Consider the following 144,179-nt stretch of genomic DNA (forward strand, 5'->3'; position numbering starts at 1 on the left):
AATGGTCTGCCTTCTTTCCCAATTCTTGGGGAGAAATTAGACCTAGGTCTACCAAATGCTGATGCATCTTTTCATTTGTGCAATTACTCAAAATGTGTTCCTTCATAAACAAATTATAAAATCATGCACATTGTGTCCAGTTAACCAACCATCCAGTGTCTTTACTGAGTAGTCTACAAAATCTATCCAGGATTGGGTCTGGGTTTTGTGAGCCCCTGAACCTAATTCAGTAGTGAGTCCAAATCCCTCAAGCAGAGTTTTCTTCATGGGGTCATAAGACCATGCATCTGGCCCAGAGAGGCTCAGAGGCCTGTCTCTGTAGTTACCAGAGAACAGTTCCCACAGGAGTGCACCCAGAGAGGTTCCTTTAGTCTTCTGATATCACAAGCCCTCTCAAAGGCTGTGAACCACTTGGTGATATCATCACCTTCCTCTAACTTAGGGACAATCCCTTTGGGGATTTTAGGATCATAAGATTGCTCTTTATCCTTATTATTGGTATTACTGCCACCAGAGATGGGGGCTAAGCCCCTCTCTTTCCTTTCTTTCTCTAGAGCCAGGAGTCTGGACAGTAGGTCTAATCTCTTGGCCAACTTTGCTAAAAAGTTGTCTTCTTCATTGGAGCTCTCCCCAATGTGTCCTCTGGAGCCCAGTCCACCTGTGTGGTACGCAGGCTCCCAGAAGCTGATTCTTGGAGTTAAGGGTGTAGAGACCCTTACTTCCCTAGAGATGGGGGGGGGGGGTGGTATTATCCTCTTCCTCTTCCTCTGAACTGACGTCACCCTGTTCAGAGGGTTGGCCTTTTGCATACTCAGCCAGGAGCTCCTGGAGCCCTTGTTTGGTTGGATGCAGGCCCATGACTGACAGACTGACACTGACTAGCACTGAGTGACATGACTGACACTGGCTGACAGACTGACATTGACTGACACTGACTTACAATGACTGACTGACAATGACTGACTGACACTGACTGACACTGACTAACTGACTGACACTCACTAACTGACTGACACTCACTAACTGACTGACTGACACTGACAGACACTGACTGAAACTGACTGACACTGACACACACACACTGACTGACTGACTGACACTGACTGACATTGACTTACAATGACTGACTGACTGATAATGACTCACTGACTGACTGACACTGACTGACTGACTGACTGACACTGACTGAAACTGACTGACACTGACTGAAACTGACTGACTGACTGACATTAGGTCTCATCTTTCATTAAGTTAAAGCCATTTGCTTTGCTATACAATACCATTAGCAAAGCAAATGGCCTTAACTTAATCAATGGTGAGACCTGTTGCATTTTCAATGCTTGTTTTTTTGTGTGAAGGCAGAGAATACTCCCATACTAAGAAAACAGATCTCTGCCCCTCGTGGACTGCGCTGGCTGCATCAAAGCGCTATTTTTCTAAATTTCAGCCATGTACAACATGGCTAAAGTCAGAGAAAGCCAATACATTTCGCATATGCAAAACCGGTTGGCTTTGCGAATGCTCGTTTAAGTGGATGTAACTTTTTTTGCGAAAATATGCGTGATTTGGTCTTCCCAGTGACACTTCAAAGAGCTCTGCTTAGTCGTCTGGTTAATCTCAAGTTATACTAAAGGTCGCCTGGCGTCTTCCTCTTCCCGAGGGACCTAAATCCAAAGAGTAAACGAAATAATACACCTTATCAGCAAAATAAAACCCGAAAAAAAAATGTTCAGCCTCCCACACATGGGCGCCAGCTGGCGCTGCTGCTGACAGCCTGCTTTTTCCCTTCAAAGATGACTTTACTTTTTTCTTTTCTGCAAGGCTTTCCACCCCTTTCCCACTTCCTGCTGACTCCGCGCTCCTTCCTTTTTTTGTCTTTTTTCTCATTCTAAATCCATTTTTCCCTTCTCTGACCACTTCCCTCGATTTCACCTCCCTCTCCCCCGCCTCTTATATCCTGTCTCCTCCCATCTCTCTTTGTCCTCTAGTTTCTGACCCACCCATTCCTAAAAAAATCAAAATAGCATAAATCATTTTTTGCTCCTATGACTGCGGATAGCTTCTATTGTTCAAGAATAACGATGCCTTTTTTTGTATAGCGCCTTTTGCCACGGTATTTGTTTCTTCATAGCGCTACTAAAATCATGATAATGTATCCGTTGAGCTAGGTTTTGCTAACATGTTCAAGCAATGGAAGTCTCGATCAGAAGTCCTAGTAAAAAAAACTGTGTTTTTGTAGATCTCAAGCAGCTCTCCGAGGCGGGGGTAGTAATCTGCCGGAGTGTCCTGCCCTGACAGAGCTGCCGCTTTTGTGTGACAGCGTCAATCAGTCAACTTTATTGCCAATCATTGCTCTCAGTGTGTGACTTGTGGGGTGCAGCTTTTACGGGTTCTAAAAACCCAGCATGCAATGTGCGTTAGGTTAGAAAGTTAGAACTGAATGAGTGAGCCACACAACCCAGCATTCACCAGCGGCTATATTATGCTGTCATCTGTTGCCTGCACGTTGCACTGAGTTAGCGTCCTACAACAGGTATGTTAACACGCTAAATTATAATATAGGGACGGTAACGGGTGACTTGCAAGCGTCACTCCGATATCTGCAGCAGGGACTTTGACCGAGTGAACTATCCTCACGGTTATACGTCTCACCTGTCTGGTAGGGAGCCTTGATGAAGGGCCAACTAACTCTACCCAGCCCTGTGGCCATGATTCTCGTCTTTGGCTTTGGGCTGCATAAGTGTCAACGGATCATCTACCGCAGAATAGATGTGTATTGTCATACCATACTTCTTCAGTGAAAAAATACGGCTATTGAGTATGTCTGCCAGTTCGACATCCGCCTCGGTGACTGTTGAAAAGTGACCCATTGAAAAGCGCTCCGATGCCCTCGGGCCATGCTTGGGCTATGGGGACATCTCCGAAAATCAAAAGATTAAAAAAATCCCTCTCCTACCAGCAGAGGGCGGCCCTGACCGCAGAGGAAAAAGAAGTAAGAAGTCCATATCCAGACCCCTCCCTGAATTTTTTCCCTTCCCCTTTTGGTTCTAATTACTTTCAGCAGCGACCACGTCTCCACTTGGCTTCGGGGAGCAGGGGAGAGAAGGAGGAAAGAAAAACCTGGAAGAATACAAAATATATATAGCGCTCCCTCGAAAAACCGAAAAGCTGGCATACCGCTATCAACGCGTGCCCCTTTCCCCCAGTTCTTACATCCCACGTCCCGGAGACGCGGAGGATTTCTATTTATCGCATTTTTTCCTTCTTTAACTTATTACATTTTATGGGGCAGTTTGGGGTTTTCGGCGTTGTTTCAAAGAAAGTTTTTCAGGGAAAAGAGGATTTCGCCGCCGGACGGAGGAAAGAATAAAAAATTAACGAACATAAAAAAAAGGAGGAAGGAAAGTTAACACTGAAACGCCCAAAGTCGCTCCGACGGGTTTCAAGGCGCTACTAAGATGCAGACGGTGCTGCGCATTCTGCTCTGCATTGCCTTTTTGGCGCTGTCTTCGTGCGAGGCCAACACTGTCAACTTCAGCCCGGAGGTAAGATAATTTAACAAATCAGAGTTTTTCCTTGGGTGCCTTTTTATGCGTTTCAGACATGGTAGTCCCGCCGTGACCCCTCTCTCACTTGTGACAACTTTAGGTCGCTTCAAGTAGATTGCAGCCCTCGCTCCTCTGTATGGATGGATGGTGGTTTTAATATATTATGTTCATTCTGCTTAATTTCGTTTTTGCCCAGCGCACTCGGCCTTTGGCTCAAGTTTCGCATCCTCATAAAAAAAATAAGAGGCATACATATGTTCATTTGTTGCTGATTTGGTTTTGCTGACAAGGTGTTATTGTCATTTGTTCCTGAAAACGGTTTCTTTCCTTATTGAAGGCAGAGTAATGGCTCTCTTCCAGCCTCCCCCGGGGGACATGAGGTCACTCGCACACGAGATCTGCTGAGAGGGTTGAGGAGAGTAGCCTGGGATGGGCCAAGCCTGGCCCTCCCCCTCCCCTCCTTCCTTGTCTGGCAGACTTCTCTCTTTGTGTTTTTTTCCCCCTTTCTTTTGTTGTCTGTTTGTGTAGTAAGGACCTCTGACAAAGTAACCAAACTAAATGATCCAATTTGTAGAAACTGGAGCGATTCCCCTCACATGTAGGCAGCACGCACAGATTTAGTTTATGTATAGATTTAGTATGTGTGCCTTTATTAGGGTCCCCGGGCTGAAATGCTGTACAGAGGTCACCTGTAGCGGTGCAGAGGCCCTGGAATGGTTGGGAAGTAGGAACGAGTGCGCGCGCGTTGGGGGAACCGTGATCTAACGTGACGGGGCGGACTTTGGGAGTACAACGGGGTCTCCTGGCGAGGGGAAGGGGCCGAGGAAGGCGGGCTCTGTGGGAGCACGGAGGTGAAGTGCTGGGCTGGTACCGGCTGCGTAATCTGGGCCTCTCAGGCTCCAGTCTCATCCGGCCCACAGCCCAGCAGTTCGTTCTTCCGATGTCTAAAATGGATTGGATAATAACTCGTATCCTCCGTTTCTGAACTATATGTTGGTGGGGCGTATGCTGTGCATCGATCGGACGTGTACATGCATAGGAGTGCGGGGGGGGGGGAGGGTGTATGTGTGAAATCTAGAGGCAGGAAGCGGTGCCCTGAATGTTTGGCTCGGGGTGCAGCGGGGGAAGCCAGCGCCTCGCCCATCTGTTTGCAATTGTGCATTTTCGCCCTGCTCAGCAGAACCGTGGTCTTTAGCGGAATACACTAAAGTGCAGCTCCAGCGGCATTCACCTCATGCCCCCCACCCCCACTTGCGCGTTCTGCTGAACTTGTGTTATTTTTTTATACATTTATCTAATGAAGTCTTAAATCTTTGGATGAATTATCTAATGAAGTCATTAATTAATTTAAAATCGCCCCCACCCCTTTCACTCAAGCAAGTCCCCACTCCCACGCAAGCACACCGTCTTGAGGAAATGTACAGCCACTTTGTACCCCCTTCACCCACTAGATGAGTTATTGAGACTTCATTAACGGCGCCAATTACGGACCTGAAGTGAATTAACCTCCTCCCTGCTGGACACAACCTTTTCCCAGCCCTGTGGCTGCATTGTTTGCCACCCCGAAGGAGAAATAGCGCTCACCCTGGATTCCCGCGTGCTTCCACCTCCTCGGAGAGGTGTTTCAGCAGCCTCGGGCACTCCTTGGACGCCCCACCCACCTGGCGCGGGCCCAGAGGCCCTCTCCCGCGGTATAAAGACCGTACACCCTTATACGCCTTGTTTTCACTTAAAAGTAAAACCCCAGGCCTTGGAGAAAGACACATGGTTCCACCTCAGTGGGGCACCATATTTCCGTTCCTGGACTTTACTTTTAAATATTATTGCATTTAATTGTGAGTGTTGGTCCATTGGACCCAATTAGAATGAAGGAGCACTATATCTCCCAGCATCCCCGATATGGTAACTGAAGACCCACAACTGGAAACGATGCGTCATCGTGTGGTACCCCATAACCTGAGGAAGGAAGAGGGGAGGGAACGTGTGCTCGGTTCTCCTGTAACTAATACCCGAGGGGAGGCCCTAGCTAGAACTGTTTACGCTTAATGTCGATAAAAGCTATTTTTCCGTTTTTGTATATAATTCCTCTGTTGCCCACATGGATTTTAAGAGGAGGGGGTGGGAGACTGCGGCAGCAGTTTGGATAAAAGGCATCTTGTCAGTGCTTCACACGGCCACCTCTCATCCTGCCCAACACCCACAAAGGCCTCTTTGTTGGGCTTCCCCCATATCCGTGCCCCCCACTCCTCAGACCTCCGGCGATCCCTCCCCGCCCACTCCCTCTACAGCCAGCACACAGGAACATTCACACAGCCGAGGCCTGCAGCGCAAAAAACTAAGAGCAAGGGAAAGAATTACAGGCGCGAAAATGCGGACCCTTTCCCCACCAATCAGAATTTGAATATCAAAGTGAGGTTTCCGTAAGTAAACAAGTGAAATACAGAGCGGCTCAGAACATTGGATGGTAGTTGGAAAGAGGGACTTAGTAAGATGCAAAGAGACGCATGCAGGTCAGTTGTGACAAGCGAGTGACTTCCTCGTTGACAGAATGGGGGGAGGCATTGGGCACAGTGGGTTTTGTGTTGGCTCTCCAGTGACGTATGGAAAACTAGGAAGCGGATGTGGTGCTACTGCCAGAGCTGCCGACTTTGGAAATGGGGTATCACGTTCGAGTCTCGGCTTCAGAGATTCTGGGCAAATCACTTCATCTCTCCGTGCCTGAAAAAACATAATGTGACCTGGTGTAATGCAACCGGGGCACATGTCAGCAAATCCCTTTGGATCGAGGCCATGCTACATAATAATGCAAAAAGGCGCCCCCTGTCCTGCAAAATGTAGTGATGTGCCCGACACTCCCATAACTTTAAGACATTCAAAGGCTTTTGGCTGACAGGGAGCAGTCCAAAAAGAATTTTAATTGCAAAGGACGAGGAGCCTGACTATTACAATGCAGATTGTTTTTTCTTTCTCCAACTGAGGATACCTGTGCTGTGGGATTAAAGCATGCTAATGAAATATGTTCTAAAAAAATAAAATCGACTGTATTCAGGTAGTCCTATAAACTGTTGGCCAGCCAGTCTTTGATCAGACTAAGGCCATGCAGCTGTGACCCTGGTGATGGGAAGTAAAATAAGGTAAATATTCTTTTCGAGGCCTCTATGAAAGTATGTCTTGTGGGTCTCAGTAAGGTTCAAGCCGCAAATTAGTTTCTTACTTATCAAAAATGGAACAGATACATTTCCCAGTAATCTGGCCAGAAACCCTAGAGGAGACCGTGTCGCGTTTTCTGATGTCAGTGTTTGCTTGGTTCATCTTGTCGAACTTGAGATGTATCTGCTCGGAAGACACTTTATTTGATCTACATCTGTTCCACCAGGTCTAACTAACTGGGAATCTGCTTAGATGTGGGACATGGCAGACATTAAGAAGGAGCGATGATACTGACGCTTGGGGTGTGCCAGGCTAGGAGCAGGGTGAACACAGGCATTGCCAACACATCAACTATTCAGGCAGAAATGCCCACCACCAACCAATCAATAGCGAAAGAGAAATTGATCACCACAGCTAAGGCTGTTTACCACAGGGAGCTAAATGTAAAGTTTCTGGGCATGTGAGACCTAGTTAAAGGGTCAAGGACCCAAAGACTTACCTTTCACAGTGAGCCTGCAGCAGCCGGGCTCAGATCGAGGAAGACACTCAGACAAGTAGGCTTGTGACTAGGTGCCCATGAGAGTAAGTAGGCTCAAGGCTGTGAGTCAAAAGTATCTTATGTCAGTTTTATGATCATTCAATATTTCCTCAAAAGAAATTAGTGAGCTCCTTGGGTGGCATCGGATAAGAATGAGCTCATCCAAAGATCTGAGCTTTTCAAGGATGCTCCAAAACTCTTTTTGAGAGGAAAAGGAAGGATTTCTCTGTTGATCAAAAATGCTATATTTACAGCCTGGATTAGCAGCATGGGATGATGCAGATAGTGAGGACTTATCTACTTTTCCATTTATTCATAGCCAGGGTGTCATCTTTTCTCTAGTACCCTCATGTTTTACATTTGGTCTTCAAGGTGTTTTGACTACCACATGCTAAGATGAATGAAACATTTAGACTATCAAAAGAAAGAGGAAAAACAAGGCTTAATGTGTGCTGGTGGTGGGCAATGGAATTCATTTTTTGTGGCACAGGTCTTATTTTCATCATCAGGCCCAGAACTTCAAGAGCAAAAGAGAGTTAGAGAAGGGGGACTAGAAAGATGAGCAATCAATGACAAAGGGAGAAGGCAGAGATAAAAAAAGAACCTGCAGAAGTTGGATAAAGAGACAGCAAGTGTTGGATTGAAAGGCATAAGGTGAAATCAAGACCAGACAGCCTCAGCATTCACTAGCCCTGGCATTCGAAAGCGCAGGCAGTAGTCTCCTGAGAAAAAATACTTTGTCGCTGTCCTTTTTTGTAACATTGCTTTATAGTGGGCGCTCCAGTAGAACCCCTATGGCATGGTGGACTCTCCACAACAGGTGAATATGTTGGTGCCCCAAGTAAGTCGATCCTTACAGCTACTAAGCAGGTATACTGTATTTCCTTCCATATTGGTGGGACAGGACACCCTCTCGCCCAAGTGTACTGCATCCAGATTTTGCAGAAAATTCTGGTATACTCTGAAGTCTGGGCCATCTACCCAGATACTAAAATCCCCCGACTTGAACAGATAAACGTGGCCTTGGTGAACTTTAAGTTTTATATAATTGTTTGAAAAATCACTGTCTAAGAATGGGGCCTGGGCATATCGAAAGGACGCTCATTATGTTAGGGACAGCTTAATACTTTTATTAGTAATGATTCTGCCTTAAGAGTAGTCTCTGTTGGCATCTTTCATATTAAACCAATTATATCTGACAGCTGACTTCCTCCTCTCCATTTAGGTAGGAGCTTTAAAAGCATCTGTAGACTTACTTAACCATGATCCAGTGATTAAAAGTAAGTGAGACTTTCGGTAGGAGATATTAAAAATGGCTTATGTACATTTTGCAGTTAAGCAGACATTGCAGTTGTGTTCTGTATCCTTTCAGTGTTTCGTAGATTTTATGGTCTGTATGGGACCATTTTATGGAAGCAGGGCATGGAGCAGCTTATTGCCAGTAGAATTGTGGATGGCCTGAGTGTCTGGTCTATTACTATAATGTTACAGGCACCTACAATATACTTGTTATTTGTTTGTTTGAGAGACCAGGCAAAACAAAGTTCAAAGACGGAATATTTGCACTATATGGTGATCCTTGGTCCTGTACAAGCACAGACAGGCGTGCCTTGGTATGCTGCAGGTACATCTGCACAGCCATCTTGTTTCAGAGATTTGCGCCTGTCTGTCACACCCCTTGTGACTCACAAACCCAATGGAAATCGGCTTGTAAGCTACTCCCAGAGCTGAGTGGACACTGAGAAAGTGAATGGCCGTACCAGAGATACGCTCCTGAAATGCAAATTAGCCTGAGCATGTAGACACAAAGTTAACTCCTGTAAACTAAAAGTCCCACCAGTCTAGTGCAACTTGTGCATAAAACATACTCCAGGTAATAGAAGAAGGAGTGGTCTGAGGTCAGGCGGTAGCAGGAGCCGCCTGACCTTATGGAGGTAGTTGACATTCTCAGGCCTGACTATGATGTGTGCGGACTAGCCCTACTAACACTGACCCTCTTTCGCAGAGTGAACTACCCAAAGGTCAGGGGAACAGCCTTGACTACAGTGGTACGGAAATTATGTGGCTGTTTGGAGTTCTTGGAAGTCCCCATGCCAGCGAAGAACGTATGTTGGCCTTTCCAAAATGAGTTACTGTGAGGTGAATGCCAGAAGTCTGATTTCGGAAGGTTTGTAGTTTCAGGCGGGAGAGATCAGGGTTCTCCCCCCTCTTTACAGAGGGGTTGATGGATGGATAGGCAGTAAAGTGGAGCCGAGGCGACACTTCTTTGGTGTCTGGTGCACCTGGCACTGCTCTTTCTTCACCTGGTCTCAGCTGTCTTGAAGGCTCCGACAGGAGTGAAGAGGGTGCGAGCTAAGGCACTTGCTTTCTAGAACACCCGCTCCAGCCCTTAGTTCCTCTGCATGAAGAAGAGACCGGTACAAATTATGGGTGGGTCAAGAGGTCTGTCCTGTGATATGATTTGTGATCAATTGATGCGATGTCACTTCCGCTATGCCTGACATTTGACTGCATCGCCATCCTTCTCTTAAAGGTCCCAGGGAGGGGTGAAGACCTCACCCTCGACAGTGATGGTTTGCCCCTTCCTTGAGAGCGGGTGAAAGCCTACGAATCCTTAGAGGGGGCCTTGAAGAGCTCGGGCCTGGATGAAGGGCCTAGAGGTCACCGTCTTGGGCCTGGCGTAGAGGGCCTCCGTCCCTAGACACGGGCACGGGGTCCTGTGCCCCGAGAGAGGATGTGAGCCTCCCGTATGGAGTGGGGATGGGGGGAGGGGTGCAGGGCGGGGCGTCACAGGACTACTATTGTGCAACCAGACGCCTTATTCAGTGAGAGGAAGCCCCTCCCGCAGGGGTTATTGTGCTCAGGTCGGATGCCGGATACCTGCTCCGTAATGGGGCAGTTTAAGAGATCCTGTGGAAAGGGTCGCGCTCTCTGAGGCAGTGGCCCCACGCACAATGTGGAGCGGGGCCCTCATAATTCCACAGCGCCCGTCACAGGCCTTGGAACGCATGAGCCCCAGTCCCATGAAATAGAGGGGCCCTTGCAGTGCTGGAGTGACAGCATGACGCCCCTGTTCTGGTTAAAACTGTAAGGAGAATACCCGTAATGTAATTAGTAAAGTTACGATTTAGCAATTATATCTTTCGCTTTCAGCAAATGACCTACTTTATTGAGCGCGGGATTTGTTTGGTGGTTGATAAAAAATATGTTTGGACTCGGTTTTGACAATTAAAGTTTGCTTCTGTATTTATTTTAAAATGTAACAAACAGGCAGTCTGAAGGGCATGGTTAGGCTGGGCCGCGAAAAGCCAGCAGGCCCCATCCCATGCCTCGACCTCGCAGGAGATAGAGTATAGATAGCCTCGCTCTGGAAAACACCGACGGGCGGGCCTGTGAGGGGCACCAGACCTCGGGGGCGGGGGTGGAGGCGTCAGTGCACACCTCACGAGTCACGACGCAAACTGCAGTATGTAAAGGTTGCTGGCTGAAACCCACTGCATACTAGGCGTCGGCCTAAAGGGGACTCGCGGGCCTCACCTTTATGGCTGCTTGGTTTGAAACTCAGAGATGCCTCCAACCCCTGGGAGCCAGTCTGACTGTTCCTGTAAACATACAGGCGCCGTTACACGGCTGCGCACATTCCTTCCGCACCTGCAGGGGGGCCGGGCCTCCCCGACGGCTGACCTCAGCAGAGGTGCGCGGATCCCAGCACAGGCCTCAACAGGCAGAGGAATGTACTTTGGCACGGAGGGTGACGCGGTTCTTCTAAATTGAGGTTTCTGTCTCCCCCGCCCCCAGAGACCAGGAAATAGTTAGTGGCAAATGTTGTTATGGGGTTATGCAAGTAAGCCGACCAGGGCGAAAAAACCCGAGGTCTGCCTTCAGGTGAAAACACGCATTGTTACTGTTCTTCCCTCCCCCATCACCAGGATTTAGTGCTTCCTCGAGAACAACACCGTGCGTAACATATCTGCCTCCTAAATAGTTAACCCTTCCCCCTACCACAACACAATGAAAGCGTGTGCGCCACAGCTCTCCTTAAAGTTAAAGAACACACCTCTGACACCAGGGGTTACACATCATATACCCATCAGTACGAGTGGACAGGTATTCACTGGGACAGGAATGCGGGCAGTGTACCAAACTTTGTAAATGATTATCCCTGACAAGACCTGCTTCCTGTGATAGAAAGGAATGCAGTCCACAGACCCAGCTCGAGTAAAGTTCCACTTTAGTGTGGCTCCCTGTCTGCTGACTCCCTGTATGTATGTTGCATGTGTAGCACATGCATGGAAACCATACTCTGAGCGTGACCAGAGTTTGTGTACTGGGCCCAGTGAGATCCATGTTGGATGGCCCCTGTTTCTGCATGGTACGGTATGGGCAGTAGAGTGCTTACCCCAGGCAGTTTAAGCAGACTGATTGCCTCCCTCTTGCTGGATCATGGAGACCAAGATTCAAAAGTGTGGGAGGGTGGAGGCGGGGCTACCGTAGAAAGGTAATTGGGTCCTTTTAGCAGCCTGCTGATTCATTCTTCCTTAGCACTGCCATTTGATGGAGTAGAGGGGAGGGACAGAAGTTTCTGTTGTCAAGGGTGATCAGGTTTGTAGGCAGGGCCTGCCGTTTTGTTTTTCCTAGTTTGCGACTTCAGGGAGTCTGATGACGGCTAGCTGCAGAGATCTTACACTTCACTGTGTCCTTGTTTTCGATATTCCTGCTTGGAGCCAGCCTCATCGCTACCTGGAGCGAGAGTGATCATCTTCCACAAATACTGTGTCTGCAGTACAATTGATAAGAATTCAGACTGGTTCCAAAACCCTTAGACCACTTCCTGTACCTCCAATAGGAGTGTAAAATGGGGCCTAGACTACCCTACTTTATTCTGGTTCCAAGTTCATCGTGACCAAGGAAGGAAGTGCTCTGCAGAGTACATGAAGTTGAGCTGTGTATGTCGGGCTGGTGTCTGTATGACCGCTAGTCTCCAAGAAGTGAAGGGTCATCACCTGAAGTCTCTAACTTACTGGAGGTGGCAATAATCTGCCAAGTGCTAGAAGCCTGCCTGCTTAGAGAGGGAAGGAGAAGACCTGGCCCTACAGGAGGAGAGGCTGCCCAGAAGGACAAACCCAGCTATGTTCCAGGTATGAGGAACACCCAGAAGCAGCTGCCTGCTGTCTGGAGTGAAGCTGGAGCACACTGGTTCTGTGGTGTCTCAGGAAATCAAGCCCGAGTGAAGAGGCATGTTGTCCAGCATGCCAGAAGGGTTGGTGCCACCATCGTTTTACATTAGTGAACCAGTTGAGGGAGCTGCCGCTGAAGCAGAAATCAATCAATCAAGAAATTTGTATAGCACGCTACTCACCCAGAGTGTCTCAAGGCGCTTGGGGGAGAGGGGTCCGCTACTCCTCAAATAGCCAGGTCTTGAGTTGCTTCCTGAAGGAGAGGTGGTCTTGGGTAAGACGGAGGTGGATGGGGAGGGAGTTCCAGGTCTTGGCAGCCAGGTAGGAGAAGGATCTCTATCCCATGGTGGCTCTTCGAATGCGTGGAACGGCGGCAGGGGCGTGGCTTGTCGATCGTAGCTGGCGGGTAGGAGTGTAGAAGGTCAGGCGGCTTTTGAGGTACCTGGGGCCCAGGTCGTGGAGGGCCTTGTGTGCGTGGGTGAGGAGACGGAACGTGATTCTCTTGGTGACGGGGAGCCAGTGCAGGTCTCTCAGGTGTCTGGAGATGTGGCTGTGTCGAGGGATGTCCAGGATGAGTCGTGCGGAGGCGTTCTGGATGCGTTGGAGTCTTTTCTGCAGTTTGGCTGTGGTTCCGGTGTAGAGGGTGTTCCCTTAGTCCAGTCGGCTGGTGACGAGTGCGTGGGTGACCGTCTTCCTGGTTTCGGTGGGGATCCAGCGGAAGATCTTTCGGAGCATTCGTAGGATGTTGAAACACGATGATGAGACGGCGTTGACTTGTCTGGTCATCGAAAGGGAGGAGTCCAGGATGAAGCCCAGGTTGCGTGCGTGGTCCGTTGGTTTGGGTGCGCTGCCCAGGGCAGGGGGCCACCAGGAGTCGTCGCAGGCAGAGGGTGATGATCCCAGGATGAGGACTTCCGTCTTGTCTGAGTTCAGTTTCAGGCGGCTGTTCTTCATCCACTCGGCTACGTCTTTCATCCCTTCGTGTAGGTTGGTTCTGGCGGTGGCGGGGTCGTTGGTGAGGGAGAGGATCAGCTGGGTGTCTTCGGCGTAGGAGATGATGTTGCGTTGGCGTGCGATGGCCGCGAGGGGGCTCATGTAGACGTTGAAGAGGGTGGGGCTGAGTGATGATCCTTGTGGTACGCCGCAGATGACTTCGGTGGCCTCGGATCTGAACGGGGGGAGGCGGACTCTCTGGGTTCTTCCGGCAAGGGAAACGAGATGATCCACTCCAGTGCCTTCTCTTGGATTCCGACGTTGCTGAGGCATTGTACTAGGGTGCGATGGCAGACAGTATTGAACGCTGCGGAGAGGTCCAGGAGGATGAGGGCCGCTGTTTCCCCGTTGTCGAGCAGGGTTCGGATGTCGTCAGTGGCTGCGATGAGGGCGGTCTCGGTGCTGTGGTTGGCTCGGAAGCCAGACTGTGAGTGGTCGAGGGATCCGTTCGTCTCGATGAAGGCAGCAAGCTGTCTGTTGACGGTCTTCTCGATGACTTTGGCCGGAAACGGGAGGAGCGAGATGGGGCGGTAGTTCTTGAGGTCGGTGGGGTCTGCTGATGGTTTCTTCGGGAGGGCGCTGAGTTCGGCATGCTTCCAGCTCTCCAGGAAGGTGGCGGTGTTGAAGGAGCAGTTGATGATGTCCCGGAGTTGGGGTGCGATGACGGAGTCGGCCTTGTTGAAGACGTGGTGGGGGCATGGGTCGGTTGGTGATCCGGAGTGGATGGTGTTCATCGTGTGGATGGTGTCTTCGGTGCTGACCGGGGTCCAGGCGCGGAGGGTGGTGGTGGGGGCGTTGGTTCTGCGGTTGGGTGTGTGGTTTGTTCGTCGATTGTGAAACCGTGTTTGTGACCTGGAGGCAGCAACTACCAAAGACGAGCACACATCTGGTACCGGCTAAAAGGTCGATGCTGACAAAGAAGAGTACCCATCTGATATTAGCCCAGAGAATGCATCCGCCAATTGTGAGCAACCACCAAGCATGCCTGCCACGCTGCGTGGCCCCTTTCCAGTGGTCCAAGTCCAGAGAAAGTTTGCCATGATGTCCTGTGCTGCTGTTGCCGACACTCAAGGTGCAGGACTGATGGCCGCACCTGCCAGTGCTGTACATTCTGCATCTCCTTGCACAGGTAGAGCAAGGTCTAAATTTGAAAGGTAGAACTGATTGTGTAGATGTAAATCTGTCGTGAGAACACTAACTGTTGCCAGTGTGATCCCGTTTGGCAAGAATAGTTAGAACTGATCCACAAGTTATCCCATGGCAAGTGAATGCACCTATGCCTAATCTGTGTCTATACCTGTACTTTTGTAAAGGTTTCCATGAACATTGGAAGAGCGTTTTAGAATGGGGAGAGGGGACTGTAGCGGGTGTAATGCTTAGCTAGGATTCGTTCTTGAGAGTGCAACCCTGTAACAGCCCATATTGGGCTGTGTAGCATTTCGTTTTGCTGCGATGTACTTTCTTTTCCCTAGGATAAGTACTGGGCTCAACAGTATGTTATAGCAACTGTTGTTTGAATGTTGAGTTCTGAGGTCTTGCCCTCCACACTACCTTTCTCAGCGGCATTTGATTGCTCACCCTCCCTACCCTGAGAGTCCAGTGCACAAGCAAAGTAAGCAGAGCCTTAGTAAGACAGATCCCAGGACACCAGTGCCAGACGACCCCCAACCACCACTGTTGTGATGTATTAGCCGCTGCTTGCCGTTTGTATCCCCCAACCCCATAAGGTGAGCTGAAAGAACTGGCTGTACTCTAATCCACGTAGGGAGATGTTTTTCCTCCATCCAGTGCACACGTTTTCACTTTTCTCCTCTCTGAACATGCTGTCAATCTACTTTCCACCTAGAAGCATGAGGGTTTATGCTCTTGTTTTCCCCTGAACTTAATAGGAAACTGTCCCTTTTTTGAAACGTGGTCTGGAGATGATCTTTCTGAAGAACATGGAACGTTGGACCATGTCCTTTCTTAAGAACACAACTGGGGCTTGTACTTTTCCTTTCACCCAGAGAACATGAACCCTGTCGCCATCCCAGAACACAAGAGATAAATCCCTTGTTTTCTTGAACCCAAAGGGCTTAGCACCCCAAAAACTCAAGTGTTGGCACCCAGTCTCCTCCATAACATGAAAGTGGATGCTGTTTTCTAGAATTCAAGATGCTGCTCTACCTATTTTAGAGCAAGAAATTCTTCTAGTTCCTCCTCCAGTATAAGAGGTTGCACTTTGCCAGTACAAGAGGTTGCACTTTTTCTAGAACATGAGATGTAGGAATGTGGTTTGGTTCCCGTATCAATAGCGCCCAAGGATTGCTGGCTGAAAATACGCCTACTCTGTTTTCTCCCTGCAGATACTCATACGATGGTAGGGGTTACCTTGGTTAATTCTAAATTATACTCCTCAAACTTCTTATTTTGTGGTCTTCTGAAGATGCCACCTGATCATCTACAACTTGTACAAAATGCAGAATTCTGTTTACCGTTAAGTGTATGTAAAAACGACAGGCTTTCAAAATGAGAAAAGCTCTCCATTAGTGGCCTGCCCTTCACAGGTAAACTAATGAACAGTATTTGTACTGCCATCTGTAGATTTCTCTCTGCTATTTGTCATTTGGATCTTGTTGTAAGCCTTGAAGAGACCGAAGCCTGTCTATGCTAGTTCTCAAGCTTTCTAAATCCACCCCACTCTGTTCTCATTCCCCAAAAGTTGCCTGAGCTAGTTTTTTATGTCCTGTCCTTCATGGCACCCACACTTGTAGATCCACATTTGCACCTGAATACAGTTTGCGCTGTGGTATGCACTTTAAAATTATGTTCGTGTATTTCATTCTGAAGGAAAGAACATTTTTAGTGTGAGAACAGTGACTGAGCAGACTGGTAGAGTATAAGAAGTTGTTGTGTTGCTTTTCAAACCAGCAATCTTGCTACAAACTCCTCGGTTATTTCCCAATACTGTCCAGGGCTGTGATCCGATGTCGCAATCTGTTTTCGATTGAGCATGCACGTGCCTTGTCCTTGTAATCACTTCCGTTGTCCTGGAGTGCGACGTCATCACCAATAACAAGAACTCTTGAGAAATCGTGTACAGAAGGTGATGTGAGTCCCATCTGGACTCAGTTACTACCCCTACCCCTTCCTTGTCCCTTCTCTGTGTTCCTGCCTCCAATATCCTTATCCAAACTATCGTTGACGGAGAGGACGCGGTTAGTGGTGATGTCCTCAAAAGGACCTCACTCTTAACGTGTCCCTGGCTCCGACATCTGCTCACACTATGCAAATTCCCTTGTGCATGGTATGTCTAGTTTTTAGGGGTATTCTTAAATATAACAACAGGGGAGAGGAGAGAAAAAGTGGATCCGTTCTCCCTCTACAGATTTAAATAAACAAAAGAATCCACATCTAGATTTTGTTAGAGCGGTCTCTACAATAGTGGGGAGCACACTGTGTTCTTTAAATACCCCTCACACACCAAAAGGACCCTAGGTGTCATGCTTAATCATTGGGGTCTTCACACCCCTCTACGGGATGCGGCGTGCTGCTAACCTGCGACTACGCGGGAGCACTTTTATAATTTGGCTGTGTGTGGTGCGTGTGAGGTTTCAGTATGTATAAGCGAGTGGTGGGTTCTGAAAAGTGACAAAGTGAGGTTAAAAAGTACCTGGCACGTTAGATCTACAAAAACTTTAATGGGCCCCCGTACTGGTACTGTTAAAAAGGTGATTATGAGGTATTTTGTATGTTAATGTACAACTGGGTAAAGGAGTTGGCCTAACGGCTAGGGCGCTCGACCTCGGACCTGGGGATCTGGGTTCGAGTCTCGGTAACGACGCCAAAACCTCCTGTGATTCTGGGCAAATCACGTAATCTCCCCGTGCCTAAAATGAAAGTGTGTCCTCATGTAACGTAACTGGAAAATATGTAAAGCGCTCTGATACCTGATTTGGTTCGGGTCTAGTTCGCGCTATATAAAAACTTTGGAGAAAAAAAAAAACACCTCGTGTGTGCGTCGACATGTTTTGAAGCTAGGCTTCTTCTTCAGGACTGGGTGCACAGATCCCCACCTTACTCACGTCCCTCGAAAATTTCGGATTGATTACAGAAAAGTGATATTAAGCTAAAAAAAAGGCTAGTATGGGCCTAGTTGTCTGTTCAAAAGTTTCTACATTGAGAACTTGCTGCCAAAGTTACTGGTTGGCACCAGGAAACTCCAAACGGTGCGGTTGAACTGCTGTTTGCTCCTGCTTCACGACAATTTCTACGCCTTATTTCCCCCGACTGCGGCTCTGCTGGTAGTTATTAGGGGTGCTTCTCAAATAGCAGTGCTAGGGTTGGAGGTAAAAGCTGACCGAAGTCTGGAATCGAAGCCCACCCACCCTTGTCCTTGGACTGCTCGGTAGACCGCTGTGTTAAATAGTTCAATTGTTTTCTGAAAAGTATGGGAGGGCCTTAAGCAGAGCATTGGTCAGTTGGATGGTCCCGACTGGTAGCTTGAGGGGTCTGAACTCGGTGTCTTGAAGTCTCCTGACTTGTAAAAAGGCATTCTTGGAGTGTGGTAGATGACGACATTCGACAGCCAAATGGCCACTGTTGGGTACTGGTGTGCCATTTTCCCCCTTGTGGCTTGCACACACTTCTTTGGTATATATGTCAGTGCTGGGTCCTTGTCGTCTGATTTCGTTGACGGTTTTTGTTCTTTTCAGGTCGAGGCTATGAGATAGTGCAAGCGGTTTGGTTGCAAAAAGACCTATTGTCAGCATACCAAGAACTTATGCCAAGGCTTAAAGCACACCCATTTTTTACCGTCCATTGTTTTTGCCACTGTCACTTGCTTCGTAATTCGATGGCTTGAATTCTCCTTCTCGTGTTTGTCCCCTCCCGCAAAGCCTCCTTACTCGTGTCCTTCCACTGCTCACTTAAAGAACTTTTTTCTTTTTTGTTTCTTTTTTGCTTGGGTATCCTAGGAGAGTGCATGTGTTTTTAGCGGACCCCCTCGTGGTCTTCTCTACCCTCGTGGTCAATGTTGGGTTTTTGCATCCATATGCTCCTCTCTCTCTTGTTCGCTCTGTTGCTCTCTGTCGCCTGTGTACTTGTTTCCCCCAAGCCCTGTCCGTCTCACCTGGGTGTTTATCTGTTCGCCCTGTGTTCTCTCCCTCGTGTGTGTTTCCTCCACCCTCCTTGTTGCTTCCTCCCATGTGTGCTGCTTCACTCTTCCTCCCCTCCCCTCCCCCTGCTAGCTGATCCGCTCCTCAGTTACTCATCTTCCCATACAGTACTAATTTTTTTTAAAGGAGGACTAGACACTAAATTACTGCTAATCCTTCCAATTTATGAATAAAAAGGCCTTTGCGTTACTCCAATTTATACTTTTTTTTTGTTATTTACAGATCTATCTCCGATCTGTAAATCTTAAAATAAAAAATAAAAATCGCAGCGTGCATTTTTGCCAATGCCGTACATCGCAAACAAATGAATACAAGACGTTGACAGAGTAAGTCTGTCTCAAAGGCAAGGCCTCTTGGTTTTGCCCATGCTGCTTTTCTCTTTTGCATTGATGATTACACTCCGCTGTGAGTTGGCACATGCGCAGTCCCGCTCCACCCCATGTCTAGGCCCTACCTTCCGTGTGCCCCTTCCTGCCTTCACTCTGGTAGCACAGCTGCCCCGAGGCTGAGTTAATGTGTCCCTGGGTCTGCCATGGACTTTGATCTCCTTTTATGAACCCACCCCAGCAGGACGTTCACTTCCTCCTCCCTGTGAACGGAGCCCCTCCAGCCGGACCAGAACGAGGGAGGTGATCCTCGACAGACCAAGGCCCCCTCCTGGACCAGACTTGGGCACCCGCAGCACAGCCCTAGACCGAGAATGAGCCCTCCAACACATTGCATCGTGTCCTCTCCAGCATATGAGTCAACCCGCGGCCTCTTCAATACAGATTGAGGCTGGCCCTTTTTCTTGTCAATGGGAGCTCATGTGGCACCCTCCCCACCCCCCAGATCAAGCAGGAGCGATGCAGTAAAGGCACCCACAGACGGAGTTCACGTGGAATACCCACACACAGGCAGAGCGCGCCCTACACTGATACACGCACCCACTTCCCAGCCAGACCGCGCTGAGGTTGTCAACACCCTACTCCCTCACGGGCACAGACTGAGCTTATGTGGCCGTCTGAGCTCTGCTAGCTCACCTGCATGGATTTCTGGCAAACTTCTCCTGTGGTTCTGTGGTTTATTCCCAGCTCTGCTCTCTCTCCACAAGTGTCCCTGCCAAGGCGTGAGGCCCGGCCTACAGCATGGACCTGCCTCTGTCTCCCGTGTCTGTATGACTTGTGTTACTGTGAGCTCTGCAGACAGTGCTGTCCTTATGGCTCCCGCACCTGAACTTATTACAAGTAGTTCTACGCACATCTCTTTACCCATGTGTCGGTGGGACTTTCTGCATGGTGGCAACGCACATGCTTGACAACCTCCATACTGGTCACCCTCCCCTTCCCTACACGCTGTAGCCCTCCTCCCCTTCCCTACACGCTGTAGCCCTCCTCCCCTTCCCTACACGCTGTAGCCCTCCTCATCAAGGGCTTGAAGAAATATGGTGCCTTATCCCCCCAACCACCCTCTTCCATGGAACTTCACACGCGCCCCATGCCAGCCTGCACCATCTTCTAAACCAGCTGCATCATCAAAGAAGCCATCACGGTCAGCACCCTTGCCTAGCTGGTTGACAAGCTCGCCACCTCCAGTGGCTCTTGGCGCTACACTTCTCCTACACACCCAGGCAGGACCTCAAACAAAATCCTCATGTCCTTCAGGACTGTCCGTACAATTCTTCAATTTAGGAAAGAGCTAAGGACACACCTCTGCGAAGAACACTACTTCAGGGCAAAGTAACAACCCGTCTCCACTCTCCGCACCCAGTGATGCCCTCCAGTAACTTGTTGGCTCTCTTTGGCCCTCTACAAGGCTCTTTCGCCTTCCGTCTAGGTTTGGATTATACAAATATCACGTATATATTTCCTAGTAAAGGTGTGCAACCACTGTCTCTCGCACACAATCATCAAATACATTCTCTGTGCATGGAGCCCCCTCCAGCCCTGTGACTTGCCACTGCGAGTTTTTCAAGTACAAGATTTGCCCGTATGAGTTATGGGATATGATTTGTTGCTAATCCTGTATGAGTTGTCACTGTGTTCGTTAAGTATGTGATGTGTCACTGCACCTGTATAAATTGTCCCTGCGAGGTCGGCTGGTATGATTTGCCACTGCATCTGTATGAATTGTCACGGAGTTGTGCAAGTACATGATTTGTCACTGCACCCTTCTGAATTGTCATTGTGATGTGTTGCTGGTCCTGTATGATTCGCCATTTCTGTGCCTGTGGGCTTGCAGGCCATGCTTCCTCTCCGCTCTTCTGCTTGGTGGGGCGGGAGGGGGCACTGAATGCGGTGGCTGGGGCGGAAGCTGTCATTCCTAGTTCCTTATTCCTTGAACCCCCTCCCACGACTGCAGGATGTTGGCACAGCTGACCGGATGCATGGCTGATATACATCCTATGAGCTCACCCCAGGCCTTTACTTGTGAGACGATTATAGATTCTTGTCTTGGAGGCCTCTGACCTCAGAGAGGAAGGACATTCATTATACAGCTGTTCTTTGTATCTGATGGACGTGGGAGAGGAGGGGTGGGGGTGATCGCCTTCTGAAGTCTGGGCCGTGCCCCCACTTGCATCCTTAACTTTAAATATATGGTCATTTCACTACACATAATCATCCAGTCCTGGGCTTTACAATTACAGGTCACGGTTGCCAGGCGAGGTAGCTTACTTAGTTAAATTGCAGCACACTAAACAACACTCCCAGAATGTGATGGGTCTTTTGCCGCACAAAGTCCGGTGTGAGAAACTCTGTGTTGTGATCCTAGGGGGTGCTGTGGCCACCCTACAGGTATACCGGTCTAGAGAGCTTGAACCTACCCATAAACACGTTTAGAGATGTTGACCAAACTGTAAACTGGGTTAGAGTTCTCGAAACCGCTCCTCCTGAACCGGATTTGGATCCCAGGAGTTTTTAACTGCGCTGATTGTCCTACCTTCATCCGCTGTGCGTGCTTGCGTCATCTCCGCACGTCTGGGCACAGGAGTGTGTGTGACTGCACCTTTCTGTCTCTCATTGTGGCTGTCTCTTGCTCTGCCTATACCCCTCTCCCGGTTTCTCTTTATCCCTACCTAGTCTCACTAGATGTCTTGCTCTCTTTATTCTTCTATATATCTCCTTTTCTCTCTCCTTGTACCTGTCTCTTGCTCTCTCCGTATTCCTAACACCCTCTCCTTGTCTCTCGTGCTTTCTGTCTACCCCTTCTTTGTGTCCATCTGTTGCTTAGGCCACTCTTTCTATACTACCTCTTTCTCTGTGTATGTCTCGTGTGCTCTCACTATCCCTTCCTTGTGTCCGTTTGTAGTTTTTTACCCATCTGTCGTTCTCTTTGTATCCAGACCTTGCTTTTCCTCTCTCCCTCTTTCCTCTAGCTTCTCAACACCTGATTCTTACTCGTTGCAAATGTCTCTTACTCGCTCTGTTTTTCTTTTTCCTGAAATGTCCTCTTGCTGTGCACACCTTGCACTATTCTCTTGTTCTCTATACCTTTCTTTTTCCTTGCAGCGCTTTTGCTTTCTCTTGCATCTGTCTCTTGTTCTCACCTTCTTTGTGTCTCCATTTTTTCATCTACTACGTATTCCCCCTCTTCCTAGTTCTCCTTGTATAAATCTCTCTTTACTCCTTCTTTGTTCTCTACTCCTTTTCTTATGTCTCTTGGTATAAACGCGCCTCTTACTGCCTCACCTGTCAGTTCTGTCCGGATCCATTGGCTGATCTTTTACTGTACACGGAGATCTCTTTCATCTATTAATTGCGCTGGCTCTAGACTGCAATCTCAGACTAATTACCCCCTATCCGGGAAACAGCTGAAAGCCACACACTAAAGAGCCTCCAGCTATTGATGTCTGCTAAGCCTCCTGGACTTCCGTTCTCTCTGCCATGCAAGTTCCTGTAAGATAGCTCAGTGGGTTAATGTGCCAAACGAGAGCATAACTAAGGTATGTAATAATCCTAGTTGTTATTTAGGCAGGAAGCTTCGGCGTTAGTGCGCTTTACAAATGGCACCTAACATAACATAACATAACAGGCACATTAATGAAATGGGCAAATTGTCATTTAGTCATCCCGACTCACCGATATGAATTGCTTTCAGGTCTTTACAAGCGTGTTAATACCTTATGTAATAAGCACAAAGAGTGGAAATGATGCAAGGCACTGGGAATCATTCTTCGCTCGAAAAGTGTTAGTATGTGTAATGTATTTCGAATTTCAAGAAAAATATGTACTCGGTTTGCACAGGCCGAGGGAATCGGAAAAAGCACGATTTCTCTTTAACCCTGGCAAGTTTTGCCCATAGTTCACAAAACTGCAGATACTCTGCTGGATGTATACATGTTTGGACAAGTGAAGTGTGTGACTATTAGTTATAATTTCAAGGTCTTTAATTCACAAGGTTTGAGGTCCTGAACTAAGCTCAGAAACATCGGTGGGAAATTTCAAACCTGCTGCAACTAATCAGTTGAGTTCCAACTGCACCTAGAACCCAGTGGGAGAGGTGTGCGCTACAAATATGCTGAGCAACGATACAGCCACTTTGACGACAAAAAGAAAATAAATAAATAAAAAAAAAAATATATATATATATATATATATATATATATATATATATATCAGGAATGGCCGCTGGCAGCGGCGGGCCGGGACGGCCCTCGTATTCCACAACAATCGTTCCTATACTCTCAAAAGAACGACGTCCAGGCCAACAGCTCTGTTCAAAACATCTTGTGTTTATTCACAACGCACTCGACGCGTTTCGGGAACTGACTATATATACACACACATACAAGCGTGTGACAAACAAAAACATCAGGTACACCTCCTTTCCCAATGTACATCCATTTTTAACCGCCATAGCCTTTTGTAAAGTGATGGAATGGAGAAGAGAGAAAAACTTCACAGAAATAAATAAGAAGGAGAACCAGCGAGAAGCAGAAAGAGTGACGTGCAATATAGGGGTCTGCTGCGTCCCTAGGACCCCGTACCTAGGATAAATTAATGTTACCACTGCAAGACACTCCTTTTCTTTCCTGTATCACCATCTTGTCACAGGTTTGCTGGTTACTCTCTAGAGTTACTGCTGTATTTGACCCCTCTGACCTCCACATCCCAGGAATCGCTCCTTTGTCTAGTGCCCCGGCCCCTCCCCCACATCCTGCAATAGAAAGAAGCTCTTGTGCAGTTCTCAGACTCTGAGCGGAGTTGGTATCCAGTAGGTGTATGGCCAGGTATCGCCGAGGCCCAGACCCTGGAATGACACCACCTCCCCAACGCCATCTCCCATCAGCCCCTCATTGTTAAACACAACAAACGCCGTTATTCATCTTTGGGTTAGGGGTCGGGAAATCCCCGGCCGTATTTATTATGGGGAAAAAATAATTCACAGTAAATATTACACTATGAATCTTTAAAATTGTATACAGTAACCCATAAAACGTACAATATCATTACCATTTTTGTTCGATGCCTAACCTTAACATAGGCGCTAATACAATAAATTCCTAATAATATCTAGCTTTGTTCCATCGTTGGGCCTTCAGGTGAGATCATGACTGAGATCATGACTGAGATCATGACTGGTCCCTGCAGCGTCGCTCTCCACTAACACTTCCCTTCAGTGCCGAAGGAACCTGTGTGGGTCCCTCCTTACCAGAGGACCCCACCAGCTGGCACCCTCCCCCCACCCAATGGGATAAGTATGTGCAGGGGGCCCGTCTACCCACCAGATTACTTACCTCGAGCACCCCCTACATCCCTTATTCCACCTCCCCCCCCCCCCCACAAAGTGTGCCAGCTTGAGGACCATTGCGGCAGTTGGCCACAATGCCGTGTTAGCAGCGAGCACTCCCACAACCCTGCATCCTACAGCTTCTAGCCGACTTGCTGCAAGCACCCCCCAGGAGGGCCCTGTGAGACCGCTGTACCACCAATCACAAGGAAAAGGATGCCTTACATGGACCCGAACTACACAGCCAATCATGACCTCGCACACTGAGAAGGAAAAGGATGCCTTACATGGACCCGAACTACACAGCCAATCATGACCTCACCCATTGAGAACATACAAACAATAGAATTATCGCAAAAACAGCTGCAAGTGAAAGTTAATGCACAGAAACAGAGAAGATTGAACAAACACTGAAGAGTTGCTTTCTAAGGGGATGCTGGGCCGGAAAATGAAGGCTCCTGGTACCCCTACTGCAGTGCTGGCAGCGTTTTTCCCTGTTGGAGCGACGATCGGGATACTAAGGCTCGCTCACCACTCCTTGACTCCTTTTATGGGTGGGACCTGGCGGGAAACAAAAAGCACGACCACATAAGTGCTCAAACCGCTTCTGGGTTGGGGGGTGGGCACCAAAAGGCCCAATCACAGCTCGCCATATTTGTTGGTGGCGGCGATGATGTCACTCGCCTCCACCCCCCACCTCCATGCTGGCCCTGGGAGACCGCCGTACATGCCTCTCCCCCTATTTGGAGGATACTTTGGCATATGGCCAGGTATCGCCAGGACCCAGCCCCTGTAATGACACTTGAGCTCCCCAACACCACCTCCCATCATCCCAACATTGTTACACATCACAATCACCGTTCTTCATCTTTGGGTTAGGGTTTGTGAACCCCCAGCTATATTTGAGGACAAAATAATTCACAGTAAATATTACACAATTACACTTTAAAATATACACAGTAACCCATAACATGGACAATATTATTTACAATTTTGTTTGATACCTAACCTTAACATAGACGCTAGTACATAAAATTCCTAACCATAGCTAGCCTTGTTCCTGAGTAACAGGCATTGGGCCTTCGAGTGAGATAATGACTGGTCCCAGCAGCATCCCTCTCCACTAACACTTCCCTTTACAGCCAAAGGATACTGGGTGGGTCCCTTCTAATGGAAAGACCCCACTAGCTTGCATTTCCCGCCTCCCCCGGAGTAAGCTTGTGCAGGGGGCTTTTCTGCCCACCAGGTTACCTACCTCAGGCACACCCTACACCCCTCATTATCCCCCCAAGGGCCTGCGCTAGCTTGGCGCCCATTGCGGAGGTCGGCCATAAAGGCTTGTTTGCAGTGAGGAATCCCACACCCCGAAGCCTCTAACCAACTTGCTGCAAGCAACTCCTGTACGGCCCCGCAACATCGCTGCCCCGCCTTTCACAAGAAAAGGATGCCTTATATGGACCCCAACCTCCCCACCAACCATGACCTCACCTGCCACAGGCCAGCATAGATCACCTCCTAAGACCCCGCCCCAAAAAAACAAAAAACAGTATTGTTAACACGGTCAATGGATTAACCATGCCAGTACATTTTCAAGAAAGATCTCATTGCCAAGTGAACACCATCTTGCACAAATAAACCCTCCCCTTTGATGCAGCCTTGCGCGATGGCCTGCAGGCTAGGTGACCTGACAAGCTTATCAACTTTCTTATCAATCCGCTTGATGGAGTGATTAAAGGCCCTAACCAACTCGCCTGCGCATCATTGCAACCTCGGGATAATGTAGACCATGCGATGACCACCTGAGGGAGCTTTCTTGCTAACCAGCCTATCTTGGTAATCAATAGCCCAAAAAGTTCCTTCCTACCAACTTGCACCCAAATCATTGCCACCAAGATGCGCTATCCCAAGATGTGGATCCCCTAGAACAACACTGAGCCCAATGATGGTCTCCAGTGTGCCAAACAATGCCCTCCTTGCCCATGAAATGGCATGCGGTAGCCCACCTGGTGGGCCTGGTCCCCAAAACTTCCTGCAAAATAAACCCTCAACACGCTACCCATGAGAACAGCCTATCACCCACACTTCCATCATCCCTGCCACCAATGCGTGCATAGGGGTCACACACAAATCAAGCAGCCGGCTTGTCTCTTCAGGCTTTCCCCCTGCAGCCACAGGAAAAGAAAGAAAACCATGGCTAGATGTAGTTCTACAGCATGTGCAACCCAACGTAATGCTTTTAAGGATCGGAGGAACATCTGCCAATCCTCTGCACCGACGGGCCTGAGAGCTCTATTGCCGTCACTGCGGTGGCTGACTCAATCCTGAAAGAGTGAGAACCGAACTCTGCAGGGTCGAATCCTGCTGCCCTCGGGCCACCTCAGGTACCAAGAGGAAATGAAACCTCGTCAAAGGGGACCTGTTGGTATGCATCAGGAGAGGGTCTCCAATCCCACAGGGCCTATGTGCCAACACTTCCAGGTTGCTCACGGGTTGACAGGAATTACCCAGTGGCCTATGCAAGATAATGTGTTCGCCCCTGCTCCCCAGGTCCATCTTGGAGCGTGGAACAGTAATTGCCAGAGAACCTTCCAAAAATTGTACATGCGTCAGCTGCAGCCCCCCTCCAGTTCCTTCTTATTCTTGGCCACCAATTCACCCACCCTGAAGGCCCCATAGAAGGCTGTGGTAAAGGCTGCACTGAACAGGGAAAGCTCCTCTGGTGACCTGCAGCTTTCTGCTAGGGAGCCCAGTTTTGCTGCCAGTTTGCTGATATCAATGGGGCACCTAGAATCTGGCTTGGCCCCCTGCAAATGCTGTCATCCCCGCAATGCCCTCTGCACAAGGAACGATCTGGTTGCATCTGAATGGCCAAGCATTTTAGCAAAGAAAGAAATTTCCACAATGTGATGGCCAAGCCAAGCAACCGAGCGCCCCTGATTTGTCAAAGATCCTTGGAATGGCAGGACAGAAGAGGATGAAAACCAATCCATATACCCCAGCCCACCCCCCAAAAAGCTGCAGTATGCTCTCAATGCCCCCACATAGGCATGCCTCATCCTGGGTGCTTAACCGACTGCCAGAGCCGAACTGGGAACTGAAACGGGCCCTGGCAAATTGCTTGGCCATCGCCCCGGTGGGGTGGAAGCTGTTTGCAATGGCCGGTTTCAGCTGATTTTCTTACAGGGGACCGATATTGCTTCTATTTTGCAAAGCGGCCCCCAGTAACAAAGATGGCCCCGAGGGGCCAAAAAACAGCCCTCACCCTGGCGGCCCACCACGGAAACGCCAGGTGGTCACTACGGCTGGCCCTGGCATGATGTCTGGTAGGCTTGGGCAACCAAGCCACCACAGATGGTCCGGGAAAGGTGTCGGGAATTGCACTGCTCCTGGGAAGTAGAACCTGAAAACCTGCATCTTGTACCTCAACACACCCGGGAAATGCTTAGCCATAAACAACACGTTAAGTTTCAAGTAATGTAACACTATCTCCTTTGACTGTCTTGTATCATTTTACATTTAGCTGCCTGGTGATTAATCTACTCCATCATTGTAATATTATCTGACCAAAATAGGACTTGCTGGTTGCGGTAATCAACTGGCCCACAGCGTCACTCTGGGTACTCACAGCTTTTGTTCCTGGGTGAGCGGGATACAGAGATCTGCTAGTCACTCCGCGGCCCCTGGCGCAAAACAGAAAGAGTGACCACGGAAGCACTCAGCCGATACTGTGGTGCCGCACACCAAAAGGTCTAATCGCCACTCGCCATATTGGTTGTTAGCGGCAACAACACACGCCGCCGCATTGATTGATGACCGCAACATCACACGCTGTCGCCCATCTCCATGCTGAGACCACCATACGTGCGGCTCCCCCCGACTTGGGGGAACCTTTGCCAGACTCATGCCCGTATCTTTCCAAAGCACAATGTTATGTTTATATATTCACTTAAAAGTATAGCTAAAGTACACTTATGAATTAAAACTAAAGTTTGCAAGTTTTGGTTAGTCAAGCAATCCAAAATTTGCACGACCGCCATCCATGTTAATGTGACACATGCTATTACAAATGTCGTAAACCATCTTACATATTAGATTACCATTAACATGATGATAAACACTTTGTAGTATTTCCAATTTTGGTTTGAGTATGTGTTGGTATATTTTGCTTATAAGTGGTGTTACTTATTGGTAACTATATTGGGAAGCTATAAGCATTGTGTGTGTTGTGCAATTAAATTTTGCAAGATTGTTGATGAGTTGTGAATTACGAAGTTAACCATAACTTTAAAATGTCAATATGTTTTCAATGTTAATTTGTAAACATAACTGTACACCAACTGTTTCTTTTGTTGTAGTATTTTTTTAACTATGTTAAACTGTTATACCGAAAGCTCGTTCTTCCCTCCCAAGCCCCCGACCCCATCAACATATGGGTCAAGAGATGCTCTTTTTTAGGTCTCGCGACCTATCGATGCGCGCATGCGCATCGAGCGGAGCGAGAATTCAAGCGGCGAAAACATCATGAAACCACCAGCGTTTTGCTGGCGTTTTCATGGCGTTTTCATGCAGTTCATGTGAACCACGTGTTCAAACATGAACGCGCATCAGCCTCCCTCCATTTGCCGCACAGCACATCAAAGGGCTTCGCCCAGCGTGCGCTTTGCGGCTTCTCCTCCCCTAATTAGTCATTTTCGCCGCTCCCCTGCCCGCCGTCTCGCATTTCTCCTCCCCCTCCCCTTCTCTGCCTTCCTTTCCCGGCGCACGCATTTTTTTTACCAAGAGCACACTTTTAGCTCATTGGCAACATTTTTCCCTCAGTTTAACTACCCGCTCCCCTGCCCGCCGTCTCGCATTTCTCCTCCCCCTCCCCTTCTCTGCCTTCCTTTCCCGGCGCACGCATTTTTTTTTTTTACCAAGAGCACACTTTTAGCTCATTGGCAACATTTTTCCCTCAGTTTAACTACCCGATTTGGCCCTCGCACTTTCCACGCACCCAGCAGGAGTGGGGCTCTGTTTCCAATCTTTCCCAGGGACGTCGTATTTGCCATTATTCCCAATCCGTGTGGGTATGAACGCCTCTTTCTCCTGCTTACTTTTTATGTGTGCATCCTCTACCACGTACTTTCACTCTCCACTGACAGAAGTCACCTTGGCACTATTCTGTGACCTTACTGGGCCATATGTTGCAGGAATATCTGGTTCCATAGCTACACGTTTACCTTGATGACCACGGAGTTGCTACAGTGGAAACGTACTGCTTTCATGCATCTCTGTAACGTACTTTAGCATCATTCTGGATTAAGTCTGCGCACTGAAAAACGTTAGTAAATGAATCTGATTTGACCACAGCCTGCTCAGAGACCACGGAGTTGCTACAGTGGAAACGTACTGCTTTCATGCATCTCTGTAACGTACTTTAGCATCATTCTGGATTAAGTCTGCGCACTGAAAAACGTTAGTAAATGAAACAGAGAAGCAGCTCTGAGCCCATTTCACCCGAGGCGCAACTGCAGATTGAGCAAACCTTTCAAATAACAAGCATTGGCATAGCCAATAGGTCTCGCTTGTAGGACCTTATAAGTATTTAGTTACAAGGATATTGTGCTGCAAAACAAAATACTTATAAGGTCCCACAAGCGAGACCTATTGGCTATGCCAATGCTTGTTTTTTCTTCTTCATTACTCTGGGGCTGAATGCCCAAGGCTTGTGATGGCAGTATTAACCTTGTTCTCAAAGTTGTGGCCACTCAGTCGATGAGTCCCAATGTTGGATTGTGAGGGCACCAAAACTCCCTCATTCAATTATATTTTTTAAGCTTGTTTTTTTTTATTTGTAGACCTTCTACAGGCTAATGGATTAAATGCCTCTATAAGATCATAACTCTTTCAGGGCCACCCTAAAGCGTTTTTAAATGCTAATTTCTGCAAAACTGCTGAACAGGTTTATGTCAAACAATACACAGGCACTCTGAGTAAAGTTCTACTTCCATTTAAAATGTTGTGTAATTTGATTCAGAAGTTTTTTTCTGCATCTGAATGCAAAGAATCCTCTCGAAATTACAATGGGAAAAATCACTTTTTTGAAACCCCCGTTTTTTGCTCCCCTCAATCTACATGGATCGGCACGAAACGTGCGATGCCGAACCCAAATTGAAAATCCAGAGGTCGAAACATAATCTTCGTTACGACAGAAGTGGAATCTGCCTGCCGCCTTCTCTCGTTTTGTCGCCCTGCCTAGAAGGGTAGCTCAACCCTCTGTCGGTGTAGGAACCTTGGTTTGTATCCAGAGGACCCCTCCCACCCTGGCGCACAGCCCTGGGCTCACTGCGGCCAGTACTCCATGCCTCTACCAGTGGATTCGGAGGGTGTCCCTTATTGACCTATTAGATTGAAGGTTCCACGCCTGGCATCGCCACTTTAGGCCGAGGGGCAGTTTTGGGGTGACGCTCCATGTATTTTCTCTGTCTGGCACCCTGAACCCGGAAGCAAGTCGAATCTTTCGGCTCACAGCACGTTCCAATGACATCAGCCATTGAAGTTTCCCGATACTGTGTATTGACACAGCGCCGACTACGGCAGGCGCTAGACTAAAGGGCGGCAAAGTAGTTTTACTTTGGGTTAAAATCCAGGACACCTGGGGTATCAGAAAAAGTCAACCGTGACCAGCTAGTTATAGGTAATCGTGCACTTAAGGCGGTAACCCCTATCTGTCTGCCACAGGAAGCCCCAGGGCGGCATTGAACCTTTGAAAACATGTTTATTGGCAAGTGTAAGAAAACGCCCCCTCCTCCCTGAGTGCTGTCTCACACTCTTGGGGGCGCGAGTACTCTGTTCCCTGCGGCCAGAGCCCAGACTTGCGCCCCCAGAGGGTTGGGCATCCTTGATGGGAGGCGGGGGCGTTTTCTTACACTTGCGAATAAACATTTTTTCAAAGGTTCAGTGGTGCGAGTTACGTGGACCGAGCCGTGACTGCTGTGCGAGCCTAGCCGGCCCCTCTTGCTGCGGAGTATTCCCCACGGACGGAGGCTTACTGAGAGCGGAGCACTCTCGCAGCAGCGCCCAAAGCTCCGACGCCAAAAGGGAAGCGCCCTGGAAATCACATCCATCCAAGTTTTGAGATTCTGGATTAATATTCTGATGCGTCTGGGGAGGGGGGGGGTCATAGCTCCTCAACCATAAAATGCCAGGCACTTTAGGATTTTATTTTCAATTCTTCCTTTAACAGTTATTATTGTAGTAACTGTGCAAGGCCACCTCGAAGTGGAGGTTGGGTGCTACTTTTTTTTTGTATTTTTTTTTTTTACTTTAGGTACATGGCGCCCCAAAGTGGACTGGGAGGAGACTGTACTTTTAGAAGATAAGCTATTATTAGTTAGTGCAGCAGGTGTAGTAACGGAGGGGAAGGGAGGGGCCTACTAAACCCAGGTACTACCCACCTGAGGGGCAGAGGAAGCCCCTAAGCCGCAATTGGAGGCCTGTCTCACCATTGCCGTTTACGTACCACACACGTACAAAAAAGCTCTGGCATTCCTCCTTATCGCACAAAAACTCTTGATTCGAATTTGGATTGCAAATCTTGAAATCCCAGAATCTGCGTCTAATTGCCTAAAAACAGCAGGTTAGCAGATAATAGAATCTTAAATGAGATTGTGCTGTCCGTGTTGAGATTAGAAGCTGTCTTTTTCGCTCCAGGGGTTTAACGCAATCAATGCAGCCCCCGCTGCGCGGCCCAGTCCACCCACCACCTTCCGAGGCCCTATCTTAGTAGGAGTTGGGGGGGATCTCACTTCCCGTTCGTTCCCGCCCACTTCGACCTCCGTGGGCCCCAGGCGGCTGTAGAAAGATCAATAGCTGATAAATGGCTCTTCCTGCTCTCTTTCACCCTGAGCCCGCTATTCCCAGGTGTGAGGCTTAAAGTCGGTGACGCGTGAAGGCTGACAGGAAGCGACCCTGCTCCAGGGCGCCAGACGCATCCATCGACGAGCATGTATGTGATCCTCGCTGCGAGTCAGCGTGAGTGAGACTGTTCCATTGTACGAGACCTACGCCTCTCTGTGAGTAGGACTGTCCTTCTATAGACCCTCGCAGCCATTGAGTGATATATATTCCAGGGTGTCTGTATTCATGCCCCCTCCAACTCTCCCCCCCCCCCCCAGCATCACTCGGTCCCTCTGCCCAGATAACCAGATTACCTCCTTGACGCCATTGTGGTTCCCTCTCAATGAATCAATCAGCAGCATTTAAAGCGCAAGGCTGTCACCCTGGGGTATCTGGGTCCGTGTCTATGTGGAAGAGCCAGGTTTTGAGTCTGTCTGAAGTCTGCAGCTAGGAGGCTGCACGGAGCTGGAGGGGGGAGTTTGTTCCAGGCCTTGACAGCGATGTAAGCGAAGGAGCAGCCACTCTTTTGCTGTGACTGATACAGGGCTGAGCGGGGGCAGTGAAGAGGAGCGCAGGTGTCCAGCTGGTTGGCGGAAGTTACATCGAGGGTTGATGTCGGCAGGTCCTATGTCGTGGAGGGCTTTGTAGGCTTGTGTGAGGATCTTGAACTGGCATCTCTTCTGGATGGGGAACCTCTCATTGTTGTCTCATCTTGTCTTTACTTCATCTCACCTCACTGCCATCCTGGGACTCCAGTCTTCTGACGTCGGTGTCAGAAACGATTCTGGTGGTAGTTTTTCCATTAAAAGGTCAACATACCGTAAATATGTTTCTGTGCTGTATCAAAGCTCTAAAAAAAAAAATCGTAAAGTGGTGCTGGGGCACTAAATTGGATGCATGCCTCTCACCCCTCTTTTGCGTCCTTACAATGGCGGCGCCTTAAAAGGGATAAGGCGAAAAGGAAGAGTGCCCCGTTCCGACTGTAATGCAAACGTTCGGCATCGAGCATGTTTTAAGCCATAGTCCCTGGTAGAAAGCCAAATAATGCAGCCAGGCTACATTGGCCCTGGATAGTCAAAGGGTACATGTTGGCCCTGCACCGTCAACAGATACATGCAGGAAAGCTGTGCAGGGTCTGCACAATGGAAGGGCCTGGCCAATGAAAGTGTTCTATGGAGACTCTGCACTGTGTAAGGGCGCCTGCAGACAGCGGTGATCCTGGACCACTAATGGGTGATTGGAAACAGCCTGTGTAGTGTGGACAGGGTGTGGGATTCTGCACCGGCAGAGGGTACCTGAACAGACAGTGTGCAGGTACTCTGCGGCAACTGTCTGCTTGATGGTGCATTCAGACAGACTGGGATCCTGCGCAGGCCACGGGCACGTGATGAGTACAGCTCTGAAGGGCCCTCTTGGGTGTCTGTTTAGAGATTGTGAAAGAGCTGGTGGCCCAACAAACTTTCTTACGCTGTTCTGCCCCATCTCTTTGCTACATTAAAGGTATTATTCTGACCCTATGTGGGAAGGGTATGCCCAGACGTGGGTCCCTTGCTCACTAGGCCACTGGAGTCAAGCTATCCTGGCTGAAGACAGCTGATAGCCAGAAACCGGTCCTAGGATGCTTGTTTCCGTTCCAGGGAAGGCATGGCTTGGCAGTTCTGGCTGGACTGTTCCCATGAGGCACAGGGTCAAGACTGATTTGCATATGGCCATGTCTGAACTGGGGTGGCTTGGTGAGCAAAATAACGATGGATTAAACCCAGATCTGTGACTGGGGGTGAATGTTTTGCCATTGTGCAACATTCCGTCCATCATCTTGTGTGTTTTGCTGTTCACCCAGAGACCTCTCCCATCCTTCCTGACACTGGTATTCCTCCTCTCTGTTGTTCCTCACCAAACTGCTATTAGGTAAACTGCATTAATCGCATTTTATGTAGGCTTTCTGCACACTGATGGGCCTTTTAACTACTGTAATGAGTTGCGTGCTCGTTTCTGTACGCCTAGAATAGCCAAATAACTCCCCATTTAATCATCACAAGGTTGACTGAAAGAAGGTACCATGTTTTGGTGCAGCCCCCCAACAGCTGAATATGCTTCACATTTAAATACAATCCACTATCTACTACCCAGTCCCGTCCTGGTACCTTCCCAGACTTGCAGCAGCAATGCTATTGATAGCTTGCAAACGGGTCAGGTTATGGGCTAACCATGTTTCAGAGCATTTTGCAAAGGCTCGATCAGCAGCTTTATGGCTTGTCTGGTGGAAAGGGGAATCCTGATTTTCATATGATGAGTTGCGATGGATCTCTATAATCGCTTCTTAATGCCCGGCACCTTGAGCCTTTAGCTTTCTTTACTCTTTGCCAACTTTTGCTTTTCAGGCACTGTTTCTGTGCTCTTCCCCCCCTCCCCCCAACGACCCCCCCCACTCAAACTACCCCATCGCAAACCAGCGACTGTGTTGCAGCTCTCATAAAACCACTCCTCACAGCAGCTTAAACATATGTCAGTTTTTTGAATTTGTAGATAGAGTGGGGGATGTCTGACCTTTCATAATCACATCCCCCTGCCTCCCCCACCAGGCCCTCCCTCCCGCTCCCTATGTGCATTAGCTAATTTGAGAGGATTTGTTCAATAGAAGTCCAGCTGAACTCAAACTAATCTGTTTCATGGCCATTACAGCTAATGCATAAAGCAAGATAACCTGTCTCTTTCGTCAATACTCCCTCGTCTGAATAAAGCTTGCGGTTTTCAATGTGATGCGGGCCTTGAGGGTGACGTGTTTGAAGCCGATACTGTTGCTGTGGCTAGTGCCAGAGTCACGGTGGTTCCTGAAGGCCATGCTAGAAAGGCTTTTCCCATAGCATCCAGTGGATCTCACCAACACGTTAAAAGGTTTTTAAAAAGTGATGCTGGAAGGCGGCCTTTTCCCTCATTAACTAGTCATAGATTACACCTTTCCAGGTTTTGTTGAGTTGTTAACATGTTGTGTGAGGTGTATTTGAAAATATGGCCTCTAATTAGAAAATGTAATCAGGCTTTTAAGAAATGAAGATGCATCTATCCAGTGGAGGACCAGACCTCCACTGTGGGAAGCTCTTTATCCCTCGGTGAGTGGCATCTTACATTTTTGTTTGGCGGTGGTATTTTTCTATCAATTTGTAAAATGATTTCTATACCTGTTTTCAGTACCTTTTACGTTCCTGCTAAGACACCCCTTTGCTGTTCTTTTGAAATTATTAGTGATGGTTATTTTAAAAAAAATCATACTGTAAGTATATTGCCACCACATTTAGGCTGCATTTTTTCCTTTTGTGGCTTGCAGTAAAAAAATAAAATAAAGAAAATTGCACCAGCTTCCCAGGGAAAAGCCTGTTGGTTTTGCCAGTGCTTCCTTAAGTTTTGTTTTGGCGAGGGTCTATAGAAATTGTTGCAGTGATAGTGGTCTGGTATTAGGTAAAGGTCAGTTCTGTGATAATGAGCCATTGAGGCTGTATCAATAGAGCGAAGCCTGTCTTGTGTTATGGTCGGGCAGGCAGACCATAGTATTGGGCACGGAGAGTCTTGAGTTGGCTTCACTTGGTGTGAGGTTTCTTTACTGAGAGTTAGTGGACTGTCATTGAGTATTGGACATGTGGCTATAGTACTGGATGGAGTTCCACCATGCGGCTCTATGATTGGACAAAGCGTAGCTGGGTGTCTCACTGGAGAGCTCAGTAGGATGTTAGTCAATGTAGGCTACCATATGGCTTAAAGGAGAGCAAGGTACCAGATGTTTCTCACAGGAGAGCCAGAGTGGGTGTCACTTCAGGGTAGCAGATGTTTCTTACGGGAGCGCTAGGATGTGTTAGTGCAGGTTACCAAAAGTTTGTCACAGAAGACATGGAATGAATGTCCATGCCGGGTACCAGATGTTTGTCAGGAGAGAGCTAGGATGGGTGTCCATGCAGGGTACCAGATGTTTCTCTCAGGAGAGCGATAATCGGTGTCGGTGCAGGGCACCAGAAGTTTCTTACGGGAAAGCTGGAATGAATGTCAGTGCCGGCTACCAGATGTTTGTCAGCGAGAGGTAAGATGAGTGTCTGTGCAGGGTACCAGATGTTACTTATGGGAGCCATAGTGTGGATCTTGGTGCAGGGTGCAAGATGCCCCTTACGGTAGAGCTTGGATGGGTAAGAGATGCCTTTAATGGGAGAGCTAGGATGGGCATCAGTTTCTGGTGCCAATATCTTACAGGAGAGCTTGGATGGGTGCGAGAGCAGGGTACCAGATGTTTCGAACAGTAGAGCTATGATGTGTGTTAGTGCAGGGTATCAGATGTTTCGAACAGTAGAGCTATGATGTGTGTTAGTGCAGGGTATCAGATGTTTCGAACAGTAGAGCTATGATGTGTTAGTGCAGGGTATCAGATGTTTCTCACAGAGGAGCTAGAATGGGTGTCATTGCAGGACACCAGATGTTTCTTTCAGTAGAGCTAGAATGGTTGAGAGTTCAGGGTACCAGATATTTCTCACAGAGCTAGAACAGGTCTCCATGCAGGGTACCAGATGTTTCTCACCAGAAAGCTGGAATGTGTCATTGCAGCATACGAGATGTTTCTTGCGGGAGAGTTCGATTGTGTGTCAGTGCAGGGTTCTAGATGTTTATCCGGGAGATCTAAGATAGGTGTCCATGTGGAGTACCAGATGTCTGTCACAGGAGAACTAGGATGGGACTCATTGCAGGGTACCGGATGGTTCTTACGGGACAGATGGAATGGTTCAGTGCAGACGTTTCTCACAAGAGAGATGGAATGTGTGTTTGTGCAGGGTACCAGATATTTGTCACGGGAGAGCTGGGATAGATGTTGGTGCAGGGAGAGCTTGGATGGGTAGCAGATACCTCTTTAAGCGAGCTAGAATGGTTCTCAGTGCAAGGTACCAGATATTTGTCACATGAGAGCCAGAATAGGTATCCGTGCAGGGGATCAGATGTTTCTCACGGGAGAGCTAGGATGGGTGTCCGCTTCTGATACCAGATATTTCTCACAGGATAGCTAGAATGGGCGACTGCTTCTGATACAAGATATTTCTACCGGGAGAACTAGGATGGGTGCCAGTGTAGGGTATCCGATGTTTGCCACAGGAGATATACAATGGGACTATATGATTCCTATGGGAGAGCTAGGATGTATGTCTGTTTTGGTACCAGAGGTTTCTAGGGAGAGCTAGGATGCGTGTTCGTGAGGCCACGTGCCTCTTAGTGTTTGGACCTGGTGAAGGAAAGATCGTCGTCACGGATTGGCAGCCGGTAGTGTTGAGTAGAGTTCAGTTTCCTCCTTTGAGTGACACCCATATGACCGTAGAACTGGGAAAGCTTGGATTGGCTCACTGGCGCAGGTATTATGGGTGCGGGGGAGTTGCACTATCCTAGATATCTTTGATAACGTTTTGATGGAGAATCAACTATTTAGAAGCCATTTTTTGTTAGTCTTGGAGCATTTACTCTACATTGAAGAACAAACTGTCACAGGACATGAAACCTAGTTTTACGAAGTGCTGCTAATTCTTTGTACATGGAGAGCTGTTTATTGTTCTTTTGTCTGACTGCAATTTCATTTTGTAATTCTTAGAGCTGACACACTTGCCGAGACAGGGAAAGGAGAACGTCAGTCCCCCCTTCATTTCCAAAGTAAAGTAGAAACATCTCAAAATATTTATCAGGAGCATGGAAAGTACAAAGGCATTAGTCAATGGCCAGCACCCCCAGTTGAAAAAGTGTTCCAGTCCCACTGGATTGGCGTCAGACCTTGTGAGGCTTGTGGACCTCTGGCAAGTTACAGGGCTCCCCACTGGTAGTCAGTGCTGTATTACAAGGAGATCTCAGTTTTTCTGAGTGAGGACTTCCCTGGCCGTAGTGCCGTTGAGAGTTCTCAGTAATTGTCAGAGTAAACCTAGGAGGGTGTAAAATGAAGAGTGCTTTTGAAGGTCGTCGTAGGGCCTATGAGCCTGTAGTGGAGAGTATAGCCTAGCACCTTGTCGGTGAGTGTGGGGCCTAGAGTTGGACCGCAGTACTTGGAGATGAGGCCATACAACCAATCATATTCAATACGAGAAAAGTTCACGTGCGTTCGGTAGCCTTCGGGGAATTTTCTGGTTGACTGCTGTTCAGGAATGTCCAAGGAGAAGAGGTTCCAGGCAAAAAAGTACTAAGTATTACGTTTGGGTAGGGTCTTTATTGCCTCTGCTCTAGTTTCTTACTTATTGCGGTAACAGGATGGGCATGATTCTGTGTTCGGGTTTCCCACAAAGCAGTGCCAACGTAGCAAAAACATACTGAAATAGAACCTGGTCCGACCCAAGCTCGAAAGTTGGTTTATAGTAGCAAAGTCATGTGTGTTAAAACTTGCCCAAAATAAGATTTTAGTGGGATTTAGAGCCAGATGAATGACTTCGATAACGAGGACCCACGGGTACCAAAACTCAAGGGTTGTTATGTTTAAACGGTCTGGTCTCAGTCAAGATTTTCGGTTTGCAAGGAGCACCCAAGAGATTTGGGGCAAACTGTAGGTCTATGGGATCTACTGAGTTTCTGCCTCTTGTTTAGGGTTCTGTTTCTATCCTCCCAGTTGAAAGCAATATTTGCACGTGGGCTGCCTTCAGCATCTCAACCTAGTCCAGTCATCAGCTAGTGCCTATCCTTGACAGACACTGTTTCTTAGCTAGTCAACAAATTCCACTAAAACCCTCACTCGCACCCAAGAAGGCCAGTACCTACCCTTCTTAGGTTGGTACCAACTTCCTGCCGGAACGACCATCATCATCTTTTCTATGAGTTCCAGAAAGGCTGGAGGTAGAAGATAAAACGATAAACTGATCAATGTGTTTCTTGAATTGGGCGAACATAGACTCCGCCAGGTGCAGGATAGGGAATTGGAAATGGCGGGTTTCAGTACTCTACATTAATGTGATCACGTGGGGGGAAGGATGCTTTTTCCCCACAGCCCACAAGACCGCTATAGCTTAGAGGCAGAAGCCCAAGAACCAATGGCAGGCAGTTTCACATGCTTGTGCAGTATAAAAATCCCTGACAGAGGGAAAAACCGCATGATCTGCACACGCAGAGGTTCTGGTCTGTGGTCTGCAGTCACCCTCACACATCATCCCCTGTTCCCACAAACAGCATAAACAGGCACCATAACTATTGGTACTAGATTTCACGATTCTGCTCGTTTCCCCCAGATGTATGGATTTGTAAGGCTTCCAAGATTCTTCACAATATGGTGCATCGTTTGCAGATTGTACCAAAAGTACAAGCACCGCCTCTGACGCTTTGTGTAAGTCTAATTATGTAACAGCTGTTGATTGTTATTTTCAGGCATTAAAATGGCATGAATTGGCACGAATTGGATGGGGGAAGGCTGCAACAGGAAGCAGCAAAAAAACTTTGATACATACATGTAATTGAAACAAGATAGAAAGAATGAGTCCCTTGTCTTCGTCTTTCCCTTATGTTAGACGCTGTTCTCAAAGCAGAAGTTACTTCAGGCGGGCACTCCGTTTAGAAGACTCCCGAGCATCAGCATGACCACTGGGCCTCTAACTACCCAGTTCTTAAGCTTTAAACCATGCCTAAAGTTACAGCCCGTTCTAGATCTGATCTCGCCACCACTAGCAACGTTTTTTGTATAAAAGATTTCGGTTGGGCTGCCTCCCAGGACGGGCCAACGATCAAGCTTCATGTGGCTTAGCCCTGGAGACAGAGGAACATATTCTGTTCTTCTGTACTGAATACCATCTCTTCCGAAGGGAGTGGATTCGACCAAAATGCCTGAATCTGGCAGGCATTATTGGTTGCTTACAGGATCCTAAAAACTGAAACATCTAATCCTATTACTCTTGCTGTAAGCTGCTTTTTACAGAAAATGTTGGTTTAGGCGACCGAAGTTTGTGACCCAGACTGACTAGGAGGGTAAAATAAAAGTTACCTGGTTCCAGGTATGCAAGTACGTACTCGATAAGCTGTTTGCATTTTATGTGAAATTCTTTATTATGATTAATTAATGTGATGAGAAATATTAGCCAGGCAAATGAAACGGCCACAGATTTTCCAAACTATGTTATGACTTCTGTCTCAAAATTGCTCTGACAAGCTGTCATTCTGGCATGCAGCCCAAGCTGTGTACTCCTCCATAAAGCGGGAGTACGCGGAGTGCCATGGAAAGAGCCTCTGTCTCACCCCTCTGCCCAGGTTGTACTCCACGTCGCCTGGCCAGTAGCCCCACTCCCAAGGCTCCATACTGTTGAGCTAATGAGTCCGACAACCCCAGTCTGTGTCCTGTGAATAACACTAAGGCCCTTGTTCACCCGTCCGTAAGTGGGAGGGTCAATCTAAGCGCGGAAACACTAAGACAAACCCGGCTCAGTCCAGCACAGCACCCCAATGGCTTCAAAGAGGTGCCCTTGTTCTGTATGGCATCAAGCGGGGGCAATGATGGAAGGTTGGGCACAATTATGTAAGTGGTATTATTAAGTTGGACTTTTAAAGCAATTATGAGGAAAATCCGGACGCATCATCTGAAATTCTTACAGCTAGTAAATAGTGTAAAATAATAAGTATCCAAGCAGAATAATTCAGACAGCCGTGAGTCCCATAGACATGTACTGTGTAGCACTGGGGTCTCCATAAGGTAGCGTGGGCGACACCGGTACGTAGTTTGCAGATATGGAGCCCGGCATGTCATTCAGAGGGTCTGCAGATGAACAGTGTCTTCTGCACATTGCTGAAGTCATTGTAACTCGTCTCCAGCCTGTCCTTGTTGCAGTCTGTTGTAATATTGGCATTAAATGTGCACACATTCACATTCCCCATTGCTAGTACGTATATAGTATTTCTCTAGCGTGACCTTAGCCCAGCGGAGAACTGTACAGTGTCAAAGACGAGCATGAAGTCAGCGAGTGATCGGAGAGGTAGCTGGGTTGTGGATGGTGAATGCATTGTGATGTAGTGTTCTTTAAAGAGGTGCATTTCCGAACTCTTTCCTGTTTTGGAGCAGCTTTGGGATGGTCCTGCTGGATATAGGGATGTATTTCAGATCCTCTGCGCATTGTTGGGAACAGGCCTAGTCCTTGTTTAGGTTTCGGCTGGGTCCGGAGCGCTAGCTCCGCCCAGGAGAAATCTTATGTTCCTACATTTTGGGCTTAGTCCTGCCTCTGTCTTTCATTGGCTAGCTCCATAAATGGAGGCTAGCCATTGGAAGACAGAGGCGTCCGTCATTCACCGAGGCGATTCGTGGGCGTTCCGGCAATGTTTTTCTCATCCTGCCTCTTTTCTGACGTCATGTGGCGGTGGGCGTGTATTTTTTTTTTTTTGTCCCGTGATGTTTTCGTTATTTTGTAAAAGCCTTTGGCCGAAGTGGTCGTCTCATGTTGTCTTTGGTCGTCTTTTTTAGCAAGATAAAGGTGAGTGCAGCGTTTCTGTAATGCCCCGTGTTTTGAATGTTGACTTTTGCACAGAATGCTCCTAAAACGTAATGCCCGGTGTTGTGAATGTGTGCTCGTGTTTGGCTTGTGGTTTCAGTCGTCTTTTTTAGCAAGATAAAGGTGAGTGCAGCGTTTCTGTAATGCCCCGTGTTTTGAATGTTGACTTTTGCACAGAATGCTCCTAACACGTAATGCCCGGTGTTGTGAATGTGTGCTCGTGTTTGGCTTGTGGCTTCAGTCGTCTTTTTTTAGCTCGATAAAGGTGAGTGCAGCGCTTCTGAAATGCCTCGTGTCCGAAGGCGAAACCGTTGCATTGTAAATGCTTGTTTTTTTCTTGTTTACACTTCTTAGTCTGCCGGTGTGCCGGGAACTACTACAGGTAGTAAACTTGTCTGCAAGACAGGCATGGTTGCTGGTCTAGACGTTTTTGCAAATGATGCAGCTGGTTGTGGAGATGGTATGGGTTTGCAAATGGAGCCACTGGAGTTGCATCTGGATGAGGGGATAATGTGATCATATTTCTTCAGGCCCAGGATAAGAAGTGATAATGTGAAGAGATCATTAACTTGCCCTTATTGTGGTTACCCTTGCATATTGATGGGATCTTTAGCTTGATGGTGACCAGGCTGGCATAATTCATTGTATATTAAAGGCATCTTTGGCCTAATAATGGACACCCCAGGCATAGCAGGGTTGACTCTTGATGTAAAGGTGGCTATACTGTACTGCCAACCCCAAGCATATTGATGGTCACCAAGGGCAATAACGGGGCTTTTTTTGACATGTTGGGTGCATACTTGGCTTTATGGTGCCATTCGTGGCATTTGCACATAGGCAAACGTCCGTGTGAGGTGGTTGTGCATGATTGATGAGAATTAAGCATTTATGTTTGGGCCGCTAACGTTTATTTAATAAAAAGACAAAAGTACATATTTTGGTGCAAAAATTGAGATTTTTCTTTTCTTTTCCGATTTTACAAAATGACCAGTTTTGGGTTTGTTTACCTTCAAAGAAAATAAGCTTGTATTTGATAGCAAAATATTTGTATTTTCTGAAACCCATAAGCCGATGAACACCGACTCAGTGATTATATTCCAAATATATTTAAAGCTGATATTTAAATGAGAATTCATTATAACTTGGGGAGATAACGCCCCTAAATTCAAAAACCATATCGCTAAAACCTGTTTACATCTATCTGATGAATCTACCGAATAGCTGGGATCCCCCCATTGAGGCACAGATAGCAAAGTAACGCTGCCTCAAAGCTGACCCCATCCATGATGGACCGCTCCTCATCAAACGTCTCTAATCAGAGCTGGACATCAGCACAATACACGGGAAGTGGTTTCCTTTGGCACATTACATTTCCTGCACTGGATAGTAGCGATATAAGGTATTTTCCCATGCTGAGATTCCCCAGTGAGATTAAACCGAAACCAAGCCCAAATCGCTTTATTTTTACAGCTAATCTGCTTGGTATTTTAATAGAGCATTACATTTGTCCAAGAGAGAGGGCACTGCCAACAAGTCATGTGTAGTTTTTCTGTGCAAGGGCCATGTAATCATCTTCCCCAGTTTACGCTATGTAAAACTGCGAAACAATAAATATGAGGGGGATCCATTTTGCATGCAAGGTGCAGGGTAGACCCCTGTTGGATGACGTGATTGCTGACGTGATGTAGCAGTAATTGAGTAGCAGTTATGAGCCTTGTTCAATTACTGCTGCTGTTGTGTTTTTGGGGGACAGAGGTCACTTGCTGCTACTACTTTTATTTCCTTATGTAGGAATATTTCATTTTGATACATTTTTAAAGTTACCACCATTTATAACCTTTCTGATGCCCTCCGGTGATCATTACAGTAATGTTGGAGGGGCGTTCACTATTTTAATCTTGTCTAATGTGTCACCATGGATGGTATTTATTATTATTTATTTATTTTGTAACTCGGAATGATTTTCATTGTGGCTCACATTACAGAAACGTTTGGAGATCCTGCTATAGAATAAAAAAAGAAAGTGAGATAATTAGTGATGTTGCAATAAAGCCCCTTTCTCAGGGCCCTGGAAAAGGCAGTCATTATTAGCAGTGGGTACTGTAGTTTACCACTGGTGTCTCAGGACCTCAACTAGATAAAGGAATTACTGTTTTTGGGCATTCGACTCTGCAGGGTAATGATATCATTAAGGCTGCTGTACTTCAGACCAGGTGTCCTTGAAAACCTTTGTTTTCATTCTTTGTCATAACCTATAATGGGGATGGATGTCAGGCAGACTACAGGAATGTATCACATTTTCTATGCTATGTTTGCCTCCTGCCCTATTCTCTTGGTGCTAGGGGCCGTGTCTATAGGATTTGAGCTGGGGTAACTTAGTTTCCCGCAACGAGAGTCCAAAAATCAGGACAGCCTAAAACCAACCACCAAACTGAAATATTGGGCCTCTCCCAAGTGCTGTTGTTGTCTCTTTAAAGATGTTAACGATCTCGGAGTGTGGATTAGGCCGGTGCTTGGGTTCCAAACAGGGAGTCCTATTGGTATCAGTCAGTGCTGAGGGAGTTGTGTCTGCGAAGTGAACTGAGCCTCATAACAGTATCCCAGAACTAGCCCTGCTTATGGTTGGTGTGGACAGCGATACAGCGCAAAGGCTAGAGCATTTGGAATTTAGGGTCAAGGAGTAAATCTGGAACCCACAGTTCCAGGCCACAGTAAGGGCTAAAAGGAACATTCAAATGGTTCCAGAATCGAGGAAACCGTCGACCCCCAGACAAACAGTGTCCCAAGTCCTGGGAAGAAGAGGCTTCACCTCTGGGTCCCATCAGAGGAGGACAGGGAGATATGCTTACCACAGGACCGTTGATGGCACCGCATTTGCACTCCCAGCATCCGTCTCTGCAGGTGCTTGAGCTCTGGCGACTCATTGCTTTGATACTCATTGATACATTTTGGCCAGTTGGGCTGCAAGGTCCTCGTGGCTTTTGGGTGGCTTAACTTCTTGAGGCAACCTCCAGGTTGCTTCACTCATCCTGGCGTTCTGGCTGTCCTAGTCAACGTAATTAGCTCGCCTTCTTAGATCGGACAGTACAGCTCCCTCTTGGCATGAGAAAGATGGCAAGATAATTATATTCTTTCAAATGGCCCTGTGGTCTGCCATTTCTGCTCTGGGTCAAGGGATATGCAGTAAGGTGATCTTCAATTTCTGCTCTGGGTCAAGGGATCTGGGGTAAGGTGATCTTCAATTTCTGCTCTGGGTCAAGGGATCTGGGGTAAGGTGATCTTCAATTTCTGCTCTGGGTCAAGGGATCTGGGGTAAGGTGTGGAGGTGAAACACTAGCAAGCACTGCTTACTTGGCATAATCCATCCTGATTCTTCCCATATGAGAGTAAAGGAAGAGACCACTCCCAAATGTAGTTCACATGCCCTCTTCTGCCAGATGCCCCTTAAACGAGAAAAAGGCAAGGCCAGTGCATCATTAGTAAAAACAAAAAAAAAACAACAACAAAAAAAGTGCCAGGGCCCAGCATTTTTCCTAGGAGGGAGCTGCCCATCATCACATTGCCATTATGGGTATTCCCATTTTCTTTGTTAGCAGCAGACCAGCATGCAAGTAGTGGTGAATGGTGGACTAAGTAGCGGAGTGCTTTCCGGTAGGAAGTTAGATGTAAGCCTGGCTTTGTTTTTTTGTCTGGAGTGGCAGGGTGGTATTCAGGGAGTATTTCCCCAGGAAAAATGTGTAAAATGGTGAATTTTACTGCCGCTTTTCCCGGAATCCTGATTTAAGCACCCACACACAACACCCCTATAAAGAAAGATTCACGTTTGTACTGAAAAAGTCACTTACTTCTAAACTTGCAGCACAGGAGAACTATGATCTAGGAGTAGCATGGTTTATTGTAAATAATGTTAAATCTCACCTCCATGCATACTAGGCACATCTTCCATGGCAGTAGCTTGGGAGATGGAAGACAAGTAGACACGAGTTATTGTGATTTCTGTCTTGTAATGCCCAGCAGTTCATGTGTGCAGTGCTCACGCTAGCCCGCTCTTCATAATGTCTTAAATTGTCTCTCCCACCAGGCCTGGCTGCAGCAGTATGGATACCTTCCTCCAGGAGACCTGCGTACCCATGCACAGCGTTCGCCAAAGTCGGTGACGCAGGCCATTGCGTCCATGCAGCGATTCTACGGCTTGAAGGTTACAGGAACTGTGGACCTTCAAACAACCATGTGAGTGCATAGTGCATTCTCCAGTTGCATCGTTTGTCACCTGCCACCTCTGTTCTCTGCCCATCTCCTCTATCCTTTCTTCTTCCTTTCATATACCCTCTTCTATCCACACTCACGTCGGCTGTACAAAACCTGTGCCCTCCCCCCACATAAGATTGATTACCCAAAAAACACTAATCTCCACCACTTATTAGGTGTCAAATGGGTGCCCGGCATTTTGAATGTTCAGGAACAATTAGTCACCTATTGAAAGATCACGTGGGAAACTTGTAGGTGAAACTACATTTTGGAGGCTGGTGCGAACATCCCACAGCTACATGCTTGGTGAATCACCTGGCTCACAGGTTCCCCATGGACTGGTAAAGGACACTAGAGTAGCCTGAGAGTAGGACATGAGGCAAGAATCCTCCCCTGTGCTGCTTCATGGTGTTCCGAGATACTCTGCTGGCCCTTCGCCTGATGGTGACTGGACGCCTCGGACTATAGGAGATCCGTAAGCAGGCATGCATATTGGGTTAACACACAGGATCACTAATCCTGGGAGTGAATCTTTTACACATGTTATGGGTGGGTCCTGGACCTCCGTCTCGTTCTATCAAGGGAAATAGGGATTGGATCTGGTTGATAAATGCGGCAACCCTTAGGGAAGGATTGCAATGGTCAGCGCCCCCCTTTAGAGGCATGAATTCTGCGCAGTCTACGCTACAAACAAGCCATTTAGGTCTGCTAGCTAGTACAGGACCTCCTAGTGTAGGAAAGTCAGAGAGCAGGAATGTATCTGGCATGACATTAAGAACTTGGGGAATTCAGGTGTCGTCAAGATCCACTACTATCGCCCTGATTTTTGTTTTCTCTATATATACACACAATCCCAGTGAAAATAAATGTAGCCATATAATAGGTAATTTAGAGCAACTAAGCATGTGAACGTTCATTTGCAGGTTTATTACTAGACGCAAATCTCAAATAGGAGATTATTACCAGAGTAAAACAAAATCGACGTAAAAAATTATGATTTAATGCCTCAAAGAGTGCATGTTACTTTTACTTTACATAGGGAAACACCTCTCCTAAAAGCCACAAGGTGTCTTCAGTGTGATTTATACCATGCTGCACAAAATGAACCCATTGCACCCTGGTTTTGGTTTAATACCTTTTGCTTTATGCAGGTTAAATGCTGTGCAGGCTATTGCAATTCCATCAGGCATGCGAGCATTTAAAAAATACGTGCCAAGAAATGTATACTCCATTGCATAGTGAATCACTTTATTAAGAGATCTGACTCGTTTCGGTTCCTGAGAGCTAAAACTTGCAAATGTTGACAAGTTTGAGAAGTTGTATGGGCCATCTCTACCCCTTAAAAGAATCTCGTTTCTTTTCTACATGCAATCACACTGTCGACATCCACATGAGTGTTACTCCCCAGAAAAGTAGAGTGATGCATTTAGACTGGCCCTAAGTATGTTGATTAGGCCTGATCATTCCAGTTCACCTTAGGTTGTGCCATTCTCTGTTTATCCAAGGGGCAGAGAACTACACCCTTTCTTGTGACCCTCATTCCACACAGAGTGACGAAGACTTAACTAGAGGCTTCTGGAGATCTAGAGTGCAAAGACTAGTGTCTCCTTCATATTAGTTACCATTTATGAATGCAGCCAAACACGCATCTTCAATATCTAGAAACAATAGTCACTTTAGTGCTCTTTGTGTACCCTGTGATAGACTGTAAATTGTCTGCCATGATGTGACTGTGTCTTCTCATAAACTCGAGGACTGAAATACAAGAACGTTCACATGATATTTGACTGCAGTGGCACCTGCAAATCTGTTTCTTGAGTTTTGCAGCATGAATCTTTTACAGGATTTACATGCTGTGGATCTATTCTGCGGTCTAGTGGTTGGGTCCAGACTCGTGTTTATTTTTCCTTCTGGGCATCATGAACCACTATTTGGTAGTAAGCCTATCCCCTGTGTGACGTATGACGTCCGCCCTGGACATTCATGTGCCATCTTCAGATTCTTTTTTCCGCCCTTGGGTATAGAAGCACTATGGAAGAGCTCTGCAGAATTCTCTTTTTCCCCAACGGAAACAGCTGAGTTCATAGAGGATATGAAAGGCCGAACAGCAGATGAGGGGAGCGTTCTTCACTCTGATGGGGGACCCAGCTGGTAGATCCAGCCGGTGAACACCACATGTTCAGAGAATGGAGAGGAGAGAGGCAGCGGGGGTACATGGAGAACACCCCTTTTAAATGTTATCCCTACTGCTACCACAAGTTCACTCGGAGAGATCCCAACAAGGTTTGCAACTAGTGCCTCCTTAAAGACCACAGCACTGAAGACTGCGAGGCCTGCGCAGAATTAATTCAGCAGATGTCGAAAGCGAGACTCAAACAGAGTAGGAAACACCACACCATGGGCGACACTCAGATGACACAGGAGTCCCTGAAGGACGTGCACCTCCCTAGCGAGGAAGCTGAGGAGAAAGTCGAGGAAGCCAAACCAGCACATGGAGCAGAGTCTGACACTGAGGAAAGCCTCAATGATGTCAAAAAGCTGGAGGCTGTGAAAAGGGTAGAGAGACGCTGAAAAGAAGCAGCAGCACCCGGTAACGAAGATGCCGAAAGGTGCGGTTTCTTAAATCCTCAAAGGGTGCCTCAACCTAGAAATACTTGACAGCCAAAGATTGCCATTAACAAAAAAAAGCCACATGGGTCGCAACCAAAGGACACTGATGGGGGCAAGCCACCTAACCAACCCTCGAAGCCAGCAGGCACATGAAGGGTTACAGGACAAGAAGCTGAAGACCAAAGAATTGCCCGTCTCGGAAGGTGTCCACGATGGTCCAACCAAGCAACGCACTCTCAAGGTTGAACACAAAAAATACTGTCTTGATGCCAAAATAGTGTGACACCTAAAAAGGAAGAAAATATTTGACTCCTTAAAGAGGTTAAGTATTCTACCAAACCCTCGGAGCAGAAACAATTGGGGGTATTCAACCAAACAGCAAGGCACCCTCGATGCCTGAGCCACATGAAGAGTAGCACTAGGAGGTCACTGGTGACAAAGACTAATCTACTGCACCCAAGGGTTAGGGCCAGTTCGACATGTGACAGGATTGCAACGCTGAATCCCTAATTAGGTTGTCGACAACTACCCCTCGAGGCTTCACCACTGTTGTACAATGGACTCAAGTGGGTGGCGGACACATAGAGGGTCTAATTAGAGAAGGAGGATTTGTGCTTCCTCCGCGAAACACTTTTGCCATCACAGTGGGCAAAGCTATACCTGCCTGTGCTACCCAGCAGCCTGGACCAGGGTAGTGAGGCCTTTCGGGAGCAAGCCATAGCAAGGACTGTAACCCCCCGAGTGGAGAAGAAATATAAACACTCCACACAAGAACCTCCTATACACACAGGAAAGTCTGCCCACAAATTCCATAATTATGACAACAGCCAGGAAAAGAACAATGCACCGTCATCAACTGGGCTACCGCCAGAGAAAGCGACCAGGTGGGCAGGAAGATGGAAAGAGACACGGCTATGCAATTGATATTGACAACTTCAGCTCCCTTCCCAACCGCTACAGCCGCAAGCAGTGGAACAAAGCGAAGCAAGGCAGTCCTCCAAGAAGACAGAAATATCACAAATTCCTGCCTTAAGTCAGCCTTGGACATGGCTGACATGGCAAGTAAGCAGATGTGCACAGACACCTCTCAGGATGCATGCACGGCTAACTAAGGGTTTCTGGGTTCAAGGTTGTGGCATCAGGCATCAATATGCCCATCACAGAAGGAGCACTCTTTGTATCGGCTGTGGATGAGGCACAACAAACAATTAAGAAAGGCAGTAAAACCACAAAGGCCATGAGTGTATTGCAGTTCCTTTTAGAGAAGCAGGCATGCCCACCAGGAGTCCAGCAGGCGGGGAAGATTCCCACCAGCCTCCCATCAGCAAGATTTCAAACAGGAGGCTGCGCACCAGGCCACCCACCAGCAGTGGTAACATCTGGCAAGTTAGCCTATTTGGGGAAAGCCGAGATAGAGAGGCCAGCACATGGGGGCGGGGAGTAATAGGGGGCTTCTTGCAGGACTGGAGGTCAATCACCTCAGACAATTGGATACTAAACCATGGGTACTGCATAGAACTCATCAAGAAATAGCCCCCTATGGCCTCCCGACCCCGAAGGAGAAGACCATAATGGGAGCAAGAACTCCCACAACTGCAACAGAAAGTCAAAGAACTCATCAGAAAATGAGCCAGAATGCTACCTTTCAGCATAAAATCTACACCCAGGGTGTTCACAAAAATGCCTGGCGGCAGTAGCCGCACACAGGACGAGACCAAGCAGACACGTCTACTCGTACATGGATGACTGGCTAGTGAAGGCAAGTTAAAAACAGAAGTGCCAACAGGACATACAAACAGTCATCTCCATGCTACAACCGCTGGGAGTAACCATAAACCACGAGAAATAATCTCCACACCCAGAGCAGGAGAAGAACCTCCGGGGAGCGACACTAAACTCAGACAGTCATTGCCTACCCGGTGCCCAAGAGGGCGAAGGTAATAACAGAGAAAGCTCACCTTTACTCTGACAGCGAGGACAGTTATGTAACTAATGGGTATGATAGCATACGGCATCTCATCCGTTCCACATGCAAGACTACACATGAAACCCATACAGTAATGACTCTTTAAGAAATGGTCACACACCACGGAGTGCTGGGAGGAACTTGTGGTTGTCACTGCAAAGTTCAGAAAGCAGTACATTGGTGGAACACAAGGAATATACTATTAGGAAAACACTTCAAGCTACCAGTCCCCACGGTGACCTTAACAACAGATGCATCACATAAGGTGGGGGTGTGCACATGGACAGCCTAAAGCTTAGGGTATTTTTAAGTCCTGCGGACATAGTGAAACACACAAACTTGCTGGAACTCAAGACAGTCTTTCTAGCATTATAAGCCTTTAGGCAGACGTAAGGGGACAGACCGTGCTGATTCAGGTGGACAACAATGTTCTTTTTTGGTTTTTTTCCTAGAGTTTTATATAGCGCGAACTAGACCCGAAGATATCAGGTATCGGGGCGCTTTACATGAGCACCAGTTTGGTTATACAAGGACACATTCATTTTGGTATGCACTGGGAGATGAAGTAATTTGCCCAGAGTCACAGGATGTTGAGCGTCATTGCTGAGACTCGAAGCCAGTTCCCCAGCTTTGAGGTCAACCATTCTAGCCGTAAGGTATGTTCAATCTCAACAAACCAGGGGGAGCAAAGTCGTTTCAGCTCTCACAATTAGCACAGGAGAAATGGAAATGGCCACTCCAATGGAACACGACTTGGGACCCGACCCTCGAAGAAAGCATCTGTCGAGATTAAGGCTGAAGCCAACCAGCCGAATTTCAATCAATCAATCAGGGAATTGATACTCACCTGTGCGGGTCTCAAGGCGGTGCGGGGGAGGGGGCGTGCAGATCCGTTCAGCCGAAGAGCCAGGTCTTGAGGGTCTTCTGAAGGTGTTCAGGTCGGAGGCGAGTCGGATATTTGCTGGTAGCTCGTTCCAGGTTCTGGCTGCAATGTACGAGAGCGATCTTCCGCCTGCTCAGGCTCTGTGGATACGAGGGGTTTCAGCCAGTGCGAGGTTGGCAGACCGGAGGTTTCTTTTGGGTATGTGGAAGTTTATTCTGTCGTTGAGGTATTTTGGTCCGTTGTTGTGGAGGCGTGGGTGAGGATCTTGAAGGTCATTCTTTTCTCCACGGGGAGCCAGTGGAGTCTCTGCAGGTGTTGGCTGTTGTGTTAGTTACGGGCGATGTCAAGGACGAGTCTGCTGCGGTGTTCTGTATGGTCTGGAGTTTGTGGAGAATGGACTTGTTGATGCCGGCGTAGAGTGCGTTTCCATAGTCCAGTCTGCTGGTGATGAGCAAGTGGGTGACTATCTTCCTAGACTCCGGGGGGATCCATTTGAAGGTCTTTCCGAGGATGCGGAGGGTGTTGAAGCAGCTGGAGGTAACGGCATTGACTTGTCTGTTCATGGTGAACGATGGGTCGAGTATGATGCCGAGGTTTTTGGCGTGGTCTGAGGGGGTGATGGGCTCCAGAGGGCGGCAGGCCACCAGGTGTCGACCCATGCTGAGGGGGTGGTTCTGAGGATGAGGACTTCTGTCTTCTCTGCATTGAGTTTTAAGCAGCTGTTGGTCATCGAGACTGCGACATCTTGCATTCCTTTTTGGGAAGTTTAGTTTTGCGATGGTCGGGTCTTTGGTGAGGGAGAGGATGAGCTGGGTGTCCTCAGTGTAGGATACAATGTTGAGGCCGTGTTGTCGGACAATGGCTGCGAGGGGGGCCATGTAGATGTTGAAGAGGGTCGGGCTCAGCGATGACCCCTGGGGGACTCCGCAGGTGATCTCCGAGGGTGCGGAGAGGAAGGGTGGTAGTGTGATCCTTTGGCTTCTTCCGGTGAGGAACGATCTGATCCAGTCCTGGGCGGTCCCTTGTATGCCGGCTTCGTGTTATCTGGCGACTAGTGTGCAGAGAGAAATGGTGTTGAAAGCTGCGGACAGGTCGAAGAAGGATGAGGGCTGCTGAGTGGCCTGGGTCCAGGAGGGTGCGGATGTCGTCTGTGGTGGTGAGAAGGGTGGTTTTGGTGCTGAGGTTGCTCCTGAATCCGGATTGGGATGGGTCCAAGACAGCGTTTTCTTTGATGAACTGTGTCAGTTCCCTGTTGACAGCTTTCTCTGCTACTTTGGCTGCGAAGGGGAGGAGCGAGATGGGCCGGTAGTTCTTTAGGTGGGTGGGGTCATCCGTGGGCTTCTTGAGCAGGGCCTGATTTCTGCGCGCTTTCAGCTGCCTGTTGTGAAGATGGTGTTGATGGTCCATTGTATTCCAGGCGCAATGGTGTCGGCTGCTCTGCGGTAGATGTGTGGGGGTCAGGGGTCAGTGGGGCTCCCAAGTGGATGCTTTTCTTGGTCGTGGTGGTCTTAGGGGGGCAGGGGGCTGGCATTGGCGTGTTGCATGTGGTCGGCGAAGTTGTCGTGGAGTTTTCAGATCTTGAGGTGGAAGTAGCTCCCAAGCTTGTCGCAGAGGTCTTGGGATCGGGTGGTGTCTGTGGCTTCACTGCGTGGGTTGGTGTTGCCACCTCCAGCAATACCTGCACTGGTGGAAGACTAGAAGAAAGCCTTTGTATTTGCAAATGGCGAGTACCATGAGGGCATCTTTGAAGATGTACCACTGGCAGGACATTGACACCAAGTCAGCAGAGGATAGTGTGGACACGTACTCCTCGAGGCCTTTGACTCAGGACATCTCGGTGTACACCGTGGTGATGAGAGGCAGAGCAGACATCTACTGGAATCAACTTTGAAAAGGACAAGGAATTTTATATTTGTGGCATGTGTAGCTGTAGATAAACATGCCCTGCATACTCCTACCATCTAGTGTTTGGTTCGATGGAACAGCAGCAACCTGTTACGGGGACAGCCCTTTCACATATGACGATCACCATGGATGTTTCCCTTACCGGGTAGGCAGGTGCACCTGCAGAAAATGACAATTTAGGGCATGTCGGTGCCCCCTCAACTGAGCTTCCACATCAATTACTTGGAACTGTTGGCTACCTGGCTAGCACACAAGGCCTTTTTTCATCCGTTCCAAAACAAGGTGGTCCTCATCAAGCCAGACAACATAACAGCCATGTTTTATCTTCTGAAATAGGGAGGCACGTACTCTCTGTAGCTTTCAGCATTGGCACATAACATTTGGCATTGGGCACTTTACCACAAGATATGTTTGTTAGTGTAGTACCTCATGGGAGTGGACAACAACTTCTCAGACCTGTTAAGTAGAATGCGGCAACAAGTAAATTAATAGAAACTCCACCCTCCTGTCCTACTCTCATACTTCCATCGTTGGCGGCTTCCCGATGTAGAACTCTTCACAACAGCCACTTGTCAGGGATATTTGCTATGCTTTCCACCTCTCCCACTCCTGCAATACGTGGTTCAGAAGCTTTGGCAGACGTCCGTCACTCTCATTGTGATGTCGCCCACGTGGGCCCAACAGCCCCGATTCACAATCCTTCTAGAGTTGTCAGTGGTTTCCCATGAGAAACAGCCCAACCGGCCTAAACTACTCACTCTGAATCAAGGCACCATCAGGCATCCAAACCCCTGACAGCTCATTCTTGCAATTTGGCTCCTTGGGTCCTAAAGTTTAGTTACTTTTAATGTGTCTGCAGAATATATGTCCATCCTTAAAGTGACCGGTAGAAGCACCATGTGGGCCAGCTATTGCTATGCGGCTAAGTGGAAAATGTTTGTCCACCATTGCCTTCCCGAACACAACAATCCACTCAAACCAGCGGTCCAATGCATTGTCTGTTTTCTTCTTCATATTCAGGCACTGGGCCTCGTGTACACTTCCATATGTCTTCATCTGGCTGCAGTCTTAGCTTACGTACAAAATAAAGAATTCTTCCTTGTTCACAGTCCCCGTCATCAAAGCTTTCAAGAAAGAGCTCAAAAGAGTTATCCCGCCCAGTGTAGCTCGGGCCCCCAATATAGTACTTACTCAACTGTTGGACCCTGTTTTTGAACCCCTCCAGTTTCTGTCTTGGAAAGTTGCCTTCCTTGACGCCATGAATTCTTTACGGCATGTGATCGAGCACCAATCTCTTACAGTGGAGGAAGTTTACTTACAAATTCATAACCATATAGTTGTCCTTAGATTCAACTCAAAGTTTCTGCCAAAGGTGGTATCCACCTTCCATCTTAATCAAACCATTGAGCTACCAGTCTCCTTCCCACAGCCAGGCTCTGTCGCAGAGGGCTCTCCACACTCTTGATGTCTATAGTGGCCTCATGTACTGCATTTACAGAACTAAGCCCTTTTGTAAATGTCAGCAAGTCTTGGTGCTCTCACCAAACCACACAAAGGCTGTGCCCTATCCAAAGGGAGGATAGCCAGATGGATCGTCAAAGTTTGTTCAAACTTGCTACGCTAAGGCCAAAAGGCAAATTCCAGCCTCGACCAGACCACACTCCACTCGTCTCTTTGGTCTTCCTCAGCAACATTCCCAGTGCTGACATATGTAAAACAGCTACTTGGTCAACTCCACACACGTTCACCAGGCATTACCATGTGGACGTCTTAGCGCACCAACAAGCAAAGATTGGGCAAAGTGTACAACAAACTCTTTTTCAGTCCTCTGCAACATCCTCCGGCTAGCCACCCCTTAGGGGACTATTACTTTACATTTTGTGCAGAGCATATGTGTTCGAGGCATGTGGGCTGCTAAATTCATATCTTAGCATTAGATCGCCGCCTAGTGTTGGGTCCGGATGATCGCACATTGTTGTCCTGGAAGAGTCTTCGAAGTATCCTGAGATAGGTGGCTCCTCCCCTGGACTACAGTGCGCATGGGCATCGGCTCCATCCCCAGATTGTTTTTTCCCGCCATTGGGTTCGGATGCGGTCTCGACGTCTCTCTGTCGGAACCGAGAAAAACTAACTTTAAACGGCCAAAAGGCCTTGTATTCTTTGCGTCGGTATTGTTTGCGTGCGGTCTCGAGTTCTTCCGTCTCTTGGAGTCTGAATCAGCGGAGTGCTTACACTCTTCGGACATCGGGGCCTTCTCATCGCGACACGACTGCAACTTTACAGCATGGAGCGGAGTCCGTTTCAGCTCTGTCCGCTCTGTGGGTCCAAATACCCACATATAGACCTGCACCCAGTCTGTAACAAATGCCTTTCGCCAGACCATGACGACGGCAACTGCAGGGCCTGTGCAAAGTTCAGGTCCAAGAAAACACTCAAGATTCGGCGCGCGGTGCGCCTTGAAGCCAGACAAGCGGCCCCAGATCCAGAAAACATCTTCGGCGACCAAGAAGACGAGGACCAGAGCCATCATCTTCAAATCTCCCCGCCCGAGACGGAGGTCGAGGCAGATCCGGAACACGACGACGGAGTCGGGGGTCAAGGCCTTGAATACGTCGAAGAGGTAGGGGACGTCGAAGAGGTTTATGGGGCCGCGGAAGATAGCTCAGGGGACGAGCTATGCCCCGAAGGTTACGAAGATCGAGATCGGGTCACGGGATCGCCTGTCGGCCTTACCCTAGACCCCGTACCGCAAGCCACGGCCCCGCCTTCCGGCCCGGCCACGGACAAACTTGCTGGGCAGGCCTTATCGAAACCGAAACCGAAACCTACGGTATCGACTACACCTAAAATGGCCGACCCAAAATCGAAACCGAAACTTATGGATTCGAGCACACCTAAAATGGCGGCCGTACCAACGAAAACGACCAAACCCGCTGCTTCATCGACTCCGTCGACCTCCGGGCCACAAAAGTCGAAGAAGTCTGTCGATTCCACAGTGTCGAAATCGACGACAGAGGAGGGATTCTCTAAGAAGGGTGGTCGGCACGGGTCGACCGCTGCGGCGCCGTCAAAGCCCGCAACAGCCAGCGAAACGGCTCCGGTTCCGACTGGGACTCCGTTAGTCGGACGCGTGGTGGAGACGGAGCCGAAAAAGTCACGCGGATCGAAGGCTGGTACATCTGCCCATCGGTCCAAGGACTCTGGGTCGGCGGCTGCGGCTTCATCGTCAAAGACTCAGAAGGGGCAACAGGACGTCGGATCCGAGGGCAAGGTCAAGTCCTCCTCGTCGACGCCAAAGGCCACTGTAAGTGACGCGTCCCTCGTCGCCGCTTCACTACAAAGAATCAGGGAGAAGGCCTCTGCAACGTCGGCTCCGATGCCATCGCCACAGAAGCCGATGGACACTCCGGTGAAGCCTGCGAATAAACTTCTCTTCCTTCTGCCGCCAAAGGAGGCGCCGAAGGCCTTTTCAACAAAATCGGCGCCAAAGAAGTCGGATTCTTCGACGGCAGGGGCGTTTTCAAGTCGGGTACTGGACTCAGATGAGGATTCTGAGCGTTTTATCGACGCAGACACAGGCAAATTGACCCTTTACAAGAGGAGAATCACTTCACAGCCAGTGGACTCCTATGTCATCCCCCTGAAAAAGAAAAGGCTTCCTCAGGACGCTTCAGGCCTCATGGAACCTATCCAGCCTCCTCCAAGAAGGAGCCCAACTCCTTCCCCAGAACACTCTGAGGGTGAGGGATATGATGAAGATGACCAATACACTTTCCCCATCAATGAACCAGATGCACAGCCGGATTCATATGATGACATTGGTGACCAAAGCACCCAGGATGTGGGGCAAGACCCACAGCCTGACCCACAGCCTTTCAGTGTTCGTGCCTCCCCAACAGAAGATTCTGCAGGTTTTCATGCACTCATTGAGAGGGCAGCTGCTAATCATGATGTGGACATGCATGCTGACCCAGTAGAAGAAGACTTTTTATTTGACACTTTTTCAGTCTCTGAAAGGACAGTAAAGACACTGCCTATGCTCAAAGGGGTCCTCAAACATGCTGCGGACGTCTTTAAAGAACCTACCAGGGCGAGAGTGGTCAATCCACGTATCGAAAAAAAGTACAGACCAGCACCTGCAGACCCTGCATACATTCGGGGACAGTTGCCGCTTGACTCCCTGGTGGTCGCAAATGCCCGCAAAAGGGCCAACTCCCAAACAACGGGTGAAGCTCCTCCCCCGGATAAGGAGTCCAAAGTGCTAGAGGCAGGAGGCAAAAGAGTAGCTGCACAGGCTGCCAATTTTTGGCGTATTGCAAATACACAGGCACTCTTGGCACGTTACGATAGGGCGCATTACGACACCCTAGAGCAAGTTTTACAACACCTGCCTCCGCAGTTTCAAGAGGCTACCAAACTGCTTATAGAGGAGGGAAAACTGATCTCCAACGCAGCCATAAAGTGTGCACTTGATGCCGCGGACACGGCCGCTAGGGCCATTAACACTAGCGTCATGCTGAGACGACAGGCGTGGCTCCGCATATCGGGGTTTAAACCTGACATTCAAACAACCATACTTAATCAGCCAGTCAATCCTGATAGACTGTTTGGTCCAGATGTTGACACCACCCTAGAAAAAATAAAGAAAGACACCGAAACTGCTAAGTCTATGGGGGCCCTACAATCACAACAGTTTCGTGGCAACAATTTTCGTCACTCAGGTGCGCGTGGAGTCACCAGAGGACAGATGGGTCAACAATCACAATTCTCTAGAGGTGGAGCGCAATCCTCGTACCCCAAACAGAACAAGGGGGGTTACCGAGGAAACAGCACCAGAGGACGTGGCAGAGGAAACAACAACTCCCGCTCCTCTACCCCAAGCAAACAGTGACTCTCTGTCACTGCCCCCCGACCACTTAACACCTGTCGGGGGGAGGCTACAGCAGTTCCTGCCCGTCTGGAGAAACATCACCACAGACAGGTGGGTGCGACAACTCGTCCAGTACGGTTATTGTCTAGAGTTAAAGTCCACTCCACCCAACATTCCACCAAGGCAACGGCCTATGTCCGCAGAGCATTTGCACTTATTGCAGCAGGAAGTAGTGGTGATGCTGCAAAAAGGCGCTATCGAGCTCGTGCCGGTGGAGGAGGAGGGCACAGGGGTATATTCCCTGTACTTCCTTATTCCAAAGAAGGACGGATCTCTCAGACCCATTCTGGATCTTCGTCCCCTCAACCGGTATATACTGTCAGAACATTTCCATATGCTTACACTACAACAGATTCTTCCCTTGTTAAACCAAGGGGACTTCTTAGCAACCTTAGACCTCAAGGATGCTTATTTCCACATTCCACTACACCCGTCCCACAGGAAATACCTCAGATTCACTATCCAAGGCAAACATTATCAGTTCAAGGTCCTACCCTTCGGAGTGACCACAGCCCCAAGAGTATTTACCAAGTGTCTGGCGACAGTGGCGGCGCACCTCAGGAGGCAGAACATCCATGTCTACCCCTACCTAGACGACTGGCTCGTTCAAGCCAAGTCGGAACAACAGTGCGCCGCGGACATGTCGACTACCATTCACCTCCTTCACGATCTGGGCTTCTCGTTGAACTACCCAAAGTCGCATCTTCAGCCGGCACATGTCCGGCAGTTTCTGGGCGCGACGATCAATACCCTGACGGCCATGGCTCACCCAAACCAAGTCAGGATAGACAGCATGCAGTCTCTAATCCAAAAGTTCAAACCACAACACTCACTTCCAGCAAGAGTGTTCATGCAGTTGATAGGCATGATGGCCTCCTGCATCTTCATAGTCCCTCACGCACGGTTACATATGCGCCCGCTCCAGGAGTGCTTAGCAAATCAGTGGACACAGGCTCAAGGACAATTAACAGACCTAGTGTTGGTTACCAGTCGGGCATACGACTCTCTGCATTGGTGGACTCCACACAACCTTTGCAAGGGCCGACTGTTCCAGGAGCCAGTGCCACGGAATATCCTGACGACGGACGCATCTCTCCAGAGATGGGGAGCTCATTTGCTCACTTACACCGTGCAGGGACTATGGACGACGCAGCAACAGAAGATGCACATCAACTATCTGGAACTGATGGCAATCTTCATGGCGCTCAAGTCCTTCATTGTACATCTGTGCAACAAGGTAGTGTTAGTCCGGACGGACAACATGACTGCGATGTACTACATTCAAAAACAGGGGGGCACCCACTCGCCACAGCTGTCTCATCTGGCTCAGGGCATGTGGCGGTGGGCCATTCAGAGGAACATCTTCCTCATGGCAGAACACCTCCCGGGCAAGGACAATCAGATGGCGGATCTGCTCAGCAGATACAGCCATCAAATGCACGAGTGGGAGTTACATCTGTCAGTACTCCTCCCGTACTTCCAGCGGTGGGGTCATCCGGAGATAGACCTGTTTGCAACAAAAGAAAACGCAAAATGCCAACACTTTGCCGCCAGGTTCCCTCACCCACAGTCGCAGGGGAATGCGATATGGATGAACTGGTCAGGCAAATTTGCGTACGCTTTTCCGCCAGCCCCTCTGATACCGCTGGTGGCAAGAAAGCTAAGGCAGCACGCGATGACTCTCATCCTGGTTGCTCCAACGTGGGCGCGCCAAGCATGGTACACCACGTTCCTCGAACTCTCAGTGGTGCCGCATCAAAGACTGCGCCTCACGCCCAGACTCTTGACGCAGAACCATGGAGAAATTCAGCATCCAGATCCGCAACAGCTCAACCTGGCGATCTGGCTCCTGAAGTCCTAGAGTTTGGATACCTTAACCTACCTCCAGAATGCATGAACATCATCAAGGAGGCAAGGAAGCCAACTACCAGAGCATGCTATGCTGCAAAATGGAAGCGTTTTGTCATTTACTGTACAGGCAATGACATCAACCCGCTAGATGCATCTATCCCTAACATCATTTGCTATCTGCTACATCTTTACAAGTGCAATCTAGCGTTCACTTCTATTCGGATACATCTATCCGCCATCGCAGCTTATCTTCAAAATAGGCAGCATCTCTCTGTTTTCAGGGTGCCTGCTATTAAAGCTTTCCTTGAAGGCCTGAAACGAGTCATTCCCCCAAGAACACCACCAGCTCCGGTGTGGAACCTCAATGTGGTCCTCACCAGACTGATGGGACCACCATTTGAGCCACTGCACTCGTGTGAACTCCAGTTCCTAACGTGGAAAGTGGCTTTTCTTATTGCTATTACGTCACTGAGGCGTGTTAGTGAGCTACAAGCGCTCACAATCCAAGAGCCATTCATTCAGATTCATCCAAATAGGGTAGTGCTACGTACTAACCCCAAATTCCTTCCAAAGGTGGTGTCACGGTTTCATCTCAACCAGACTATTGACTTGCCGGCATTCTTCCAAAACCCACAAACGGTAGCGGAAAGAATGCTCCATACGTTAGACGTACGGAGGGCGTTAATGTACTACATAGACAGGACACAACACTTTAGGAAGACAAAACAACTTTTTGTTGCCTTCTCACCACAACACAAAGGCAACCCTATTTCCAAAGCAGGAATAGCCAGGTGGATTGTTAAGTGCATCCAAATCTGTTATCACAAGGCCAAGCGCACGTTAACGATACCCCCAAGGGCGCACTCCACACGCAAATTGGGGGCATCCATGGCTTTCCTAGGGAACATTCCTTTAGAGGACATTTGCAGAGCAGCCACGTGGGTTACACCACATACCTTTACAAAACACTACTGTCATGATGTGCATTCCAAGCAGCAAGCTGCTGTGGGACAGGCTGTTCTCAAGACACTTTTTCAGGTTTCTGCAGCTGGCACGGGCAACCGCCGCTAATGGAGGGACTGCTATGTATTCTATGCTAAGATATGAATTTAGCAGCCCACATGCCTCGAACTGAATATGCTACTTACCAGTATGCATCTGTTCTTGGCATGTAGGGCTGCTAACATTCATATCGCCCACCCTCCTCCCCGGTGCCTGTCGCAGCTGCAGATCTACTATTGTATTCAATCATTAGCATGGACATCCTTTACACTTTTCACTCCATCTTCTGCCACAATGGCGAAAAACAATCTGGGGATGGAGCCGATGCCCATGCGCACTGTAGTCCAGGGGAGGAGCCACCTATCTCAGGATACTTCGAAGACTCTTCCAGGACAACAATGTGCGATCATCCGGACCCAACACTAGGCGGCGATCTAATGCTAAGATATGAATGTTAGCAGCCCTACATGCCAAGAACAGATGCATACTGGTAAGTAGCATATTCAATCTACAGCTACACATGTCACAAACTGTAAGCATCTGTTCATGGCATGTAGTGCTGTAGATTCACATGCGCCCATCAACCTACCGGAAGCTTCTGGATGTTGCGCATGTTCTTTTCTCTTTCTCCTTTTGCTTGGTCATCTATTTTTCCCTTCCTATGCTGCAAGTTTATCCTGAGCCGATTTGCTTGAAGCAATCGAAAAATGGAGCCAATGCCCATGTGCATTGCCAGTTAAAGAAGGAGTCATTATATGTCATAACTGAAAGACTTTTTTGAAGAAAAACAAATTGCATATGTCCGAGTCCAACACTGGGTGGCAGAAGTATGCAAAGCACATACATTTACAGCACTATGAGCCACAAATAGATGCTTACATGGTGTGTGACATACTCCTTCCTATTCAAGACCCTGCTAATTTTTCAAGGAGAGTCACTCTTCAGAACAGCAGTGGATGAATCCATCTGGAGAATGAAAAATGATGGCAACATAGCGAGATCGATGGGCACCCTACAGTCCAAAGGACAAATCGGGGCAGGAGAAAGCCTTCCCGAGGAGGTTCACACCCACCTATGTTCCATTCCTCCTTTGCTGCACAGGAACCAAGCCACAGCACTACAACACCGTGGCAAAACACAGGTCATTAAGGCAGCCTTTTTGTGGTAGTGCATGCAGAAGAGAAAACAGCGAGAGGAGCTGCACACCCCACCAAGCGACTCCACAGTACACCACTCCAGCCACTCAACAATGTCTGGATCAGAATCAGAAGATTCTTAGAGAATTACATAACTTCACCTCTGACAAACGGATGATCAGCATCATCTGACATCGTTATTGTGTAGATATTTTAAAAACACAACCCAACATAAAGCCAAGGATGAGACGCCAAAACAATGACACTTTACAGCTAAAGAAAGAAATGGCTGGTCTGCTACAAAGAAGGCTACAGGAAGAGTACCAATCTCCTAAAGAAGGCAAAGGATTTACTCTGCATGCTTCCTAGTACCCAATGCTGATTTGTCATTGACTCATCCTGGATTACAGGTACCTCCACTGGGACATCAAAAAACAGAAGTTTCAAATGACTATACTGCAGGAGGTCATGCTCCTCCTCGAAAAAGGGAACTAACTACAGGACAATAGAGAACCTCAAGGATGCATCCTTGCACGTCCCACTGAACAAGACATACGTTTCTAAGATTCTTGTAGACCCAATACTGCCCTTTGGGATCAAATCAGCACTGCTGGCCTAAACAAAGTGGCTCACCTGCAAAGAAGGGGGATCCATGTCTACCCCTACCTGGAATACTGGCTCATAATGTTAGTTATACCAGAAGTGCAAAGATGACAGTGATACAAACAGTGCACTAACTTATTATTTCTTTAAACTTAGAAAAGTAGTCTACAGAACCAGAAAGATAAAAAAATCTTCTTAGGAGCCTCTCGGACTCACAAATGTAAATGTGGGTGTACTTGTAAAGCGCACTACGACTCCAAGGAGTATCTAGGCGCTGAAGACCGATGGGGAACCCGTCCTGGTTTTCCCTGTGAGATGGTCCCTTTCTGGGTGTCTCCAAGGTGAAACCAGGCATCCCCGGTGTCTGTGGGGGGCCGTTGTAGAGATGAGGCAAGCTTAATGCCCAGAGTTGCCGAGTGTGTTCCCTGGTTAGAGTAGGCACCGAGGCGAGAATTATCGAGTCCGTTTTTGACCCTGGTCCACCACCCTGCCGCGTCGGGAATTGAACCCTGGTCCCAGGCCGTTCTCTGCTTATGGGTCTGCCACCTCTAACCAGTGAGCCACACCACTCCACAAAAGGGGAAAGCCTTTCCAATACAGAAGAGTACAGGCAATGCCAGACAAATGTAGCCTCTACCAGAAAAGGCAAGCTCTGCCAGTGAGGAAACTCATGGGTATATCATTCTTCACACATACAGTTGATCCCGAATGCCAGACTCCACATGAGACCACTCCAAGAGTGGTTGCAGAGCTACTGGTCACGGGCTAACACGAGTTATGAAGTTATAGTGGTTATAACAGGAACACTACACAGGGAAATGCAGTGGTGCAACACCAAGAACATCACTGTGGTCTGGACTTTCAGGCAACCAACTCCCTTGGTAAGCATTACAATGGATACACTCCACGTGGGGTGAAGAGCGCTTATGAACAAACTGATCACTGGCCTGTAGAGCCAGGAAGATTCAGTCACGCACATAAATATCCTGGAACTCGAGACCGTGTCTCAGTCCTCAAAACCATCCAATCTCAGTCAGGGGGAAGTTGGTGCAGATACAACCAGATTCTACACAATAAACGGAGTTTGGGGAGAGGTTGGGAGGCATCACCAGATCACACAAACCAGCCATTCTAGCACAGGAGATGTAGTCATGGGCATTCCAGAGAAACATAACGCTAATGGCAAGCCACCTGCTGGGAGGTGAGAACACAGTACCAGAAAACAAGTCCTATAAATAGGAACTTAACCAGCAAGTGCCACAGTGTATCTTCAACAAGTGGGGAACCCCACAGGTGGACTTGTACACAACACAAGAGAATGTTAAATCCCAAAACTTGGTGTCCAGATACTCAAGCCGACAATCGCTGGTGAATGCCCTATTGATACGATGGTCAAGTATATTTGTGCACGCTTTTCCAGCAATTCCCCTGATTTCCCTCGCATAAGAGAGGTTCACACAGACAAGCATGACCCTCGTACTCCTAGCACCTCACTGGGCCAGACAAGCAAGGTTCTCCGACCTAGTGGGACTGACGCAGTGAAATGGGATGTTACTACCAACATGGCAGAATATTCTAGCTTTGCACTGGAGAAAAGTGTTCCAACACCAAGCAAAAGCACTCCGCTTGGCAGCACAGCTCTTGAGGAAATAGAATTTGGATGCCTCCAGCAGTCAAAAAGAACCTTGGCGGTACTCGGGAAAGCAAAAAGACCAGCACTTGGAAGTGTTACTTCAAAAACTAGAAAAGGTTTTGATAATGGGGCGCCAAAGACAAGGGCCCACAGACCACATTAGAGGATGTCCCAGTCCTAAAACACCTCACACACTTATTGGATGAAGGACTGTCTTACGCAATACTAAAGATATACCTGGCAGCAATTGTGGCATACACAAGAGGCGTGATACGAAGAAGATATTTTTAGACACCAGTGATCAGAAGGCTTCTGGGGGAGCAAAAAGAATAGCACCGTGCATAGTAGCGCCAACCCCCATATATAACTTCAAGCTGGTATTTGTGCAACTGATGAAACCACCGTTTGAACGTAATATACAGCGTAAGTGTACAATTATTAATTTCAAAGACTGCCTTACTGACGGCCATAACATCCCTACACCAAGGGAGTGAACTGCAAGAATTAACGGAGCAGGATCTATACATTCAAATTCACAAGGACAGGGTAATCTTGAGCACTAACCCTAAATTCCTGCCCAAAGTTGTTCACACTTCTCTGACAGCCAAACGGTCCATCTATCCGAGTTCTTCCATGACCCAAACTTATGAACAGAACACACCCTATGCATGATAGACATCAGGATGACGGTGATGTACTGCATGCCAAAAACATAAACAGGAAGAGCAATCTGTTTTTTCTCTCTTACCCATCAGTAACCAATAGGTTACCAAGTATAAAGGAATCTATAGCAAGAGGGACAGTCCAGACAATATACAGGTTTTGCACAGCAGCAGCGCAGAAACGGCACTAGAGGAAAGGCCAAGGATGCACTCCACAAGGAAAAAGGGGCAATGCTGGCCTTTTTGACAAAAAAATGCCTTAATCAAACCAAAACTACTGCATCGATTTCCAAGCAAGCTAAAAAGCTCAGGTGGGACAGAACGTACTTACACACTGGTTTGCAAACTCACACTCGACCCAACTTCCCACATGACAGGAAAACACTGGTACATAATCTATGCACAGTATGTGAATTCTCAAAGAGTCACACTGCAAAACGAAATGGTTACTTGCCTGTTGGAGTAGTTTTGCAGCTTTGATACTTTCTGCATTCATATGTAATACCCATCCTTCCCTCTTTCTCGCCTCCATCACACTGCAAAATAGTATTAGAGAAGGGAAGAACAGGACAGCTAATACAACACAAGGGAACAAACACAAAGTATGCTGGATAAAAAGAAACTGAAGCTGGCGACCATGCAGTGCAGCTTTCTGAACATACGTCTAACATCCTGGATGAGGGATATATCACCAGATTGTCGACCCTAAGTTGTCGATGACAATGCCCACTTCTTTAAAAAGGAAGAGAAAATACAGACCATTCCGCAACTCGGGACCCAAACACTAAATACCAGAATTATGGACAGCATGCGAGTCCAGAAAGTCTTCAAGCTCCAAAACGATTCCTTCAGATATGTAACCATTTCGTTCTTAGGTTACCCAGAAACAGGTTCCTGTTTGTGATATCTGTGGGGCAGCTCTTGGTATCCCCTACATGTGTGTGCTGTGAACACTGTCTTTATTTTGGTTTGAGAAGCTGATGTTCAGTTCTGTCTTGCAATCCTTCATGATCTGTACTTCTGCTGTTTGGACTGTCCTATGCCCTCCTCCTGCTCCTAATATATTCTGACAATTGATCTCGGCGTTGGAAACAATGTCAAAGCTAAAAGTAGGGAAATGTTATCCCCCTTGAGTATTTATTTATTTATTTAGAAAGTTTTATATAGCGCGAACCAGACCCTTGTGTGTATCAGAGCGCTTTACAAGTGTCTTAGTTACATAACACAAGGTAAATAACATAACGTTCAATGCAAGTCGATGATAGTATACACATCCTCTCGTAGATACATAGGTATATGGTACATAACAAAACGTTCACTGTATATCAAGCATGATATAGATACAATATCTAGGATACCTGGCTAGACAGTAGACATTATAAAGTTCCATGTCAAAGATATGTTGGGTCGCGTAATTACGTGCTGTCACTTTAACCCCTCCCCTGCTGATGACGGAACCGCTCTGTCATCAGCCGCGGTCGTGCTGTGCTGATTATGGAGCGGTTCCGTCATGACCCGCTCGGCACGCCTGCGCGGGGCGGATCCCGCGCCTGCGCTGATCGTTCTATTGAGCGGGGCGGGCCATGACGGAACCGCTCCGTCATAAGCACAGCGCAACCGACGCTGGTGACGGAGCGGTTCCGTCACCAGCATGCGCCCGCCGCTCTTCCGCCCCGTCCCCTTAGCACTGCGGCGGAATAGCCGCCGCAGTGAAGGGGTTAAACTCTCCTATGAGGCCAGCACCCACCCACGTCCTCCAGTCCTGCTGGAGCCAACTTGTTCTTTCCTTTGCCTTAATATTAGCATGAGAGGTTAGGACCACAGGGGGAAATAAGGTGAGATGTGACCAAAGGTGCATTGGAAGACACTCTGTGCATCCCCGCCTGGGCTGAGGTTTGACCTGCTGTTTATGCTACAATGCTCCTTTTGTGTTCTCTTGGTAGTGGTTTACTTTTCCTTTAGCTCTATGCCTCTTCAATCAACCTCTTCCTTATACACATCTTACGATCTTGTTAATTCAGTATTCCCTCTATAACATTCAATATTTGCCTAACTGTAACTGATCAATTCTCCCGATTCCCACCGCCTTAATTATGTTAACCCAGCGGTGTCTTATTTGATTTCTACCTTATCGTCCAGGCACCTCCTTCTCACACATTCGCTGTTATGCTTGATGAACTCTTCGGGATTTAATCCCTGCCTTTCTTGTTCCTTCCCTTTGTTTCCACCATCACTTGATATCTTAGCGGTCCCGTCACCTTATTCCTCTCAGATGCTCTCATGTTGCCACACTCCTCTCACTCCACTACATGGCTCTTCAGTTACCTTGGCAGTAATGCCACCTCCTTCCATCGCTGCCCTTCTCGCCCCGCTATATCCCATTCTGCAACCCACCTTTCATGCCACCTTAGCAGTGCTTCTCTCTTATTCCAGCTACAGCTCTCGTTTATCCTCCCCCCCTACTTATTACATCTTTCTATTTTATAGCATCCTCTTTGTCACCCAGAAAACCCTCTGTAAAGTACGTCGGACACGAATGCAGGTGAACCCACAACACTACACCCTCCCATGTCTTTGTAGTCCGCATTGTCCTTAATCTCTGTCTTACTGTGACACTCATTGACTTTGTATTGATATCTAACCCCCTGCAGGGCAATGAAGAAACCTCGTTGTGGCGTCCCCGATAAGTTTGGTTCAGAGATCAAAGCCAATGTCCGGAGGAAACGCTATGCCATTCAGGGGCTGAAGTGGCCTCAGACGGATCTCACATTCTGGTGAGTGGCACCATTAGTTGGAAAATTATTATTGTACTGTGGCACAGAGTATAAGCGGGTGCGTTGTCATCTGGGGGAAGTTTGCATTTCTGCTACTGATGTATTACTTTTGCAGAAAGCTTGCACTGCTTCTGCCATTTTGAATCTGGTTTGCTTCCACGAGAGGCGTATTATACTCTTGATGTTGGGGCTATGCCTGTACCCTGTGTATGTGTGTTACATTGTTGGTGCCTGTCCAGCACTTGCAGTTGTTATTTTATTTTTAGGGAACCTCAAACTGCAGCTGGTTATTGCTATACTTGTATTGTGCGTGAGGAATTCTTGTACTGAGGGTGTTTAAGTTCTTGCTTTGACCTTTTTTTCTCCACCTTTGCAGCATCCAGAACTACAGTCCTAAGATTGGAGAATATGAAACCTATGAGGCAATCCGTCGAGCTTTTCGTGTGTGGCAGGGGGTCACACCTCTTCGATTCCGGGAGATTGAATACCACCTCATCCGAGACGGACATGAGAAACATGCCGACATCATGCTCTTCTTCGCTGAAGGGTTCCATGGTGACAGCACCCCTTTTGATGGCGAGGGTGGCTTCCTGGCCCATGCCTACTTCCCTGGCCCCAACATAGGAGGGGACACACATTTTGATGCTGCTGAACCTTGGACAGCAAGGAATGATGACCTCTCTGGTAGGTTGAGTGGCAGTAGACTAGAAAACTCCTTTCATTTCCTGGTATTAAGCACATCACTACCTTCCTCTTGCTTCCAGTTGATGACATTCTGGCTGCTGGCGTGCCAGTTTAGAAATCCTGTTGTTGCCACTTTGAATCTGTCCACTGGCTATCACTGCTGCACCCATGCCTGTTGTGTTTCTGTAGGATGTAGTTCTTTGTCCATGGGTGGAGCAACACGGGGAGTTAGCCAATGTGAAAATATCCAACGTTAAGTAGTAAAGTGAGGCCACAGAAAAGACAAGGGAGCCACAGAAAAGACAAGGGAGCTTCTCCCATGTCTTTACTCTCTGCTTTTGATAGGTCAGAGAAAAAAATATGCCCACCAACTCCAATTTTTTTCTTTTTATTGTTCAAAGAAAATACATCAATGTAGTACATCAAGTGTGTGGCTAATGTGTTGCCCAGCAACAACTACTTTTGACTTCTCTCTTTGTTCTGAATTTCTTTGTGCATGTAACTTCTACCAGGTGCTCTGGTACATGGCAGTTCCACAGCTGCAGGTGCCCATCTCTGGATGAGGAGACTTACTTTCGAATAGCTTTCTGGTCTTAGTTGGAGTTCTTACTGTTCTTTGTACTGTAGTGTAAGTAGAGTCTCTTGTTTCTCTTGATTCCCCTAGGTAATGACATATTTTTGGTGGCTGTGCACGAGCTGGGCCATGCTCTGGGTCTTGAACACTCGAATGATCCATCTGCCATCATGGCACCCTTCTATCAGTGGATGGACACTCAAAACTTTGAGCTGCCAGATGATGACCGCCGTGGCATCCAGCAGTTGTACGGAAGCGGTGAGTGTAATAAGTAGGGTAGTGGAAGTGGGTGGAGCTAAACTTGGAGAGAAACAGGAAGTGTCAAAAGACTTGCATGAAACCCTAAACCTTCGAGCTCTTGCTTGTTTTTAAATATGTTTTATTAGCATTTTCTACCGTAAACATAATACAGTCTGCACAATACGTACATTTGGTGGTGTAAGACACATTTGGAATCCGTATTTATACAAAAGCGCATGTCGGACCATAAGTGTGGTCCCACTGATATCCCTCTTATGGTGTGCATTTCCAGCCGTAGTGTCTACAACATTACATAACGGCCAAAATAACTTTAACAGAAACTAAACAATACCCAATAACCTCCCCCATTCCCCCCACCTTCCTTCTGATCCATATTATGTCAGTCATGTTTGCGTCTACCATTAGTCCAATATAAGGTATCCGTTATTCAGGTGTCGGGGTGTGCCTGTCCGAGTTCCCCCCGGAGTTACCCCCCTGAGCCGCCTCCCTGTCTTGAGGGCATTGTATTGGAGAACTCTGACCTCCCTGTAACTCAGTAATCATGGATGCCCAGGCTATTCTGTCTTCCTCTGCTTTTTCATCGTTCCTGACAGAGCGCATCCAGACCAACTCTGCCGTTGCCCACTCATTTATATCTCGTACCCAGTCTGGATGTTATTCGAGCTCTTGCTTGTTATGGTCATTGATAGATGGATTGCTACCTTTATGAATCTGTGCGTGAACTGTTGATTGGATTCCTTGTATATGAGGTGAAGGGACTGGTGAGATTCTATTGTGGATTGCAGGATGGGAAAGCAGTGACTGTTGGTAAGTGGCATATAACTAGTTGGGGGGTTTTGAGTGTTGGAATTGATTGTTTGGTGGATGTATGTGTAGGTTTGGATCGATGGGTGCGTATATGGATGCTTTGTTTTTGGTTGATGGCTGAGCGGATTGATGGTTTTTGGGTGGGTGAACGGGAAGGGTAATTTGAGATCTGCTTTCTTAATGTGGTTGGGTATCTTTTCGCATCTCGATGTAGTTGTGTTGTAGATAATGTGCAGCAAGTGGTTGCATAATTGGATGGTTTAGTGGGCGATTGTGCTAGATTTGGGATGGGTTATGTAGAAGATGTAGACTGGCCCTAACTTAGAAATTAAATCTAGACAGCTCTCTGATTAAGACAAATCACAGAGAACACTGACTTCATAGTGTGATACTACAAGACTCAAAAGCAATGAAATGAGCAAGCCAACGGCTCTACCTGCTGTCTTTCTAAACATTATACCTTGCGCTTGTCCTAGTATTCGAATCATATATTATAGTTTCCCTTTTTCATCATTTTATTTGTTCTGTGATTAGACTAATTTAATTTGCTATTCCAAGTTTTGAACACCGGATATTACACAACAAAAAGGAACTTCTGCAGTTCCACAAAATTATCTCCAAAAGGATTTCTGAAATACATTTAGTTATAACTAAAAATAATTTCTGGGAAACGTAATAGCAAATAGCACATTTTTCATGTAAATTGGAGTATTTAGATTTGTAAGTCAAAATTAGCAGTCTAGTTACACAATAATGTAGTTGTTCTGGTCTTTACTGATTGCCAGAGAGATCAACGAGAGTTCATCAAACAAGAAAGGGGAGAGGGGTGTGCGTAGAGACTGTCTGATATTTCTAATGGGGATATTAACTTTGGTACATCTTAAATTTGTTCTTAAAACATGACTGTCTTATTAGGACTGCCACCAAATCTATGGAGAAGGCTAATCTAATGTTGATAATTACATGTTGTTTTCTTAAACCAGCCCTATAAACGCACCTGCGACACTCTGCAACGATGATTTGTGTTTTTAACGATATGCCAATATGAGTGGGCAGACCTTCAAATCCATGGCATTTTGTTTATCTATACATTGTCCCATATGTATTCCCATTTTATGAAACTTCAGGTATTACATAATGTACATGTAGCTCGTAACTACAAACCATTATGTGTTCTTTGATATAGTTTGTTTAGAGGCCCAAGATTATAATTGCTGATTTATGGCTTCTTTGCTTAGAAAGTGCTTTCAGCTCGAATGATTAGTCTGCTATAAAAGACGCACTTATTCACTAATTGCCCTTTTAAGTGTATTTGTTTTACTTTGCGGTCTGTGATTGCTTGTTGTTATTTTATAGCTGTTTTTGTTCGTAAAGTAAAGATGTACTTCTGTAGAGTCTTTCTTAAAAATGCAACAAAAATAATGGCTCTGTCAAAAGGTTCTGTTAGACAATATTTTGCTGTGTATGGCTTTTTAGATCCCCTCTTTAAACACAGTCTTCTTCAGATGCCTTCTGGTAACACTCTTCTCTGAGGATAAATCTTAAATTTGCTAACGCAATTTTTAGGCAAAGGGGCCCTACTCCCTACGTAAATATTATTGCAGTCCAATACTTTGCTTCATTGTGGAATCTTGGGCCTCCTATTCAAAGTCCTTTACAATCGCAAAGCATGTAATTCGTGAAATCACAGATTTGCAACTGCAAAGGGCCTTTCTTTATGTACAAACACCCTGTTACACATTGGGGTAAAAACTTTTGTGATCTTTTTGAATTTCAAATAGGAGGGGTTGTGAAAGAGACTCTTCCTTCCTATTTCTGATTCAGGGAGGCATGTATAAATGGTTTGCGACTCTAAATGCAATTACAAACCACTGATGAGTTATCAACTCCCAAGTTGTGGTGGTAACTGATTTGCAAAAGAGAAGGGGTCTCATACTACACTCTTCCCATTCTGGAATTGTGTTGCCAGACTCTGGGACAAGGCAGTGGTCTATAGGCCACTTCCTTCTACCGCTTCAGTTTTCCACAATAGAATGTTTTTTTTTCAACAGTAGCACTGGTTTCTTTGAGGAACACTGACTACTTTCAGGAATACAAATCATTTAGTTTTTAAATGCAATCGCTGAGGTGGTGGTCTGCTGTCCATTGCATGCCTCCATCCTTGTGATTGCTGCCTGTCATAGGGAGTCACAAATTGCAACCAGCATAATGAATGTTAATTAGCCAGGTTGTTTTGTGACCCCCCTCCCCCCCGTGAATCGGTATTTTATGAACTGACCTATACTAATATAGGCTGGTTCGCAAAATACTATTCTGTTCGCCAAATGTTGGTGCTCAATTTGCAACCACTTTTTGCGAGTGGAATAGCAGTTTATCAGACTCCTAATTTCTTTGCCAGTTAAATCACCCACCTATTACCAAACACAAGAACAACAACAACATCAGACCTATCGGCTTTTATGGCTATACCCAACTGCTGTGTTAAATTAATGTAGCACGCCCCGGTGGAATTAAAAATAAGGTATGTCCTATTGGTTTGTTGAAAGAATGGCAGTATGGTGTTTAATTAGCTCAATGTACAGTACATCCTAATAGTTTGTTAAAGGAATGTGTGTGCACCCTAGCTCTCTGTCAGCCAGCATTTAGGATATTCACCAGTGCATTAAACCTCCTTTTTAATGTTTTTTTTCTCCATAGGTCATGGAGGGAACGTCCCAACCAGATCCCCCAAGACCACAACCACAACCAAGCCAAGAACACACAATCCACATATTCCTACATTCGGGCCCGACATATGTGAAGGAAATTTTGACACCATTGCCATCTTGAGGGGAGAGATGTTTGTGTTCAAGGTAAGGGCAGCGTAAAAACAAATGATTTCCCAGTGTGAATGGAGCGTGCAGATATACAGAGTATGAGGCACTAGAGTCTATTTTAGGATCTTTGTGCTCTCAAGGGGTTGCTTCCAGATTATTTCAGAGAAACACAAACCTGCTTCCTCCAGAAGTTGCACTAGGAATGCAGCAGGAGACTGAGAATTTCAGCCCAGTTTATGTGGATTTTGGAGGTAATCTCAGAGTTCGCAATAGTGGATACAGAATCTAGATTAGGTTCTGTCTCGGAGGGTTTCCACATTTTCTTAAAGAGGGAAGAGTGTGTATGCCTCTCACACCGTCTGGAGCTCTGGCTCAGGTTTTTCTCTGGCAGTAACTGCACCCAGAGCCCATGCCACAGGGTGCAGTGACCATGCATATTCAGCACCTTCTGCAACTGTGCCCTTGATGCTGCCGCTACGAAGCTGTGGAAATGCATGGCTATTCATTAACTGAATTATAAACGTTGTGCTCATTCCTTCCCTTCAGGAACGATGGTTTTGGAGGGTACGTGATAACCGAGTGTTGGATGGCTACCCTCTCCCCATTGGCCAGTTCTGGCAAGGACTTCCTAGTACCATCAATGCTGCCTACGAACGGAAGGATGGCAAATTTGTCTTCTTCAAAGGTAACAACTGGTTTGCATGCTTGATCAACTATTCCTTTGTCACAGATCCCATCTCTCTCCAACTAGACGCCTTAAGCATTGACCTTGAGTTCTCACACAATTTTCAGGGTGCTAGTGAAGTAGCTCTGACGTTTAATGCAGATTATAGGCATTAATAAACACACGTGCCCCCTCTAAAAAAAGTCTATAGCAAAAGGGTCTCAGAATTGTCTTCTGTGCAACATAAAACAGAATAGGACAATCTGATAACGTTTTTTACAATTTTATTAACATCGACTACCTACACCGAGGTAAAACCATTAATGATCACAAGCAAGTATATCACAATGTACACCTAGTCTAGAAAAGGTGTGAGAAGAAGAATGGCTCCCCATCCTTACTGAAGGATGCACCATGTGACTCGTGCTGGATTCATTAGGAGAGACACAATAGATTCGTATTTTGCAAAGCACTACAGCAACCAGAGGAAGTGACGAGGAACAGGTCTCTGAATTGGAGGATAGCCCCCTTTTCATGCTGGCTCTCTTTGCCTTCCCGGGCTTGACAGTACAATGAGTGATGTCCAAGCAGAGAAGAGGGGAGGCTGCATCTTTGCCAAACAAACGCTTTAAACACAACTTCCTTAGGTCGCACCCAGAAATCCCCTTTGCTGACACCTATTTCTCACCAGTCAATGGATCCCTGAACACTGATATCATCTTCCACACCACACGCAGAGCTCAATGGAGAGAAACGTTCCACACTTTACTCACCGTCTCCTCCACCAGGAAAGCCGCTCATAGCCTAACTCTCTCCATCACACCATCCCCACTCTTTCCATGTAAAGCCACCATAACTATATACAATAATGGGATTGTCCTTTCTCAATCCACAGACAGGAACCTGGAACTACTAGACAACTTGTTCCCCACTTTCAAAGAGCACCTCCTCAATTCACGGACCAACACTCGTATTTCCTCCAGTCCCACCAGCCATGTCCTCACAGCTCCCACCACCCACAACACTTCTAACCTACTTCGCCAGTTAGCTACTACATACTCCCCAATCAGGGACACATCTACCACCCCTGACCTCCCATCTCCCACCCACAACAACTCTATCCCAGTTCAGCACCAGGCAGTTGTCACACACGCCTCAAACACAGACACAGATCGCTCCCCATCATACACCACTCACACCCCCACCCCCTCTACAAACCCTCGGACATCCTCACACACCATCAACTCTCCTCCCACACCTACAGCTGGCATTAACACTCCGCTCACCCCTGACAGCACAGCTCACACCCACAACACACCTAGCCTAGTCCAACACCACAACAACACGCATATCGACAAATCCCCCCTCTTATCCCCCCCATTCTCAGTCCACACTACCCTCTAACCAACCACGCAGAATACACCTCCTCTCTTAATCTATCCCCCCCCTCCCCACAACAGGACCATCTACAATCCTATTTCCCCTCCTACTCTCAGCCCCCACTACCCTTCCTGCACCCCCACCACTACTATCAGTCTTCCAGCCTACACCTTGACCCCCCCGCCTACCATTAATACCCTCCCTCATACCACCAACCCCCTCCCTACCCCATCCACACCCCTCCCGCCCAAAACCTCTCCCCTCCATAACACCTTCCTGTACACTAACACAACGCAGCCCTGCTCGAACACCAGCCCACTCTCCCACCTGCCCGCGAATTCCCTGGTCAGTCACTCACCTCTAATTGCCACCCCCACCTCCACCACTTACCCACGATGGACAACATCATGGCCACCCTCACCCAGATCAAAGAAGACATACACATCATCAAAGAACTACTCTCCACACACCCCATACACCCCTCATCCACCTCCCCTCCCAACTTGTCCCCTACCCCACCGGCTGTCTCCCTCAATCAACACGCCCCACACCGAGCGTCAAACCCTGCTCTTAGACGCAGCAACTGCCCCCGTCCCCCTCGCCGCCCCTGCAACACCTCACACAACTACATCTCCCCGCCTGGGGTGACCCCTCCCAACTTGTCCCCTACCCCTCCGGCTGACTCCCTCAATGAACACGCCCCACACAGGGCGTCCATCCCTGTTCATAGACGCAGCAACTGCCTTCGTCCTCATCGTCGCCCCTGCAACCCTTCACACCACTACACCTCCCCGCCCAACCAGTCCCCCACCCTTCCGATTAACTCTCTCACTCAACTCCCCCACACCCTTACCTCAATCCCAGCTCGCAATCACAACCGCCCGCATCGCACACACAGCCCTACTTCTGACCTCGACACACTCACCCTTCTCCGCTCCTATGACCCAGCCCCCCAAAATGACACAACCACCCCTCACCTCACCATCCCCACGATACACTCAAATCCCCTTAGACCCCCCACACTAAACAGCAGATTCTCCATCCCCAATACCCTTAGAAATGTCCCTCTCTCTCTAGAATCATCCACCACCCTCGACGCACCCCGTCTCAAATGCACTCTCCTCAACTGCAGATCGGCCTCGAAACATTCCGCCGCCATTGCTGATCTCCTCTTATCGCTGGACCTTGACCTAATCATCCTGACTGAAACCTGGCTAACTGAATCTTTGACACCTATAATGGACATTCTGGTTCCGCCCAATTACCTCATTATCAGGCTCGACAGATCAGGCAAAATAGGTGGGGGAATCGCATGCATCTACAGGAACAACCTCTCTGTTCTGAAAGTCAATTTCACCTCCCTACCATCCCCAACATCCTGGGAATACATCTGCCTCGACATTATCAGTGAGGGCAAACCGATTTGCTCTCTTCACAGCATTTACCACCCACCCAGGGACAACTTCACCTTTTCCCAACAAATCATGGATATGATCTCAACCAATGCCGGACGGCAGCTCACCCAAATATACCTTGGTGACTTCAACCTCCACTGGAACGATCGCAAGGACGCGGTGGTAAATAGTCTTAAAAGTTTCCTCGATGCCCTTAACCTCACCCAAATATGCAACAGCCCGACCCACGAGAAAGGTTCTATACTCGACCTGATCATCTCCAAAGAAGACTCTATCCAACTCGAGTCCATCCAACCCTGTGACTGGTCAGATCATCATATTGTCACATTCTTCATCAATGAAAAAGTTAAAGTTAACCCGGCTCAATTCCCCAAGCCCAAAGTCTGGAAAAGAGACATGAAAAAACTCAACCCAGGCTCTTTGCCCCCTAACAGTTGCAATCTCCTACGCCCGCCGACTGGCGCTACGGACGTTCAAACCCTGACTGACCAATATCTCAACGCTATGACCTCAATAATCAGTGAGGCTGCACCTATGCAGCTAAAAAGAGTCTCTACTAAAATCTCCAATCCATGGTACAACAGGAGTCTCAATGAGGATAGACGAGACATGCGAATGGCGGAGCGTACCTGGAGATCAGCGCCCTCTGCAATGCACCTAAAAGATCTGAAGAAAAAGAGAAACGCCTACTTCAGGAAAATAAAACGCTCAAAATCAGACTTCTTCAGCCTCCAGCTCGACCAAGCAAAAAACCGCCCGAGAAAACTGTTTGAGCTAATCAAATCACAATCCAAGGGTCAACCCCAACCAGTCAACACTGTGCGTGAGGCACCCTCCTGTGAAGACTTCGCTGCTTTCTTTATCCGAAAAACTGACAACATAAAGAGCGATCTCCTCATCGACGCAAGCCTCTACTCCAAACCCCAGTGCCTAGCACCCACTGAACCAAAAAACAAGGCTACATGGTCAACCTTTGGCACATACTCGGAAAAAGAAATTGGCAAACTGCTCAGCACCCTGAAACCATCCAATCACCTCACGGACCCCCTTCCTGCTACCGCAGTAAAAGACTTTACCCCGGTGCTTCTCCCGCTCTGGACCAAAATTATCAACAGCTCTCTCCAACAAGGAAGCATACCTGACTCCCTCAAAGTTGGTCTAGTCACACCTCTACTAAAGAAACCTACAGCCGACCCCTCTGACCTCAACAATTACCGTCCCATTACCAATATCCCCACTCTCGCCAAACTGCTGGAAAAATGCGCACAACTACAACTGACTAAACACATTGAACAATTTGATCTCCTTAACCCTCACCAGTCAGGCTTCCGAGCAGGGCACAGTACAGAAACTGCTATGACTCACATAATTGACGACGCACTTCAAATGCTAGACCAAAACGACACCTGCCTCCTCATCCTTCTTGATCTCTCTTCAGCATTCGACACCGTTAAACATGAGAATCTACTAGAACTACTAAACACAAGAATGGGTTTATCTGGAACTGTTCTCAAGTGGTTCACTTCCTTTCTTCATAGCAGGTCGCAGAAATTCAAGAGCAACAACCTGATGTCCTCGCCAATACCTGTAACGCTAGGCGTCCCCCAAGGATCCTCGCTATCCCCAACTCTGTTCAACCTAGTCATGGAACCTCTCACTACCCTGCTACAAGCATCCAATGTACACTTTCACATGTACGCTGATGACACCCAACTTTATCTCAAACTACAGTCCCCCAAAGACATTTTGCTCTTGAACACAACGATCAGAAGCACCCAATCCTGGCTTGCCGATAATCATCTCAAACTCAATGCCCTAAAAACAGAGTTCCTTCTGATCTCACCTCCTGCGAAGATCTCCACCACCCAAATCTGGCTTAAACACCTAACCGCACTCAATGTCCAACCCACCATCGTGGACTCCGCAAAATCTTTAGGCATAACACTTGACACCAATCTCAACATGCAGCAACATATCAGCAAGGCAACAAAGGGAGCAAACTTCCAGATCAATACTCTGAGGGAACTCAAACCTTTCCTCCCAACCAAAGACTTCCAAACAGCAGTACAAGCACTAGTCATCCCCCGAATTGAATACGGCAGCATCGCCCTCTGCGGACTCCCCCTAACTTCAACCGCACCCCTAAGAGCTTCTCTAAACGCTGCAGTGAGACTCATCACTGGATCAAAAAAGCATTCCCATATCACCCCTGACTTGAAATCCCTGAATTGGCTGCCTTTTGAAGCCAGAATTCATCTGAAAATCGCCTGCATGACACACAAGGCGGTACACCTAAACTCACCCGGCTACCTCGCTCAGAAACTGACAATCTCTGGCGGAGCTAGAAAGACTAGAGGCACAAACAATCTTCTGCTGAAACCTCGAAGATTCCGGAAGGAAAAAACATATAAGCGCTCCTTCTCAGGAATGGCGCCTAGGATCTGGAACTCACTCCCTCCCGAAACCAGGCTTATCTCTTCCACTACACTCTTTAAAAATGAAGTAAAAGCTATCCTCATGGCTAAATACACTTGAACTATTATCTCGAACTCTGGTAAGACTATGCACCGATCTGTACTACATGTTTGATCCCTTTGCTTATTTGTATTGTTATCTTATTACCCACTTGATTGGCATTGTAGCCACCTACTTATACTGTTTGATCTATTGATATATCTGTCTGACTATGCTCCCTCATTTACCCTTCTTTGTAAAGTGCTCTGATATCTGCAAAGATCTTGTCCGCGCTATATAAAACTTTCAAATAAATAAAACCCACTGGCAGTCTCCATTGCCATGTTGGAATATCATCTGTGATTCTCAGGGAAATTACTTGCCTGTTGGTTCCATACAAGTGGCATCTACTGAGTATATTTTATGTTTTCACATATGAGTCTGTTTGGTCCTTGACTTGTGACAGCCCTCAGTCACTGGCAATGAAGGGGTTAGGATGCATCACATGGAGCTTGGTAGGGCTCAGGATGAAATCAAGTGATTGACACTTCAGGGGAAGATGGTATGACACCTCCTTATTTGACTTCCTCCTTGTACATGCTGATCTTTTTTTTACGTGGATCTTGGATGTTCTACATGCTATTTAATGGAAGACGAAACCAGCAGTAAGTATGCATGCTCTTACCAGGCTGTGCACACTTGAACTTCTATCCTGCCTCCGCAATGATGAACCCGACATGCAGACCACTTCCCAGAAGTGAGGAATATCAGTTTAGGAATTGTCATATCTACCTGGTTATATAGTCCAATAGACATACCCAGATGATACAACTAAGCAGTCCAACAGCGTTCAAATTGAGAGGGTGGATGAGGGGGTCTCTCTCAGGAGGAGTAGGCCCACAGAGACAGTTTTCAAAAGGCTGACTCAATCCGATAAACGATAATTCAGCCCGGAGCACTAAATGCAGCCTTCCTAGAGGTGTTCCAATACCCTGTTCAAAAACGCTGGTACAGCTCACTGATGTACTGTTTGGAGAATATTCTTCAAACAGGAAGGCTATAAGCTCTTGGTCTAATACACCTGGCCAATCACACGCTCATATCATGCCAACTTACCAGAAGCCCTACCCAGGAAGCCTAACGGGCCATCCTCCAGTTTAGAGGATGGTTGGTCCCTTCTAGGCTACGTCTGACACTGACACCTAATGGGGCCAGCACCAGTATGTATATTATATTCCGAGTGAATTTATTTAGCTCTTAACCCTGAAGAAACATTTTAGGAAGTTTGCATGCTATGCTGGATCCCAAGATTATTGGTTACTTTAGTGACTTTTTGTTAGTGAGTTTAGTCTTATGTTCTCAATAGTAAAGCTTACATGCTTTTCCAGAGCTTGTGATAAAATCGGAGGGAGTTGGATGTCAACGCTATCAGGGATGGAAGGTATGTTAGTTTGTGAGAATGACTGGTGAGGAGACAAGAAAGGCATGGGGAAATGTTGAATATGGAGAGACTATAAGCAAGTGACTACCAGTTTGTGAGAATGAAGGAGTTATGGACAATGGGTTGAGACCTGGGCAATTCAGATAGGTGTATGTATATATATATATATATATATATATATATATATATATATATATATATATAGAAGTGCACCCCAGGGGGTATAAAGTTGTGTGTAGAAACTAAATAAGGACACACCGTTTCGAACAAAGTTGAATAAGGAGGGCATAGCGTGCAGATGAAGATATGTAGTTGATGATCATAAATTACATTTTGTTTGTTGTAGTTATTATACCATGTAATGGTAGGAAGCTTCTTGAGTATCATGCAACCATGAGCAGGTGATAGAAAAAAGACGAGCATTTGGGTGTCTGATAGTACTTTTATTTGACATTTAATTGTACCATTATACAGAAACCAGGTGAGATGAAGATCTTTTGGCAGGTAGGATTGATAGTTCTTCCATAAGATCTTATCAAGTTAGCTTGAGCTTCTGTTTACAGACCGAACAATCTGTTCGAGGCATGTGTGGCTGTAGATGCACATGCTTAATTAGTATAATATCGTGATCTAGTGTTGGGCTTGGAATTGTGCATGGTTTTTTTTCTGCAAAGAAAGTCTTTTGAGTCACGAAGTAGAGTGACTCCTAGTCTTGCTGGCAATGCACATGGGCATCGACTCTGTTGTTGGATTGTTTTCTTCCGCTGGCGGGTTTGGACGTGTGCTCCTCTGATCTGGTTTGACACCGTTGTCATTTGTCCTTTTCATAACTTACCATCTGTATTGTTTTCTAACGCAATTCTTTTCAGTATCACTCTCTCCATTCGTTGGGGTAACTCTAATCGACCATGGCCCCAGCGGGACTTTGCTATCGCAATCTTCGAAGTCGAAAGGCTCAGCATCTAAAGTCCCTGCAGCAAAGGTTGCATCGGAGCCAAAATCATACTCCTTTTCACTTACTAATCCAAAACAGTGGAATCTGTGCTTGAACACATGCAGGAGGAAGAAGACTTATGCTACAAACATCTCGTCATTCAACTGGACACTGGCCGTATTCTGGCTAGACCTCCTCATTCTGGTGCACAACCAGCAAAGAGACAACTTACTTTTGAGGAAGCTTTGGACATACAAATGCTACCAAAGCACAGAAAAAGACTGACAAGGCAACTAGCACTGTGCATACCATCCCACCACCACCACCACCTACTGCGCCACCTTCATCTCCTACATCAGCATCTTAGTCCCCAGAGGGTTCAATTCATTCTTTCCAGGGGGATGGAGATGACGAATATCAGTACTTCTTTCCACCTCAAGATGAGCTGTCGGACACTTATAACATGGACCCACCTACAGACACAGACCCGATCTTTACCAAGCAAAGCCGTCTCCCCCAGATGACACCACTACCTACCATGACATCATAGATAGGGTGGATGCATATCATAAGGTTCAGCTCCACACAGAAATACTTGAGGAAGATGTTTTTGTTTGAGACCCTCTCATCTAGCCAACGCACGGCACAGTATCTGCGGATGCTTAAGGATATGCGTAGACACACATCTGGCATCTTTAAAGACCCAGTTAAAGCACTTGTTATTACTGCAACGGTCAATTAAAAAGTACTCCCTTTTCCCCCATTGACCCTAAATACATTAGAGGCCAACTCCCTTCTGACCCTCTGGTAGTTGCTGCAGCAAGCAAACTGGCAAAAGTGCAAACATCTGAGAGTCCCATACCAGACAAAGAAAGTAAAAAGATCGATGCGGCAGGGAAAAGGGTGGCTGCTCAGGCTGCCAACCAATGGAGAATTCTCAGCTCTTTTGGGCTGCTCTCCCACTATGCCAGAACAGATGAAGGAGCTCATCCAACTTCTCCCTGAGGAACTTAAAAAAGGGAATATGAGATTGCCTCAAAGAATAAATTAATTGAAAACACCTCCATTCGTTGCACCCATGATGCAGCCAACACAGCAGCAAGACGCATTCATTCTAGTGTACTCCTCAGGCACTATGCCTGGCTTAGGGTTTCAGACTTCAAACCAGATGGGTAAAAAAATATCATTGCACTTCCTTTTGATGGCGAACACCTCTTTGGCCCTTAAGTATACACTCTACTCGAAAATAAAGAGAAAAAAACAGCTAAAGCGATGGGAGCATTGTAAAAATCATCACATTTCGCTGCTTTCCCTTTCACGGAGGGACAAAATCTGCCCCCACTGATCTCTCATCCTCTTACCAACTTTCTCAGCCACAGAACACCTCGCCCAGGGGTTACTACAGAGGCTCATATAGGGGTACTAATTCCAGGGGCAAAGACAAGGGTGGTTTAACCAAACCCTCCACCCCCCTCCACCAAACCCTGACTTGCCAACCATCCCCCAACCGCATAACAACAGTTTTGAGCAGACATCAATGGTTCTTTCCTGCCTAGCAGAACATTACCGCCAACGATTGGATGTTGGACATTATCCAGAATAATTGGCTGGAGCTTGCTTCCACACCTCCAAACATTCCACCTCACAAACACAAACTCTTTCTCACAACATCAACAATTGTTCAAGGAGGAAGTTCAGGCACTTCTTAAAAAAGGGGCTATATAACCAGCAAGGCACTAGAATCTATTCACTCTACTTTCTTTTCTTATTCCCAGAAAGTATGGGTCCTTAACACCAATATTGGACCTCAGACCCTTAAACCGATATACCCTCTCAGCACTTTTCATATAGTCACGCTTCAAGATGTCCTCTCATTACTACAACAAGGCAACTTCATGGCAGCACTAAACCTCAAAGTTGCCGATTTCCATATTCCTATTCACATGGCGCATCGCCAATACCTCTAGTTTATCATAAACAACCACCATTTCCAATTCAAGGTACTCTCATTCGGGGTCAAAACTGCCACCAGGGCTTTCACTAAATATCTAGTAGTAGTAGTAGTAGTAGCAGCAGCTCACCTGTGCAGACAAAACATACACGTTTTGCCATATTTAGACAATTGGCTAATCTTCCTACTCACTCAGGGCACTATAAACGTACTCCATCAACTAGGATTTACCATCAATGCAGTTGAATCCCATTTCCAGCCTCTCAGAATTACTACCCTGTTTAGGAGCAATCCTCGATTTTCAGAGATGTATAGCCTATCCCACTGCTGCCCGGATTCAGGCGTATCAAACGCTTATTCATCTGTTCCAGCCTCATCAGCATATAACAGTCCGTATAGTCATGCGCCTCTCCAGTATAATGGCTTCGTGCATAGGCATAGTACCTCATGCCGGACTCAACAGTCGTCCATTGTAGGAGTGCTTCGAGCACCAATGGTCTCAAGCGGAAGGCCAATTGAAAAATATTGTGTTGGTCAGCCATCAACCTTGCAACTCTCTACAATGGTGGAACACCCAACAATCTCCTAAAAAGGCTTTTCCTAGACCCAGTTCTGCAGAGAACCATAACAGATGCTGGGAAGCGCATTCACAACACCTCACTGTCTATGGACACTGAACACTCAGCCAGAAACATCTCCATTTCAATCACCTGGAGACGCTAGCTGTTCATCTAGCACTAAAAGCCTTCCTTCCGCACTTCACTGGCAAGGTAGTCTTGATCAAAACAGACAACATGACTGCCATATACTATCTCCAAAAGCAACTAGGTACAAGGTAGCCTTGGGTCTCTCACCTAGCCCAGACCATTTGTAAATTCATGTGTTAGAGGAATACTGCAAGGTCGACAATGCTCCTCTTTATTCTGGATTCCTGTAATTAAAACCTTCTTAGAAGGTCTTAAGAATTATTCCTCCTAGGGTGCCACTGCACTCCTTACCGCCTCCTGTTTTTATCCTGGACAATATCAATTCTGGTAGCTAACACTTTACTCAGATGTGTCAGTGAGCTTCAGGCATTAACTTTAGAAGAACTCTTCTTCCAAATACGTAAAGATTGGGTAGTATGGTATACGCACCCCAAGTTGCTTCCAAAGGTGGTGTCTCAATTCCACCCTAATCAATCTATTGAATTGCCAGTAGTTTCCCCCCAATCTGAATCAGTTGCGGCATGGATGCTACTCACTGTAGATGTAAAACAAGCCCTTCTGTATTATATTGACAGAACCAAGTCATGTAGGAAACGCAAGTCTTTGTTGCTTTTTCAAAACCGCACCAAGGAAAGGCCATTTCTAAATCAAGCATTCCACGTTGGATTGTTAAATTATTATAACATGCTGTGCTAAAGCTAAAAGAACTTAACCTATCCCTTCTAGAGCTTACGCCACTCATAAAAAGGTGATTCAATGGCCTTCCTAGGAAATATTCCTATAATTGAAATATGTAAGGCCACTACATGGTCCGCACCACATGCATTTACATTACTGTGTGGATGTTCCGGCCCAGCAACAATCCAATGTTGGCCAAGCTGTTCTATGTACACACTTTCAAATAACTGTAACCCCACAGGTTAGCAGCCGCTTATTGAGGAGGACTGCTTTTCAGTCTATGCTAAGCATGTGTATCAACAGCCACCCATGCCTCCAACTGAAACTTACTTACCCAGTAAACCTCTGTTCATGGCATGTAGTGCTGTAGAGTCACATGTGCCCACCCTCCTCCCCGGACACCTATGTGCGTTGCAGTTAAGTTCATAAGTTATTACACATTTAATTGGACATCTCAATATACTACGCTATGCTTCACATTCCATCGTCACCTGCCTTGCGGGAAAACAATCCAAAAATGGAGTCGACACCCATGGGTATTACCAGCCAGTACACTGGCGTAACGAAAATTGAGGGGGCCTCCCTGCACGGTGCGAAGAGGGGCCCCCTCCAGGCCCAATTAGGAGCTCTCTGGCCAGAGTGCAGTGCCGAGGGGGCCCCTTGGAGCTTGGGGCCCCCCCGCACTGCAGGGGCTGCGTGGGCCTGTGTTACACCCCTGCAGCCAGAGGAGTCACCATTCTACCTCGCGACTCAAAAGACTTTCTTCGTAGATTAAGAATTTGCACACTATATGGCGGGATTATGCTAAGCATGTTATTCTGCAGCACTACATGCTGCAAACAGATGCTTAATACGTAAGTAAAATTGTCCTCCTGGTTGTGTGTCCTGTTTTGTAGACGACATATCAGGGTATCCATGATGACCAGGTTTGGCTCTTAACAATTTTCCTAATTTCCAGATGGTTGGCTATGGATATTGTTTTGGCTGGGAGGGAACTCCATAATTTGACAGCCTACTGAGAAACCAGTGCCACCAATTGTTTTATTTTTGTTAAGTGGAATGATTGACTCTTGTATTAGTTGAGAATGTAAACTCCAAGGTTGGGAGTACTTGACGATTTTCACCCATGGTTGCATATTAAGAGTTGGTAATTGAATTCTGAGGGGCTGCATGCATTTAAGGGCTCTGAAAACGAGTCGACTGGTAAAACAGAGCAAGTTATAGAAACACGTTGAATATAATTTCTGTAAAGATGCTTTACCAGGAAGCACAGAAAATTAGCAGCTGGATTTATCATTGTCCTCTTTCCACCCCTACAGGGGACAAGCACTGGGTGTTTGACGAAAACGCCCTGGAGCCTGGATACCCTAAGTCACTGAAGGAGCTTGGGAGGGGTCTGCCCAGTGACCGGATCGATGCCGCCCTCTACTGGATCCCCAACGGCAAGACGTACTTCTTCCGAGGCAACAAGTGAGTCGTTTTGCTGTTGCAAGACTGTTCTTCCACCTCCTTTTGTTCTCGGGGCGCAGTGGTGATTGGGAAGCCCACCTTTCATGCTTAGAATAAAACACTCCAGCATCCGTGCTAATAGTGGCACAGTGTATGTTGAAAAACATTTATTTCCATAACCTGCTTCTTAGTACATGCATTGGGACCACAGACATATAGACAAGATTGCTATTATGAGAGTTGCTATAAATGTGAAAAGTACAAACATTTCTACCATCATTACCAAAAATATGGTTCCTATCTCACACACCCTATTTTTGACAGTACTTCGAGAGCATAAAGTAAATTAACGTTGCCTTCGGGGATAATGTTGCATTTGTCTCATTGCATAATCAGACTTCAGTTGGATATGCACAATGTAAGGGAGCGCCTTTCTTTTCCCAATGAAAACATGCACTCCATCAGCTGAGCTCAGTTGAACTTAGCTGTTGTGTGGGTGTCCAATGTCAGTCTAAAAAAGAGACACCAGCAACGTGTCGGGACTCTGACTTCTTTGTGGACAGCTCGAGTGCAAAAGTCTCTCTAAACTGAATGGTCAAATATCAGTGTTTATACAACAAACTCACTACTGCCTAATCTGGACGATTATGAGCGAAAAGCAAGGCAGAATCTTGGTGGGAAAATGCTGCCAGACCAGGGTTCCGAATATGAGTCACCTCTTGCTCACATACAATCTCTCTATCTTAATGTGTCTACCTGGCGACCTGGAGATGTAGATATTCAGGATATCTTGGCCAGACTCGCATCTCCTATTCTGCTGATATTCTAAGTCAATGTGCCTGTGTGTTTCATGAAGTATGCAGGCAGCTTGTTTGAAGCATTAAAAATGGAGTGTGGCTCGGGAATCTATATCGCATTGCTCTCCAGTCTGGTTAGAACATCCTTTGCTGCCAGTGCCTGCCAGGTGCTGAGAAGTCCCCCTTCTCTTAGTCACCCCACACCAGTTAGAGCACCACTTGCTGGTGGAGCCCTTCCAGTATGCGCAAGCTCTCTCCCCTAATGCTGGAACGCGTGCCCCTGCTGCCATTCCACTCCCAACCACAGAGAGAGCACACCTAGCTATTAGGGCCAGGGCAGACGTCTGTTACTGCTCCACTTTCTTCCTTTGCACTTTGAATGACTCCTGCCCTGGTGAGAACACTGCCTTCTGAGGGCATCTTCTCCTATTGATGCCCGTCTAGGGAGAATGCTCCCCACCACTAGTATCTATCCTCTCTAAGGGATGAGTGTGTACCTTACTGATTTGGTGAGAGCACCTCTGCTGTCACTACTACCCCCACCCTGCCAACAACCGCTTCTTCAGTCCTCGCTCTTTATCCTAGAGAGACCTGCCTTATGTACATTTTAAGTGCATTTCTTTACCTCGTTCCTGCAATATGTATGGCCCAAAGCGCTTTTGGAATGTTGGCAAGCAGAGTCCATCTAGAATTCAGTAATTTCGGAAAGTGGTTAACAGAAGTTTTGGTAGTTTATTTTTCCTTATATAGCTAAGGTAAAGTGCCACAACCCTATTGTCGGTAATCCAGGAATTTTATGGTTAAAATGGAGCACAAATTAGACCTGTTTTCATCACACTTTTCCCTCTAATGAGTGGTCTGTCAGCAGGCACCCACGAGTTTATCACGTCCGGTGCTTTTCCCACTTGATGGCCACTGGTCATGAGCGTTCCTCATGTTTAGTGCCTACACTCTAGGCCCGTGATGTCACTGGCACTGAAGACCGGCCTGTAATGAATGCCTCCAGTCCCAGGAAGCGGGCATGTCTGCTCTGGCAGGGGCGCCTCGTCGTTTGCGAAGAGCGTCTGAGTGGCATGCCTGGGCTGCGCTAATTATAGGATACCTCCTGTGTCATCCACCTCCTCCTTCCTGGCTGGGATAGCCATGGCGCCGAGGTGGCAGGAGACCTTCAATCACGGTGTGTCAGCTGTACTCGAGAGCAGTGACAATACCCAATTGGCCTCCTTACACAATCCATTATGACCATGGCGTCTGTTTGGATTACAGTTTTGAAATTGTATCGCTCAGTCCTTGCAGTGACTTTTTTCCAACAGGTTGCCATCGCAGGGTGCCATTTTAGCAGGTCAGTTTTGGAAGGCAACATATGTGACAATCTCATTATGTCATCCTTTTAGCTGAACTTGGTAGAATGGTAGATGACCACATGTGTTGGCATCCATTTTGCTGACAATTATTGGAATGCATTCTCCTATATGCCCTTCTTGAATGGCAGCCTGTCAGGTGACTGGTTGGGAATCCTAGCCTTCCAGCTAACTGCCTTGGAATGGCAACCCTACAGGTGTGAACCTTGGAACAGTAACTTGCCAGGGGTCCAGCTTTGAATGACTTTTAGCTACTGGCTATCTTAGGAGGCATCAAATTAGTTGGCCATTTAGCAATGGTACCCGTCTAACTGGCAATCGTAAAATGCCATCGACCTGGTTAGCAGAAGCTCACATGGAAATTAGCACAGTGATTTTTGTGGGTGTCCCTCAGGGAAATGTTTTACATCAACCAGTCACAACCTGGTGCCCTTCAAAGTATTCATCTTTGAATAATATGGTGAGAATTGTCCATCTATGAATTGACTGTGAGAATGCTGATTGTGGGACGATGAGGGCTGTAGTTTCCAGTTGACCACCTCGAAAGTTTGTTTGGCATTCAAAGATCCCAATAAATGTCAGATGATTGCACACATTGAATACCTTTTTGATGATGGTGCATATGCTCCCTGGTAACCTTCAACGTCATTGACAGGGTGAAACATTTATGCCTGGAGAGGCGGAGGCAAACCTCACTCTTTTCTTTCTGCCATCCTACAACTTCAAGCAGGGGGCATCTGTCATCTTCGCCTTAAGCTCGCATGCTTTTATTCTTAAGTACAGGAGCGTTCATGAACCAATAACTATGCCTTCCCCTGCATTCTGCATAGTGAGACTTAAAAAGGCATCCGCCCAACCCTTTCAAGTTGGTGATGTGTATTTTGACCTGTGAATTTTGGGGACAGCTGGGAAGGATTTGATTGAAAGACAAGCTACCCGGGCATAGTAAACCAGCTCCAGATGGTTTGTAAGCTGAAGGATAAGTGATACCTTATTACCCTTTGAAGTGGTAGAAGGCCTTGAAAGCAAAATGGGCTTTCCTGCTGCTATTGACTGTAACTGTTCGAGCACGGGCAAAAATAGCCCGTGCATAGCGTTTAAGGAACATTTCATGACTATTAACCCTTTTCAGGCAGGGCAGAGCCAATTAAGATGCAGTCCAGGGGAAAGTGAACTCTAGTAATACAAAGGACTTTTTGTTTTTCAACCCCGGTTGTATTCAGTATATTGCCTTACAGATGATTATCCCCAGCTACCTGTATAGGCAATCAAACCATTCAATTTATGACACGTGTTTGTTTTCCCAGCCCCATTCCTGCTTGTTCACTCGGGAGTATAGCACAGGATTAGCACTTGTTTGCATGGCAGACTGGAGCCTATGCATACAGGTTCTGTTAATCCCATTATTTCAGGAGGATAGTTTTGCCTTCCTCAGCTTCTCAGCCGCTGTCCTAGAAAATGTTCAAGCTTTATTAGAAGAAAGTATTCGGGTTTTGTTTCCATAGAATAGAGATATAGCTCAGTGGGGAAAGGAAAGAGTTACTTACCTGTAGCAACAATTTTACAGCTTGAGGCTAATAAAAGTTGACCAGCTATCCATCATCCAGCCGTCCAGTGTTTGGGCCCCCCATAGCAGATTGGTTGCATGAATAAAGCCTTGGACAGCCCACCTCTTCTCTCTGAATGTATTCATGGAAGGAGCTGAGCCCTTGGTCACATTGCAAGAAGCTCTCAGTAACTGGTGTTTTTGATGCTTTCAGGTATTACCGATTTAATGAGGAGATGAGGGCAGTGGACAGCGATTACCCAAAACCCATCAGTGTGTGGGACGGAGTTCCAGATTCTCCCAAAGCAGCCTTTATGGGTCCAGATGGAGGTAAGGAAAAAGGCAGCGATAAGGAGAATGCAAGGTAGATGCGTGTGGAGAGTTTGAGCAATGTGTGCAATAAATTGCAGTGCACTTTGATTCTCTTTATATGAACTCTGATTCTACTGCAGCATTTTCTCCTTTGTATTGCATTTCGGTCTCTGCTGCGGAGCCAACTGTTAGTTCTCTCCTTCAGTATCTGCTTCAGCACATTGCATTTTTGGAACACCCTCTTTTTTCTCCTATTGTCGATCTCCAGTGGCTCCAACTCCCTTTGAAACCTTTATTCTTGGGAACTTCTACTCTTGCAAGATTGTACTACTTGTGTGTTCTGTAACTTTATCTGGGCTTATTATTTATTCTCTGTTTCGAATGATCCTATATTTCCTCTTCAATCTCTTCTTCCACAGCCTTCACCTACTTCTACAAAGGCAGCAAGTACTGGAAGTTCAACAACCAGCAGCTGAAATCTGAACCCGGCTACCCCAAGTCCGTGCTTCGTGACTGGATGGGTTGCCACACACCTCGTAAGGATGAAGACGAGACGGAGGTGGTCATCGTGGAGGTAGACGAGGAAGGAGGCTCCATCAGCGCAGCCGCCATTGTCGTTCCAGTGCTCCTTCTAATCTGCGTCTGCGCCCTTGGTATCACGGTCTTCCTCTTCCGGCGGCATGGTACCCCCAAGAAGCTCATCTACTGCAAGCGCTCCCTGCTGGACAAGGTCTGAGACTCTACCCTGGCAGGTCGGACACTGCGCACATGCCGGCATCTGTGCTGCGCATCGACAAAACGAGGAGATGGATTCCCCCCCTCTCTGCTTAATGAACAATGTGGGGTGTTTACTTATTTTTAGGGGGGGTATTGGGGTGGGGATGAGTTGCACGGGGTACCCATCATTCCTTTCCATTGTGTTTACTCTTATACAAGTGACAAACCGTACGCCCTTCTCTCTCTTCTCCCTGTATCAGATTGTTTGCTTGCATACAATGGCTCGCCCTTTTTGCTTCCACGTTCTCTACAACCCCACCCACGTTCCCCTCCAGCAGCCTATTTTAACGTCACTTCATATAGTGCATCAGTGGGGTGCTGCGCGCTTTCCACACTTCAGAAACTATTTGAACTCCTTGTGGGAGCTGGAGACATTTAAATAAAATAATAAGACTATAAAATTATTTTTTTGCCCTCAAAAGACCCTACCTTCTCTCATTTCTGCTGATGGCTGTAAAGAAGATAACCTCGAAGAAGTTTAAGGGGGCAGTCAGGAGGTGAAGCTTTGTTTTGTCTACCCAAGCGCACCTGGGAGAGAGTGGGTGATGTACTGCAGGAGTTCGGAGGGTGCTGGCATGTCTTTTAGGAGGTTCTTCGTCTGTGTTCATGTGATGGGGCTATGGAGAACAGTTGGATACCCGAATGTGGTTAGTAGTTGGAGCATTGGTGCTACTGCCTGCCTTCCTTTGTGTTAATATAGAACTTTCCTGACTGTGATTGGGGCCATTTCGTTCCCTAACCCCTTCACCCTCCATATTGTAGGGCTGGGTTTCTTTGCCTTTTTATGAACACCATTATATAGTAAACATCTTTCACCATAGACTATAGACCCAGAGCATGCTGAATATGAAGCGGGGAAGGACTGTTGTTGCCTGGCGACAGGCAAACTGCTCCACCGACAGATCCGACCACTGTTGGAATAGAGGCGAAATGTTAAAGCAGAGAGAAGGGGAGTAGTCGATGTGTTTGGTTTTACGCTCGGTTTTATTGGGTGTCTTCGTTCACCTGATTCTGCAGGAGGCAGCTATACCTCTCTCACGTTGCTCAGCCTTTAAGAGAAATATAGTACAAATTGCCAGCTCCAGCAGTGGCCATAAGAGACTGCCTTCCCATGGAAGGCAACCGGGAGGCTGAAGCCTTTGACCTAGCTGGCAAAGGTCAAAGTTTATAGGCCCAGATTATCTTTATTTGAGGCATACTTTTATTTTATTTTGTAAGTATCTATTAAATTCTGACGTCTTCTGGTTTTATGCCGTTCAGCATACATTTTGATCTTCTGAAGGTCAGCAGTAGGGTTTGTTGCATTTTTAGCAATTTTAATTTTGTAACTTTTTTTGCATTAAGATTCAAGCAGACCTAGAGTTACTCCCAGAAGGGAAGGCAGGAACACTCCTGTACACGTTTTTTCATATTCTAGACACAGACTGAAAGAGGTCATTAATGTTTCTTCAACACCTTGATCCTCACCTCAATAAAAGCTACCTAAGGTGTTAGATAATCTTTTAATTTTAAATAATATTGGCCCCTCTAAAAGAACCCCCCCCCCCCCCCCCCGTCCTCTGAATGTATACATTTCCTCCCCTGCTCATCCATGTTGTGTGGTGCCGGACACTTGTGATGGGTCACTGCATTCACTGCCTGGTTTAAAACACCAGAAAACATCAGGGCGCATATGGTTGGCAAAGACCAGAGCAACTGCTTCTATCACTTAAAATCCCTGCTTCCTTAATGGGGATTTTTCCAGTGCTTTAGGCTATAACCTTCGAAGGGTCCAAAGAATGTTTTAACTTTATATTATATACAGATAGCCACTTTATTGACATTAATGCATATTACTGGGTGAACACAACATAACCATTCCTCTGAATGTTTTCTACAGTCCTCCATTTATTTGGCCTGCAGACAAAAGGTGCGAAATGAAACTTCATTTTTTTCTCCATTTTGTTATCTGTATGACCATATGCTTCTTAAAGTCACTTCTCCTTAAGCTGTTGCTCGGAGTAAATGGTGAAAGGGGAATCAATGTCCTAAAATAGAAAAGGCAGCAGGGTGATGTCTTGAGATGGGAAACGTCGTTTTTAACGCGGTGTTTACACCGCAAGACCTTTACCACGCTGCTATTACAACGCAAGTCGTTACTACGACTTGCGCTGGATGGCGCTGTGGGATAAGGAATCTTGTAATTTTATATTCCAACACCTTCCCTACTGTTACGGGGACTGGTGTTGGAATATAAAATTATAAGATTCCTAAATCCGCGCCCTCCAACGCAAGTCGTTGTAACGACTTGCGTTGTAATCTCTGCGATGTAAAGTACTGCGTTGAAAACAGCCGCGTGTTACTGTCATACATCCCTTGAGATCAATCAGCCAGTGGATTTATATAGCACGACTAATCACCCCAGATGGTATCCAGGCACTTGAGGGTCATGATGGATCAGGTGACTCAATCCAACAGCCAGGTCTTAAGTGTTCTCCGGAATTCCAATAGAGTGCACTTAAGACCTGGCTGTTCGATTGAGTCTCCCAATCTATGTCTCTCCTGACAGACACAGAAAAAGTCTAAAGGGCTGGACAGAGAAAAACATCAACCAAAATGGATCCCTAAAAATAAACTGCAAAGGGGATTGTAAAAAAAAAAGGAACATTGACTTTTGGTTTTCTATTGGGGTCAGGCTTCCCAACCAATATAAAGTTTGCATTTTGAAAGGTGCCAGATAGCACCCCCAATGTGGATTTTACCAGTTCTTTTTGCATACCTGGCCAGCCCAATTTTTAAATTTCTGGAAATCCAATGAACCTCGCATTACAATGGGAATGCAGTCCTCTGAGCTTTCTTTTTGTCACCATAATTGTAAGCCGATAGGCATGCAACCTCGGTCTAGGTGCCTGCAGACCATTTAGGGTTTAGCTTTATTTTAGGTTTTGTTGTTGCTTGCCAAGGGGAAAGCAGCTTTTGTTTAGTTGCTACAAGCCTCCACTAATATGGATTAAATAGTAACATTGCATTATGAGCCTCAGCCAGTGGGATTCTAGAAATAATTGAGGTGCTAGTAGCCTTAACCAACATGGATGTATTAAATGTAGGCACTGGAAGCCGCAGCTAAAAGGGACTAATCAATAATAAAATTGCAAGAAGTCCCAAATAGCGGAGGGGCTCACCAACAATGGAAACTCGAAGAGCTTTTAATGGGAACAAAGGTTTATAGTAGGCGCTGTTAAATACTTTTCTCAGTTGTGACCCAACACATTGGCATAGTTGCCGTTTGCTGGCTGCAGTGCTAGCAAGAAGTTCTAGAAATGCACCTGTCTCCGAAGAACGCCAGCAGTAACTCTCTCCGACACAGGTACCTATTACGTTAGAGGCACAACCAGCCGCCCTCCGTTGCATTTATATCCCACCGGGGCCATGCCTGAACTTGTTATCACATCTCCTCTAAAAATCTTCTCTTGTTCTCTTCCATAGCATCTACTTTTGACACTTTGTCGACACCGATTGCTCATCGTCTTACTGGATTCAGACCTGTTTTCTCGTGAGACTCAACATCACTGTGCCTTATCTGGTTGTGTGATACAAGAAGGGGGACATTAATGAATTTTCAGATCATTTAAAGGTTCCCCTCTCCTCACCATGACAGTAGAATAGTTAGCTGTTTGTGTTTTGATATTCAAGTTCAATGCTTCACACTTCCTTTGCAGAAAAACTGCCTATCTGGTCCAGTTTTCCATTGAATAAAAAAACAATCTATTGTAGTTGAGGGGACTCCAAAACTCCCCACTGCCCTACAAAAGGTACCAGGCATCGGTGGGGTAGACAGGTGCCAAACGTGGCCCAGCATTTTTGCACGCCGCCTCCGGGTTTAGTGCCTTTTTTGTTATTTTTTACTTTATCCATATTTTTAATACTATAATTATGTTGTAAAAATATTAATAGATAAGGAGAAATCAGCGAAGCCCTCTCTATTACAAGAGAGAGCTTCCATGCACATCCCCCGGCCTTGCAGGTCAGGGTTCCGGGTTAAAAAAAAACCTCCCCTGGCACGTGTTTTAAAAAAATGATTTGACTAAAATAAAAAGGGAAAATATATACATTGTACAGGGTTTGTGAGGTGGGAGGGGTGCTGATGCCAGTGGAGAGGTGGGAGGGAAGTGTTAATTCGGAGCTGTTAGTTCTCGTAATTTTTTTTAAGAGTAAATGATTTGAAATGAAACAAAATATGCAGCTTCTAAAGAAAATGTTTTGTATCTTTTTGGAGAACTGAATAAAAAGACAGAAAACTTGTATATCATGGCTGGTATTTTCATTAGTTTCCAGTTTTTTTTGCGAGCTGGGGAAAGGAGTCTGCTTGCTAACCACCCCGAAGCCGTAGAAACGACGGCACTAATGACCAACTGGGTGCTATATAAATGCTAAATAACAATACCAGAAATTCATTCCAGAAAACTATAGTTAAATGCCGTTTGCTGAAACATAAATAAACGCAGAGAGGTAATGGACACACACACTTTTTGCATTTCTAAATAAATATTGTATAGCGCTTGAAGTTTATAGTGCTTTCTACCGCTGAGGAGGTGCCAAAGGGCATTTGTGGATGGATAGCATGCCACCGTGTGAAAGTGCTTCAGTGGGTATGTCAGTCGTGTTTTTATATCTTGGGGACAGAGTTCTGTTCTCGTGTTCTGTCGCTGTGCCTTTGAGGATAGTAAATCAAAGGAGTGCGGAATAGCAATATTAGGCTTGAAAATATGGTTGTTTTGATGGAGAAACTGCATGAATACAGTGTGGCCTATGTGGGAAGAGTTTTGGTGTCATGCATATATGGCAGACTGCTCATACACTGTTACTGTGAATATAAAGCTGTGCACATGCACAGAGCTGGGCAAAGGAGAGTGGCATATAGTTACGCTCATAGTTGTCTATTATCTTTCCTTATTACTCCCAGTTTTGGCCGGTATCACCCTGAGTTTTGTACTATCCATCCTCTCCAAGGAGGTGGCTCAGTCTGCTTGCTATCCATCAATGCCTGTCAGAATTCCAGGTGTTCTTTAATGTTTCTTTACATTTCACAGTTGCCCATCTGTGTCACCTGCTTCTGAAGAGGGAGGGCATGTTATCAAATGAGGCAAAAGGTACAATGTGCACTTGGCAAAAAATCTTTCGTGAACCTGCTGAAATAAAAAAGAAATACAACAGAGCAATGAAAACAGTTGAAAACAAATGCCAGAATGAAGAGTTCACTAAGTCAGACATATTGAAGAATGCGTTTTCAGGAAAAGGCTGGACGCCAAGCTGGTGCATCGAAGGATATACATGTGCCTGGTTGGTGAAACTGTTTGACACCCTTATCTTGCGCTTCTCCTAACCTGCCCTGTATTGTTTCTCTATTGAATTCAACAATCTCATCCCATTGGAGGATCTCCCCCAGTTTACTGATATTTGGCAGCACCATGCCCTGCTGGGTAGAGGGCGCACATCAATTCTATCACCACCACTGGTCAAAAGTGGGTATTGTCGTCACATATGTGGAATGTCTGGAAGAGTGGAATGTTGATGACCGCATATTCTATTTCAGGATGACCATTTGTGTCAAAATCCATGCATGGGCTAACCGGTTCATCCGTAAAAATCCCTCCAGTCCCACGTTAGTGAGGTTCCTTGCTGATTCCGCCTCCTTTCATTATACAGCAACTATGTGTTACTCGTGTTGCATGTTCTGCAGAATAAAACCTGTACATTCCACATGCTGTGTATCTTTGTGGTAGGAGCAGGGAAGCCTCTTGCTTACTGAAATGAAATTCCTGTTCAATGACCTAGGTTGCGGCCATGGTGATTAGTTATGATGATGTTGACATGAAACTCGATGCCCAGCATTGTAGAGTCAATCTTCAACTTGTTTTTTCTGCTGCCTGATCAGGAAGCACGAATGCTCCAGCACAACAGTAGCGAAAACCTGGCTCATCTGTGACATGTTCATCTTTTATTAGTATGGATTTTGATACTCTGCAGTGTAGCACTTTGTAAGTTTCGCCTGAAGTTTCCATCTGTAAGCATGATCAAACAAAGCGAAACTGCAATATCTGGCTTCTACTGGACCACTAGTCAAGTTTCAATCTTGAGTTCAATTCATTCTGAAGACCATGACAAAACCGAGGGAATAATGCAGCTTTCATAGTTTTTTGCCGTGAGCTGCGCCCTCACTGTAGCAATGTCTGCCATTCATAATTCGTACTTTTCAACCATTCATAAAACTACTTGGGGAATTTATTACTTTCTCATATTATTCCAGGACTGGAGTTGGAATACTAGATTAACCTCTGGGTGTTTAATGCACTATCATCGGAAATAGCTGAATTGTGTAAGGTTCTGAACTGTGCAAAAGGATGCAGTCGTAGAGCCCTAAAACCAGGCATCCCTGAAAAGGCTCCAAACCATTTAGAACCTCTACCACTCATCTATCGGGTCATAACCTGAAGCATTCCCATGTTTCTTCTCAGCTGCGGGACCTCCATCGGCTACCAATAAGAAACTTGTCACATTTAAAGCCATTTGTTTCATCTTTAGAGTTTTAGCCCAGACAGGACCCTACTACCTTAGGGTCCTTGTTCACCCTTATTGCCCTCCGTAAGCCCTGCATTCTTTTAGTCCGATATTAGTTTGGATACCTTGATTGAAGCTCGCCAATCATGGGGGCTGTGCTCCTTTAGCTCTCTGGCTCCGAAGCTATGGAATGCTCTTCCCCGCCACCTACACATCAGCCCTTCAGAAGAGATCTTTCTCAAACAACCCAAGACCTGGTAATTCTTACTGCCAAGCTCGCCTCTCGCTGTAGTAGCATCTTGTTCGGTAGCCCTGAGATGCTCAGATTGGGCAGCCGTGCACTTTATAAATTGTTAAAATAGAAATCCCGAAGATCAATTCTGAACTTGAAACATTTAAACCAATATGTCAAGACAATCTACTTGGACAGCTACCCGTAACGTATTGTTAATAGAAGGGCAACTTCATGAAGCCTCTAGATATGAAAGATGCATTATTTCATTTACAGTCCGTACGTCCAATATGTGGTAAGTGGAAAGCAATACCAATTTAAAGTATCAGTTCCAAGGGTGTTCAAATAAATTCAAATGGTGATTGCTGTACTTTTATGTCCTCAAACCTTTCATGTGCATCCTTAAATACACTGGAAATCCCAATCACTAAACCAACACAAAGGAACATTGCTATACAAACTAGGATTTGCTATCAATGTCAAATCGTCCTAGCTGCAACCACTACACTTTAACCATCATGGATTCAACCCTTAACTTGATCCTGGCAAAGGCTTATTCCGTATTGCAAAGTGTTTTGGCATTTATGGGAGCAGCTCTTCGTTACCAGATGTCACAGTCTGACAATGAGGAAAGTAACGAAATTATTAGGGATGGTGACTTCCTTCATTGCCTTCGTTTCCAGTGCATGGTTCTAAATGAGCATGTTGCTAGAATAGGTAGCAGAACATTAATTTAAGGCAACTGGAGCCTTGGTGGGTTGCCAAGGGTAAGGCACAGGCTGATATGGTGGACCAAGGAACTTTGTTGCTGAGCAGACTGTTTGCAGATCCACATCCACAAGTGACGGTGACAATGGACACCTCATTAACTGGATGTGGAACTCGATTGTCGGACATGATTTATGGCAAATGATAACCCACAGAGGTACAGCAACACACAGGTATCTTCAGCTTTTCAAAACCAACCTGAAAGAATCGAAATTTGCCTAGCTTAGTAACGGTAAGTTTCAATTCTATTAAGGACATGGAGGCGAAGATTATGCTTTTCTTTTTTAGCTACACTGTTTATCTTTTAAAATGTTTATCCTTTTAAAAAATGCTGTGCTCTTTTGTATCTTGTTTTAATGTAATGGTTTTGAGTAACCACGCAATAAATGTATTCATTCATTCATTCATTCATTCATTATGCTTTTCTTCCTTCGCTCTTTATTCTATACAATTTTCACAGCAGTTCCGAAAAGCAAGAAAAAATGCTCAAGTCCCAGAAACACAGGGAAACTGACGCGTTTTAAATAAAAAAAAATGAACATCCAGGTTAAACAACTACAACTCCCATGAGTCCATGTAGGCAAAGCACAACACAAGTCCTTCAACAATGTTCAACAATGAATGCTAGAAAGCGTGTCCATCTTATGTCCTCCTCTTTTCTTAGCGCGAGCCACGCCACCTTATTACTGATCCTGTTTCGACCCATCGTTCCCTAAGAAACAAACCACAGTGTCAAAGTTTCGTAGGGAACAAAGCTGTAACATAACAGTGTTTGATAAAAGCAGCACACTATTTCTAACCGTGCACAACTGTTATATTGTAGATTGAAAATCAAAACGGGCGGGTTCGCACCTAACGGCATACCGGGAGTGATAATCCTTGCCTCCGTGTCCTTAATAGAATTGAAACTTACTGTTACTAAGCTAGGCAAATTTCGATTCTATGTCAGGACCAGAGGCTTCAGATTATGCTAGTTTAAAGCTTAATTACCACCAAATGGGCGATAGCCACTACTGGCTTAAAGTAAAACCTTTTAAAGGTGGAGTCCGAAGACTAATCCGCAGTGGGCGTCAAGTCCTCCAAGGAAGCTCCCAGAGAAAACGCTTTAGAAGCCTTAGCACCTCTGGTAGAGTGAGCTCCAAACAGTTTAGTATCAATACCTGCCTCTTGCATGACCCAACATACCCACCTGGCTATGGTGGGAGAGGAGACTGCTTTGTGTGGTTTTCATAAGGCAATGAATAACTATCTTTCACCCAGAGGACGAAATTCCTCTGTCATCTCTTCGCATGCTTTAAGGCACTGGACAACACATAGCTTGGGGACATCTAAAAAGGCTGGGTACGAAATTGTTCTAGACAAAGACTTTGTACATTGACCCACAGTAAAGGTAACCCCTTCCGAGGAAAAACGCTCGCCGAGATATCCAAAGCTCAGACATCGGAGACTCTACGGCATGGATGGAAGAGGAGAGAAGCACCACCAACCTGGCAAGTTGGCAGAGGGAAGTATGAGATTTGTTTATTGTTCATCTCAACCCATGCCGAATCTTGGCCATCTTGCGAGCTGGGAGACTTAGAGACTAGCTGAGGGAGTTCACCACAAATCCAAGAAACACCACACTCTGGGACGGAGTGAGGACTGACTTGCCCTTGTTAAACCCCAACCCCTGCAAGAGGGAAGTCATTTGTTGGAGCTGAATGAGCAATTTCTCTGGGCATTGAGCCATAAGCAAAATGTCGTCCAGATAAACGGTCATCCGAATACCCTGGATCTGCAGAAACTCCACCGCGGGGTGCAGCACCTTTGTGAAGTACCAGGGAGCCGATGGGAGCCGATGAAAGTCCTAACGGAAGGGCAGTAAATTCGAATACCTGGTCTCTCCAGATGAATTGTAGGAACTGCCGATGCGGGGGGTGAATGGGCACCTCAAGATACGCATCCTTGAGGTCCAACCGGACCATCCAGCAGGAGAACGTCTCGGACAACATGTATTCCCTCCATCTTGAAATGACGGTAAATCAACCAGCCCTTGAATTCCTTTAGGTTGATCACCAGACGCCTGCCACCATAATTTTTTTCGACTAGGAAAATGTTTCGGAGAAAACCCGCCGGGTGCCAAGTTGAACGACAAATGGCCCCTTTTCGGAGCAGCTCCGCGACCTCTTCGTCGATCAACATACCGTCGGGTACTGAAAAAATTATAGATCAAGGGGGCCCTAGTTGATGGGGGTAGTCGTAAAATTCTATATGGAACCCGCTGATGATCTGTAAAACCCATGCGTCTGCAGTGCTTTCTGCCCAGGTCCCTCTGAAGGCCGCTGGCTGGCCACCAATCTGAAAGTGTTCTGCCGGGATAACACTTACCAGTGGCATTATTGTTGCCGGCATTATTCTTGAAGCCGCCGCGGCCTCTGAAGCGCTGCCCTCTGCTGGGATAGAAGTTCGTATAATTGGCGGTAGTATTGTACTGACCCCGCCCAGAGCCTTGACCCCTACCGGCGGCCTGCTGGCCACCACGGCCGGTCACGGGGCCCCTACCGTGACCGGTTAGTTGAGAGAAACTGTTCTGGAAGAACCTTTTAATGTTGGCTGGGCCTTGCCCAGTGATGTAAACGTGGCAACAAATTTCCCTAGTTATTTGACAAAAAGGGTCTCCGAAGAGACCCCCCTTGTGCCACAGCACCTGCTTCTGTGGAGGCTAAATCTCCCAAATTTGGGTCTAGTTTGATCAGGAGAGATCGCCGGTGTTCAGTTGATAGGGCGCAATTGGCGTTCCCTATAAAGATGATCGCCCTTGCACCCAGTTCGACAGGACGTCGGGTGAGATGGTGGATCCTGTCACTTCGCCTCCTCCGCCATATACAGGATCTTTGTGATAGGCCCTATCGCGTCAAGCAGCTTATCTTGGCATGAGCGCCAAGATCTGTTTATGCCCTTACGAGGGTCTTTCATATATTTTACCAGGAAAGTGGCCATCTTGGAGTCTTACTCGGGAGTTAACGCCACCTTCCCTTCTAATGTAGCCCTCGGACATTCCCCTCGCAGACACCCTCTCGCTTCTTTCTCTAAGGGTTTTCGGAGGCGTCCCACCACGAACTTCACCACTTTGTCCCCAGGCGTCCAGGCTGCAGACCGCGGATGGACAATTTCATCTGGGTCTAACATACCTGTGCTGTCCTGCGGTAACTCTGCGGTGGAGCCGGATGGGTGCCCGAGAATGCATCGACCCTTCATCATCGTCGTCCGTGTGTGCCGGAGAACCCCCCATCAGGTGTTGAGTGGGGAGATCCCAATGACACCGAAGGCTCTGGGGCCAGCGGTGGCACCAGGGTGGGGGACAGACATTTTCGCAAAGAAAGCGCTACGCAGTTGCTCCAAGGCGTCCTTGTCCACCCCCTGCGCCCCTTCGGACTCCCCCTTCTTGCAGGGTTTCTTCGGGACCGGGGGCCCTCCCTAGGGGTAGGAGCAGGGACCACAACTGGAGTGCCTAAGTGGGCCTGCACCAACTTCACACACTCTACCACAATCCGGTTGGGTAGACGTTTTCTTCCATGGGACCCACTACCTCGGTGACACCGGTAGATTGAGTCATCCACCGCATTGAAGAACTCATCATCGTAAGGTAGGTACTGAGCTTCTCCCTCTGCATAATAGCTATTCTGTTCCATAATGGTGGACTGCCACAACCCCTTTGTATAGGTATGGTGTATCAAGTTAACAGGGGTACACAGGTAAAACCAGAACCATATTTTGGCACATCCAAGGACTGTTTTGACTTGACTTTTTGGGCTGGAACAAAGCCAGCAATAGAGGCAGCACTATCCTCACGGCGCGCTGATCCTCACAATCTTAACCACTACCCAGCATGCCACCACACAATCAAGGGAAATGCTTCTCCTGCCCTCAGGCGATTGAAACGGTTACTACTGCAATTCTATGTCAGTCCACGGAGGCTCTGATTATGCTTCTCTTATCTTTACTGAACAAAACAGCAGCCAATAAAAACCTTTAAACTTGCATAACCCCGGAAGGACAACCCCCTCCAACAGTCTGCACCAATCACTGTCCTGTCAATACAATATTAGTCCATGTTAAACCGGAACCTTCCTCTTTCTTTGCTGCTGCAGCAGCGAGTTAAGTGCCTTTCCCTTATTTTCTGTGATTATAGGGGTTTATGGTGTTTAGGTTGTGTTTTTAGGTTGATATGTTCAGTATATGCGCGTTTTGCGCGGCGGATTGCAGCGTTAGTACGCTTCATTTGTTTTGACTTGCGTGTGTTTTTTACTCGCGTTCTATCGCCTCGTTCCGCTTCCCGGCGGGGTGCGCTGTGTATGTGAGCGCGTTAGGGGGCGGTGGAGCAGGAGGAGACAGACGCGGCTCTGCCGCGCACAGGGAGCAGTCGAGTGTGTGTCCCCTGTGCTACGCGCATGCGCGAGGAGCCGAGTTTCGATTTTCAGTTACCGGCTCCTCGCGTTTTTGCGCGTTCAGACTGCTCAATCCCTGGTCTCAGTTCTAACGCTGACTGGAGCGTGTCCGGATTAGAGCATTGCTCAAGGGGAGTTCTCAGTGTGTTCAGGGGTCTCCTTCCACCTGTATATATATTAGCCTGACTCTGTGGTGTGTGGTGGCAACTGAGGTTGCATTGTGTGTGTGTGAAGGCTAACCCCTGGGCTACTCCCCCCCTGTAAATCTCCTCCTACCTCCTTTGTATTTTAATATGGCGTATTACGCCGAGGAGGACGACCAGTGGGTCGAATTTAATGAGTATCAACAGTATGAGCCTGAGGAAGAACAGCTGGAGGAGAATTTAGGTGAGGCTCTGGCTTCCCACGACCAGAGCTCTGTCAGTAAAGCCCTGATTAAGGCGTTAAAGCCTTTTACAAAGTCCCATCATTCATCGGGCAAAAGGAAGGCTAAGTCTTCACGCAAAGGTGAGACTTCGGACCATCCCCAGTCCCATAGAGTAGCGGAAATGGCTAAGTCAGTGATGAGGGACCATGGCTCTATGGCTATTCAGACCTCGGGGGACTCCTCCTCGACACCACCTGGTACTTCGGACTCGGAGGTGGATTCTATAGCTCCTAGAAAGAAGTTCATGAAAACTAAGCACACGGCTTACAAGCCGGACGATAGTCAAGTCCCTAGAAACCTTCTTTTTGACCCCAATAATATTGTTCACCCTAGATCCACGGAGTGGGTGCCCTGTGCCGAGGTTGCACATTATGTCACCAATAATTTGCGACAAGGTTTTGAGAGTGGGGTTCGAGCCACTCTGAGATCGGAATGCCCCAGACCTTCTGTGCTAGGGAAGGTGGCGGATACTCCGGACCTTGATCCCACCATGACGGCGTTTATGAGGAAATTCGCTAAAGATCCTAAAAAAGGACTGGATAGGGCGTGGCGGGGGTGCCAGGACAAGTTATTGGATGTCTCTGGCCCCCTTACTAAAATTCTGGAAGCTGCAGTCAAGGCCAAAGAACAAGGCGTACCTATGGACACCTCTGATGTCATGGAATGGGCCCAACGGGCTATGTGCTTTCTGGGGAACGCGAATGTGGCGTTGTCCACCGAGCGGAGACGCTCTTTCCTGATGCGCATTGACTCCCAGTTAGCGGAGATGGCCACCAACGAACCTGGTTCGATGGCTAACGGCATGCTCTTCGGGGACAAATTCGTTAAAGAAATGGGCAAGTACGTCGCCACTTTTTCCGCGCTTGACAAGGCGCAAACCACTATCAAGAGGGTGCTTCACACCGGTGTTTTTGATAGGGCCGGACGTCAGCGAGGTCGAGGGTCCGGCCGAGGCTTCAATCAGACCTCACGTGGAGGTGAACAGAGAGGCAGAGGATACCAACGTCCCAATTTCTACCCCTCCCGTAATCGGGGAGGAGGCCGTGGCAGAGGTCAGAAAGGAAATTACAGAGGACAGCAAAATAATTCCGGAGACAACTCCTATTCAGGTACGAATTCTTTGCGCGTCGGAACACATGGTGGGGGGCAGGTTGGCCTTGTTTCTTCACAGATGGCGAGAGCTCACAACAGATCCCTGGGTGTTGCAATCCGTCCAAGGGTATCAGATAGAATTTTATGCCTCCCCCGCGCAGCGTCAAGCGCCCGCGCCTCTACATTTTTCCCTACAAGAACAGAGTTTCATAGACACAGAGGTGATGGCTTTGCTCAGCAAGGGAGCAATTGTGGAGACTTTGCCACACGCTCACGGCTTTGTGAGCACGGTCTTCGTGGTCCCAAAGAAAGACCAGGGCTTTCGATTAGTTTTAAACCTCAGAGATTTCAACGCATGGGTGGTGTATCGACACTTCAAAATGGAGGGCATACACCTACTGCGAGACATTCTGTTAGAACAGGATTGGATGGTGCGTCTGGATTTGAAAGACGCTTACCTGGCGGTGCCCATTTTTCCACCGCATCGACGGTTTCTTCAATTTCAATGGCGCAACAAGTGGTTCGAGTTTGCCGCCATGCCCTTTGGCCTCTCATCCGCTCCCTGGTGTTTCACCAAACTGATGAAACCCATAGTTCAATGCTTGAGGGAGAGAGGCGTACGGATGATCATCTACCTAGACGACATCCTGATCCTGGGATGCTCTCCGGAGATTGTCTCACTTCATTTATCATGGACGATTTGTCTCCTTCAGGACCTGGGCTTCCTGTTGAACTTGCAGAAGTCCATTCTGACACCTTCACAAGTTATGGAATTCCTGGGATTCCAGGTCGACTCGGTGAAGGCCCAATTGCTCCTCCCGCTCAAGAAGAGGATGGCAATCAAGAAGGAGTTGAGGAAAGCACTTGTCTCTCCGACAATTTCCTTGAGGACCTTAGCTCGCCTGGTGGGACTTTTAGCTTCTTCCATCCAAGCGATCTTTCCGGGTACCTTGCACTACAGGGCGATGCAGCGTTTGAAAGCCTTACATCTTCGCAAGGGTGTGACTTACGCCCAACAGGTTGCGTTATCGACGGACGCGCGCACCGAGATGAACTGGTGGTTGGAACATTTGGAAGCCTGGAACGGCAGGGCCATCTTTGCGGCCACCCCGGAGGTTGTGATAGAGTCGGATGCGAGCCGATGGGGTTGGGGAGCCCGTTGCGGCTCGGTGGAGACCGGGGGCCGTTGGTCCCGCGAGGAACTGAATCTCCACATCAATTGTCTGGAACTCCTGGCGGGTTCATTTGCAGTGCGGACTTTGTCCCCTCAGAAGATTTCGTGCTGTATTCTCCTACGCATGGACAATGTGTCCGCGGTACGGTACATAAATCGCCTCGGGGGCACCAGGTCTCGTCTCCTAGCGGAGATAGCCAAGGACTTTTGGCACTATTGCCTGGACCATCAGATATCGGTGACGGCGGAGTACATTCCGGGTTCTGTCAACGTGACAGCGGATTGGAACTCACGATATTTGAGGGATGCCAGCGATTGGATGCTGCATCCCAGGATTTTCAAGGCTTTGGACCGCTTGTGGGGTCCGTGTGTCATAGATCTGTTTGCTTCACGGCTCAACAGACAGTTACCCCAGTTTTTCAGTTGGCGTCCGGATCCGTTGGCGATCAGCTCGGACGCCTTTCTTCAGTCATGGACGATGGGCATTCTTTATGCTTTCCCCCGTTCATCATGATCCCGAGGGTTCTAGCTCAGATCCGGAGACAGAGAGCAGAGGTGATTTTGATCTCGCCGTGTTGGAAAACCCAAGCGTGGTTTCCGGTCGCGATGAGTCTGGCTTGTGCACCTCCGGTGCGAATCTCATCGTTCCCAGACCTTCTGACGGACCCAGTGGGCCTTCGTCATCCGCTGGTCCTTCTGGAGCAATTGTCTCTCATGGCGTGGAGACTTTCAGGAGACGCTGGCAAGTGCCAGGAGTTTCTCAAGACACTCTCTTTTTCTTGTCACAGGCATGGGCTCCTTCCACCCACAAACGCTATGAGTCTGCTTGGAGACGCTGGGTTGGTTGGTGTAACGAGCGACAGGGAGATCCGGTGGGATCTCATGTCTCTGTGATTGCAAATTTTTTGTCGGATTTGGCTCGGTCAGGGTTAGCATACAGATCGGTGAATAATTTCCGGTCAGCTATTTCAGCGGGACATCCTCACGTGGATGGTAGACCGGTCGGGGAACATCCATTGGTGTGTAAGGTTGTCAGGGGGATCCGGCTGGTGAACCCTCCTCAACCTAGGTATACGGAGCTGTGGGATGTTTCAGTTATTTTGCGTTTTTTGTCAGCGTGGCCGGCGAATGAGAGTCTGTCTAGGAAACAGCTCTCGGCGAAGCTTACGATGTTGCTATGTTTGATATCCTGTAGAAGAGTCTCGGACATTAGAGCACTGGATTTAGCAGGTAGAGTATTTACTCCCACGGGAGTTTCCTTTACCATTTCGAAACGTACAAAAACTCATTCAAAATGTATTTCTTACCCTGCTTTTCCTCATCACAGCAAATTGTGTGTGGTTAAATGTCTGAAAGTCTATGAGGATTGTACTAGAGAATTTAGGACCGGTTTTGGTCAGTTATTGATTTCTCAACAGAGACCTTTCCGCCCAGTCGCCAATGCTACTCTGGCCAGGTGGGTTTCCTGGTTATTGAGTATGGCTGGTATTGATTCCTCCAGGTTCGGAGCTCATTCTGTAAGAGGGGCCATGGCCTCAAAATCTTTTGGTGCCGGCTCTCGGCTTCAGGACATCATGACTGCGGCTGATTGGTCCTCTGAATCTACTTTTAAAACGATTTATCATAAACCTATTGTGGATGTGGCCTCGGTGGTGGTGGAGAGACTTTAAACTAGCATAATCAGAGCCTCCGTGGACTGACATAGAATGAAAAATTGTCTAGCATTCGCGACAAAGAATTTTCAATTCTATTAAGGACACGGAGGCGAGGATTATCCCACCCGAGTTGTCAGTGATTTACTTGATATGTAAATGTTGATGAAGTGATGTATTTTCCCACCCGAATAATGTTATGGCTGATTGTATTCCTGGTTGTTGGAATCGCCATTACGACATATTTTTTTGTTTCAGGTGATCAGCACAAGCAGACCTGAGTGCGACTCCTGGAGACTGAGCTGGGTCTCAGCTGTGGAGCAGTTTTCCCCTTCGGACAAGAGCTTGCGATAGTTGCCACGTTGGGCTACAGTCTTGGTTGGACTGCGGAGGACTTCGCAAAGAAAGAGGAAGGTTCCGGTTTAACATGGACTAATATTGTATTGACAGGACAGTGATTGGTGCAGACTGTTGGAGGGGGTTGTCCTTCCGGGGTTATGCAAGTTTAAAGGTTTTTATTGGCTGCTGTTTTGTTCAGTAAAGATAAGAGAAGCATAATCCTCGCCTCCGTGTCCTTAATAGAATTGAAAATTCTTTGTCGCGAATGCTAGACAATTTTTCATTCTGAACCCAGTGGGGCGTTCAAAGAAGACTGCAGGGCTAATTACGGACCCAGAGGGGGCGTATGGGTATAGCGGTAGGGGCAAGGCTCCGACATAGGTCGATCTCCTCAGCGCGGCTCCTCTCTGTGAGGGAACCGCACCGAGGAGCATCAAAAGGTCACAGCTCCGCCTGGTGGCCGCTCTCCGCGATGCAGCTGATCGTGGGCGGCTGCGAAGGAACGGAGGAACGTTCCCGCGGCCGTAGGGTTTCTAAGGAAGAAAAAACACAGGAAAACCGTGCAAGAACCCACAATAGTTATTGTCCTTCAGCCCCCAAACCTTACAACAACATTAATAATAAGTGGTAAACAAAGAGGCAGAAAACAGCACAAATATGGGAAAAACTACTTAACTGGCTGCAAAGCACCAAAGAAAGAGGAGGAGGACCTAAGATGGACACCCTTTCCTCTGCATTCATGGACATTGTTGAAGGACTTGTGTTGTGCTTTGCCTACATGGACTCATGGGAGATGTAGTTGTTTAACCTGGATGTTCATAATTTTTCTTTAAAATGCATCTGTTTCCCTGTGTTTCTGGGACTTGAGCATTTTTTCTTGCTTTTCTGAGCTGCTGTGAAAAATGTATAGAATAAAGATCGAAGGAAGAAAAGCATAATCTGAAGCCTCTGGTCCTGACATAGAATTAAAGAACAAAGTATTGTTAATTCATACAGACAATATGACAACAATGAATTACATACAGGTGCAAAGAGGGAATCCTTCCATTCAGTTTCTCCTAGATGGCACACTGCATTTCCCAGTGGGCTCAACCTTGTTAAATGCATATATCCAATGCCTCATCAGCGGTAGTGTAAGGAAATGCTTCTTTTTGTAAGGCCAGGCTCTTCTATGAGGATAAAGAAGAAGGCGGTCTGTACCAGGACACTGAAGAGTCGGAAGGTGTTGAAAAACAGTGGAAAGACAGTGGAAAGGTATGGAGTCTAATTGGACGACAAAAAATCACAAACAGGTTTCCTACTACAGAGACTAATACCATCACAAAACAAGTCAATTCCTTTCAATGCTCCCAAGTATCTTGGAGCAGGGGAGAGAGTTGTTCAAAGAGCCAGCAATCTACAGGTCAATGATTCCCAGGGTCAAGAAAAGATAAAAACATCCTCCCAAGTACCCACCATACATTCAGGGCAATGTGGTGGCAGATTTTATAATTATAGTCACTTTCAAGAGGAGAGCATATATACCAACCACCTCCGGATAGAGAAAGTAAAAGGATAGAACTGGTGGGAAGACAGTTAGAAAGAGGAGCAGCAACCAAATGGCGCATAGCGGACTCCAATGCGTTGCTGAACAGGTATGCCCGTCAGAATGAATGAGACACCTGCCAGAGCAATACCAGAAGAGGGCAAATGCCCTTGCAGAAGAAGGAAGCAACACCGCCAACATGTGCTTAAGGTCCACACTGGATGCTGCAATTACAGCAGTCAGACAACTCCTGACAGGAACAACCTTAAGGCGCCAAGTGTGGCTAAGAATTTTGGGGTTCCAAATTGAGGCACAGGCCAACATCATCAAGACCTGTTTCAATGAAGAACACCTGTTCGGTAATGCAGCAGATGAGACACTGCAGGGCTCTGCAGTTCAGGGGCGAATAGAGAAAGGGAGCCATACCATTAGAAGACCGACAGGAAGGGGAGGGTTTCAAACAGTGGCAAAAAATCAAACCTTACAGTCCACTGGCCAGGTGCAAACAGCAGCACAACAGTAGCAATTCCATGTGCCGCAGTGACAGTCCTTTTTGCTGGCTTGTGAGGGGCAAAGCCAGACTTTAAGAGATGCAGCAACAACAAAGTGACTCACTAAAATTGAACTCACCCACACATACCTGTGGGGAGAATAGGAGACTTCCTCCAGGAGTGGAAGGAGGTCACATCATACCAATGGATTTTTAACGTAATTCAACACCGCTATTACACAGAATTGGAAAAAACACTCACCAAGGCATGGCCCAGAACACAACACCCACACAAAGAACAAAGGGCCAGATGTAGGTAGGATTGATTTACCACTTCTTAAATACCGAATTTTACCGATTCGGTATTTAAGAAGTGGTAAATATGAAGGGGGGAGATGTAGGTATTTCCAGATGTGGAAATACCGAATCGTTAAGATTCGGTATTTACCGAATCTGGAAATACCGAATCGGTATTTCCTATTGATTCCTATGGGCTGTGAAGCCCATAGGAATCAATGGGCAATACCGATTCTGTAATTACAGAATCGGTAAATACCGAATTTGGCAAGGGTGCAGGGGGTGTCACTTTGGCACCCTCTGGCCCCCCAAAAATAGGCATGTGCGCCATGTGGCACACAGACATGCCCTAAGGGCATGTCTGTCTGTCACATGGCTAGGTGTGCATGCACACATGTGCATGCACACCTGAATTCGGTATTTTAACACCCAATTGGATTGGGTGTTAAAATACCGAATTTGCAGGGCCTTTGGGACTCTGAAGAGTCCCACCTACATATGGATTTACAGAATCGGTATATTTACCGATTCCGTAAAATACCGAAGTGGTAAATTTACCGAATCGGTAAATATACTGATTCTGTAAATTCTGATCCACCTACATCTCAAAAGCCAAATACCGGTCGGTAACGGCCGAATTCGGCCGTTACCGACCGGTATTTGGCTACCTACATCTGACCCAAAATGCCTTATCTTCAAAAGGAAACAAAAGAGCTGCTACAGAACAAGCAATAGAAAAGGTACCCGTAAAAGAGATCAGTCAAGGAGTCTACTCCACATACTTCCCAATACCTAGGATACTTCAGCCCATACTAGACCTCAGATTTCAAAACAAGTTCATAAGAACATAGAGGTTCAAAATGACAACTCTACAGGAGGTTATCCCTCAACCCCAACATGAGATTACAAAGCAACCACAGACTTAGACACCTACCTGCACAATCCAATGAACCACAGACACAAGAAGTTCCTATGTTTCTTAATAAATCAAACATACTACCAATTCGAAGTGCTGCCCTTTGGCATAAAGTCAGCTCCCAGAGTATTCACTAAGTGCCTAGTGGCCGTAGCTGCTCACCTGAGAAGAAAGGAAATACATGTACATCCCTAATTAGATTACTTAGATGTTCCACACATGTGAGAAGTTGGCCTGGTATATGCTGTCCACTAATTAAAGTAGGCACCTTGCACCAGTCCAAACAACCCTTATGGTGATTTAAGAGGTCAACGATAACCTTAGAAAACTATCCAAGTGGTAGCTGTGGAAAGCAGCCTTCATGCTTTGTCTTGAAGGAATGTTAAGCAGCTTGTTTGACCAGAATGCAATCATATTGTATTGGTTAAATGAAAGGAGAACCACACAGTAGTTATAAAAATATGTATTTATTATTATAATACGCTCTAAATACTTCACAGTATCTCCTACACGCAGATAAACACAAAGCACACAATACTGTAGCACAGAAACAATCGTAAGTAGCACTAATAAACAGTGGGCTCCAGGGGGAGACCAAACCATATACTCAAATAGTGGTATAAGAACCACGACTCGAATCAAGACAGTGTCTAGAGGATGTAGAATCGCATGGACCCCAAGGAACCACCCAAGGTGAGTAAGTAAGGACCCCATGGAGGAGGGGTGCAGCGTGGAAATACGACTGCGGGCGACGTACAATTCTATGGGAGAGTCGGTGTTGCAGTTTTAAAGTTCAAGGACCTTCCCATTGGATTACGAGGAAGCCCTTTGGATCACAGGAGGATAAAGAGACACCCCACCCGTGGATACTGTAGTACCAGAGTTACCTCTCCCAGGGAAGCGGGGTGCAAAGGGCTGAAGTGGTGTCAAACAACTGTCAATCTCAATGGAAGACTTCAAGGAAGAGCCACTGCTGGGAAGAAGAAAAGTGTCCATTGGAATTCAAAGGTGGGTTTGGGATGAAGAGTATTGAAAGCAGAGGGGACAGGAGTGAACAGAGGCTTGGTAGACAAATGGCCACCGATTTCGGGTGCTTCAGGTGAGTTGAGGGGGTTATTGACTCTGCAGCCACCGGGACCAGGAGACGTCGAGGATGACCAGGAGCAGGATACGAGCTGTCCCATGAAGGATGTAGAGTGCTGAGGGGTCTTGACCGGCTGCAGCACCAACAAGCCTTAGCAGTGGCAACCCACGAAGATGGTCAAGAAAGGTTACGGTTCGGACCAGCAAGGCCCAGGAGACTCACCAAACACAGGGGAGTCAGGGCAAACACGATAGGGTTACTTTCAGCCGTTTTAGAGTTGGTCATCGCGCAGTCGCGTAATGCCACTCTATATGTCGTTAATGGCTGATACACTGACAACCCGGGAGAATGGACTCAATAGGCTGCAGGGGTGTTCTTCTCATGCAATGGCACCCTCTCACTTAGAACCAAGCACCCTGACTTCAGGATTGGTAAGACCTGCTATAGGGGTGACTTATAGGTTTTAAATGCAGTGACCCTTAAATATAGTAAACCTATATCTAAAGTAAGAGGTGCATGTACCATCTTACACAGGCTGCAATGGCAAGCCTGTAGTTCCATTTTGCCTGACCCCGTATGGGTGGTATAATACAAACTTCAGCCCATGGGAGGCCCCTGGGGTACCTATGCTCTGAGTACATGTGTGCCATATACTAGGGACGGACAAGGGTACCCCAGTATCCAATCTGGAGTGTACATAACTACATGGCATAACATTTCAGGGAGAAAGCAGATAGACTGGGGTCCTGATTAGCAGGATCCCAGTCAGACTAGTCGAAAACAGTGTAACATGAAGCAAAAAGTAGGGGTACCCATAAGAAGCAGATCCTACTTTCCTACAACACACAATTGCAGAGACAACATAAAAACAGTGCTGACAACACTGCACAGATTGGGATTCACAATAAACATGGAAAAGTCTTCAGCTACTCTGGAACAGACTCTTCTTGGGAGCGTGAGGGCATTTCCATGTGAGAAAACACAAGAAGCTTTCCGTTACTAGAAGGGTAAATTTATGACCGGGAGGACTGTGGAGAAATTACTAGGAATGATGACTTCTTGCATACAACTAATAGCACAAGCGGGGCTCCACATGAGACCGATTCAGGAGGGGTCATAAACCAATAGTCACAGGCGACGGGGAGGGGAGCAGGGAAGATCTAGTGGTTGTCACGCAGAGTAAAAGAGGAAATGAGATGTTGGAACAAAGTGAATGTAACAGCAGGAAGGCCCTTCATGATGTCAGCTCCAACAGTGATCATCACAATGGGCGCCTCACATATGGTATGGGGAGCTCATATCAAGAGCCGAGCAGAATGAAAACCACAAGAATCAATACAACACACAAATCTACTGGAGTTTAAGACAATGTTCCTAGCCTTGGAAGCCTTCCAGAAACAATTATGGAACACCACAATACACATTCAAATGGACAATATCTTTTTTTTTAAACATACTTTATTGATTTTCCACATATTTCTGTTATATTCCAACATGTTTAAGCCTTTGTACATTTATATTATTCAAGTTAGCATTTCCTGTAACATATTCATAATCTCTTACATGTTCTATTATGTAGCAATACCACAGGGAGCCATCTCCAATATAACGGAGTGCTGTGACACCAGTAGGCATTTAACAATAATTGCAAACTTTTAACTTGTACCACCCATCTGCCCGCCCCCCAAATCCCCCAAGCTGTGGCAATCTCTTTCACAGCATAAATTCCCATTGCGTCCCAGCATTGTGTTCTCATTCCATGCGCATGTTTGTGCGTCATCCCTCTCCCTGCCCACTATATGAGAACTATATATATCTCCTCTGCACCAGTACCTACTGTGTGTTCGGAGTATCAGAAGTGTTGTCAGGGTTAGTGCTTTTAAGGGCTTCTAGCATTATGTCCCATTCCATTGATATCAGGTTTTTCCTTAGCCCACAGGCTTCCTCTCGGCGCAGAGCAGCGCTTTCGGCTCCACCCCATCTTGTTAGTTCGCTGTGCCATGTGTTTTATTGCAGGGGGTTTAGCTGATTTCCAGCGCATGGTGATAGATCTCTTGGCCACTATAAGCGCCAGATCCAGGAAGCAAAGCTGAACCTTCTGCGGTGCCCTACGCTTAAGGAGGCCCAACAAGCACCCCAGTACCGAGCCACCTATTGAAAGATGCGTAGTCTCCTCTAGTATTCGTTTGACCCCTCCCCTGTACTCTCCGAGGCACGGGCATGCCCACAGCATATGTATTAACTCCGCCTCTGCCCTTTGCATCTAGGACATTGATGTGTCGTGTTTCGGTACATCCACTGTAATCAGTGTGGTGTAAGATGAGCTCTGTGTAGGACCATGTATTGTATGAACCTAAACTTGGCATTACGGGACACCTTCTTTGGATGTTCCAAAATATCTGCCTACTCCCTGTCCGAGAGGTCCCGCCCCACATCTGCCACCCATTAAACCCGAAGGATGACAAGGGGCAGCTTAACGTGAGCCCGGATGCTCAAGTATAGCCATTTGATAAGGTAACTTCCCTGCCCCATATAGTATAGTGATTTAACCAATTCATGCGTCTTGGGTTCTTCCCGGTGAGGGGACCAGTGTTTCTTAACATATTGTAGTATCACATATAGAGTGCTTGGTGCCCAGTTTCTCTTACAAAATTGTTGTGATCCATTAGAACCTCCCCATTGAAGAGTTTCCCTACCTTCCCCACCCCTGCATCCAGCCATATTCTGAGTTTTGCTAGTCTACCGCTCAATAGTCCGATCCCCAATAAAGGGATATTACCTTCAATGGTGCTCAGCTAGGTGTGTATTTCAGTGCTTTCCTCCAGCATGTCAGTGCAGTTTGTAGTAAAGGTGGTATTGTGGAGGGGATTTTACACTGTAGTAATAATAGTGTATGTAGCTGCCCCTGTTCAATATTTCGTACAGTGAATCCAATCTCTTGTAGGTTGCGATCTGCCGTCCAGTAGGACAGCCACTGTAATTGGCTCGCATAATAGTTTGCTCGGAAATCCGGTGCGCCTAGGCCTCCCCCCTACGTGTCTATTTGTAATTTCTTGAGACTTACCCTATGTCAGCCCGCTCCCCAAATGAGATTCTATAGTATTGTGTCAAGTGTGTTAAAAATAATTGGAGGTACCATAATCGGTAAATTAGTAAAATAATAAAGGAGCCGAGGGAGTATCCACTCCCACTTGGAAGCAGGCGCGAGGTACCGACGGAGAGAGCGGGGCCTCATTTTTCCCGAGCGGGTGCCGGGTGAGGTGGGGTTGCTTCCCACACAAAGCTGGGGAGGTTAATCTACTCGCTGTTCCACCAGACAACATTGGGGATCCAAGGTTCTGGTAGGATTAATCCAGTCTTGATATTTGGCTTGTTTCCTGTTTAGTTTTTCACTGATTCTTTGCAGTGTATTTAACATCACGGTCCTGAAGAAAGCTGGATATAATTTATCCTTAGCTGAAACATGTCGACCACTCTGCACTACGCCTGTACATAGTGATATTTTCACAATATGTAGCGTTGTTTTAATCTTAACACCGTAACAGTGCCTATTAAACATATTTTCTGTTACTGTAGTTATTTTTACTCTACCCTATCACGTTGCACATCACCATCACCACATTAAATACATTTGGCTAGGGGGTACCTTTGAATCCATCTTTACACCATCACCTGATGGGTTGGGTAAGATTGGATCTACCATCCGTATCCCAAATGACGATACCCCGCCATTTTGGTGGCCTGATGGGAGTTTTTCAGCCATCTGTAATTTCTGTTGTGTCTCACTCTTCCGTGTAACTTTTGGATCAGTACACCACACCAGTGTTTTGACTTGGTATCTCCTGTTAGTATTTCTGCAGAGGGAGTATCACCATCTTAGACACTGCCACTCAGCCCATTGCTGAAAGAGGCAACATGGTTCAAAAAGCTATATTTCCCTAAAAGCCTTACTGAGGTTACCCTTCAACATGTCCGTGTGGGATCGATATATGTTGAAGCCCAAATATTTAAACATGTGTCGTGCTACAGGTAGGTAAAGCAGCCCAAGATTGATTCTGTCAGGGCGTGGTTGGTCTTGGAAGAAGAAGGTGTTCGATTTTGACTCATTTATGGCTAAGCCGGATATCTGTTCGAAATATGTGAAAATTCCCGGTATCGGGTCTAGCCCTCACAGAAGATCAGTCGAGTAAATAATTATGTCATCCACATACGCGGATATCAAATGCGTGGATGTGCATATTGGTATTCCACATTGAACAGCTTCCTATCTCAGTCGAAGCGCCAACGGCTCTAGTGCCAATACGAACAATAATGGGGAGAGGGGGCAACCCTGTTGCGTGCCCCTGTGTACTCAGTATTCCAGTGAAATGTGTTTGCCAGACCTAACCCTAGCCGTTGGGGCCTCGTACAGCAGGCGTATCCATCGAAGATAGTCGGGGGCAACCCAAATTGTGCAATAGCCTTAAACATATAATCCCAAGATAGCGTGTCAAATGCCTGCCTTAAGTGCAGTGCAATACAACCAGCATTTTGGTGTTGTTCTAGATTAGTTGCCATTATATGACGTAGCCTCCTTATATTTTGATAAACACATTTTTAATGATTTGACAAAAGATACCAGCAATTCATCACGACACCATGAAATCACAGGAGTATAATCAGCGTTCTGACTGACCCATTTTACAGAGACAGATGGACACAAGGCAATATATCTTTGAACTTTCCTTGTGAAACTAAGCCATTCCCTCCAACGACTTACCAAAGACCCTCCGATATTTCTTAGGACAACCGCGTGCCTCATACATAGTTTTTTCTTGCGTAGTACACCAGTCGACCCCAGTCCGCCAGCGTCCAACGCTTGGGGGGTCAGGGCACTTACAGGAAGCTGCTATGTCTCTTTAAGTCACCACCATTGCTGTAGTAAAAAAAACAATTGTTATTCCTGGACCCATCTAGCCCATCAGTGATACCCAGAATCGTGTGTTGGATCATGCTGGACTTCCCACCCCAGTATTTCGGTAAGTTCCTCTTCAATGTCGCTCCAGAACTGGGTCAAGCGTGGACAGGCCCATACCATATGGAGGAAGTCGGCTGGCTCATGGCCGCACCTGGTGCATGCGGGGGTCGGGCTAAATCCTGCTCGGTGAAGGCGCACAGGGGTCAGGTAGGCTGTGTGTAAATAGTAAAGCTGTACCATACGCAGCTTGGCAGAAGCAGTGACCGTACTGGGGACCATAAGGGCATCACGCCAGTCCTCCTCCAGAGTGCCCACCCATTCCTCCCACTGATTACGCAGCCGGTCTAGGGATGTCGGGGTGTAATTGATCAGTGAACGGTAGATGCAGGAGATGCCACCTTTCCCCAGGTCCCCAAGCATAATCTGGGCCTCCGGCGGACTATGGTCAGGAAGCCGTTGTGAGGTGTGTATGAAGAGCATGTCACAATTGCAGGTATTTATAAAACTGTAACTGGTGAAGGGAGTGTCTGGTACGAAGATTCTCGAAGGAACGCATGTGATCGCCCACCCACACGTCTCCCAATTGTGAAATACCTATAAGGTCCTAAGATCGGAAACCCTGCAGCCCATTTACTTCCCTGAGCCAATTACCATGCCCCAGGGGCGTGCACTGAGTCCGTTTATGTGTCCACTTAGTGTGTCATATCGCGACCCGCCATGCCAGCAGCACAGAACGCATCACTTCTGGGAGTCGGGACAGAATAGGGTCCCCATACAGCATAGACTGGACCCTGGCCAGACCCAGCTCGCCTAACTCCAGCCTGTATGCCGGATCGAACCAGCCCCCATTGAACCAGTCGTGTATAGATAGTAGGCTTGTGGCTAGATAGTACAAGCATAAGTGGGTCCTCTCCAGGCCCCCATCGAAGGTAGGAATCCTAGAGACGTTCAGAGCTAGGCGGACCCTCCCTTTCCCCCAGAGGAACTTAGAGGCCATGCTATCCAACTCTCGAAACCAGGCCCTCGGGAAGCAGAGATGAGTGTTCTGAAGAACGTAAAGGAACCTGGGGAGAATCATCATTTTAAAGAGGGTGACTCTCCCCATGGGGTTTAGGGGCAGTTTTTGCCACATCTGGAGGTCTGCCTTGGCCTTCTTCACTAGAGGAGTAACATTGAGTAACCAGCTGAGCTCGGGGAGTAGAGTCACCCATACCCCCGGGTATTTGAACGATTGGTGCCGGAGCGGTATATTGGACTGCCAATCAAAGCATTCTCTAGACAAGTGGAAAGGGACCAGGACCGACTTGTTGGAGTTCAGCCGGAGGCCTGTTCAAAGGAATGTAGGATATGGAGACAATGTGGGCCTGATCGGGCGGGATCCGCTAAGTAAATGAGCACATCGTCTGTATGTAGGGCGATCTTGTCAGTCTCAGAGTGTGGCCAGTCCCAACCCTGCACATGGTTGTTCGATCATATTGGGGCCGCCAAGGGCTCCATCACCAAAGCAAAGAGCAGGGGGGGAAAGAGGACATCCATGTCTTGTTCCCCTAAGGACCGAGAAGGGCTCAGACAGGACTCCATTTACCAGGACACGTGCCTAGGACGGGCGTACAGAACACGGACCAGACCCCGAAAGCAGGGACCAAAGCCCATCGCGTCAAGAACCACCTCTAGAAACACCCAGTTCACCAAGGTGAAAGCTTTATCAACGTCTACGAGGAGGATCGCTAGGTAGGGAGTAAGCAAGTGACGGTGAGCCACGGCTAGTTGTAGCCTCTGGAGACAATGCTGGGTACCACTTGAGGGCATGAACCCACATTGGTCGGGGTGAACCAACGCAGACAAGTAGGGTTTGGTCCGCTGCGCGAGAACCGTGGCAAACAATTATAGTTCCGAGTTGATAAGGGAGATGCAACGGTAATCTGTACACCGTGGTGAGGGTGGCTGAGACTTTGGGAGAACCACTATGGTGGCCAAATCCGTCTCGGGAGGGAAGGGACCCTTTTCAGCCGCCTCCCGGAACAAATGTGCCAGGTGAGGAACAAGAATGTCGCGATATAGAGGATAATATTCTTGAAGGAGGCCATCATGGCCCATAGTTTCACAGCCCCAATAGTTCCTCTGCAGTTTGCGGCATCACCGTGGGGAATAATGCCAGGCTGTTGTCCGAGTCGGATTGTACCATGCTGTCCTCTGAGGATTCCGAGCCCTGTCGGGAGGCCTTATCTCTGAACGTTGTCACACCCGCCAGAGCTATGTCTTTGCTTCTTTGTACCTGTTCCTGAGTAGGGCCAGGAATTGATGGATTACTGGTAGTTCTTGCGTTTTGGCGTGATCGCCGTCCTTGTGATTGTTTGGGACTGCTCAGCAGCTTCCGGGGGACCTGTCCAGACAATGAGGTTGGATCCATGACTTTGATCCACTCCTCTGCATCTTCCAGACTTTCAAAAAAGTATGTTTTTTGGTCATAAAATATTTTCAGGCGTGCAGGAAATTGCAGTGCTTATTTTAGGTTCAAGTCTCGTAATTTCCACTTTTAACCACCTGAAAGGAGGATCTGCGGCGTTGGACCATCAGTGTATAGTCAGGATACAGTGATATCTGGCTGTTTTCAAATTGGATATGAGGCCGCTCTTGTGCCTTCTGAAGTAGGGTATCTCAATCCCTGTAGGTTAGGATCCTGACTATTAGTGGTCTTGGCGGTGCTCTCACCTTCGGTCTTCCAGTAGGGATTTTGTGGGCTCTTTCAATACAGAAGAAGTCCGATAGTCCATCAGGGGCTACTTGTGTTCGGAACCACTGTTCCATAAAGGTGGTGAGTTTGTCCCTCGCTTCATTCCAGGAGCCCAATCATGTGTATATTATTCCGTCTAGTCTGCCCTCTGCATCTTCAACCCTATCTAGACGGCCTGTGACTTGCCTCTGTAGCGTCTGAATTCGTGACGCATGTTCTTTGTGTTGAGGCAGTATTTCTTCCAGGGCTAAGCTGTTATCTTTCATTGCAGTTGCTAGTTTAGCGTGATCTGCCTTGAGCAAAGTGAAGCCGGTAGTGACATAAGATCCAGTCCAATTTCATTCGTGGGCGGTATACAGGTAAGTGACTGCAGGTTTGTATTGAGTTCCTGGTCATCAGTAGTTTATGAGTTTGTGGCAACCGCCTCTTGCAGTTTGCCTTTCGGGCACCCGATGTCTCACATTGAATGCCGGCAACAGTCTACTGTCACCTGGTAGAGTGGGGTCCTGGTACTCTAGCCGGTGTTCGCTCAGTAGCCGTCTTTGTGCCAGGAAATTGTATGTATGGTAACACCACCACTCAGGTGATTACCCAGGTAATGGACTCACAGTGTCCCGGTGTTGCTGCACTGTGACTGCATGTTTTAGCGTGCCACTATATAAGTACTGTCAGTGCAGGCTAGATAGTGCACTTCCCAGCTAGCATGTACTCCACTATACTTGTTTGTTTTGGCGCTCCCAGGGTCTTGATGGGGCTCACCTCCGCACCCAAGTACCGGGCATTGTGGCGAGCCACTGTGCAAGCATGCACCACGGGATAGACTGCGGCAGTATTCCCCTCCAAGCATTTGTGCCATCCGCTGTACTCCGTGAGCCAGCTAGTACATCAGTCACACTGTGTTGAAATTTCTTCTATGCTTTCCCACTCTCACTTACTGGCCCCGCTCAAACAGCCCTTTTTAATTTCCAGATATATGTTTGCCCCATCAGTTCAGCCCATACTCTGGAGGGGCCAAGGGGGGCAACAATCGGATATCAGCAATAGTGCAAAGATACTTGTGCAACGGTCAGTCTGTCCTGCGCTGGCAACTCCCCCCGTGTTAGTGCACATACACCCCAGCTATGCTGTAATCCTTAATCATAGGGAAGTGTGAAGGGTGAAGAAAGAATGCCGTGGGGGTTGTCGGAGGTCTGGCTCGGTGAAGGAAGCAGTGGTCGAAGTGGGGTAACAAAAGTAGGGGATCTGTGGGCGGGGAATCAGAGGGCGGGAATAACCTGAGGATTGGATCAGTGGGCGGAGTTAGAGGTGTGGCCAGGATGCGCAAAACATCCCAATCTTTAGTATTTGTGTGGCATTTCACTGACCAGTTACAGCTTATTATGTTATGTAATTCAACCAATGGATACACATGATTAGTTAACGATTAATATGAGCTATTGACATTAGAAACATATTCCACTTTGTGAATTTATTTTAATCACAGAATGTCCTAAAAATGCTTAAAAGTAGAAGCACGAGCCATTTGTTTCCGAGCCATGGAGTTTCTGTCGTCAGCAATATACACAGAGACAATCAATTTTACGTGTGTAAATGACTGTATAGGAAATGTTACATAAGACAAAGGACTACAAGGTGTAGGAGTCACATGATAGCCATACTAGTAGACAGTATAGTTTAATAGTGATTTGCCTGGAGAAACACAAACTCAGAATTTAAAACTTAATACCATGATTGGGGGTTCTCTTTAAAAATCATTATTGATTTGTATCAAAAATAACGCTTTTTGCAACATTAGGATAATCAAAGGCTTAGGGAAAAAACCATAACGCTCTAGTTTATACCTTGCAGTTTGTATGCAGCTCTTAGATGAAAGTTAATAGCTCACTGTTTGTTTGTTAGGATTTTAATTTATAAACTGCAAGTAGCAAAAGGATCTCACTGACAAAAGCAGTAACTCACTGACCTATTTACAATATGTGCACTTTGTGATGGGCCTGGTACATTTTCTTTGCAGCAGGCACATTAACCCTCTGCGCTATCTTTCCATGAGTCAAAACTTCCACTAGACAAATCTCCGATCTCGCTCTAGGAAGAAGTTTATTCATCACAGTTATCATGACATTTTTATTATTGGCGAAAATAGCTGGCGGCCAGGAAGTAGGCAGCAAGTGCTTTTAAAACCATAATATACGACGCCCCCACTCAAAGTCAGCGCCCGTTGCGGTCACACCAGTCGCACCGCCCTAGAGCCAGCTCCTCTCAGGGGTCCTGTGACCTCAGTGACAGTCACTGTTGCTCTAGGGTCTGCTACTTCGTAGGCCTGCCCGCAAGACTGGAGGTGAACTTCAGTAAGGATTATGGTGGGCAAGCCTTCACGGTGAACCCACACTTGCCACTGCTAGGGTTCACCTGCTGGTGCTAACACACCAGGGCATTACTGGTGCCTTCTATGGTCTGGTATGGGAATGTGCTCCCTCAGGAGATTGGTCTGGGGGACTGTTCATAAAGGCTGAACCTGGTTCCCCAGTTCTAAATTTAGCAGCTCAGCCCCCAGTGCTACATCTGCTCTCTCACTGAACACCATACTGCCCCACTGAGAGAAACTCATACTGCCTTCAGCTACAATCCAATTTGACCTGCTATAAATAACTGGATGCGACTCAATTCAAATTACACACTAGGCAAGAGCAATATGCTGCCTAAAAGAAAAGGTAACAACATGATGGAAAAAGCAAACACTCATAAGGAATGAAAGATTTAATAAAGCATGTAAAATGTAAGCAGGAACATGGTGAACTTAACGCTTTTACAGTCATTATTCAGAAATCAACAAGTATTTTTGCCTGAAAAGTTAAGGACATAACTACAGGGCCCAGAAAGGACCCATTTCAATGTCCACTGCTTATATGCTTACAAAACGTAAGCAGTATGGTTTCAAAAGACCACATTTGTTAATTTTTTTATTTTAGGTTCTTATAAAGCGCTAACAATCATCCCGGGTAGGATATCACGGCGCTATGCTTGCTAATGTGAGAGTAGCATGGATGGAAGCCAAGAGGGGATTTATTCGGGAAGAGGAAAGAGGAAGGTTTTTAGCTGCTTCCTAAATGTCAGGTGGTCTTCTGTGAGTCGGAGCGCTGTAGGTAGTTCGTTCCAATTGGCGGCTGCAATATGAGAGAAAGCGCGTTCGCCCATCCTGGCTTTCTTTACCCTGCAGGTTTTTGCGCGAGCCAGAGATTGAGAGCGGAGGTTCCGAGTGGGCACATAGAACTGCATCCTATTTCTGAGGATGAGGGGGCCAGTTTTGTGAAGTGCTCCGTGAGTGATGCACATCATTTTGAAAGAGGCTCTTTGCCTCATAGGTAGCCAGTGGAGGTGGCGCAGACAGCTCTTGGCCGAGCCGTATTTCTTTTTCATGCATATGGCTTTGGCTGCGGCGTTCTGCACCATTTGGAGCTTGGGAAAAAAGGTACTCGGCCATGCTCGGAGCTGACAGGAATTTGTCCCAGGCCCTTGTACTTTTAGACCTCTCAGCCGCTTTCGACACGGTCGACCATGGTATCTTGGTCGACCGTGTCAGAAATGCTGGCATCTCCGGCCTGGCCCTGTCATGGGTGGTATCTTTTCTTCACTCTCGTTTTCAATCGGTCCGGCTTTCTTCCTTCTCTGCCCCTCTATCCTCTCTTTCTTGTGGTGTTCCCCAGGGCTCTGCTCTGTCCCCGCTTTTGTTCAATCTCTACATGCAGCCCCTTCTTGTTTCCCTTCGTCGGTTTTCACTTACTGCTTTTAACTACGCAGATGATCTGCAGCTTATTTTTCCTCTCAATTCTTCTCCCTCCTCCTGTTCTAACTTTCAAAATGCCATGCTCTTCATCTATGAGTGGATGACCCTTAGTCAACTCAAGCTCAACCCTAGTAAAACGGAGCTGGTGGTGACCGGTGGTTCTCTTACTCCCTGGTCTCCCAACTTCTGGCCTGCAGCTTTGGGTTCCCCTCCTTGCCCTGTGAATACCGTGAAGAGCCTGGGGGTCACTATTTCTAGTGACCTCTCAATGCGGCCTCACATTAACACCGTCACTTCGGCTTGCTTTTTCCACCTCCGCCGAATCGGGAAGATTTGCAGGTTTCTATCTCAAGAGGCCCTCATTCTTGTAATCCTCGCCCTCATCACCTCACGTCTAGATTATGCCAACTGCCTATACGTGGGGGTCCCTGCCTGCCATCTTTCCCGACTCCAACTGGTCCAGAACCAGGCAGCCAGATTAATTTTTCGGCAGCCCAAACATCAGCATGTCACTCCTTTGCTGAAAACTTTACACTGGCTCCCAGTTGCACAGCGGTGTGTTTTTAAAATGGCCTGTACCATTTTCAAATCTTTGTTCCTATGTGCTCCTACTTTTATTTCTTCTTGCTTGCACGCCTATATCCCTTCCCGCCACCTCAGATCCTCGGCTCACAACCTCTTGATCACCCCCAGGTTCAACCGCAAGAAACATGGAGGAGCCTGTTTCTCCTTCCTTGCTCCTGCCACCTGGAACTCCCTCCCTCTTGCCATTCGTCTGTCTACCGACTATCGTTGCTTCCGCAATTCTTTGAAAACTTACCTGTTCCGTCTGGCGCACGGCTAGCGGCCCTGCCCTCGTATGTTCTTCTCCCACCTGGTCTAGAGCGCCAAGAAGCCAATTGGTGTATGTGCGCGGTACCAAATCCTTTTTAATAATAATAATAATAATAATGCCTACAACAAAGAGTTACCGTAGTCCAGCCTACTCATCAAGAGTGACTGGACCAGGATCTTTCTGCACTCCAGAGGAATCCAGGGGAAGACTCTTTTGAGCATTTTCAGGATTCCGAAGCCTTTGCCACAAATGGCAGCTACATGAGTCTTCATGGATAGTGCAGTATCCATGGTTATTCCGAGGTTTTTCGCAGTTTGTGCCGGGGTTGGTGGAGTGCCCAGCGCTTTTGGCCACCAGCTTTCGTTCCACAGCTCAGTATGGCTGCCGAACAGAAGGATCTCGGATTTGTCAGCATTGAGTTTTAAGCAATGTTGATGCATCCATTCGGCCAGCTTGGTAAGACAGTTAAGGAGCCTTTCTTTGGGGTTGTTTTTTTCGTCCAGGATGACCGTAAGTTGGGTGTCGTCGGCATAGGAACAGATTTCCACGCCCCACTTTCTACCTATTCCTGCCAGGGATGCTACAAAGATATTGAACAGAGTTGGGCTTAGTAAGGCCCCCTGTGGGACCCCGTATTTGATGTTCCGGCATGGGGATGAGTAGTTACCCATGTGCACCGACTGTGATCTGTCCGACAGGAAAGACCGCAGCCAACCCAGAGCTCTGAAGTCTGTCTGTTGCTTCATCCGCATCTAATTCGCCACTTAGGGGGTGGATGAAATGTTCCTGAAAGGTTTCAACTTTAAAGTTGGCATAGCTTCTCCTATGGGTTGTTATTTGGTTGGAGGGCCTGGGGTTTTTTGTAGGTAGGTGAAAGTTGAACTCAACCAGAGAATGGTCTGTCCACACTAGCGGTTTAATAGCGGAGATAGCAATGGAGTCGATATTGGAGAACAGCAGGTCAAGGGTGTGTCCTGCCTTGTGCGTTGGTTGATTAATTTTTTGGTACAGCTGTAGTATCTCCATATTCTCGGTCAATTGTCTGGTGAGGGGGTTGTTACTGTCATCGAAGTGGATGTTAAAGTCTCCTATGAGCAATATATTTTTGTTCTGAAGGCATATAGGCATGACTTGTGACAGGAGCTGGGCATTAAAATCGGAGGCACAGCCTGGGGGGTTATAGATAATAGCACCGCCGAGTATGATGGTGGTGTTGATGGATGGATTTGTGAACACAAAGCCGCCGTACACATTTCGTTTTCCAATCCACCCATCAACCAGGTATTGCAGTACCTCCAGGCAGGGCCGGTCCTAGGATTTTCGGGGCCCTGGGCAAAAGGGAATGTGGGAGGCCCCTGAAATCTACATAAGTGACACCTTCTGATCTCGGGGAAGCTGCTTTGTGCAGACTCCACTGAAGGTGTGAGAATTGCTTGGGGGCTGAGTTAAACCTGTGTGGGCTAAAGTGCTGACAATGGCCGCCCTGCCGAGTCTCTGAACTGGCTGCCTGAGTGGTGTACCCTCCACTAGGCCTTCCCACACCATCCCTTAGAGGCCCCAGGAGGGGGTGGGGGGCTCTCATGAGCCCGTTTGTGAAGCATTTCTTTCACTCTTGTGGTAAATAAATAAATAATACCCTATTTTTGACTAGACTTATAGCATAACAGATAGCTCAATAAAATAAGAGTCAAGATTCGAGGTAGTAGGAGTTTCTGCAGGTTTATTACAGCATAAGGACAGGATCAGGACAACCTGCATAGGAACAGAATGACAGGGCCCAGCTGGACAACTGGGGCCCAGCAGGGGAAAAGAGGCCCAGCAGCTGCTGGGGCTAGGTCTGGGATGAGCGCGCTAACATTTAATAACAAAACATTGACTTATATACATAGCGCAAACACATAGCATTACATTGCAGTGGGCGTAACAGTAGGTGGAGTAGAAGGCGTGACGCGTAGCAGTCGCGAGAGATAACAGAAATAAGAGGTGTAACTGGGAGTTTACTTAGACATGTGATGCAAACGTAACAGAATATGTCAGGAATGGGCGGAAACATTGGAGGGGGCTACCTAAGGAGCCGGGACCTCTAACCTAATGGTGCGCGAAAACTAGCAATGACGTGTTACTAGGAGAAGCTGGGGGCTACGAACTCTGTGCTAGGAGCAGAGACTAGAGTCTGGAGGGTCGGAGCGACATGTACCTAAACCCTATCTGGTATCTCATGTTTAGGGAACATGTTGATATAAACTAGAAGTCATGAGGGGAGAGGCTAACTTGATTCTAAGACTGGACCATGCATTATTCTACATGTAGTGCGTGAAGAATATTAAATGACCATTAAATACAGTATTTCTCTAACGTGGAGACGAGAAGGCTAGACAATGACGGAAACTATTGATGCAGTTCAGTAGCTTAGGAATGCAGAGGAGGAGGACTGAACTGATAGCAGGAACTATAACATACTTTTGGCAGACTCAGAGGCAGAGCCGGGGTGCACCGGGCACTGCAAGGCAGGAAGTAAGTGAAGGGTCGAGGATACAGGTGGGGGCTGTATCGCTCCTCAGCGAGGCTTTCAGGAGACAGGAGCTGAATCTGTGGTCCGGGCCCTTTTGAGGCCTGGAAACGGGGACTTTATAATTGAATAACGTGCACACTGAGAAACGTGGCAACATTACTTACATAGGCCTGATATTCGTAGTATTCACGAGGACTGGAAACTAACATACTAGAAGTGGACACAACTGTAATTGCGTCTTTAATCAGAAATGGGGAATAACATATGCATATTGATCATGCACACATAACATATGATGGATGAGACGTAGGGACACAGAACATGGCAAAATTTACTTTTCCACATTCCCTCCTTGTCACTACGTTTCCATCAGGAAACATCAATATTCATGATACCATCTATCATTTCATACAGTACCATTTGCTCGTCTCGAATTGTCTTGGAACGGGATTTAGAACAGGGCTTGGGACTGGGAATACAAGAGGTAGCACACATGCTGCAAATCGCAGGGCCACATTGTATACAGAGGCAGCAGCTAAATATGACCGCTACTGCAATACCGAAAAAGGACAGGACTTTCCAACCCCATGCGGAAATTATATTCCAGAACCAACCGGACCATGTCCAGGTGCCTGGATCTTGGTGTAACAGATGTGAAATTTTATGGAGTCTGGTTATAGCTGAATAAACAGACGGCGCGTTATTTGGAATGAAAATACAACAACTGGATCCGAGAATTCTACAGGCCCCGCCCCTATCGGCCAGTATGACGTCAAGGACGAGACGATTCTGTAAAACGACAATTCTCATAAAGGATTGCTCTTCAGTTAAGTTACCTAGAGCGGAGGCAGTCTCATCTACTACTGCTTCAAGGGTTCTTGTTAACCTACGAATGAGTTTACTATTTACAACTGTACCTAAATAAGGGAAAACACCTTTATCTACATCAATGAATTGCTCTGCGGCGGTTTCAGTATAATCAACAATCGGGAGATTTCTCTTGTGTCTAGTGTGTACTAAGAAAGAATTCTTATGATAGTCAGGTGGGGCTAGAAAAACAGGTGGCAGTAGGAAAGCAATGTAACAGGTTCCCTCCCAATCGAGGGGCAGACGGACATATGCAGTTTGACCACAAATAAAATAAGAATGACGTGATGCTTTGAAAATAGATTTCCCACTGTCACTATACTTGATAACAGTAGTACATTCACTATGACCTATATGTACAGAACCATAACTACGGACACATAATTCGCCTTTGACTGGTAGTACTGAAATAGCGGGTGAGTCTGGAGTAGTATCAGACTGAACATTCAGAACCATGAAATTCGACGAATAATTTCCTAAATCATATACTTCATTTTCTAAATCTGAACCTGTTCTGTGGGGGAAACCTTGCTTGTCAGGAAAACATGTACTGTTAAGAAAAGACATATCTGTTGAGGATGACGTTAACGTGGACCATGCTCCACACGAACCATTGTGTGAGAATGGATAAGGAAAGAGTGGCAGAACTCCCTTCGGTGTCTGGAAAGGGGGGAGTCGACCACACACCCAACAATTAGTGGCATTGCTGGTCTGGTGTGAATAATGTAACATACGGATAAATGTGTTATTACGCATAGCGAGGCGGTATGCATATTCGTGAGGAGGCAGATCACTAAACGTGTGCTCTACTGTAGCATTAGCAGACATATTTACATGAGGAACTGGAAAACACAGGAAAAGTGCGTAACTAGTGCAGGAAATCATTATGCTGATGAATAATATGAAACTCAGAAAAACGATACAATTGATTGAGCTTTGACTGACTCTCTCACTATGGGGGTCTATTTTATACATGTCAGAAACAGTCTAACCGTTTCACCTAGGGGAGGACTTATACAATCAAACTGGCTGACTTATTAGACCTGAGCTTTAATTTATACTCCTGTTGCGGAGTTTTCTCTAACAAGGGAGGGGTTGTAGTAAAGTCTTGTGCGGGACAGTCCTTTAAAACAATGTTCTGGCAATCCTTCGATTCCTGGGAAATGTTCTTGGAAATGTTTTTGAAGACTGGTTTCGGTCCCTTGAAAAGTTTTACATGAGAAAGGTGGACCCACCCCTTCCTGCCTTCCAACTTGACGGCAGTTCGGGTGGTCAAAAGGACCTGACGTGGCTCCTTCCAACGTGGTTCCAGCGGACTTGATCTGTCGAAATTTCTGATCATCACCAAGGAACCTGGAACGATCTCGTGCGGTGCCACCTCGGTATTGTCTGGAAATGCGGCGGCAACCTGTGAACGACATGAGTTGAGGGCAGACATCAAGGAAGCTAGGTAATCTGTCAGCATATTACATGAAACATCGGTAATACTTCGGGGTCTAGGAGTACCCCACATATTAGGGGGGCGGCCGAAAACGACCTCATACGGGGACAGACCTGATCTGGAATGTGCGACCATACGCATGTAAAACAGAGCGACTGGCAAAGCTACTAACCAGTCCACACCCTTGTCTTTACAAACTTTTGCTATACGGATTTTCAGAGTCTGATTATGTCTTTCGACTAGTCCAGCTGCTTCTGGATGGCGTACACAATGGAACTTCCACTGGTACCCTAACAACAGGGAAACGTGTTTCATGAGTTCGGATGAGAATGGCTGGCCGTTATCAGAATATACGACTCTAGGGAGTCCATATCTAGGGAAGAATTCACGAACCAACTGCTTGGCAGTGGTCGCGGCTGTGTAATCTGGGACTGGATATGCTTCTGTCCATCTGGACAGGGCGCATACAACTACAAGGACATACTTGAAACCTCGACATCGCTCCATTTGAATATAATCCATCTGGAGGACCTCAAAAGGGTGGTCAGGGGGCTGGAAACCACCTTGTTCCACCGGGACACTTTTTCCTGGATTAAACTGACAACATATCATACAGGTACGGACTTTCTGCTTGGCTGCAGCTCGTAAATGCTTGTTGAACCAAATGTTCTGGATACTGTCTAACATAGCTTTGCTGTGCGGTATTGATAATGACTTGAACCATAGAATCGGGGAGAAACCATGTGGCTCTACCCTTCGTTAACCATCCTTGATCTGTCTGGACCCCTCCTTGTACAGACCATTTCTTGATTTCATCGGGAGTAGCATGTAACTGGATATCTATGACATCTTGTGTAGGGTCCTTAACTGTCATGCATGTGGTCAGATCTGGAATATGTGTCTGATTAACTGGAATGTCTGGAGTCTGTGCTGTAAGCTTGGCTGTGCGGTCTGCTAAATCATTACCTTGGGAAATAATGTCAGTGACTTTCGTATGTGCTTTGCACTTCATGATAGCAATAGATGTCGGTAAATGTATGGCATCTAACAGGGCTTGAATAAGGAGACCATGCTGAATCTTGGTTCCATGAGAAGTCATAAAACCTCTCTCCTGCCAGAGCACTCCGAAGTCGTGTACAACTCCGAATGCGTAACGTGAATCTGTGTAAACATTAACCTTCAGGTTTTTGGCATGTATACAGGCTTGTGTCAGAGCAACTAGCTCTGCTGCTTGAGCGGACAGAGTATCAATACGGTGTGTTTCAATAACTTCAGTGTCAGTAGTCACTGCATACGCGGCGACTAGTTCTCCTGTACTAGTTCTCATACATGAACCATCCACATAAAGTGTCAGGTCAGGATCTGGTAACGGAATATCTGTCAGGTCTTGTCTTGGCTTTGTCGTAATGTTAACTACTTCCACACAATCATGTGTGTCTGGATTTGAATTAACTGATGGTAACAGTGTAGCAGGATTCAGGACGTTGCAGCGTCTAATTTCTATGTGTGGCTGGAACAGTGTCAATTCATAACCTGTTAAACGTGCAATTGTCAAGTGCTGAGTTTGTGTTCGGTTTAAAAGAACTTCTACTGAATGTGGGACTTGTACTGTCAGGGAATGTCCTAAAACTATAGAATCACTTTGTCTGATAGCTAGTGCTGTGGCTGCAACTGACTTGAGGCACGCAGGCAACGCCTGGGCGACTGGATCTAATGTGCTCGAGAAATAAGCACAGGGCTTGTATTGACCTGCTTGATCTTGTGTGAGAACAGATAATGCTGTACCTTCGCGTTCTGTAACGAAAAGTGTAAAAGGCTTACTGTAGTTCGGTGTAGCTAGAACTGGAGCTTGACATAGGGCTTTCTTTAACTCGTTGAAACTAAGTGTATGGTCAGATGTCCAAGGGAGGACAGTCGATACGGCTGCCTCCTGTGTCGTTAACTGTATCAGTGGCTTGGCTAGGAATGCATACTGGGGAATCCATTGTCTACAATAAGAAGTAAGGCCGATAAAAGCACGTACCTCCTTCTGGGTTCTGGGCTGGGGAAGACTCGCTATTAACTGGATACGGTCGGGTGTCAACTGCCTACCCCTCTTGGACAGCAAGTGTCCTAAGTATACCACTTGCTGGACACAGAATTGAAGCTTCGAAGGTGACACCTTGTGCCCCATCTCGGCTAGAAAATACAGAACCGTAAGTGATGCACGCTCGCAGTCACGTTCAGAACGGGCTGTGATCAGTAGATCATCGACATACTGGAGCAGGGCAGTGTCAGTTGGCATGTGAATGTTGTCTAGTTGTCTCTTGAGTGCTTGACTGTAAATACTAGGGCTTTCTGTGAAACCTTGAGGAGCGCGTGTAAACATATAGCTCCTTCCATTTAAACAAAATCCGAAAAGAAACTGGCTGTCTGGATGAATTGGAACACTAAAAAATGCATTCTTGAGGTCAATAACAGTGAAAAACATGGCTTCGGAATCAATGGCTGTTAACAGGGAAGAAATGTCTGGAACAACTGGGTACTGAGGAATAATACATTTGTTAAGCTCTCGTAAATCAATCACTAATCGATATACTGGGGGTGCATTTGGATCAGTACGTTTCATGACTGGAATGATCGGAGAATTACATACATTGGAGTCAGTTTCTACAACTACTCCTTGAGCCATGAGCTCGTCAATAATTTTGGATAAGGCTGCTACAGCCTCAGGTGGCAATCTGTACTGCCTGATTCGTGGTAACACTACACCTGGTTTGAGAGTCACACGATAGGGTGTGATTTGCATGTAACCTACATCAGTTGGACCTTGCGCCCATAAATGCTGCGGAACATTAGACAATCTTGAATCAAAATCTCGTAATACATAGTGACCTTTAAAGTCACGTAGGAACAGACGTATTCCCTCTGGGGAACAGCAAATAACTGCACCTAACTCTTTCAGTGTCTTAATGCCTAATAGATTTTCTGGACATGACTTAGTAAGTAACAGATCAGTAGTACGGGACAAGGGACCTACTTCTAGAGTAACTGGCTTTGATATCTCATTAACTATGGGTTTTCCTGAAAATCCAAGGGAAACATTTCTTGAGCCTGAGAGCGGAGCCCCTGGAACTTCGGCGTGACTAATTGTGGTCCTACTTGCCCCTGTATCGATCAAAAACTTTCTGTCTTTCCCTAATACTTGACTATGAACATAGGGACCTTCTTGGTCTACAGGTATCTCGATGAGAGGCAAGCCTACCTCCCTCTCTAGGCTGTTTCATGAATACTGTTGGTACTCTGGATACTCAGACTGTGCATACTGGTACATCTGCTGTGTGACATGCTGTGTTGCAGCAATAGGCTGCGGTACGGTAACTGTCTGTGGTGCATTCTGTGACTGAGGAGTCTGTGAAACTTGTTCTTGTCTCGGCGGACGTGGTCTTTCTTTAGTCTTACCAGTAGCTATGTTGTGTTTCAGAACTGCACACTCGTTTATAAAATGACCTGGCTGTTTACAATAATTGCAGTTCCCTTTAACGGGAGCCGCAGGATGACTGGCTTGATTCGGGCCTCTCTTCTGACTGTCTTGAGGAATAGACTGTGCAACTAGCACTTTCATTTTCGTGTCTTTCATACGTTTTCTTTCGTGTTCTTGCTCTTCTCTGATTCTATTCTGGTGATACTGGAGCATCTGGAGCATCTGGGACGGAGTATTTGCTTGCCAGGTGCTTTCGACTTTCAAAACTCGGTTTTTAATTTGTGGACTTGAATTCTCGACTAATTTGGTAACGAAAAGATGAGGGTATGACTCACTACTTGTCTTGAGACCACTATTAATGCTGAAACATTTCTCGAATCTAGAATAAAAATCACTAAGGTCTTCATCTTGTTTCTGTTTACAGGCTGAGATTGCATCCCAGTCTTCTTTCCTAGTTGTCAATAATCTGGGTAAAACTTGAATCAATAATTCTGGTAATTCTTTACATTTATCTCCAAGACCGGTACCTGGTACTCGTGCCTTGTCTTCAGCTTCTAGAGCTGTCCAATCGATCTTTTTCTCTCCCACCTCCCATTCTTTTTCTTTTAACTTTTCATACACCCCTGCGGGTAGCAGGACCTTTAACATTTTAATGATATCTGGGTAAGTGTATTCTCCCATACGGAGCATGTCTTTTAATTCTCTATGGAACCCCGCTGGATCTTTGTCATGACAGGGAATTAATTTCTTCATTTCTAGAAGTTCCATCTTTGATATCGGAGTGTATACAAACACTCGTTGCATTACGCCACCCGCCCCTTGGACTGGGTGGACTTCTCGTAGCGGATTCTGTCTGTCTATATAGAATGGTTTACGTTCTGGGGGTGAGACATGAACAAAATGCGGGTTCAGGAACGTTCTATACTTGTGACGCTGTTCTAGAATGACACTAATTAAATCGGTACCTAGACCTCTCCATCTGTACTGGAGTAACTCGTTCAGGATATCATGTAACGGGCCTGGATCAGAATGTTGACCCTCATACAAGGTAATGAGGTGCTGGATCATATACATACCCACCAGTCGTTGCTCGGCTGGGGGCAGTTTCAGAAACATTTGTGCCACTATTTCGTCTGGAAAAGTGGTAGAGTCAGTAATCCATCGGACTGCTGATCGGGCTAGTTCTTGTTCGTGCATGGTACTTAATTCGCTGTAACCGACTCGTGATTTCAGAATGTGATCGGTAGCTTGAAATACTTGTTCTAGAGAACCTCGTTCTGGCGCTGGATGATGAAACATAGACTTGGGTTCTGAACGTAAATGGCGATCTGGAAATCGGGATTTTCCTACATACGCTATTCTGGCGGGATTCTCGTCTTCCTCTTCAGGATCAGAGACACTTTCTTTCTCGCTTACTTGTGCTGCTTTACGCTGTTCGTGTAACCTTATTATTTCTTTACGAATTTTCTTGTACATACTTTCCATGGCACTAATGGTCTTGTGCTTACCCTCGGCTATATTATCACTCCACCTTGTTAAGATTCTCATTTCGGCGGGATCTTTAGACGGATAATCTTGTTCTCTTATTAGACAATTGATCAGGAACTTTAATACCATGAGCTGAATCTCGGCTTTTCTTTGAGACATAATCTCGCCAATACTTTCTGGATCATCCCCTGTACGGATGAAACGATATATTCTGTCTAGATCTTCCTTCATATTCGGCAAGGTGACAAGATACTCGGTCACCCTTCTTACGCGTACGGAATATAAAACCATATTATACTCGCCTGGGACTGTGTCATAGACACATTCGGCAAGGGCCTGTCTGATTTCTGTAACAGACTTATTACTTCTAGGAGTACGCTGTGATGCTTGAGCATGTAATTCGAGTGCTGACAAACGATTGTGTGGTGGCGGGGTTTGAGGAGGACCTCCTCCTGCTGCCCCTAGACTAGAATCGTCGACTGACATTCTTCGTGCTTGCAGGGTCGGTAATTGTAACGTGGGCTGAACTTGTATGGCTGGCTGACCCGGGGGTACCGTAACAGGTACTCCGGTGTCTGGAGGAACGGGAAGTGCCTGATTTACGGGGACAGGTGGAGCGCGAACTGGATTTGCATATTCTGGAACTGTGTCGTCCAAATAGGACGAAATAAAAATATCAGCTGCGGTCGGTTTGTGACGTAGCTTGGTCGGAACTAATGGCGGCGGGAAGTTACTAGATGCCTCTGGGGTCGCTTTTGGCACTCCTTCGGCAAGAAGAGGATACATACCCTTAATGAGGGCATGCCTCTGTCTGTCTGACTGTTCGGCTTTAACTTGTTCACCTATCTCGATTAATTCTCTTTCTTGGGCTCGTTCTTGGGATTCTCTACTTAACTCTGACTTTCTGACTTCCTTTTCCGTTCTTCTATGCGCTTCCTTACGCCATAACTCGATGGCATCTTTCTGTGACTGTCTGGCTTTCTTTTTCCATAATGCTTCTTCTACTCGCATGATACATTCGGCATCCCATGTACCCGATACGGGCCATCTATATTTTTCTTCTAACTGTTTGGTATACTCTACCCATAAATCTAGATACAATATGGCGCTTATGCCATGTTTCTGATACATAAAGTGACCTGGACTGTCCCTAGGCGGAACAGGAACTGCTGCTTCCAGCAGACCCTTTCTAGTTTTTAACTGACGTAACTTGGAAAAGAGCGGCATTCTAAACTTGAATCGGAACACAATACAATACACGAAAAACAATAACAATTGGGAAAACAATTCAGGCATACCACGACATTGGGAATACATTAAACAATATCATAACATAACAGTTCGAACAGAATACTACCTGAAAATACTGAAAACAGAAACAGAACAGAATTCTCGAGAACGGAACAGACTAGAGTTACTGGATGCACTGCTGTAACAGTACGGAACATACCGGTCCCATAAAGGAACGCATCAAGACCCGTATCCACCTAGGTGAACACTTCGTTTGTGGGCTTGGGTACCACCAACCCACGGACCAGGGGTCAATTTAGACTGACCCTGTCTAGATACTACCCCAGCAATGGTACTCACCGGGCAGCACGGAACGGAAGGCCTCGGACGGGACTGGACTACGACGACGAACTTCGGACTTCGGACTTCAGTTACGGGTGGGCCTCCGGATACCTCGGACCTTGGACTCTCGGCTTGGGCTCTGGTCGGGACTCGCCGCGTTCCTCCACCGTCTCGTTCGGATGCTGGACCGCCTCCTCCGTCTCCTCCGTGGGCCTGAGGGATACTTGAAGCAGAAATATCTGCACTTGGCCGGTATGGTTCCGTCACGGCTGCAGAGGGTCAGGGGGTCGGCGTGGCTTCACCGACGCGTGGGGAAAGGGCAAGTCCCTATTCGGGCGCCATTATGTGGTAAATAAATAAATAATACCCTATTTTTGACTAGACTTATAGCATAACAGATAGCTCAATAAAATAAGAGTCAAGATTCGAGGTAGTAGGAGTTTCTGCAGGTTTATTACAGCATAAGGACAGGATCAGGACAACCTGCATAGGAACAGAATGACAGGGCCCAGCTGGACAACTGGGGCCCAGCAGGGGAAAAGAGGCCCAGCAGCTGCTGGGGCTAGGTCTGGGATGAGCGCGCTAACATTTAATAACAAAACATTGACTTATATACATAGCGCAAACACATAGCATTACATTGCAGTGGGCGTAACAGTAGGTGGAGTAGAAGGCGTGACGCGTAGCAGTCGCGAGAGATAACAGAAATAAGAGGTGTAACTGGGAGTTTACTTAGACATGTGATGCAAACGTAACAGAATATGTCAGGAATGGGCGGAAACATTGGAGGGGGCTACCTAAGGAGCCGGGACCTCTAACCTAATGGTGCGCGAAAACTAGCAATGACGTGTTACTAGGAGAAGCTGGGGGCTACGAACTCTGTGCTAGGAGCAGAGACTAGAGTCTGGAGGGTCGGAGCGACATGTACCTAAACCCTATCTGGTATCTCATGTTTAGGGAACATGTTGATATAAACTAGAAGTCATGAGGGGAGAGGCTAACTTGATTCTAAGACTGGACCATGCATTATTCTACATGTAGTGCGTGAAGAATATTAAATGACCATTAAATACAGTATTTCTCTAACGTGGAGACGAGAAGGCTAGACAATGACGGAAACTATTGATGCAGTTCAGTAGCTTAGGAATGCAGAGGAGGAGGACTGAACTGATAGCAGGAACTATAACATACTTTTGGCAGACTCAGAGGCAGAGCCGGGGTGCACCGGGCACTGCAAGGCAGGAAGTAAGTGAAGGGTCGAGGATACAGGTGGGGGCTGTATCGCTCCTCAGCGAGGCTTTCAGGAGACAGGAGCTGAATCTGTGGTCCGGGCCCTTTTGAGGCCTGGAAACGGGGACTTTATAATTGAATAACGTGCACACTGAGAAACGTGGCAACATTACTTACATAGGCCTGATATTCGTAGTATTCACGAGGACTGGAAACTAACATACTAGAAGTGGACACAACTGTAATTGCGTCTTTAATTAGAAATGGGGAATAACATATGCATATTGATCATGCACACATAACATATGATGGATGAGACGTAGGGACACAGAACATGGCAAAATTTACTTTTCCACACTCTGATCGGCAGACATACACGAGGACTAGTGGGGTGTTAATTGCCATTGTGGGGGGCCCTATCCTGGCAGGCAGAGTGCCAGGCCCTGAGCAGCTGCCCACACTGCCCATGCCTAGCGCCGGCACTGCTTCCAGGTAGGAGGTACTGGAGGAAAACAATGCTGTTCAAAGAAAGACAAGAAAACAAAAGTAGCGCTTTACTGGCAAACTCTGTAAAGTGGCGCTAATGTGTTGGGGTTTGAAAAAAATTATCTGGCCACTTTAAGAACACTCCATCTTGCTTTATTTAATTATTTTTCAGGATTTGAACATTTTATTTCCGAGGCTGCACTTTGGAATAGAAAAATTTCAAAACAGCATTTCTAGCAAAAGTGGTTTTCTTTTTTGCATCCATTTCACAGGGGTACAAATGGACGACAGGAAGAGACGGTGAGAACCATTTCTTGATTCATGATTTTCGGAAAAGTGAGAAGGAGTTAGACAGAACGAGAGGGAATAGGAGTAAGAAAGAGGGGGCAGCTGCCCGCGGCAGAGCAGAAGCGGACACCTTCCTTGTCTTGTCTGGGCAGAAAGTAAGAGACAGAGACCGTTTCCTTCTCTGATCCCCGCCCATCCACGAACAGAATATTTCTGACATCCAGGGACGCATGTTCATAATAAAAAAGTAGGGGAACGGAACCTACAGAATTAAAGAAGTAGGGGCACTCCGTGCCCTGCCGTTCCCACCCACTTCGACCACCGGAAGGAAGGCAAGGCTGGTCCGGCGCCACCGAACGCGGTGTCTGGGGTCCTTACCCAGTACGTGCGCCAGCAAAGAGTTCTCCATCAGAATGTCCAGCGAGAGTCGAGCGCCACCAAGCCTGTTTACAGGGCTGTAGGTATTTCACGCAGTATGGGCCACACGCTATCAGTAGCTGATTTGGGGGGTTTTCCCCTTGTCTTCAGTGTCCATTAGACACGCACCCACCAGCTCATCGGTGGGGGGGGTGGGGGGGGGGAATCGGTCTGCCGGTCCCGCAGTGCCCAGTGGCGGTTAGCGCAAATGGGCTAGATCACCCCGCACGCGAAGGAGACAGTCGGAGCTCAGGGCCTGCAGCGCGTTCTTGGTCGTCCCTGCAATAGAGCTGGGGACAGAAGGGACTTCCACAGAGGGTAGGCACCTCTTCTACGTATCTCCCCGGTGTGCAGCTTGGGACTCACTGGGGTATCACAATGCCGCGTGGTCTCGGTCTCATTCACTCCGTCACAGGCAGCCTTCACCTAGGCCACATTTCAATTGCCGCTGCACGCGCTGGTGGTTGCAGTATCCCCCGCTCTTTACCAGAGTCGGCTGCACTCTGGCCCTCGACGCCTCTTCGGCCCCTTCGTCTGTGATTTCAGGGACAGCAGGGGGCGCTTCTCCTTATCAGACAGCCATCACGAAGGCCACATTTCAGTTTTTGCCATGATCGACAGTTAGCCACGCCCCCATGCAAATGTACAATATAGTGATGTTCTACCTCAACAAACAAGGGGAAACAAAATCCTTTTCCCTATCAAGACTAGCACAACAGATATGGAACTGGGACATTCAGAGGCAGATAGTAGACCATGTGGAAGCAGACAAACTGAGGAGACAAGCATCCATTTCACATGAGTGGAAGCTGAATCAGACATCATAGAGAAAAAGTTCAAAAGGTGGGAAACTCAAGAAATAGCCCAGTTCACAACGCTAGAAAATGTGAAATACAGTACTTAGCATCCATACGTTCACTCCATGGGGAATGCCCTGTCAGGGAAATTAGTTTACGCTTTTCCCCCATCCCACTACAATCAGAAGTGATCGACAAATGAATGCAGTTGCGATTGACACTTACTCATAGTCCCCTAGTGGGCAAGATAAGATTGGTACTTAGATCTAATATAGACAGGGCTCGAAAAATCCACTCGTCCGCTCCATTTTCGAGTCTGATTCAATAAGTACGAGCTATTTTTAGGTCTTACTGCGAGTAGGAAGACAATCTGACACTTGACCTCTGCCTCTGAAAGCAGAGCAAATGTGGCAAAATAGCAAGATTTAAAGGCATCTCTTTATTGCTCACGAAAATGCTTTTCAATCTTGTTAACTTGTCACATTTGCTCAGCTTTCAGAGACAAGGGTCAAGTGAATTTCAATTAGGTCGAGTAGATGTTTCACCTTTCTAGACCTGCAGGTTTAGTGAAATTTCACAATTTTTCGAGCCCTGAGAGATTACACATAATGTGCAGAAACTGCTAGCATCACAAGATCAGCTCTCCATACAAAGAGGGACAGTTCTTCACCCAGAACCAAACACGACTCTAATGGCATGGTTCCTGAAGACATAGAATTTGGTCACATGGGACTAAGAGAAAAAGTAATGGCAGTCCTCAGGGAAGCAAGAAGATCAACAACTAGGAAATGATGCACAGCCAAATGGGAAAGATGCACACTACAGTTATGAGATATCTTACACACCTGTTAAGAGAAGGTCTAATGTATGCATCGTTAAAAGTACATCCAGCAGCGATAGTAGCATACTCAAGCATACTCAAGCAGATGCATAGGGGGACATTTTCCCCCGTCCCAGTAATTAAAAGGTTTATGTAGAGGGCAAAAAGAATAGCGCCACCAAGGAGCGCGCCTACACCCACTTGGAACCTTAACATGGTACTGACACAATTGATGAGGGAATCATTCGAACCACTCCACAAGGTCACCTTGAAATTCATAACACTGAAAATCGCTTTCCTATGCCATCACTCTGGGTAGTATGAATAGTATGCGAGCTACAAGCACTCACCATATATTCAGATGCACAAAGACAGAGTGGCCATGAGGTCTGAGCCCACGCTTACGCCTGAAAGTCATATCCCACTTCCACATAAACCAAGCTACTCAGATATAAAGTGCCTTTTCCAAGAGCTAATAACTCAAGCAGAAAGAGCATTACACACACTGGAGGGCCCGCACAGCGATAATGTATTACTTAAAAAAAACTAAATCAATCAGGAAAGGAAAACAACTCTTCATATCATTTGCAGACCATAACCAAAGAGAACCATAACAAAGAACACCATTGCTAGATGGATAGCTCAGACAATTCAAATGTGTCACAAGATAGCTGACATTACAGCTGGAGACAAAACCAAGGGCACATTCAACAAGTAAGAAAGGTGCGACAATAGCCTCCAATTTACGACATATGTATGGCAACCAAATAGTCGTCAGTGCACACGTTCAGAAAACCCTACTGAATTGATGTATTTTTAAAAGTGACACATACATAAAAAGCATTGTTATTTTTAATGCCAAAAGCTCAAACTCTCGCAAACACGCCCCTTTCTTTAGACGCTGCTCCTGTATTCAGGTTACAGTGAGCAGCGGCTAGAGAAAGGGGCATGGCCAACATTAAAGTGAAAGCGCCTATGGGGCACTTTCACCCAAAGTTTAAAAAAATGTAACTCATTTAGAAAGGTTCTGTAGGGCGGCCACTAAAGTGAAAGTGGCCCACGCTGTTAATTAAATAAATAAGCGCGGCCGGTGGCCGGCTCTGTAAAATGAATAATTAAATAAGTGTGGCAGCTAAAGTGAAAGTCGACCGAGCCATAAATTAAATAATTAAATAAGTGCGACCGCTCTAGTTAAAGCGGACCGTGCTAAAATTGAAATAAATATATTACTAAAAGCTTGTGGCGTGCTGCCATGTCGTGAGTGGAATAGGGGAACATCACTAAAGAAAATAGGGCTTACAAGTAAAAAGGCCAGTCATTATGGGAGGTTAGAAATGCAGACAAGGCGGTTCCAAGGAGGGGCCTATTTACAAATGAAAAGCAATGATTTCACAAGGACATTATCAGGAGCCAATTGAAAAGATAGGCATGAAACGAGAGGTGCAAAACAACAGTTGATGGACAGAATGCAGAACAATGTCATACATTCACCCCAGTACAGAGATCGGGGCCTAAATCCATCGTTTTTTTGCACTCCACACCACCCCAGTTCAGACATGGCCATATGCAAATCAGCCTTGACCCTGTGCCTCATGGGAACAGTCCAGCCCGAACTGCCAAGCCATGTCTTTCCTGGACCGGAATCAAGCATCCTAGGACCGGTTTCTGGCTATCAGCCGTCTTCAGCCAGGATAACTTGACTCCAGTGGTGTGGAGAGCATGGGACTAACGTCTGAGCATACCCATCCCACTCGGGGTGACAAATGCAAAACAACAGTTGATGGACAGAATGCAGAACAATGTCATACATTCACCCCAGTACAGAGATATGGGCCTAAATCCATCGTTTTTTTGCACTCCACACCACCCCAGTTCAGACATGGCCATATGCAAATCAGCCTTGACCCTGTGCCTCATGGGAACAGTCCAGCCCGAACTGCCAAGGCATGTCTTTCCTGGACCGGAATCAAGCATCCTAGGACCGGTTTCTGGCTATCAGCCGTCTTCAGCCAGGATAGCTTGACTCCAGTGGTGTGGAGAGCATGGGACTCACGTGTTTTGCATTTGTCACCCCATCCCACTCGGGGTGACAAATGCAAAACAACGGATGATGGACAGAATGCAGAACAATGTCATACATTCACCCCAGTACAGAGATCTGGGCCTAAATCCATCGTTTTTTTGCACTCCACACCACCCCAGTTCAGACATGGCCATATGCAAATCAGCCATGACCCTGTGCCTCATGGGAACAGTCCAGCCCGAACTGCCAAGCCATGTCTTTCCTAGACCGGAATCAAGCATCCTAGGACCGGTTTCTGGCTATCAGCCGTCTTCAGCCAGGATAGCTAGACTCCAGTGGTGTGGAGAGCATGGGACCCACGTCTGAGCCTACCCATCCCACTCGGGGTGACAAATGCAAAACAACAGTTGATGGATAGAATGCAGAACAATGTCATACATTCACCCCAGTACAGAGATCTGGGCCTAAATCCATCGTTTTTTGCACTCCACACCACCCCAGTTCAGACATGGCCATATGCAAATCAGCCTTGACCCTGTGCCTCATGGGAACAGTCCAGCCCGAACTGCCAAGCCATGTCTGTCCTGGACCAGAATCAAGCATCCTAGGACCGGTTTCTGGCTATCAGCCGTCTTCAGCCAGGATAGCTTGACTCCAGTGGTGTGGAGAGCATGGGACTCACATCTGAGCATACCCATCCCACTCGGGGTGACAAATGCAAAATAACAGTTGATGGACAGAATGCAGAACAATGTCATACATTCACCCCAGTACAGAGATCTGGGCCTAAATCCATCGTTTTTTTGCACTCCACACCACCCCAGTTCAGACATGGCCATATGCAAATCAGCCTTGACCCTGTGCCTCATGTAAATGTAAATGTAAATGTGTTGGACTTGTAAAGCGCACAGCTGCCCGTGAGCGTCCCGGCGCTGAAGACCGCTGGGGAACCCGTCCTGGCTTTCCCTGTGAGATAATCCCTTCTGAGTATCTCCAAGGTGAAACCAGGCATCCCCGGCGTCTGTGGGGGGCCGTTGTAGAGATGAGGCAAGCTTAATGCCCAGAGTTGCCGAGTGTGATCCCTGGTTAGAGTAGGCACCGAGGCGAGAATTGTCGAGTCCGCTGACCCTGGTCCACGACCCTGCCGCGTCGGGAATTGAACCCTGGTCTCGGGCCGTTCTCTGCTTCCTGGTCTGCCGCCTCTAACCAGTGAGCCACACCTCTCTACTCTCATGGGAACTGTCCAGCCCGAACTGCAAAGCCATGTCTTCTCTGGACCGGAATCAAGCATCCTAGGACCGGTTTCTGGCTATCAGCCGTCTTCAGCCAGGATAGCTTGACTCCAGTGGTGTGGAGAGCAGGGGACTCACGTCTGAGCATACCCATCCCACTCGGGGAGACAAATGCAAAACAACAGTTGATGGACAGAATGCAGAACAATGTCATACATTCACCCCAGTACAGAGATCTGGGCCTAAATCCATCGTTTTTTTGCACTCCACACCACCCCAGTTCAGACATGGCCATATGCAAACCAGCCTTGACCCTCAGACGTGAGTCCCTTGCTCGCTTTGCCACTGGATTCAAGCAAGCCTGGCTGAAGACGGCTGTAATGCCAGAAACCGGTCCTAGGAAGCTTGTTTCTGGTCCAGGGAAGGCATGGCTTGGCAGTTCGGGCTGGACTGTTCCCATGAGGCACAGGGTCAGACTGATTTGCATATGGCCATGTCTGAACTGGGGTGGCAGAGTGGGCTAAAGAACGGTGATGGATTAAACCCAGATCTGTTGACTGGGTGTGATTGTTTGATTGGTTCAGATGCTCCGTCCATCACCACCCCCTTTTGTACCGCTTTGTTCGCCATAAGTTGGCAGGGTATGCTCAGACGTGAGTCCCTTGCTCACTTTGCCACTGGATTCTAGCAAGCCTGACTAAAGATGGCTGTAATGCCAGAAACCGGTCCTAGGAAGCTTGTTTCCGGTCCAGGGAAGGCATGGCTTGGCAGTTCGGGCTGGACTGTTCCCTTGAGGCACAGGGTCAGACTGATTTGCATATCGCCATGTCTGAACTGGGGTGGCAGAGTGGGCTAAAGAACGGTGATGGATTAAACCCAGATCTGTTGACTGGGTGTGAGTGTTTGATTGGTTCAGATGCTCCATCCATCACCACCCCCTTTTGTACCACCATGAAATGAGAGGACCTTTAATGCCTAACCTCAATAAAGCATGCATCACAGAGCAGCGCATGCGTTGCCCAGGCTCGACCTAAAAATGCTACAAAACCAATACATAGTATGTGAATCTCGAAAAGATTCATGCTGCAAAATGAAATGGTTACTTACCTGTAGGAGTAGTTTTGCACCTTGAAGAATTTTCTGGATTCACATCCGGCCCACCCGCCTCCCCAGGAAATAAGGCAAGACAAGTAAATATGAGACATTTAAAAGAGTACAGCCAGAGGAAGCCCACGGGATATTAAATATACAAACATTGTCCAAAAAACAAAAACAAAAAGATTTTGAAGATGGCATTCAAGAGTGGGGACTTCCGGGGGTGCGGAGGATGGTACAAGCACCAACTAGTGGTGACCGTCGACGCCCTACATAAAAAAAAAGTTAAAGAGAGAAAAGCAAGAAAGGACTACAATATAAAGAGAGAGTTCTGGACCCATCCACTAGATGACACAAAAT

At 47.1% G+C, this 144,179-nt stretch overlaps 1 protein-coding gene across 1 annotated transcript; it reads left to right on the forward strand.

The window, feature by feature from the left end:
• Nucleotides 1–3,077: 3,077 nt before the first annotated feature.
• MMP14 (matrix metallopeptidase 14) lies at nucleotides 3,078–91,222 on the forward strand. Its single transcript, XM_078644876.1, has 10 exons — nucleotides 3,078–3,545; nucleotides 45,689–45,837; nucleotides 67,688–67,810; nucleotides 68,187–68,494; nucleotides 69,159–69,326; nucleotides 72,834–72,988; nucleotides 73,499–73,637; nucleotides 85,896–86,046; nucleotides 89,944–90,059; nucleotides 90,461–91,222. The coding sequence occupies exons 1-10, from the start codon at nucleotides 3,459–3,461 to the stop codon at nucleotides 90,775–90,777; spliced, it is 1,713 nt and encodes a 570-aa protein (XP_078501002.1). The 5' UTR covers nucleotides 3,078–3,458; the 3' UTR covers nucleotides 90,778–91,222.
• The last annotated feature ends 52,957 nt before the right edge of the window (nucleotides 91,223–144,179 follow it).

Source organism: Lissotriton helveticus, chromosome 5_1 (genome assembly GCF_964261635.1).
Source record: "Lissotriton helveticus chromosome 5_1, aLisHel1.1, whole genome shotgun sequence".
NCBI classification, from domain to species: Eukaryota; Metazoa; Chordata; class Amphibia; order Caudata; family Salamandridae; genus Lissotriton; species Lissotriton helveticus.

Coding starts and splice junctions, on each gene's coding strand:
- MMP14 (XM_078644876.1), top strand. CDS start 3,459: ATGCAGACGGTGCTGCGCATTCTGCTCTGCATTGCCTTTTTGGCGCTG. Junction 73,638..85,895: donor CAAATTTGTCTTCTTCAAAG/GTAACAACTGGT, acceptor CCACCCCTACAG/GGGACAAGCACTGGGTGTTT. Junction 90,060..90,460: donor CTTTATGGGTCCAGATGGAG/GTAAGGAAAAAG, acceptor CTTCTTCCACAG/CCTTCACCTACTTCTACAAA.